The following is a 144,179-nucleotide window of genomic DNA, read 5'->3' on the forward strand; positions in this document are numbered from 1 at the left end:
GTTTTTACACCCCTTCAATGCACTACAGTGATGGATTATACTTAATAAACATGGCTATCTGTCTGAATCTTGCATAACACAAATGTGTTACGCATTCTGTAGTTGTAGGAGTCACTTGACTGAACAATCAAAGGTGAAGGACAGGAAGTATTTCACCTTTACCCTGTCAGAGCTGCTTCTGATGGCCCACAGCCATTAGCTCTTCCTGCAATTGATCTGATCAATACGAAGACATGATTGACCCTAATCAGCTGTTAATGTTTGTGCAAGTCAAAGAAAACCACACCTCAAAATTTAAGGTGTCCTAGTACTACAGAACACAGTGAATTGAGAAATGTGGTTTTGAAAGCCAGGGTGGGAATGACAATGTGCTGCTGGACATTATACCACCGGGAACCAGGAGGCAGGTTAAATTCATTAGCAATTAGCAAAACAATAATCCATCCTAACAGAAGCTTTTAAAAACCTTCCAGAACCTTCCATCAGCAGCAGTCTTAACATAGATATATCATGAACTCAACATGATTTCCATTCCCCAAATCCAGATTTCTGTGAATTTAATTTTGGTTTTGGTTTGACTGTGATGGTCGCTGCCCCGAACTGGATTATTCCCTGCCCGTAGCTTCTGGGGTAGGCTGCTGACCCGTGACCCAGAAAAGACCAAACAGGTATAGAAATTGGATGGATGGATGGATGGACTGATAGTTTTCTTCTGATTTGTTAGCATTTCCCTCTAAACATTATAGGGAATAGGGTTCCACCTATTAGCTTAATTGAATTGCTTCTATCTAAATTGCTGTTTGGGGATATTTGGAACAGCTTTAGGATGCTACAGGAGCAAGGATTACCATTAAAGTAGGACTGTAGCTGTTCTGGATCTAGAGGAGCCAGAGATGGTTGGACTAGGCATCTTATAAAGATGGTCCCTTACCATGGCTTCCATGGTCGCTGTTCCTGGGACGTCCCATTAGCTGAGGACATGGCTATTTGAAGGCGTATGGGTAGACGGATAGACAAAAAAATTGCTTATAATTTATGAGGTCATAGTATATCCGGCGAAGGAACAGAAGCACAATTATGATCCGGCCCCTTTCTGCTTTCAAGAATTTTTAGCTGCCATTGTTCTTACTCACTGACTGTTACTGCTGGAAACCTTATCTGTCCCCATTGGTTTAAGCCAGTGATGTGATTGGCAGCTGATGCTAATCCCGCCCACATTGAACTGCAAAAGACCAAATAAGTGCCAAATAAGGCTGCCGTTACATACGTGTCTTGTAAATTGTCCTTTAAAGAAAACTGCCAATGTCCTCTACCGATGCTGGGTATGTCAAGGCACGTTTCTCCGTCTTCCAGCCATTTCTATGCAAAAAACGGGGCGAGATAAAGGAATACAGAGGCTGTCGAGGTGCCTGGTCACCTGGGAGACGTGATCAATATTAGGATGGATCCCGGAGGGGCTGCTATCCAGCCGCGCTGTCGATAAAAGCCCACAAAGCGGCGGAAACTTCACCTGCTGAATTTGTGCCTCCGAATGATCATCGACGCCTGACACAATACGGGCCTAGTGCAGCGCTGTTTGTGACATGAGTCTGAATACTGAATGTCAGTATTAATCTGCCATAAAGTCACAACCAATCCTTGCAGGAAAAGACTATGTAAAGTACAGCCCACCAGTGAGTATGAAATATTAATGCTCATTGAAGATGCACATAGTTTCATTATTATTATTATTATTATTATTATTATTATTATTATTATTATTATTATTATAATTAGTAGTAGTAGTAGTATTTGCATCCATCCATCCATCCATCAGCACTTATCCCGTACAGGATCATGGATGGTATTTATCTTATTTATGTGGATGTTACCAGGTTTAAATGAACTAATACTTTCCTGCTCACATATAATATGGAAGAATCCGGGCCGACATCAAACCCGCAGCCATCGTGAATCCTGTCCCTGCTCAGCCACCTTCCCGTCTTGCGTTTGTGAGGTATTTCTGGATTCCGGACTCCCCACATTCAGGAGAGTCCCTCATTCACCCCCCCCACTACCAGCAGGGTACAACCTGCACAGCTGACGTCAGCCTCTGAACACAAACAAAGCTCCGTTTAATCACCGGGGGAGTGTTACATGGCGCAAGTTTACTGGAGGGACATCGCAACTGCGCGGCTGGCTGAGCGGAGCGGCTGATGGGAACAGAAGGGCTCTCTCCCGTAGAGGACGCTTCGGGGGGGGGGGGGTCTCCCGTGACTGAGCCGCGACGCCCCATCGGGCCTGTCTCAGCGTGCCCCACTGCGATGGTCTTCCCTGGTGAATGTCAGCAGAGACACACATGCCCCGCCCCCCAAGTCACGCGGTCGCCATGGGAGACACTGAGCTAAGGCAGCGGCTGGCTAGCGGTCACCATGGTGATGACGAAGAGGGTTCTGGGCACCTGGTGCCTGTACTTAGTCTGTGCACATCTATCAAGGCAAACACACACACACATGGACAATATCTATCACTATCACAGGCTATAAAACTGCATTAAAATGCTTTACACAGTACAAATGAACACAAGAAAATCTAACGTATTTCATTGGAGTATATCTCAGCTATCTTTTGAGCCTTCCATTGAATAAACCATCGAATCTAATTACATCAGATCCCGCTGGATCAACAGCAGAACATGCCGGAAACTACTTTGGGAAGGAGAAATCTGGACAGATAATCTCCCACTCCGCTATTTGTGTGTATGCACAGCCGTCGTCAATAAACAGCGTGACTTGGGAAGTCAAAAAACTATATTAATTGATATGTCATATTAAATTTCAGTGACCGTGAAATTTCTCTTTTAGGCATGAACACTAAATGCATGAGTTTATAAATAGCTAGATAAAAATGTTTGCTGAGGGAGCAAAGCCTTTGTTGTCTATATATTTATATATTTACATTTTATTTGGTAGATGTTTTTAGTCAAAACAGCAGACCATTGAGAAGACAGAGTCAGCCAGTCCCTGGGGTATTCAGGGGTTAGGGTCTCACTCAGGGGTCCAACAGTAACATCACTCTGCCAACTCTGGGATTTGAACCAGCGACCTTCTGATCACAGACATGAGTCCTAACCCACTGAGCCTCACACTGCCTTATGTGGTAAGCGACTGCCTGTAAAGGGTTTTTGAAAGACTTTAGCAGTCTGTGTGCCGCACTGTACAGCAGTTTGAAACATGGCGGATTGTTTGCTGCCAAAAGCTAAGAATCCTATTTCTGGAATATTCCGCGGAGGTGTCTCCCAGCTGCGTGGTGGGAGAGTGACACTTACCTGGGTTTGTGGGGCGTACGCTGGTTTCCCCCAGTTATCTCACCTCGACAGCTTTTTGGATATGACAGGAAATGCTTTAAGGAGACGTTTGGAGACAGAGAGGAAGAGATGGTCCTTGAACTCCATGGGCAGCACTTGTTTTTAATAAATACTTAGGGAATTTGAGCAATATTTGTAATTATGAGCCGATTGGTTTTTTTCCTGGAGTCATATGATTAGTGCAACTATGATGTCTTTCTACTTCAGAAGCATTATAAGTGGCTGGATCTATGTCTGATCAGATTTTGTGTTTATTAGGCATGTATAATTGTGCAGGAATCTCGCTGTGAAGCTCACACCCGACATCCTGGTGATTCTGCACGCCTTAGAGTTCGACATGTGAGACAGTCTTAGCGCATTATGTAACTTGAGCGGCAAGAGACCGACATCCGCTCTATTCTCTCAGTTACTCCACCACCAGAAAACAACTCCAACGCAGAGCGAGTGTGCCACTGCATCCGAGGCTCGTAGCCGCTTGCCTAGTTACCGTCGGTGATACGCAGGGGGGCTTTTTATGTCCACGGCCGCATCGAATGTACAGGTGATGGAGGGGCTCTGGGTCGTCGACGCTCGCCGCAATGAAAGTACACGACCTGCAGGCTTCAATATTCCTGCACACAAACGATGGACTAAATTCACCCAGAAAGACCTGATTTGGTGGGTCTGTTTTCTCGGGGTCAATCCTCCTCACCACCAGTGTGGAGCTGAGCAGCAAGGTCACGAGGATGGCAGCCAGATGGGGGGGGGGTGGAGTTTGGTCTCAGGGTTCAATTACTTCTGCCTGGAGAACTTTCCAGAACATCACTCAGAAATGCACACATTCACAAAAACCTGCCAGCCAGACAAACAGGAAAATAATTACGAGAAGAATTAAAAGCACCTTGATCAGACACACAGTAATAAAACCATACAAGGTTACATCTTAGTCTAACATGGAATTCAATAGAAAAACAGCTTTTGACGCTTTAGTCAGTTTATACAAATATTGCCACAATAAACAGGAACCATGTCACTGTTTAAACACTGTTGTGCTTTACTAATCTCTTTAATTTTCGAACCATATCATCACACTGGTAGATCTCAAGTGCCCAATTACAAAACCATCATTGAGTTATCTACATATGGCGCATGGGACTGGGTCAGCACAAAGGAGATTCTGTAAGAACATATGGAGAGAATGAGCTGGTATAAAGCGGAAAGGGGGTTTATTCAAAATTCAGACAGAATGTATTTGCTGATCACTCCTATTCTATGTTTATAACAATCACGCTCACTGCAGGGTGAATGCTGTGTGAAGTACAAACAGATATTCATATTTACACACTCAGAGCAAAAAATGAAAATCTTTAAATAACACAAAAGAAAGGCTAAATTATGAATACAGCAGTAGGCTTTCCAGTTTAACTTTTGAAAGCACATCTAATCTACCTCAGTTACATCATACATGTACAATACCGTAATAATTTAAAGAAACAAATAAAAAAAAAAAAATGTGCACAAAACATCATCTTGAACATGTACAACTGGCACTTTTTAAGTGCTGAGTCCGTGTTCACGTCCTGATCTGTCCCTCTGTCCGCTTCTTTTTAAGCGCTGTGCTGTTACTGGCAGGTTTATGCAACGTCGCCGCCCTTCAGGTGGCTGGAGCATGCCTGGGTGCGCGCTGGTGGTCCACGCGTGTCCTGCCTCGCCTCTCCTGTGCCTGAGACAGCTTCCACTTGGAGTTCAAGGACTTCAGCTTCTTGCGCCCCCTGTTGGAACACCACACCCTTTCGCAGTACTCCTCCACCTTGTGGACGTTGCTGTAGCCAATCAGCTGAAGGAACTCCTTATACCAAAGCCTAGGGGTGGAGCTATGGGGGGCCCCGGGGAGGGGGCAGGGTGCCCGGTGCTGGGCCTCTCCCTCCTGGTGGAGCAGCTCTTCGACACGCTCTTCCTCTAGTACCTCCAGGGAGATCCTGGCCACAGTGTGGATGAATCCTCGCTCCTCTGTTTGACACAGGTAGACCCCGGAGTCTGCCCGCCGCAGCCGGAGGAACAGAAGGCCGTGAGGGGTCTGTGCCACCCTGTCGTCAGCCTTCACCTGGGGACGCAGGGGCAACACCCAGCCGTTAATGCACCTCCCCCTCGGACAGGTACACACCCGACAAAGGTCTGGCTGCAGAACCCTGGGTGATCTCCACCATGGGACCAGAAATCACTTGATCTCCACACCTGGCCCAGACATGACATTACTGAAGAGAACTAAAACCGCTGTTCCTTTAAAATTATGAAGTTGAATATTTCTCATATCATCTCAAGCTACGTAAAGGTGAGAATTTCACACCAAAGTAGCAAATATAAAATAGACTACTAACGTCGGATCCCGTAGATTTACATGAGATTATTAACGTCAGTTGCCGATGTTGCATTAGTATCACTGAAAAAAGCAAATATATATTTTAAATGAGATGATTAAAGTCAGTTTCCGATGTTGCACTTAGGTCATATCCAGTGTTGGTGTGGAGGTTAAAAATATAAATATAAAGCTTCCTAGTGTGCAATTTAACGTGAAACTGATCGTCTAATGTGTGTGTTAACTTCAATAATGATTAATTGTTATATACCACAATGCAGTGCATTTTTCTCAAATACAAATAGTGGAAGTTGAATATTATATCAGGAGTTTGGCAGGATTTTTAAGACTGACAAAGAGCAGAATCTCAAAATGAAATGGGACACACTTTCAACAACCATTGTACACACATGGGTACAAGTGTTTTGGGGGAGGGACATAAAAATGTACTTGTTTTTATTTAGGTGTATCATTAGAGTGCAGGCCACCCAGCAGGGGACCCTGGTCCATACGCCGCGTGCTCCGGAGCCTTACCTCATCCGCGTCCGGCCCCCTCTGGGCCAGCCACACCACGTTGGCCCGCAGCGATCGCGGGCTGCATTCCAGCAACGTGCCGTTCCCCTCCACGCCGTACACCAGCTTCTCCTCGGGCTTCTCTAGCTGCCCTCCTGTGGGAGCGAACAGCCTGAACCTCTCCGACAAGAGACAGGACCAGGGGCCACTCTAGGATTTTATAATGGCGGGGGGTACAATACATAAGGAAAATACTGGGTGATATAACTAGATTATTTCACTGGATGAAGGCAGGGTGCCGGCTTTTAGGTTAACACAGTAGCCAATCAGGACTGCGTGTTCGGTTCCCGCCCCTAGCTCGTTGCGAGGGATGTTTTCATGTTCTCCTCGTGATTGGGTGCGTTTCCTCCGGGCACTCCGGTTTGCTGCAGTCCTGAAACATGCACTTGCGTGACATGGTGTCCCCTGTCTCCGGCTCAGTGCCCTGCGCTTCACAGATTCATCTCCAGGCAAACTGCGGCCCCACATTCTATAAGCGAGCACGGAATTTGAACGGGTGGATGATCCGATGACATGAAGGATGGCCCACAGGACGACGATTCTGTACGAGAGCGTGCACGTCGATCCGGAGGACACGCAGGACCTGAGGTACGAAGGGCTGCGTGGAGGAAATAAGTTTCTACTAGCAGCTCCAAATGCTCCTGTAGGAAATCCACCCCACCAGCGGCCATTTTGTCTGCCCCGACTTAGGGTCTGTTAGACTTTGCGGAACGCTATTAAGAGCTGAGCCCCCTGAGTCTGCCAGGGTATCCATACCCCTCCGACACTACAGTCTACCGATGATCTGTGTGTATGCACAGCCGAGCTTTCATTTTTGCTTTTTCCAAGATATGGATCATTATGGAGTCCTCTAGTGATGACATACGGCCCGCAGGGGCCGTATGATGGTGGGCTCGAGCCTTTACCCTCAGCTGTGTCGAATTATACAGCCTAAACGTGCCTTTGGGAACATTGAAACCAAGATCACCACCCCTGGGGTCCCCAGCTCGTTTTCCCATCACGTCTTAACATTTCATTCCACTTAACCGAGTCGCGGAAGGGTTGACCTAGCAAGAAGAAAAACAGGCATATTCCAAATGCGATTATGGCGTCTGACATTTAAAGGCACGCTGGCTGTTTCTCGAGGAACATCAGCTCTCGACCTCCCTAACCTGCCAGCCTTGCCCTTATTTCACGTCATGCCTCCCACATGCCTTTTAACGTATTTTTCCACTTTCTCCAGCAAATCGCCACCGTGACTCACGATGCTGTATCGCCATCAGTAATGACCACATGTCCGGTTTATTCCGGTGAAGGAACAGAGGTGGAAAATAAAGACCAAGAGCCAAACTGTGACAGGCAGTTACACAAACCCAATTCTTTTGGACTAGATTGCAGTAGACAAAGCATATATTCGATGCACATTTCTGCAGGAATAATCTAGGCTGATGTTTAATTTTGAAGTAACTGAATGACATGTGTAAACCCACATCCCAAAATCTTCAGCAGGCTTTCCAGAAGCTACCAGTTCTCCTCTGTTTACTCCAATTCTGTTAAAAACAGTGAAGAGTATGTTTGACGCCCCTGTATCTCACAGTGTCAGGATGGTAACTTTGACTGGTGTTATTCTCTGCTTGGTTAAATGCTTTTAAAGCAGGCTGTCTTTACTCTCACTCCCTCACTCAGTCAGATTCAGATGCTCTAAAACACAACATAAATGTCGCTCTTTTCATTTTAGACACGTACCATTTATCTGCATCCCGTTGCACTGCTGAATGGCGTTTCCATGGCGAACGTCTTGCCGCCTGACGCGCCTGAAAAACACAGAGGAAGAACTGAGAAAAACTGAAGTACACAAGCTGTGACTGGATCTAAGAAACTTCTGAGGTGAAGAGTGAAGACTGGAGGTAACTAGGCCCTGAGAAACAGCCTGGAGCTCTGTAACCCTGAGTTGAAGAATGGAGCTAAACAGAGATGAAGACTAGACCTAAATGAGTTCCGAGCTGAAGACTACAATTAAATAAGGCCTGAGCAGAAGACTAGAATTAAATAAGTTCTGAGCTGAAGACCAGAACCATGAAAGTCCTGAGTTGAAGCCTATAATTAAATAAGGCCTGGGCTGAAGACTATAATTAAATAAGTCCTGAGGTGAAGACTAGAGCTAAGTAGGTCCTGAACTGAAGACTAGAACTAAATAAGTCCCAAAATAAAGAGTGGGTAGGCTCTGGACCCCCCGTGACCCTGGATAAGACAAGTGGCTTCAGAAAATAGATGGATGGATGGATGGATAAAGACTAGGACTATATAAGTCCTGAGCTAAAGACTAGGTCTAAATAAGTTCTCAGACCAGACTTAGACTGAAAGTAAATAAGCACAGAACCGAAGATAAGAGGTAAACAACATGGATCAGAAGGCAAGAGTCAAATAAGCTGGCGCTTCATGTGCTCCCATTCTGAAGCGCTCTTCAGGCCCCAAAGTGCACAGCACAATCGACACAAAGGTGGCTGGGCACCTTGCCATCCCCCAGGCTGTTCAGGTGCTGCGTGCTTAATAACCCTGGCCACGATCGAGCAACTTCCTGCTCTACCTCTTTAGCGATAGAGAGGCTGCGAGGGTCGGGAAGATATGCAGCATGACGGCTGTCTGTCAGGAGACAGGCCCAGAATAAATTCTGGGGGGCAGAAGCTTCTGGAACCTGCCATATATATAAATCATTAACCACGAGAGTGTCACGGAAGTGCAGATGGACGTTGATGGACGACAAGGGGCACTTTTAGCAGTATGATGGGAGGGTGGTGGTGACGCTTTACACACTGCAGTCGTCTGAATGCTCTCGCTCTTCACATGTTTGTCCCCAGTCTTCCCTTTTGTTTATTTAGCTGCCTAAACAAAACCGCACTTAGCTGCTGAAAAATGCATCCTAAGCGTCTTGGTAATTAGTGCTTGTGTGCAGTTTCGGCAGAGTGGCAGCTGAATGGGTAACTATGCAGCGCTAGGGTGGACCCCAGATTTTCATTTGGAAGCAAATCACTGCCAGTTCCAGCCTAGTCTGCCACACAGCCTTCTGGGAAGTGCAGCCGGCTGGGGGAGGGGCGTCCCTTAATGCCTGCCTGCACTCGCCCCTTTTACGGCACCCCGTGTCAGTCATCCGGAATGGTCTGACGGCCTGGGGCAGGGTCATCTGGCCCTCCATTACAGAATTAAGCGGATTAATCAGGAAAAACTAATTAGCCTCACATTAAACTCCATTCTCTTCTGCATCCTCTGGTGGGGCTTTGGTCACCATTACTGTGAAAACACACAAGAAAAACGGGGTCCCGCAGGGAAGAACAGGCAGCCTGCCCCCCCCCCCCCCGAATGAATCACCAAAGCCCTTTTTTATTCAGCATGCCCCCCTCACCCCCGCACACATAGCCAACGAAGGTATGAGTAAGAGCCTCCCCTATGGATCTACGATGACGGAGTAAGGGAGCGTCACACAATTCCGGCACTGAGAGGTGAGGGGCAAAGCCACAATCAGAGGATCCGAACTGCCAGAGATGTGGGGGGGGGGGGGGAGTGGCTTGCATCACCAGGCTGCCTTCACTGCGGCAGGAACGTGCAGGGAAGAAATGCGTCAGATGAAAAGGCAGAGGTCGACTTACCGCTTCATGGAGATTCCGGCGGGAAGGTAACGGGAGCAGGTGACGCCGTCCCAGGCACAGTAAGGGTCTCGAGCCAAACAGCAGTCGGCGCAGGCCGCACCGTACAGGCGACACTGATGGACCCGCACCTGGGCCACACCCAGCTCCGAGCTGACGAACAGCCGCTGCTGTGGGTCATTAACGCAGGAACGATGAGCACGACGACATGCAATGGGGGGGTCTCCAAATATATTTCCCTGGGGGCCATATTCTATCAGCAAAACAAAGCCAAGGGCCACTGGCCCTGTTATTGATCCATTACGCCCATGAGGGGGGTCGGGTTGGGCGCTGATAATAAAATTTGAGGAGTCGGGTGGGGGAGGGGTGGGCGGATGGCAACGCTAGCCCAGCTAAACCTCAGTGACGCATGTGGCAGGTTCTGGTGAGGCCCGCCCCCTGCAGAACCCTGAGACACGTCTGAAAGATTCTGATCAATGAGGACGTTGTTATGCGAGTTCCGGGTTTAACAAGAAGTGGGCAGGAAGGAAAACGAGACAACAAGGAATGAAACGGTCTACGAGGGGCCCGTTTAGGTCCGCAGACGGGTGCGGAACCATGTTTTATAGCAGCGATTAACTACAGGTTGCCTATATTGGGAACACTTGCCTTCCACCATGCAAGTTTATATTCAACTAAAGCTAAATCCAGAACATGAAGCTGTTTCCTGTGCCGTGTTCTGCATCCATCTCTTTGCTGACAGTGGAGGACATCAAAATCTCATGGGTTGTATCATGGTCCCACTGGAAACTGGGAGGGGTGTGAGGCAGACTGAATTTACCCGGGGGTTTGTAAGAGGGAGCCCCCGTGGCCCCAATCACAGACGGCCTACGGCACATGCGAATAACCGCACTTTTATCCGTTCACAGCGCGCTGGTGACTGATCGCAAAGGAAAATCACATCACAGCGGGGAAGCAGGAAAATTTCAAAATCTGTGTCTGATTGTTCAATCAAGTGAAAGGACATACACCGTTCTGGGGGTCGAACATTTTAAAGCAAAATAAAGGAGGAACTTAAAGTGTGTTTTGTTTTTCAGAATTCTTGCTCGATGCAACCATCTAGTGGTCAAGGGTGTGTACTGCAGTTTGAGAGACCAGTTCACCGAGTCGAAATGCATGGAAAAGAAACTTACCCTCTTCGAAGAAATCAGGATTTCGGTGATTGGCACAGGAACCTGCAAATATATGAGAAAAAGAGAGAGAAAAAGGCATTAAGACAACATCATCTTCATCATCATGAACATGAGATTAAAGAAATGATAAAAGTGCATTTAAAAATCCTGGGAATGCTGCTGCTTCTCAGTACGAGAAAACACTTTGGTATGTATAATTAACCACTAATCCCAGTAATTAACCCTGGGTAAATGGCGAGGATGAGCACACAGCCTGGAAAGTGAAATCCCATCACTGACAGATACCTTGAAAACATGGAGTTCTTCCAGAACAACTTCCTCGATGGTGTTGGTCTCTTTATTGTGGATGGTAATCACCTTCAACACCACGGAGTTGTCTGAAGGGAAAAACTCCAGTCACAAATCATGGGTACGTAACAGTCAAATGCACTTTTTAATTATAAACATTTAGATCAACGTCAAATCGAGCTCTTGAGATTTGGTCCCATATCACATTTTCTGAGAAAATTTGACAGCCTTGCAGGAATAAATGGATTTTACTGGGGCTACAGAGATCACATGTTTATTTACATTTGACACGGTAACCATGGTTACGGCACCAGTATAATCCTGCGAATGGACCTACTCAGTCTGATCAGCTCGGTCTGTATGCGTTTTCCTACACAGATTAAAATACCCGGGAGGATCTGGAAAGCAGAATCTGAGCAGGTGCGCATAGCAGGTGAGGTGCCAAATATTTAGCCTTGGCTTAAAAACACAATATCACAACTTAATTTATCACAGACAGATATGATCGAAAGCACCCGACACCTGTACAAAAAGAACGGATGATCTTATTTATAACATTTGGGAAAAGTCAGCCACCCAGGCCAATCAGTGCATATCCACAGAGGGAGGGCTTACAGAAACCACAGGGGCTGGAGTGTAGCCTCGCACCCGCAAGGCTGTGGGTTTGAATCCCACCCCCAGGTCTTAGTGTCTGTGGTCTCCCTCTGCCTGGGATGGGCTTCCCTCTGGCTATTCCAGTATTCCACATTCCTAAAACGTGCAGCGACAGGAATCGCCCATAATTGCCCATGGCGTGTGTGTGCCCTGTGATGGACTGGCATCCCATCCAGAATGTTATTTTAAGCTCTCTGGGATGTGATCCAGAGTCAGCACAACCTGATTAGTGGTCAGGATTGGCAGATGGATAGTCATGCACAAATATCCATCCATCCATCCATGCATTCAATCGCTTATCTGGCAAAGGTTGATGGGAACCCTCAAGCCAATCCCTGCAAACACAAAATGGGGGGACACCCTGAACAGGACGCCAGTGTATTTAGGTAGACATATTAAGCTAATGAGTGTTGTGGTTGATGTGTAGGGGTTAGTCTCCCGAAGGCCCTTTCAGGCAACTAGCAGACCCCTCATGACCCATCACCTGTGCCGATGAAGAGCACATCGTAATGTCCATCCTCAGCCTCCACCCGGTCAACCGCAATTTGCGTGAACCTTTGCTCGGCGTCGGTCCTTATCAGGATGGGCCGGTGATGGACAGGCTGGACGGGCTGGAACATGACTGGGTGGGTCCGGATGAAACGCAGCACCTCATCCGGATACTCCCTGGAGCTGGAAAACTGCCCTCCGTTCATCTGACTGGCACACTGGGAGGGAGAGCATTAGCACTGGTTAGCATGGGCTAATGATGGTTAGCACAGGCTAGCACTGGTTAGCGCTGAGAAGAAAGTTATGAGCACAACCATTAGCCAGCAGGATCAGTCCTTGACTAAGGCCTGCCTAGTCCTTAACCAGCAGGGAGAGTCCTTAACTAAGGCCTGTTTGGTCCTTAATGAGCAGGAAGAGTCCTTAACTAAGGTCTGCCTAGTCCTTAACCAGCAAGGAGAGTCCTTAAATAAGGCCTGCCTAGTCCTCAGCAGGGAGAGTTTTTAACTAAGGTCTGTTTGGTCCTTAATGAGCAGGAAGAGTCCTTAACTAAACAAGACTTGTGTGGTCCTGATCAGCACCAGCTTCTAGCCAAAGGAATGTAATCAGTGTTTACCACTAATTAATCTGTGCACATGTGAGTTAATTTAAAGAAAACCCCCTAGAGGCTGTGTTCTGTAAAACAGCATTTTTCCGAACACCTGTTCCACCACTGCTTATTGTATTCAAACACACGCCACTTTTACTCTGCACAACATATATGCACATCAAACCAGGGCCTGGAATGATGTTATGCTGTTCAGCTGTGCTCCTTAAAATGAAAAATGGGCTTTACTGTTTACGCAGGGATGAATATATTTGTTCAGAATTTCAGTAAAGCATTTCTTGATCTTTCCTGACATTTGTTGGAGAATATTTGCACATGCTGGAGATCTGTATAGCACAGTAAACAAATCAATGTGCTACTAAGGCAGCTGACATACCGATCCGGGTCTTGGGAATGGGACCCTCCCCTGAAAGGCGGCCCAGTGGTGGTCAGGGCGCTCCTTGTGTGCATACGGCCCATTGAAGGCGGCGCGGACCTCATCCATGCTGTAGACACACACGGCGTAGCCTTTGAAAATGTTGCTGTCCAGGGAGGAGAGACAGAAGAGCGTCAGAGAAACAGAGAGTGTGGACAGCATGATATCCGCCACTCGGCGAGAGCCAATTTCTGTAACTAACCTTGTATTTATGACAACCAGGTGGAAAGTTGAGGTTCAGAAAGTACAAATCCAGACCAAGAGTCACAGACACAGAGGACTGAACTGGTTGGTTGAAACAAAATCTTGGTCTGGATTTGTACTTTCTGAACCTGGACTTTCCATCTCTGCAGCCAGGGGTGTAGGAACCAGGAGAACAGAGGGGACATGTACTCCCCCAATATTTAATTTGGCTTCACCCCCACCCCCCGAAAAAACACATTTGCATTTAAATTATTAAGTTGTGACCCCCACACTCCTATGGCCTTGATAACAACCTAAAAGAAAATTTAAATTTACATCTACAGCATCCAGATGGACAGAAATGGTTTTGTTGACTTGGTCTGATGAGCATTCTAGTATCTACCCAACATAGCATTAGGGGTTCCAGATCATGGGACATCAACAGATCATCGGTGGCAGTTAAACCCGAAGCAAGCCGGTTTATCAGAAGGAACCTGAAGGTCTGTTAAAATGAAGAATGTGCTAATTTCAGCTGCTGGTGACATCAGACCCTCAGTGCCGAGCAGCTGATGCACTGCACCATCATGTTAGCACCCCCCGCAGGCCTCCTGTGAGACTGACCTGGTTGTGCTGAACAGGCCAAAAATCTCTGGCTTCTTCTCATCCTTCCTCTTCAGCACAAACACGTCCACTGAAAGGTAAAGGGTTGGGATCAGCAGTTAGCTCACAGGAGAGGAGGATCCCAGCCCCCCGCCACCAGGGTGGGATCAGCGGTTAGCTCACAGGAGTGGAGGATCCCAGCCCCCCGCCACCAGGGTGGGATCAGCGGTTAGCTCACAGGAGTGGAGGATCCCAGCCCCCCGCCACCAGGGTGGGATCAGCGGTTAGCTCACAGGAGGGGAGGATCCCAGCCCCCCGCCACAAGGGTGGGATCAGCGGTTAGCTCACAGGAGAGGAGGGTCCCAGCCCCCCGCCACCAGGGTGGGATCAGCGGTTAGCTCACAGGAGTGGAGGATCCCAGCCCCCCGCCACCAGGGTGGGATCAGCGGTTAGCTCACAGGAGGGGAGGATCCCAGCCCCCCGCCACCAGGGTGGGATCAGCGGTTAGCTCACAGGAGAGGAGGATCCCAGCCCCCCTCCAGGTGGGATCAGCGGTTAGCTCACAGGAGAGGAGAATCCCAGGCCCCCGCCCCCAAGGTTAGCTCACAGGAGGGGAGTATCCCAGAGAGGATAGCGGTTAGCTCACAGGAGGGGAGGATCCCAGCCCCCCGCCACCAGGGTGGGATCAGCGGTTAGCTCACAGGAGAGGAGGATCCCAGCCCCCCGCCACCAGGGTGGGATCAGCGGTTAGCTCACAGGAGAGGAGGATCCCAGCCCCCCGCCACCAGGGTGGGATCAGCGGTTAGCTCACAGGAGAGGAGGATCCCAGCCCCCCACCACCAGGGTGGGATCAGCGGTTAGCTCACAGGAGAGGAGGATCCCAGCCCCCCTCCAGGTGGGATCAGCGGTTAGCTCACAGGAGGGGAGAATCCCAAGCCCCCGCCCCCAAGGTTAGCTCACAGGAGGGGAGTATCCCAGAGCCCACCCAATGATGCTCTCAGAGCCCGCAGTGGGTCTCCACATTTCTAGTGTTTCTCACGCCCCAACAACCAGTTCTCCCCCCAGTCTGAGACTTAGATGCGGTGGGAAATTCACCACAGAGCACAAAAACATATTCTGCAGAGGCTACGGCCGGAATTTTCCGGCACTTCATCATGAGATTTGACTGTTTATCTGTGTCATTTAACACCCATTTGCCAAGGAGAAATAAATATATAGAAATATCACTTTGCGTGCGGTGCGAGACAGTGATGGGTGGCTGGGGTGTGTATGAAGCAGTGGGTGGGGGCCAGGACACTGGCGGTTGGGGGGGGGGGGGGGGGGGTAGTTGGAGAGGGGTCCCCACACTAACCCCTCTCATCTAGGCTCCTTACCCAGCTCGTCAAAATGTGTGCTCATCCCGTCAGATCCGGGCACGGAACAGACCAAGCGAGTCTTGGTGAATGAGGTCCACTTGTTCACCAGCATCCTCTGTCCTCCCACATCATTCTGTTGGGGGAAAATGGTGGGGGGTGGAATTAAAGTTGGGGGGGGGTAATTTTGTGTGCTGCAAGACAAAGGCCAGTGCGTTTTCCTTTTTAAAAGTCAGAAGAAACACACTGGAACTGCACTGGAAACATTTTCCTACAAGTGCTAAATGTGAAGCAGCAACATGTCAAAGTAGCAATTAAGGCTCCTCGTTCAGCAGCTATCACCCTGTGTATTTACGCGACCTTACCGCGCAGACCCTGCCGATTCTGCTGTAAACCGCGCTGTTACCATCTTCGGTGTCTGCGGCCTTTTCCGTGAAGAAGAAATACACCTTGTCATCGTCTGGGTCGTCGTTGTCGGGGATGATGACAGATCCTACAAACTTTGGCTCTGGAAGGTGAAGGTAAACATAAACACAGCGGGCTGATGTAATTTCACCGTCACATTTGGACAACAAAAAAACGCCCAGAGTTTATATCTAATAATCCTGGAAGAGTCATGTCCCCATCCCATCTATTAATCATTAATCACTTCAGACCTCACAGAGCAGCTCAGGTTCAGCTCCTGATGAATTGATTCTGTGACTCTGCAAGAGGACCCTCCCATCTTGATGATCTGCCTTTCATAATATTTACATCCTGTGCACCAGCTGGCCTTGGGAGCCTTGTAGCTAAAAGCGGACCACCGGTACTTTGTTTCTGCTCAGGGGTGCTGTCGCCCTCTGTCAATCTCCCATAATGCCCTGAGGTCCTGCTTCGGTATATATTTGCAAAAGATCTGGTGGCCCATTTGTTGGTCAAGGGTGGTCTGAATGAACTACCCAGCAGATCTGGTGATTTATGCGACCAGTAGGTGTTCTGTCTAAAAAACCACACCTGCTGACAGCATGATCCGCTCTCCCACAGCTCTGAAAGCGCACACACGTCGGCTAACCAGAGGGGGGCGACGGAGATCTCGGATAGTATCATCACTCCGGCATACCACAGCGCATTGCCATACATACTGGGAAAAGCCATTTTAAAAACTCAGTAACCCAGTAATGTTCACTTGAGCTGCCAGAAAGCCAGCACTTAGCAGGTGGTGAAACGCCAGCAGGTGGCGTAGCCACTAAAAGCTCCTTCGAACAGCAGGATGGTATTTCGCTAAAGCTAAGTGGACAGCAGTCGCACCCAGCCGACTTGCAACCTCGGCCTCTTATCCTCTCGCCGGCCTACCGTTCAGCTGCTGCCTGTGGTTCTGCTCGGTCCGGGTGAAGCTGGCGTCACCGTAGCGACAGAGTGCCGCGTCATTCTCCCAGTAGTCTGTGTAGAGGCCCACATACAGTTGTCCTTCTGATAAAGGGGAATATGGAGGAGGAACAGTCATCAGAATCACCGCCGCAGAAGAACAGCGACCGGCAGCAGTAATGCACACAAACCCCCACAGCAAGGGGCCTAAGAGGGAGGTGTGCGGCTCCGTGTGTGAGGACACTGTGCCTCTGACCGTAAGGTCACTGCTCCAAATGTCAGACTAAGAGTTACTCCATCATCGGGTTCCTGAGCAAGGCCATTAATGGCTCCAGGAATCGTCAGACCCTGCTTTGTTCTCAAAAATGTGCATTGCTTTGGACAAAAGTTTCTGCTAAAAAAATAACATCTAAGGCACCTTTTACGCCAACTTAACACAAACATGTAACCGATGCCTCCACAAGGGGGCAGCCTTGTACCCAAAACTCATTTCAAAATCCATTGATTTCTCTTTAACATTTTGCTTATCCAGTATAGGGTTCCTATAATCAAATCAAAAGCCCTTTAAGCTCATATCACTGGGCAGCCTCTTTCCATGCCTTCGCATCTCAGCAGCCATTAACACAACAACATTCGTGAAAAGCATTCAGGGCCCTTGGGAGTAAACGCCATGCCTGAGAGATGATAAGTGATTGTCAGATACGGCAGGAACGGTCGATTCGCTGCTCTCTTTATTTTCGCTTATATGTAAACAGGCTCTATCCGCCTTGCGTCTGACAGCTCGGAGTCTGTACCCATTCCTGTAGGAGGTGACGCCCCCTGAGACCTTGGCTGACGGCCCCTCGGACGACTAAATTAACAGGCGTTCGCTACCAGAAAGTCAAAATACAAACCAGGTCAATCACTTAAGGTACGAGTGTGAAACGGTCGTGGTCGGGGCACACATGACACAACCACCGATGCAAAAAATATATCTCATAAACACCCCCAACCTTGAAGATGGGACTCAGATTAGTTTCACATGAAGCATTAAATGACTGTGCTATAAATAGACACGCTCGAGTCTGTCTCCTAGAAAGACATTTAATGAACTGCCCTCACCCTGCATCACGTGATATGATTAATATTACTCCCGTTTCAGGTTATGAGAGATACTCATTACCTCATCACCCTCCCCGCCCCCCCCCAGATCTGTAGGAGGGGGTATTTTTTTCAATAATGGTTTATTAATGAAGCCCGCGCCTCGTAGTATGGAGAGAGTGGCTGGTATGAAGGAATGACGAGAGAAATTAAGGAAGGCCACACTTTGGACTGAATACGGCACCAGCTATGAGTCGAGGTGTCGGACGTACATAGAGGAGGCGCAGGTGAGCTGGACAGTGTTTGTGTTCCTCTGTGGTGGCTTGTGGGGGGCAGGGGTGGGGGGGGGGGTGGTTCACATAAAGGACGGAGAGACTTACTGGAGAAGACAGAGGTACATGAGCTGTTGGGGTCAAACGGGCATCTTCCTCTGCTGCCCTTGATGTGACTGGTCTCCAGTTGAAACAGACCATCCTGCAAGAGAAGGAGGAACATCTCTTTTGTAACTCATCGTAACCCCCCCCCCCCCCCCCCCGGAAAGGGGTCATCCAGCTAACAGGCCTCCCGATAAATCAGGAAGAAGGCAGAGACCGTTAACCAAAAACACCTTACGGATCTAAAATTAAAAGTCTTTCTCGGCAGCACAGTCAGCTTATTAGGCCATGCAGACAGGACGTTCCCGCACCTGGGACCGCCGGAAAGGTATAAATATTCCAGGGAAAATGGCAGGTAGGTCTGGCTAACCTCAAATGTAAATACAGGGGATGCTATTACACAGGGACTCGCGGGAGTGGAGGGGAGGGGGGCACTGACTGAAAACCACAGGAGTGACCAGCCCATCGTCTCCTGAGGCACTGAAATCACACAGCATGTTGATTGGGCCCCCCACTCCCTCCCACCCCCCACAGCCTCCTCTCTAACTTTCCGAGACATCAATTATCTCACGAGGCAGAGCGCCAGGGACCCTGAAGTCACCTTGCAGCCCACATGTGTCTTGGTAAGTAATTAGCCAAGTGGCTGGCTGCTACTTCCCATGTGATCCGAGACCCGAAGTATGACGGCTGGCCATGTGACCTCTGCGGAATCACATTCGATACGTTCGAAGATCTGAACGCACAACAAAGCAAAACAGCTCTATTCCGTGCAGCTTGTGATCTCATTTTAAACACAGTTACAAAAAATCCCTCTGCATACTGTTACATCTCTGACTGGTATCTGACTTAAAATCACAGCATGGCTTCAACTCTGACACAGGAAGGTCACAAGGAGATTGAACACAAGGGGGATCACAACAAATGAACGTTCGTTGAGATGTCAGGATGGCTACAGGAAGGCACTGGGCCATCGCCCGCCATAAACAAACAGTCTTCATTAGCTGTGATCTGTGTCTGATCTACTCTCACTGCAGTTTGTCATTCAGAGTCCAGATAGGCTGATTTTTAATTTTCTTTACTGCGGTTAGGAATGCTCTGCATGTATCTGTTTAAGCTCTCTCAGTGACACAGAGCAAACGCTACCGCACGTGATATATTAGAGGCAGAAAATGTATGTCAAGTAATCATGATCTTAAAGGTCTGAGGACCAGAAGACGACAGACATAAGGGAAACATGATGGATTTTAATTAAGCATGTTACATGTTACATTGTCATATGAAAACCAGGCTTTCCCTCTGCTCTTTAATTCTGGAGGTTTGAGGCGAGAACTCGGTTCCAATTCCCTCGATTCCCCCCAAAACCCCTTCAACCCAATGTGGTTCTGATGAGCCAGCCGTCCCAAAACGAAGGCAGGGCTGGGAATTCGGCGAGGGATGTGACTGAGAGGAACACTTGAGTCCCCAGCCAGGAGGCTTGGCTTCTGCTTCATGTTAAGCTGTCTGAAGCTGACTTTCTGATCCCTGCTGGCACTTGCCCCCCACTCCCGTGGCTGACCGGTGCAGTAGAGGGCAGTTTGGGCTCACCCCTCAGTGGACGGAGAGGGGTACTGCGCCGGAACATGGGTCTGGCACCATACCGCGCGGCTTTGCCCAGAAACGGCTTGGCTGCCATTTACACTCAGTCTCACAGAAAGTAAATAACAGGAAAGGAGCCCACGCTCTTTGTCTGGCTCTGTCGCCGCGGCAGCACCCAACCGCCCCAAAACAATGCTACTCTGCATATAAAATGATGCACGCGGACAGTCTTGGCCGCCTGTGGCGTCCCAGAAATGATCGAGCAGCGAGGCTTCGCCAAAATGTGACGGAGGTGAGCTTATTAGCTGCTCGTTCCCGTCTGCGACCTCTTTGACAGTCTCCAGGGGTCAAAGAATGCATGTTTTTGTTGTTGATGCATATCCTCACCCTTAAATGATGAGATGTGAAGGCCCACAGAATTGATTCCCGCCCCCATCAGAAAACAGAGACAATCACGCTGAAGATAAAAAATCACCAGGACGAGCTATCCTGGTGCTTTAGACCAGAAAGGATTTTAAAAATTTATTTTCTAAGGGCGTAAGAGGAAATCTATCCTCCTTAGAATGCTTTTGTAAACAGTTCTTCCCCCTCAGTCCGTGCGAGATGTTCTAAGGGTAAAGTATCCAGAACGAGGTTCATATGGATTCCGAACCTCTTCCCTGGAGACTGATATTTACAAACACTGGCCACTAGAGGAGCAAAACTCAAATGATTAACTTCTAAAGCAGGCTTCTTCAACTCTGGACCTCGGTTCCAAATCCAGGCCGTGTTTTCAGTTCTCCCAGGTAGTTCTTTAATAATTAGTGATTCTGATTGGTCAGAGGCTTCACACTTGACTGATAGGTAAAGGAAGGTTGGAAAACCAGCAGTGCTCGGACCTTGAGGACCGTGAGTTGAATAACCCTGTTCTAAAGGAAGCAGGTTAGGGGCAGAAATCGAGCTAAAAGTTAAAATTCCCGGCCTGGCTACAGATCACAGGAACAGGGAAGGAGTTCACAGCTCCATATGACCACCTACCTCCGCCCAACGTCCCACGTTGACAAAGGCACAGATGGGATCGAAGGCTCCCGTCCCACAGGCCAGAAGATGGGTCCTGTTGTATTGATGAAGGACCTTTACATAATTGGCACATTCAGCCTGTAAGGAGAAAAGCTGCATTAGATTGACCAGCAGTGGTTTGTGAGGCTTCTAAGAGGTTCGATCTGATGCTAATGTTTGTATAAAAAGCAGCTTGGTTTCGTTGATGTCGTGAAATCCAAGGGAATCGTGTTTGTTCGAGGCAGCAGGGGCGTCTTGCTGCTTGTGGTGTTATTGTTTTAGCTGGGGAAAAAAACTTCACGAAACAAACGAGCCTTTCAAGCAAAACCCAGAAATGGATGCAGCACAGGCTGGTTTCTTTGTTAAAACGCGTCGATCGTAGCCTGAGGAGAATCTCCCTTGATAGATGCCTCCTCTTATTCTCCTCTTCTTATTTATCCATGGAATTAAAAAAGTACATGTAACGTTTCTTCAGCGTGACACCTGACAACCAATTAACTGAGGTCTGCCTTGCGGGGAAATAACAGCAGGGACAGTCCAGGCACTGCTAACGTGTCCTTAACAAGATTAAATTCAAATGTGGTCAAAACAATGAAACAATGAAACTCCAGGGCCAGATGTCGAACACACTTCCTAAATATTTTTTTCTCTTACGGAGAAAAATGAGTCAACTGGATAAATTATAGGCTTTAAAAGGAAGGCGGAGGCCTGTCGTTTGGTTACAGGCTTATGTTTCTTTTTGATCCAATTCCTACAAAAGACTAGGAAAATACATTGTCCGTATTCCGGAAAAATCCTTAGAGGACACCAGTGATGCGTTCCATGTATCAAAAGGCACGGGCAGTTAGGGGATGTAAAGGCAGGATGATGAATTGAGTTGAATCATAGCTGCTTGTTTAACCAGGAAGAAGGAAACATACACACATCCATTAATCCATCTTCTAAGCATCCTAATCTGGTGGGGCGGCACAGGACACTGGGGGGGGGGGTGGACAGGCTACCAGGACACCACCCTGAAAGTGGGTTTCATAAAAATAGCTCCAAAGAAATGCCATCCTGCATAACAGCTGTTTTACGCAGAAAAAAAAGACTAATTAATAATTTTTAAAGGCTGTAACTGTCACGCCTAGCCCTGCATTCCTCATGTGTGCCACGCCCCTAATTACCCATGTGTGGAATCTGTGCTTCTCTCAAGCTGTTTTGTGTTTCTTAATTAGTTTCTTAGTATTTAAGTCCGTGTCTTACCTTTACTTGCCAGACTTGTCATTAATGTTCTTTAAGTTCGTGTCTTGTTAGCTTATGTCTTGAGCTTAGTTTTCCGTGTCATTCCTTGGTCTGCTCCCTTTTCTGGTTTTAAACCCCATTAAAACCCCTTACTTTGCTGATCCTCGTCTCCTACCCATTATTCCTCGCCTCCTCCCTGGACGTGTATGTAACAGTAACATCAAAGCATGAATTTGAACATAAATCAGGGTGTAACACTGCTCTTCACCAAGAGAGGGTGATAAAGGGAATTCGCAGTCAATGCTCCAGAGGTTCAGTTGCTGATCTGAACCTATTTTGCATTTCGTAGAAAATGACTAATCAAGCTCACCCGAATGATGTGAATGAAGACTATTTATTAGCCATCTTTTCATATTACGCTTCTGAGCTGACCCTCCTACCAAAGACAATCACTGTTGAAGCAAGATATTTTAAAGAAATTTGGTAAACAAGGGCAGCAACTGGCAGGATATGGAAGTGGCTTCACACCTGCAGGGCTTCCATCCCAGTGGGGCTTCATTACCGCACTGCCCCCCAAACACCTTGAAGAAGGCCTTCATTACCGCACTGCCCACCAAACACCTCGAAGAAGGCCTTCATTACCGCACTGCCCCCCAAACACCTCGAAGAAGGCCTTCATTACCGCACTGCCTGCCAAACACCTTGAAGAAGGCCTTCATTACCGCACTGCCCCCCAAACACCTCGAAGAAGGCTTTCATTACCGCACTGCCCGCCAAATACCTCGAAGAAGGCCTTCATTACCGCACTGCCCCCCAAACACCTTGAAGAAGACCTTCATTACCGCACTGCCCCCCAAACACCTCGAAGAAGGCCTTCATTACCGCACTGCCCCACAAACACCTCGAAGAATGCCTTCATTACCGCACTGCCCGCCAAACACCTCGAAGAAGACCTTCATTACCGCACTGCCCCCCAAACACCTCGAAGAAGGCCTTCTTTACCGCACTGCCCCCAAACACCTCGAAGAAGGCCTTTACTGAGACCGGTGGACAGAGATACACTTAACCGATCTGCTAAAAATTAGGGAAGGCTTTCAACAGAGAATTATCAGCTGTCATTTGCGATGAAGCAGCATTAAGGTGAGACGCCTTCACACCTGATGAAGAAGCAAGTGCTTTTCCAGTTCTGAGGCTACACACTCCACCAAAATACAACTTTCAAAAACATTTTTAAACCTTGGATTCACTTTAAAAACCAGGCTGGAATGCTCGCCTGACTCTTTCACAGAACCATTTGACTTGTGAGCATTACTTTCAGATTAATCACATTTTTATACCCAAACTTCAAACATGCTACTCTAAAGTTTCAGCCATAGGCATTACAGTACAGAAAAATGCCAACTTAAATCCTCTCTCCTTTATAAAGTCTAGGTATGGCTTTACAGTGATAAGATCAGGTTTTTAGCTAACAGTTTACACTGTGTAAACCTCATTAATTGATTTATAAACTAAAGCGTACTATAGGAGTGAGAGGTTCCTTGTCTCCAAACGCAGATAAGCAGACCAGTCCCGCCCCCCCCCCCCTAAATTCTTCTCATTGCTCCTTCACACCAGGTGTTCCGCAGTTATAACTCGGCACAACCTCGTAACGTACAAACTGCCTGTTGACGCGACACAGACCCTTGTCCACATCTAAATTTTGGGGCCTTTCTGTATTCACCCCCCCCCCCCATCCCCCAACCCCCCCAGCTTGAATTTCCCACAGCATCATCCTCCGAGTTTATCTGTCCTTTTCCAGTAGCAAACTTTCCATCCTGTGGGGCTTCATCTTCAGGCTCTGAGCCACGGCTAATGAGCTGATCTTAAGCTTGGCATAATATTTGATAACCCGCTCATCCATCTCCCATAACTACTTATGCCAGGCCACACAGAGGACACCTTGCACAGGATAACTGCTAATCATTCATTAATTACACAAAATTATCCTCTGTGCTGCTTAGTGTGTACCCTGACCCTCAAAAGGAGAAGCTGTGGCTCTCGCAAAGCACTTGGGGCCAAACTAATATCAGGTCAAAGCTTCAAATAAACAGCGGCCTCCCATAAAGATGACGGGAAGCCGTTTTGGGAAGTCTTACCTTCTCTCTCCCCTTCATTAAGCAGTCATCCACTTGTCCTGCTGTGCTGGCCCAGGAAATCTGCAGTGAGACACACACGACATACATTCATGCTATGTTTTTTTTTCCATATACTTATTTTTTTAAATGTGCAATAGAACAACGTGCACTAAATATGCTAGCTATTTTAGCACTTAGCAAAAGGCATTTTAATTCACAGACTATATACTGTATCAGGGCTCTTCAAATCTGGACCTCGATTCCAAATCCAGGCCTTGTTTTCAGTTCTCCCAGGTAGTTAGTTTAATAATTACTGATTCTGATTGGTCAGAGGCTTCACACCTGACTGACAGGTAAAGGAAGGCTGGAAAACCAGCAGTGCTCGGACCTCGAGGACCGTGATTTGAATAACCCTGAAATATATACTTTCTTGTGACGTTCTGTAATGTGTTTTTGTATAAAGCAACCATGCATTATGCCCAAGCCAAATTTCCCCATGGAGAAACAAAAGTTTAACCTAAAGTAAACTTGTGAATGGCAGATGCAGGCAGCTCCCGGCTTACAGAAAAATGACTGAAGTAGATCCTGATTATGCAAAAAATATATGAGGTACACAGGGTTTACAGAAGCATTAACACCAAACGCGACATACACATATAAGTAAATCTACACTTCTTTTATTGAATGTGTTCTCTATTATGTATTACTAGTATATTTTTGGTTTATGTGTTTTTGGTATAAGGCATGAGAAGGTAAATCTGACTTGCACTACCAGTCAAAAGTTTTTGCACACATTGAGATTTTCTACATTTGCATGTTACTCACTTAACTTTTACTAAAAATACACTCAATATTCTTTTCTAACAAATAAATGTACAGTATGTTCACCATTTGAGTACCTTTATTAGGAAAAAAATGTCATATCTTTGTTTCATCAACAGCAGAAAAAAAATTGAGGCATTCTTTCTGCAGGGGACATTAAATACTGCTCCGTTTCATGGGATGGAACAGTTAACCACTGCATTTAAAGTTAATGGACGGCCTAGAATTTGACTGTCATCACCATACAACCAGTTAATAGGATGTCAGACATGCACTGTTACATACACTTTCCATGTTATAAAGGAAATTTGACTTATATTTTCATTTATAGTTGTTCACTCAACTTTCCAGTGCTGAACAAAAGTTTAAAAAAATCATCAGTTTATTAAATAAATGGAAAAGTGGTAAAAATCTGTGGTGTGTGAAAATTTCTCACTGGTTATGTACATAGTGTAGGGTTTGTACAGTGGAGTTCTTACATCAGTTGAAAACTCACTGTGCATTCACTGTAAGAGCTAAGCAAAGAGCATTATTGCTGTTGCGTCAAAGGACATTAAATACTAAGTTGGACACCCCAGCACTGAGAAACAGGGCCGGAGCATGAAGGGTCCTCAAGAGACAGAGGCTTGGCACGGAAAAATGACACAGCGGCTCTTCCCACCACCGCAGTGGGGAAGAAGCAAGTTCCGGAAGGGGGGTCCTGGGGGTAAAGGGGATGGGCCGTGACGGGTCGGAACCACGAAGCCCCAGAGGCCCCAGAAATAAAGAGAGACAGAATGGGTCTGAAACTCATACAACGCACATCAATGAAAACCCCCCACCCCTTTAAAAGAGGAGAATTCAAGGAGCCCTTATTTATAAGCATTCACTGGGAATGTACCATCTTTTAGCGTTTCAGGGTCCGTGCATTCCATGTAGCTTTCATTCCCTTCCCACACTATTATAGCAACGTTAACACCATTTGATACTGTATATCCTGTTGTATTTTTTTAGAACAAGCTAAATGACTTATCTAACACGGTATTTAACCACTGAATTTAACACTGAGGGTGTTCATTTTTAAATCCCTTTTACTGCAGCTCAGTTCCTCGATTGGTGAAAAAACAATACTGGAAAGATACAGCACCGCTTGTATTATTGTTATTATTATTATTATTCATCAGTCAGTCGAAGTTTCTTAATATCAGGACCGCCCTCCTCGGATGGGATTCTGCCGAAGAGGATCCAGAAATTTTGTTTTCAAAATGGCTGGCGTCCTGTGTCCACTACGCGATATATTTCACAGGGTGGCGTGGAGCCATGGTGAGGTCATCTACAAATGAGAAGTTCAAAGAGTCACACGCATACGCAAGACATCAGCCTGGAGGGAAGGCTCGTCCCGTGGGGTGGGGGGTGTGGCGGTTTAGTACCTCTCTGTGCTTGCTGTTAACCCGCTCCAGGCTCAGCGAGAACAGGCCATCTCGAACCCCGACAAAGAGCCGTTCCTCGTGCTCATCCAGCAGCATGGTCCGAGGGCTCAGGGGCCCCTGGGGGCTGTCAAATGCCCAGGTCCTGTTCAGATGCCATAGCTCTGTTGGAGAGACAAAGATCTCTGGATGGAAAAATAGCAGAAGTGTACCAAACATGCACACTCAACGTATGTAAGTTTGTTGAAATTGCATTTTGTTTGCTATTCCTTTTGTTACGATCTGTCTTCTATTCCTTTTGTTAAAACTGCAATTTGCCTGGTATTCCTTTTGCTAAAACTGTGATTTGCCTGCTATTCCTTTTGTTAAAACTGTGATTCATCTGCCTTTCGTTTTGCTAAAACTGTGACTTGTCTGCCATATACAAGCAAAGAGATATGTACTGCATAACCGAATAAAGTGGAATTTCGTCCCATATTGACAGCATATGTCTGAAGTGCCAAAAATACACTGGGAATCCTTAATTTCCTCCGACGGCCCTATCAGACAAGGACTAGCGGCAATGTGTCTCTGATTTCAGGGGCCCCACGCCAGCAGCCTTTAAATCCCCAGCCGGCCCGCGACCATCACCTCAGCACCGTCCACCCGCTCGCTCGCTGTCCGGGATCACCAATCTCCTCAAGGCCACTCGAATAACCAATCACAGACTCTGCCTGAAGCAGACACGTCTTAGTGGGATTTGATGGGGACATACCCATCAGGGCTCCCACGGAACATCAAAGAATCCTTATAAAATGCCGCTGATTACCAAAGCACATGGGATTACTCCCAGGCAATGAGACTCAGGCATTCCCCCACCGTTTTATCGTGTTGTCCAGTTATAGGAACCATAAAATCCCCCAATATCCACAGGTCGTGCATATGAAGTCAAATCACTTGCACACACATCTGTCTGGTGTGCTACGTCTTGGCACACAGGACTAGCCAATTACCTACCTCTCATTGCACTGTTTACACATGTTGTCATATTTGTTCTTGTAATTGTGCTCATATTTATCATATTATTGAGGCATCTTAATTAATATTTGTGTGGATGTGTGCATGAATGTTGTGTGGTGCCCCATCCTGGGTTATTCCCTGCCTTGTGCCCATAGCTTCCAGGATAGGCTCTGAACCCCCACGACTCTGCACAAGAGGGGTATAGAAAATGGATGGAAGGAATTGTGTTTTATTCGTGTTTACTGCAGAGTATCATTTTCGTTGTGCCATGTAACTGACTTTGCATATGACAATCAACCCCAACTATTTTCCCATAAGGGCCAAAATCCGTCAGCATGACAAAGCCCCCCCCCCCCCCCAAAAAAAAAAATCTGCCAGATCGATCATGAATCCTCTGTCTGTTGAATCAAAAGGAGAATATTAGCAGATAGCAGCCCCAAAGCAAACCTGTGAGGCAAACTGTAATTAGGTGGTCTGGGAACTCTCACTCTGTCACTCTGTCAAAGGAGTCACAGCGCTCCATGAATCTGTAGAGCAGCCGATACTGTAAACAGGTCCTGCCTGCTTCTAATTGGACTCAGTTGTGACCTTTGCTCTTGCATCCCTGGACACGAACCTGTCGGTACTAGTGTGGCATGAAAAGGGGATTTAAAACAAACTTTGAACTATAATACTGCATGGCTTAAGGCTATCTCACTAACATTATCGGGTTACAAATTTGCACTCGATGAGGAAGAAGGGGAATTTACTGCAATGATAGAAATGCCCGGAACACATGACGAGGACAACAGAAAGACGCTGCGCGTTTGGCCTGATTTGCTAATTGTCTGCACTTTCATTCGTTTGTGTTCTCTTGGCTTTGAGTGGCATTTTACCCTGTGGGAGGGAGAAATCCTTTCACAGATCTGACAACTGTCACAGAATGACGCTCAAATGATAAATCCAGTACAGAACTTAGACTCCAGTAACGTCATTCAGGCAGAACAGATTAGCAAAATCGAAAACAGAGCATATCTCCCATTTTCCGTGCTCGCCTTGAGGGTCTCAGCTACGTATGGCTATGTTGTGATAATTAGATGACAACATGTAAACAGTATTTAGTCATGGTGTGTAGAACATGTGGATAACATATTATATAAAAAAAGTTAAGAGTATTGCTGAGTCTTGTACCCATACAAACAAGATGTTTGACAGCATTTCCCCTGTCAACATTACAAAGTCAGTTTGGAGGAAGGACTGATGTCACTCACTGTGTGGGAAAAGAGTATAGAGGAAAACTGGACCCAATGATCTGAGTCCACATTTTCGGGGGAGGGGGGTGTGGTCCCATGTTGGCCTGCACCCATCAGCACCAATTACCATCTGCCACACGTGCCAAACAGATCCAACTTCTGGAGTTGGGCAAGTGCGCGTGAGTTTGAGTCAGGTCTCCGCACTCACTCAGAAAGGTCCGTAAATGTCAGCTAGCAAAGGGCAATGACACTTTGGATCTCAAAGGGCTCTTTCAAGAGAGTCAGAAGCGTTGAGTCACAAAGTGCACGGGGCGGCGGATGATGATAATTACATGGGTGGATGTTTCGTTTGAATGCTCAGTCATAAAATGGCGAATTTATTCTTCAGCTGAAAGGGGTCGGTGCTCTGGAGGGTGGAAGTGAATGACTTTGGGCTTGACTGTGGTCATGTGTGTCACACATATGGAGTCCCACACAGATCACACAGAATAACGGGGAGGCGTGGTTCACGCGTGTGGCCGGCTTTACCTAACAGTGGAAGAGTGACTGTCTAAGCATATCAATCATTCTGTCCATTCTGTCCAATGCTGTCCATCAGAATTTTGCATCAGAAATGCACATATTCTAAAGCGACCTTTTGTATCTGAAAAAAGGTACAAAATGTTAGTATTTCACATAGATTTTTTGCTTGCTGTGCACCTCATGAATATTAAATAATGCTTTATATCCATCCATACTGGCACACACGAGGATCGAACGAGCAGGTCATGACACATACAGCTGTGAAAAAATCAACTCATAACAGAATTCTACAGTTACTATCCAAAGAATATATCTCCATAGTTATGGTTAGAAAATTTAGTCCCGTTAGTTAAGATTCCTTACAGTGTAAATACATTATTAGTGAGAATTAATGTACAAATGATGCAGTAGTCCACTGCCATACACTCATGTCAAGTGCCTTGAGGCGGCTGTGTTGTGAAAGGCGCTATATAAAAATAAACTGAATGGAAATTGAATTGAATTAACTTATCAAGATTTACATCATGTGTAACTCATGTAACTTTAAATGTTTATTCTGACAAAAAATAATATTTGGAAAAAGGATTCAATTCTTATCCGTAACTTAATTTCGGCTTGACATCATCGGCTAGCGAGGGCCACTAGTGGGTCAGATATATTACTTGAGAATATTTCCTTTGGAAGACTCCGGAACTCAAGGGAAGCTGTGGGATCGTCAGGATGCGCCGATTTCAGTCTTGCAGATGTAAATAGTGTGGTCTAAGCCTTGTTTTTAGCATTGCCAAACTGTTTACACCACTAACCAAAGTTGGAGGAGCGCTCTAAGAGAGCTGATTGTAATTGTATAGTGATTTAAAAATGAGGAAAAACGTTGAAAATTACTAGAGAGATCTGGAACAATTGAACAGTCTGAACTGTAGTTGAAACACCTGTGACCTCACCAAGGACAAACTTTCAGACGCAACGCCGCATGCGAGGAGGAGATATAACCAGCAGCAAATGAAAATTCATATTCAGCAGACCTGTTTGGCATTAGACACTAAACACTAACTCACACCCCCGGGGCAATGAAGAGTGACAACTGGGCAGGGATGCTCTGCATATGTACGCACCAGTGGAATTTGGAAGGGGACCAACAATACCCCGGGGGGCAAAAACGTCAATTAAAAAAAAAAGCTTGTTGTCCCAAACTGCTGTTTGAGAGACAAGAAAAACAGGAAACGTTTTCCCAAATGCTACACAAATGCTAAGGAACTTGGACAGTCTTTAAATGTCAGAGGGACCCATTGAGCGACAGGCAGACAAGCTTAGATATGGAAGGAGAGGACAGAGTTTTGTGGGCCAGACATGTTACAGATTTACAGTATCAACCAGGGGGGGGGGGGGGGGGGATCGCCAATAAGACCTTCTCGCATTCAATGGCTCGATCCCGTCTCCAAAGACCTGCTGATGAATCTCGACAAACTACAGAAAACAACAGCTTCAACAAACCTGGGAACAGTCACCAGGAGACCATCACGAGAAGGTTTGCAGGTTCCTGCACAGCTTCCCACATTAAACTTCAGCTTTATCTGTAGACTAGTGAAATAATGCCACACGTGATAGAAGTTATACACTCAGACACTGTGATGTAAATGAAGACAGTAGATCTCTGCACCATGCAAGACAGCATCCGGGGAACTTTAAGGGTCACATCCAAAGATTATTCATGCTTCTGTCAGATGCTATTTATTTTCAGGTCAAAGAATTTAGCATAAACATCTTCAAAAGGGCCAGTTGCTCAGCATCTGAAGGTAACTTTACCAGTTTCCTCATCAATCGACATTCCATCCATTATCAATTACGAAAACTTAAAGAAGAAAAACATATTAATAATTAGAAACAACTGGATAAACAATTAGCTAAGGCAGTAAATGATTGCATCATTCTAAAAATACACATATGAACTAATATATTCATCATTTTCACTGTTCAGTATTAAAATGCAGAGGTTAAAGGTTGCAGGGATTCAGACCAACTGATTCCGAATTTATGAGAATTCTGCTCCGTGTGTTTCTGCTGCTGGGGACCATTAATGTGAAAAACCTTCTTTCAATGGAAACGGCGCAATGGGGTAAGCGATGCCACTCAATGCTCGCGTTTCAAAAACGTGGCCTGATGCACTGAGGGATGCTAGAAGAGATTTAACAAAAAGCCGAGAAAACAAACACTGATCTTTAATCACGCTGAAATCTCAAGCGTGTTTGTCGTGTAAGTGTACTCCAGAGAGAAAAAGAAAAGTGCCATAATACTCTTTCTAAGCCTACTGAGAGGTCACAAGAAGTTGTATCTCAGCTTGTAAATGTACTTCAACACTTTCACACTTCAACACTACAAATTATTCAATTAACAAACTTGAACTCTTTATCAAACTCAGACTTGAAACCAAATGACTTAAACTAAGAGAATAAACATGATCGTTTAAACAATTCAGACTTCACTAAAGACTGATATACATTCAAACACACATTTTTTCACTTTTACTTTCATTGATCTAATGAATACATGTCACACTTGACACATACGAATAATATGATTCAGTAGAAACTGTTACTTACAGTATGTGCTCTTTCTAGCTATTTGGAGTTACATGCGGCCACAAACTACTGACCCTCACCAGGATAAGTGGTTAGAAGATGGACAGATGAATGGAGAACTTCAAACAGCATACATGATAAAATGGGGCCAGAATTCAACACAGACCACAGATTTCTCAAACTCATCCTAAGTACCCAATTACCAGGTTTAGTAGGTCCGTATGAGCAGGGAAATCTGCAAACTGTGTTGCAAATTGGCCCTCTGGAGCGGAATTGGCAAATCCTGCCGTACAGGTCCACACAGACATGGGATCATCAGGTCAACTTTATTAGTTAAGTCCAAAACATTGAATAGCATTTATTAAGTGGTTGTGTAATTAGGTCCCTGCACAAGTGAATCAGCTGTAGGTAAAACCCGAAGGCACAGTAAACGCTACCTTAAAACTGAACTTGCAAAAAAAGGAACTTTTCTGAAGACAGAAAAATACAGAATATGCAAGGAGAGGAACAGCACACCAGCAAAACAAGCAACATCATCCGGCAATTCGAGTAACAGAGAACAGCAAATTTACGACAAACGCTGCTGTACTGTGGAGGTTCTCCTAAGGCACGAAGCCATACAAAGCCGGATGAAAATATCCCCAATGGGAAAGAAATGCCAAATAGACAAAGAAAACAAAATCTGAGCTGTGCAAGTGAAGGCCAACACATATACTGTATAAATTTACATATTATCCTCCCTGGTGTATTTAAAAACCTTGTACGTTTATTTGGTCTGGCGCTAATGACAGAATCCACCGTGAAATTAAAACTCCTCTAATTAAATAACTTATTCAAATATACAATACCCAACTACCCTTATTTGTAAAACAAGATTTATGGGTAATTTTTGTCACAGAACGATTAAGCATTTGGTTCCTGGAAAAGATGCTTTGCATTTATAAATGCGGATTTGGATAAATGTCTGTTTTTGGGCAGCGGGAGGAAATTTACCCATGCGGCCCTGCGGTGGGATCTGAACCCGCGACCCTCGAAAGGGCAGGATATGGTTCTAAATCCGAAGTTTCCATACCGCTATATGCACACTTAGGGCTATTTTAAAATATGCCGAACTGCGTTGCCGCTTTAATACTTGAGAGTGCGAGTGTTAAGACCAAGATGGTGTGTTATGATGAGGAAAGGGCAGCGATTACAGCAGCAAGTGTCGGGGACCAAATGCGAGCCTTGTGGTTTTGGGCAGAAACCTTCAGCCATCGGGGGACACGACAGAAATGCAGAAATATAATCGCAAGACATCGCTGGTGCCGCCTATGCAGCGGGGGTCCGCAGTCTAGCGTTGCCCCGCCCGATGTGGTGTTTTCCACTCTGGGCTATAATTACAAAAACGTGTAAAAACGTTAAAATCCTCGAAGCCCGGGGGAGAGCATTTCGCCACGTTAGCGTCTGACCGCCTGCTGCTGGTATATTAGGGGCTGTTTAAACCTGGGGAGATGCCTGATCTCCGAGACCGGACACCCCCCACCCATGCACTTGTACGTTAAGCCCATGCTTCATCTAAAAGGTGCTTAACTGGGGGAATCTATCTGCAGGGAGGGGCTCTCAAATATCCTTAGCCTAAAACTCTGCTATGGAAATAAGGGTGTATAGTCCTGATACCTGGGAAATTATAAAAAGTGTTCATGCACCATTAAATACCATATATTGTTAAATCGGGGATTCATTGTCGGTAATAGAGGTTGTGTATTAAAACCATTCTCAGATTAAACTTAGCTGATGAACGAATACAATAGTAACCTTGAATCTAGCCAGGCAAAATACTGTTTTTGTATCTCGGTACAAAATAACAGAAATTTACCGAAAAACTAGCACACGTGTAATTACTACCTGAAACCAAGACAGGTTTAGTCGTAATAGTATCCTTTCAAACTAAACACTGAGACTAAAATCAGAAATCCTGCTACTGTCCAGCCCCGATGGTTTAGAACAGTGAAGCACTCTTTCAAATAAACCCCTGCAGCTTTGTAACTGTTCAGTGTTGGACCATAGACCAGAAATATCCTTGCAAACATCGAGGGAACACTTCAGCTGTCAGAGGAATCACTCCTGAGAGTTTAGATATTTAAGCAATGGTGAAGCAGCAAAATATATCACAATTTCTTGTACTTACGGGCATGGTTTAAGTGTGTAAAAGAGGTTTAAAGAAACGCAATGCTTGACATTTTACATATGTGGGAAACCCTTGAAAATAAACAGTGTTTAACCGCCTGGAGCCTTGAAGGAGGACAAAAGATGGGTTTTAAAAGCTTCTTACTGAATTTTTGGAAGTCACATTCTTTTTTTGAGGAGAAAGATGGTTTGTTTGTACGACTTAATTATGACGGAGACCTTTTTTATCAAAACATCATTATGTCACAGCAGGCTTTCTTTGGCCAGCAGGCAAAATGTGGAAGAGGTTAATGACGTTTGCAGGATCAAGTGTCGCTAATTTAATGCAGCGGTTCTCTTACCTTGCAGAGCATCTCTAATTTGAAAACAGGTTGTGGAGGCAGATGGACCTTCTGATTGGCCCTGCACTGTGACTTCAGGTGCGACCAGCCCAACCACATCTGCTGGATGGTTTCAAGCCTCCGGAAAGTTCTGTACATGCTGCACTACACTGTACTACACTTAAAACGGCAACCGATGGTCACTCGCTACCAGACACTGTACCATCAAGCAAAGCATGAAGAATTCATAATGAGACCAAGGGATTCGAGTTCAACACACTGATACTGGTGAACACAGGAGCTGCGTCGCATGAGACCTCAGAAAATCTATGTGACAATTCATGTCTTAGACTGAAGAATCTACACTGTCGAGTATGCCAGGAATAGCTTGCCTCTAAAAAGAAGTGCTAAATATTCATATTTCCATCCACGCATCTATCCATCCCTCCATTCATCTCTGATTGTGTGGCAGGCATTCCAAGAGTTACAGAGTGTGATTCCTCAGGCATGGATAAACTCCTTCACCTTTCAGCCCCGTTCGTTTTTGTCATTCTCAGCAGACAATGGCTGCTCTCTTACTGCGGCTCTGAACCCGTGGTCCGCATTAAGAGAGTCCTGGGATTTATTTTTTCAAGGAACACGGCAGGAAGTGTGAAACCGGCAGTGATACAGAACCCACTCCTCAAATTCAAGCCACTGAAGTGAAGCATTATCTGGATGCCGCCAGTATTATTAAGAGAAACAGATGTGAGATCATTCTATAAAAAAGGTTAATCGCTGTTGGGATGGCATGAACTTCCTCTTGGTCATTTAAAAATGCATAAGAGCAGGGGGATGATTATCAAAGGTCACTTTTCATTTAAGGGAAGCCCAGCACTGCAGGAAAATAAACTGACAGCACAAAAAAAAATCCTTAATATAAACAGCTCACCATGGTACTGTGACCACTGGGAACATAAAACTGGTTTTGGACAAAGCCATGCTGGGGCCTCTGTGAGCGGGTGAGGAACAACCAGCGTCGAGGGAGAACCGTCCAGGGAGATTAAACCAGTGGTTCTGGATGGGAGCAGCTTTTCCAAGAAGCAGCCATTTCTGCTGGAGTCGCCTGGGGTTAAGAGGCACCTCACTGTTCATTGTCCTGAAGGGGAGCAGATCTGACATTCAGCGCTGGACAAGATGTAGCGTATCTCCCCCTTAATAGACAATGGCAACATAAATGCCCAACAACACCCCCAAGGCTGGGAGTTAATGAAATGACATACATGTTATGTCTGTATTGTTTTTTAAATATCTCCATATTGTAGGACTTAGTTTTGCTCTTCAGAGATGCTGCCTAACCAAGAGTATGTTCTGTACTCCTACAGGGTATATGCAGGAAACCTGAACGGAGATCATTGCTTTCTACAGGACCATCATGGGGTCGTCTTTGCTGAACCTTCCTGAAGATGCAGGTGATTGAGATACTGTAGATGTGCTTTTGGGGTCTGTCAAAATAAGCGACGGATCGTTACTGAATTATAATTTGCATTTCTCCTGTCAGAACATCCTTCTGACTAATTATTTAGAAAAAAATACAGTTTAATATCATATGTGTTTAATCATAGGCATTGCAATGGCCTTTTAACTCAGTGAAGGAGTTTGGATGGTAGAATGGATTCACCACAGGCAGATAGAGAGGATTAACTGTGTCTTACGTGTCTAGACTGATAACGATCTACCCTGCTAGACGGAGCAGAAATGGACTTTTGGGTCGGATCCTATCATTATGAAATCACAGGCATCTAAGCCTGTCAGCGAAATGCCTCATCCCCCACCAGAACCAACACCCTTCAGGGTGCGGAAAAGACGTCCTGGGGAGCCAGGCCAATTCACAGAGAGAAGTATGTGCGTTTGTGTATGTGCTCAGAGCCGGCTGTCAGTAGTAGAGTAATAACTTCACTGCATTGTCCACCTGCTGTTGTTCCAGCTGTGAGCTGACAGAGCACCGTAGCTAACTATATAACGTCCAATGGAGGCATTAACCTCAACTGTTACATCACAGAGAAACGCCTTCATGCTGGGGGTTGCGACACAACCAAAAAATGTTGGCAACGCTACCAAGCCGATCCCACCTACTGTAATGTTTATGCCTGTTGGTGCAGATGGATTTTCTTCTTGGTGTGGGCCTGCCAAGACCTTAATGTATGACGTTTCCAGAAATCCCAGTGAGATTCCCATTCTTGTATTGGCTCGCTGACAGAATATAACTGGCCTGTTTTCTGTTACTGACCTCTTAAATCAATACAGAAATGAAACCATAACATACAAACACATGCTAGATATGTCAACAGGTACTGAAACATTTCAGGTTCAGGCTCAAAGAGGATCACTGCTGCTGCGGCTTTCAGCAACTTGACCGGAGACTCTTTGCAAGCTTTAGCCATGTAAACAGAAAAAATATGCAAAGGACTTCTGATAAAACAATACATACTGTCAGTGGCCACTTTATTAGGTAGCCTGGTCTCGTGCCCAGTAGGACCCCTTTTGTCTCCAGGGTCAAAGGTTAACAAGTGCCTTCCGAGAAGCCTTTCTGCACACCACTGTTGAACCGAGCAGTTATTGCACTTGCGGCTTTCCTTTTAGTTTTAACGAGTCTGGCTTTTCCCCATTTACCTCTCTCACTAACACGTTTTTGTGTTTTGTTCCTCACTGTAGACACTGCAGTGTATGAATTCCCCGGATGGATCGCTGCTCCTGCGGGGACCGTCACATGTAGGCCCAACAATCACGCCACGTTCAAAACCGACTGTATCAGGCATCTTGCTCGTACACCCTGTCTGTGTGATGGATGTATTCATTTGCAGTCGTATGATTGGCTGTTTGGGGGGCAGCAGACCGTTTGCATTAATGAGAAGGTATACACACAGTTATACACTTAACAATGCTTCAAGGTAGTTTATGCACATTCCAAGATTAGCATGTATCTGAAGAGGGGTACGGGGGTCCTAATAGTCATATTAACTAAAGAGGAGTGGTCTTGGCTTGCTAGAGCACGTACAGGGAGAGACCCCCTCATATTCCCAGAAAACACACACTCAGACAAGTCACCATTCATATCCATTCTTTCCAACAAGTGCAACTTAGCGTGCTATAAGAATTTAGGCAGCATATTAGGCCTTAGGAAACCTAAAGATGCATGCAAACCTCCACAAAGATCATTCATTACAAGTGTCAGGAACTCTGACCCAAAGTCAGACTCAGAAATCATGCATACAGTATATCTCCTTACCCAAAGATGTGAGTCGGTGATTCATTTACAGTATAGGTCTCTTAATCATTAATGATTATGCATTTTGTGAAATATCGGATGAATCTACAGAACATCCAGAAAACACATGGGTCCAAATTTTCGTTGCAATTTTTTGTCGGCAAAGTTTTACCAGCTGTAAATAATGAAACAGGCTCGTATTCTCAGACGATTTCAACAAAAGGCATTTCACAGGGTTGCAGATCCGACAGTGACACTAAAACTGCACTTGCCATGCTGCTCTGTTTTGGTGATGCTGTCGCGGGGCACCGTACCACAAGAGTGCTGCCGTATCTACAAAGTGACCCATTTCTTGGGGTAAAGGGCACCATGCCACGTCTCAAGCACATATCCGAGTGAAACTCCCCGGTCTTTCAGAGCAAACATTTCACTCACTTACGAATACTTTTGCTAGACTAAAAGAATGTTGTTACTCCCAGAGATGCACAGCATATGCAGGGATACGATGGAGGTGATAGGTAAAGATCCCACAACCATACTAACACCTGTCTCATGCCCCATCAGCCGCGACAGACACCAGAACAAAACAGCTCTCGCCCCGTGTTGTGCACACCTTTCCACGAGTGTTAACTTGTTTCCAAGTTAACGCGGCATTTCCAAACACCATTCCTGCCTTCAAACCCACTGCGTACTTAACACTTAAACATGGAAAATTCCAGGTCTTTTTTAACTGTAATTACAGGACTGAGATTGCGAGACAGTACACACCACTGAGGATTACAGACAACGTTTATTAGATACAAACAGACATAAACAAGTGGATACCAAAGAGACACACTGCACGGAATGCTGTGGGGTCTGAACAAACAGCGCTCTGATCACCTCATCCTCACGCCAAGTGTCCTCCTTGTGCTACCCCCCCAGTGTCACCTACCTTTGTGGGACAGCCTCAGTCTGGGGGAGCTGCTTCCAACCGCCAGGGTCGTACTCTGCAAGATCATCCCCACCAGCAGCAGAAGGGAAGCCCATTGATACCCCGGAACTGCCATCACAACGTTCCGGTCACTTCAGAGAGCGGGACGCTCGTTTTCTAGAGATCTTCTGGGCTCAATTCCTGGCGGGGATCGGTTCCATCCAGCCGGCGTGGATGCGATTAGAGTCCACCTGAGGAGGGGAGCGTCTTGCCAGATGCCAGCTGGTTGGACCTCTGAGGAGGCACAGGGGAGAAGGTGGCTGAGGGGGGTGAGATGCAGTCTCCCGATGGTTCTGTTTCCAGTAACTGTCAGCCTCTCTCCAAATACTGTGAATCAGCCCTTGCTGGCTTCTCCTGACACTCTGGAGGGCGGAGGGGGGGGGGGGGTGCATTCCAGGGCCCCTCCTGCTTGGCTGCCAGCCCTCCACGCGTCAGTCAGCAGCCGTCACACCCCCATTGCAAACGGCCTGCTTTGAGAGTGCTGGGGGGGGGTTAAACCTTTGACCTCAGAGATGGGGGCGGGGGGGGGGAGGCTCCATGCACTCAAGACCACCACCCTGCAGGTTCAGGGCCGCCCCCTCCCACACGTTCAGCCCCCGGTCGTGTAAAGCCTGTGCAGTATCTCCTTTGTCTGTTCATCGGGCTCCAGGGGACGTTCCGGAGGGGGGGGGGGGCATCTGCCGATGCAGTAGGGGACATACAGCCCTTATAGGGGGAAACCCCCCGTCTGGGGTTTCCCAGTTTAGCCTTCATGTATATGGTGATGTTAACAGACACGTTTTATACCTCACAATTAAAGAGTGTCAAAGTCATAATCAAGAATATATATTAAACAGGAACATTAAACATGGGATTCTGTCAAATGCAGAACCTTCAACATGACAGGAATAGATCAAGTACTTTTTTGTTACTGTGAAAACACAGCTCAGTATGGTGTGTGTCGTCCCCCCCGCCCACGGATTTAAGTTTAAAGGAATATGCATGGTGTCTATGGTTACCGATGCTCATTATGGAATTCGCACAATTCCACAATTTCCTTTAATGTCCACATTTGGTTCCTCTTAAAATTAAACAAAATCCATATTCACACCAGCAATATGCATGACCTCCAAATACTGGACCTAAATTATCAGTATATCGTATAAACTATCACACATATATGACAGTTTTCCTAAAGCATACATCTTCAGTTTTGCATGATGTTCACATGTCATGACATTTCTTCCACATAAACGTACAGTCTGCTTACTTTAATTTCTGTAAAAGTAACAACAGTTACACAACTGGAGGCATTTGGGGAATAAATGAAATGACAGAACATCCAAGAACATTTCTTAACCTCAAGGCGATAAAAAAGGATGGACACTATATTTTAAATTAAGATCATAATATTGGGACAAATGATGCATTTCCCCCCTCCCAGTCTGAAGCTTTTATTTCAGCTTTAGTAAGACGGCCACATACATGCAGACAAAGCCACCGTAACTTTGTGTGAAAAACTGTGTTGCATTCCTGATGTGGACAATTACGGCGCGTGGAGCGATTACATGCTGTGCATCGGCCCACAGTGCAGCTCAGCTGCACGCCGGCAAACGCGTTTCACTGTTTACGAGCCTCAGGCGCAGGCTGTTATGAGACGAGGCTGAGTAGCCCTACAGCAGATGGTCGTCATGACATCACCTATTTAAAAAAAAAAAACTAAATAAACCATAACAAAGGCTTGCGTGTGTAATATCCAGTGCCTTCCCCCCTGAGACTGAATGCACATCTGCACCAGGTGAAATTAGTGGCGTTTGCTTTGTGTTAGTAAACCTAATGACCAGAGAAAGTCCTTCACTCAGTTGGAGGCTAATTAAGTAAGCAAACTCCTCTGTCAACAAGTCATTTTCCTTTTATTATGCAAATGTAATGCCAAAGTCACCTTTCCATTTTAGAAAAAGGTAAAAAAAAAACAATATTTTAACTAAAAACTATTTTATATTACAGATTATCGATACAACACTTTATCACTTCAAGACAGAGACAACTGGGAAGATAGTTACTGCACAAATGAAAATTATTACTGCCGCACGTAATCATTGATGCTCTGACGTCAGAAAATGCTCATGAGCTGACCTCCTAGGCTCAAAATATTGGACAAACTGATCTGATTTCTTGTTATCCTGGCCCATCGCAGTATAGTGTGTCGATATTTTGTCAGTTCCATACAGGACATTCACCAAAACCAGGACATGAAGAACAACTTGTAACTGTACCAGAATGACTTGTCCGTTCCTGTAGAAAAACAAAGCACGTCTAATAAAGGCTGCTTTAAATCTGCAGCTCCGGAATCAGATATCAGGCATAAAAGAGGTTCAGAGGAGAGGCCCAGAAACCAATTTATATTGCAAAATCCCAACTGTCAGAAACAATCAGCGATCATTAATGGCCATCCAACGCAAAGTGCTTTATGCTCCTTTTAACGTGCGAGATCATAATTGCGGCCGTCAGCACCTTTCACGTCGCATTTGCAGCGCGTTGAGCAGCCAGATTCACTGTCAGTGTGTTTATGAGCTATGAAGGCAAGGACAAATGCGTGAACACAGCTACAGTACAGAGGAGAGGACGGTGACCTCCGACAGGAAAAGCAGGACTAAGATCACACGGGTTTCTGAGGCTGAAAAGCTAATGCGATCTTCAGACTGTAGACAAAGCTGAGACGAGGCTGATGTCCTTTAAGATTTTAACTTGATCTTGGAGCAAGATGTACAGTAACATCTACTGCTCTACTCCCAACTGCCATAGCCAAAACAGTATGTTGGCACACCTTGGTGGGGTGACTCAGGGAAGAGTTAAAACCATGGTGCCTGTTCAGACACAAGTGGTCAGCACCAGCGGCATGACCTGAATCCCAGTAAGAGCACGTGCCACTTACATACCTCCAGCCAAGTCTGTCTACCAAGAAAAACCTTGAGAAGCTCTACTGAATAATGGGTACTTATGAAATTTTCATTTTTTTCTGCCATGTTTCAAGCTGTCTTTCATTTAGACTTAGATGCAAGTTAGTTCTAGATATCCGCAAGTATGGAGAACACAAGTGCAAATTCATTTACGGTCACCCTGGTGCAGGTATCCATACAGGCACTGAAGGATATACTGTAGTTGTACCTGGTTTATAATTTAACGCTCAGCCTTTGCCCTGCAACCCTGGGAACTTTACAAGCGTATCCACAAGTAACTTCCTATGTTTCTAATAAACGTCCTTTTCAAGTTTTTAATTTTTTATTTAAATCAAACTACAAATTGACACAAACTCCATTTGCTCATTTACAATCCACATGGCTATAAATTGTTTAGAGCACAGAAAGGTTTTTATTCATCGTAAACCGATATACACATCTGGTTGTTATTCCAAATCAATGTCACAAATATAGTAATTAGATATTAACATATGCATATATTTCAAAAGCTTAGGATCAGAATGAAACTGATGCCATCTAGTTTGAAAAATGCTATATGCTCACATTTAAAAGGACTTAATGTTCCCTGAATGGCCTTTTGCACTTCCTGCTGATTTTAATAGCAGTTAGGTTCTTGCTTTGTTTGGACGATGCTGTGCAGCTCTTGATCTAATAGAGTAGAATATAATACAATAATGATGGAATAGCAGTGGAACACTGCTTACACTGGCACTGGGCATCCACTGGAAGCTCAGAATAACTGGACGTATGACTAACCAACACCCTGACAGTCATACAGTATGTTTGTAATGTGCTACAGTATCTGCCTCACTTATACATCACTTTGGACAAAAGTGTCTGCAAACATGTCTCACTAGAGAGTCTTAAGAGTAGCTCTGGCTAACCGCGCACATTTCATTTAAGGTTATAATCAAAATAGTCGACCAACGGACTTAACACACTATAATCTGCCTCTGGATGGCTCTGCGACGTTCAGCCGGTTCTTAACCTCAGGCTCCGGCGGGCTGTATGGCGAACTGCCGTGCTGCCTGGGACGCGGTCTGAGCCGTGGTCTCACTGGAGGTCCTTTTAGAAATCGCTCTCCAAGCCAGTCATTTTCACTGCACACATTTGATCTACCCACACCCCTCCCTGACCCCATTTCAGCGCAGTAACATTTGGACTCTGATGCAAAAGAACTTTCACTTCTGTGATAAAAGCAGTTAATACATTCTCCGATATTCCAAGTGACTTATGGTTTCCGAAAACCAGAACAATGCCTATCTTTATAAGACTAATGCAAACCTGCTATTACCGCAGATGCTTTTGCGTAATTGGATTACCATGACAACATGGTGAAATTTGGAGTATGCACTGAAGGAGGGAAGGAACACATATTGCTTACCCTATGTATTAAATCACGTGTCTGATAACACACATAACCTATTACCATGCTTGCCTACTGGGTACCAACAAACCGCTTATGTAACGGTGCAAAGTGCCAAGATAGAATACAATTATAACCTCACAACACCGTTACAACACCGTTGACTTACTGAGACTTGACGTTAAACAACTTCATCCAAAAATCTTTCCAAAACAAACAATTGCTAAATCTGTGCATAATACCTTCTGTTAGCTGGTCAGGTAACACACTTAAAATGCAATTTATGTAATACAGAAGTCCTTCTTTTTCTGACTGGCATTGGTTACATCCAGACTGCTAAGGTTTAAAAAGGCAGATATTACATTAGCCATTTTCAGGTTTTGTCCACACTGTCACTACAGGGTCTGAGTCAACTGTGCTAAATTATTGCAGTATTAAACACAGGTGGGGACTCGAGTCAATGACTCGCAACTCGACATGGACTTAAGTCACAAATCTGATAACTTGGAACTTCACTTGGCAAAACTGATGGAAAGACTTGACGTTATAATCTCCCCTCTGGATACCACAACATAAATTTTATAATTTCAGTGTGTATTAATTCTCTGCTGTCTGCATTTTCATACGTCTGAATGCAAGGTATCCTGAGATCGTTGGAAAGGATGCATCACTTTCTGCATATACACAGACATTGTGAGGACAATCGAGACAGGGTGGAGGCTCTATTTTCATTTTCTGCTTATGAAGGTCTTAACCAAAAATGTACTGTGGCGGGTTTTTGTTGCAGAAAGTTTTAATCACTAAAGGTAAATAAAACTTACATAGGCAGGGGCTCAAGTTTCATGACTCACAACTCCACTTGAGTCACAAATTTGATGACTTGTGCCTCAACAACAAAAATGGTTTAACAAATCTGTTGGAGTTTTTTGAGGAAGCTACTCAGGAGGTTGATGATAAGAAGGCCTATGATGTCATCTACTTAGATTTCCAAAAGGCTTTTGATGTTGTCCCCCACAAGAGGCTCTTACTTAAACTCAAAGCGACAGGTATTTTAGGAACTGTAGCAACCTGGATTGATAACTGGTTAACAGATAGGAAGCAGCGAGTAGTTATAAGAGGCACAATGTCACAGTGGGCCTGCGTTCATAGTGGGGTACCGCAGGGTTCAATTTTAGGACCACTATTGTTCTTAATTTACATAAATGATATAGACACCAATATATACAGTAAACTGGTGAAATTTGCAGATGACACCAAGGTGGGTGGTGTAGCAGATACTGAACTAGCGGCTCAGCAGCTACAGCGGGATCTTGATTTAATTAGTGACTGGGCCGATACCTGGCAGATGAAATTTAACATAGACAAATGTAAGGTACTCCATGTAGGGAGCAGAAATATAAAGTACAAGTATTTTATGGGACCTACTGAAATAAAGATAGCTGATTATGAGAAAGACCTTGGTGTGTATGCTTCCATGTCTCATTCTCGCCAGTGCAGGGAAGCAAAAAAAGGCCAATAGGATTTTGGGGTATATCTCCAGGTTTGTGGAGTTTAAGTCAAGGGAGGTAATGCTAAGATTATACAATTCCTTGGTGAGACCTCACCTAGAATATTGTGTGCAGGTTTGGTCACCATATCTTAAAAATTGCGACCTTAGAAAAGGTGCAGCATAGGGCCACAAGAATGATTCCTGGTCTTAGAGGAATGTCATACGAGGAAAGGTTAGGTGAGCTAAATCTGTTCAGCCTCAAGCAAAGGAGACTGAGGGGGGACAAGATCCAGGTCTATAAGATTCTAACAGGTTTCGATGCTGTTCAACTGAATAGTTACTTCAGCATTACTTCAAATACAAGAACTCGTGGCCATAGGTGGAAATTAGCGGGAGAACATTTCAAACTGGATTTAAGGAAGCACTTCTTTACACAGCGTGTAGTCAGAGTATGGAATAGTCTTCCTGATAACATAGTGCAAGCTGAATCCTTAGGTTCCTTTAAATCAGAGCTAGATAAGATTTTAACAACTCTGAGCTATTAGTTAAGTTCTCCCCAAGCGAGCTCGATGGGCCGAATGGCCTCCTCTCGTTTGTATAGTTCTTATGTTCTTATGAAAGACTTGGACTCAACTTGGACTTGAGGGCACATGACTTGAGACTTGATTCGGATTTGCAATGTTTTGACTAGTGACTTGACACTGACTCGCAAAGGAGTGACTTGTTCCCATCCCTGGTATTAAACCTATTCAAGTAATAAAGGACTGTAGACCATCTGCCAAATCTGCACCCTCACCCTCACCAGTTGCATTACAAAGAACAGAAACACCGAGGATGGTAAAAAAATCCCCGGATGTCGTTATTGCCCATGCATCCCAAATTCGTTCTTTGCAGGCAGGTTTGCAAGACCACAAGTATGGGGTGAATCTCAATACCAAGAATGCAACAACCATACTCGTGGTCTTGGCAAGACCAGTCTTGCTAACTTGCCTTCAAAGAAGGAACTTGGGGCGCAATGAATTATGGGATTGGTCTCGTTCGGTGAGGATGCAATTGATGTATTCTTGATATTTGGGGTGGAACAAGACCAGCATCTGGGGATTTTTACTGTCCTTGGTACTTATGTTCTTAGTATTGGAACTGGTCTTCGGCAAAGGAAGATAGGTACACCTATGATCTTTGCATTCTTGGTATTGAGAAACACCCATTGTCTAATTGGTCATTTAGTCAACCTACACAGTTGCTGTTGCTGACATGTATGCAGCTAAAGAGGACAATACACAGTGCGAATGCTGTATATTTGCACAAAAAGACACTAATATACTGGTCACTGACTTGATTTGTGCATGCCCAGTATAGGCTAACAGCTATGTCATAAACGTTTTTGCTCATTTCAAACAGTGCGGATGGAAGTAGTTTCGAAAATGACGTGGGGATTGAGATAATTTTCATTTGAATGCATAACAGTGTGTACGTAGCAAAAGAGATCTAAATTGGCAATTAATTGCAACTTCGACTCAGGCAACTATGGGGGCACTGCCCCCCCCCCCCAAACTCCTCCCATGCCTGACAAAGAGAATAAACACTCCATGGCTACGTGCTATTTAACGTTATCCAGAAAACATCAAGACTGGCCGTCGCGTTCATTTATACGATGTGATACAACATGGGATCTGGACCTCGTCAAGATCTTAAGCAGGATCTTTAACAGTTCATGATTCCAAAATAATAGAATGTTTGCTTTGGCTTAATAATGTGCAGGAAATCATTCATATCAACAATAACTGTAAGAGCTGTGTCTTACTCCTGTCACCTCGCCTCATGTGACAGCTCTCCTTCCCTTCCCCCTGCTGGGCAAATGGCCTCAGCTTCTAAACATCTAAGGAAGATCAGAACCAAGTCGGACGTGTGGAGTGGTGGACGAGTAAGCCTCCAGACAAACTGTCACACAAACGCAGGTGTGCCATGTGATCTGGGTTTGGATGGTAGTGATGTGGGTGTCCCTACCAATATTGTGAATGTACCATGTGTGTTAGGTGGGAGGGGGCTGATTTGATGCCTCCCAATGTTGAAACCAAACCAATGACCTTCTGCTGTACATCTTAAATGGGGAAATAGACCCCCTGCCACTAAAGGTCCGAAATGAGCAAAGCATGTTTAATGTAGCCCTGACTGAACTGTAGATAAAGTGACACCTGTTCAAATGTATAACACACATACTGTATAAATCACAATAAATCTGGACACTTCTACAAATTCCACCTAGTTAAAAATGCTGAATAAGACACATTTTAACAACATTTCTCTCCTCACCAAAGTACAGCAAAGAAAATAAATGTGGCTTTGAGCTGTACTTAATTTCATTGCCCAAACTATAAGTCAAATGATTTTTTGATCACTTGTTATTTTAACGTCTGACTAACTTAACAGATTCTATTGCAAACCAGGTGAAATCATGGTATGGTTTCAACTCGGTCACTGTGCAACCCTAAACTATTATGGACCCCTCGCCAGCACGCTGCTGTTTAACCTCGTGATCGCATGTGCATGTAGTTAAAGAAAAGAAAACGTGTTTGTGTTTGTAAAATCAATGCTTGGCAAAATCCCCACGAAATCCGTGGCTTTGCGGTTTCCCGCAATTCCGCGAAACATAAATCAGTAAAAATATTGCAGTGTAGCCTAAATGAATCAGTTGCATGACTAAAATTCCATATCCAGTTTACACAGACTGGCTGTCCTGACATGAAGTAATGGTGCTGGACCCAGAGACACCCCGTGCTGGATAGGGATGCTGGGCCCATGGGTGCAGGGGGAATCAAATACAGTCACCCCGTTTACACAGGTGTTTCTCATGTGGCATTGTACGTCCAGGAGGACCAATGTACTCACATTAACCTAAATACTGTTTGTTCAGTCCCGCAGATGGTCGCTGTTTGTTGTACTTGTTAAAAAAAATCGCTGCAGCTCCTAAATAACTATGTTGACTTTTGCGAGATTAACAGCATAAAGGTTTACTTACTGATGTTGATTTAAGCAAACCGAACACATCGGAATCATATGCTACCAGTATTATACACTATATTGCCAAAAGTATTGGGACATCCCTCCAAACCATTGAATTCAAGTGCAGACTGGTTCTACAAACATTTGTGAAAGAATGGGTCACTCTCAGGAGTTCAGGGAATTCAAACGTGGTACCGTGACAGGATGCCACCTGTGCAATAAGGCCATTCCTGAAATTTCCTTGCTACTACATAGTCCAAGTGGTATTATAACAAAGTATAAACAATTGGGAATAACAGCAGCTCAGCCATGAAGTGGTAGGCTACGTAAAATCCCAGAGCGGGGACAACGCATGCTGAGGCGCACAGTATGCAGAAGTCGCCAACTGTCTGCAGAGTCAATAGCTACAGACCTCCAAACTTCATGTGGCCTTCAGATTAGCTCAAGAACAGTGCGTAGAGAACTTCATGGAATTGGTTTCCATGACCAAGCAGCTGCATCCAAGCCATACATCACCAAGTGCAATGCAAAGCGTCGGATGCAGTGGTGTAAAGCACACTGCCACTGGACTCTAGAGCAGTGCAGACATGTTCTCTGGAGTGACAAATCATGTTTCTCTGTCTGGCAATCCGATGGATGAGTCTAGGTTTGGCTATTGCCAGGAGAACGATATTGCCTGACTGCATTGCGTCAAGTGTAAAGTTTGGTGGAGGGGGGATTATGGTCTGGGGTTGTTTTTCATGGGTTGGGCTTGACCCTTATTTCCAGTGAAAGGAATTCTTAGTGCTGCAGCATTCAAAGCCATTTTGGACAATTTCATGCTCCCAACTTTGTGGGAACAGTTTGGGGATGGCCCCGTCCTGTTCCAATATGACTGCGCACCAGTGCACAAAGTAAGGTCCATAAGGAAGAAGATTAATAAGTCTGGTGTGGAACTTGACTTGCCTGAATAGACCCCTGACTTCAACCCGATTGAACACCTTTGGGATGAATTAGAGCGGGGACTGCGAGCCAGGCCTTCTCGTCCAACATCAATGCCTGACCTCACAAATGTTCTCCTGGAAGATTGGTCAAGAATTCCCATGAACACAATCCTAAACCTTGTGGACAGTCTTCCCAGAAGAGCTGAAGCTGTTATAGCTGCAAAGGGTGGACCAACTCCATATTAAAGCCTATGTATTAAGAATGGGATGTCATTAAAGTTCATGTGTGTGTAAAGGCAGGTGTCACATTACTTTTGGCAATATAGTGCATCCAAATACTTAATGTAGTGCTAACTGCCACAGCAAAGAACGCCGCAAAAGTGCCATTAAAAACATAAACAGTTAGACTGTCCTAGGCCCATACCGCAGTAAAAATGCTTAATGCGGAAAAAGCACTTAACGTAGCTCAAACAACAGTCCGAAACAACAATTTAGGGAAACCAAACCTCTCTCATACTTTACTGGTCTTAGAAACTGTTTCCAAATGCATAAAACTGTAATTAAATTTTATAGACAATTTACAAGATACACACAAAAAAACAAGGAGGAGACAAGGCGTCAATGACATATTTTCATGCTAACACTCAAAGACAGATCCTTTAACCATTAATTCTTCCACAGAAACTCCTTTATAAAAATACTGAATAGTATGTACAAAATAAATCAGTGCAAGGCTGTATCACCAAACTATGTTCAAAATGTGAATTTGAAATTAGGTTTCTGAAATGTGAGAGAAACATTATTTGAGAGAAATTTTATTTTCTTGTGTCACTGTTTTTCATATTATGGGCACATGGGTTTCTATGGAGACAAAAAGAGCTTAACGTAAATTTTATCATTTTGATTTTGCATTACACCTGCGTTTGGCAATAGGATATGTATATGCATTTCATATGTATGTGTCAGTTGGCTTATTTTTAAAATGCTGATGAAGATGGCATGACTTGCTGGTTTGGTAAATATTGCTAGAACTGGAATCATGTTTTCAGTTGAACAGATGATTACAAACTGTAAAATGTATTATTTTCTGCAGTGTGATAAACAATGAAAACGGCATTGTAGCATTTGGGATGCGCATCAGGCAATGTGGCGGCCAAGAGCAAATAATATAAATAATCGTGTATATTTGGTGTGTATTGTGTTGATATTGTGCCATATGGTAATGTCATATGTAGTGTTTAATGTTATAGATGATGTGTGTGTGTGTGTGTGCGTGGGTCAGATATACATTACATCATGGAGACCAAATGTGATAAAAACTTGTAACTTGACTCAAAAATCTGTCACAAAGCAACACACTTTGAGACAGAGTAAAACTGGGAGCTAGACTGAGAGATAACCATAGCTACTAACATGGAGTAACAATAACAATGACATGGACCATGCATCCCTTAACTGGCTCCTGAGCTTCCGCAGTCCAGAGGGACAACTGGCTGGCTGGTAGGAGGGGCTGGCGGAGTTCAGCTTCGAGGTCTAGCATCACCCCAGGAGGCTGCATGGATGCTCTGTCTCACTGGCTCGGTCATCATGGCGGGCTGTCACCACTGCAGCTTACAGGGAGGTGGGACCAGCTCGCCACAGCAGCAGCTGCTGCCCGCACAGCCGCAGACAAGGATGCCTGTCAGGGCATCAGTCCCTTGTAGCTCATTACAGGGCAGTGCAGTGACCCTGTGCTGGCTAGGCTGAGGGCAGGTAACCAGGCTGTAACGCGATCAGCCTCTTGCCTTGAGACCAGAGTCTACCACTCCCAATGGGGCACTGTGGAGGCCGCATAAGGACTTGCTGTACGGGCTCTGGCGATTGCAGGATGGTGCAGGGCAACTGGTGCAGCTGCTGGTGCCCTGCAGTCTGTGTCCCATCATGCTGAAGTCAGTGCATGGAGCCACCAGGGCCAGGAACTCTGGGGTGAAGAAGACACTGGGGAAGCGGCGGCAGGGCTTCTCCTGGCCGGGCTGCCGGCAGGACACCGAGCTGTTCATGCATTGCTGTTACGCGTGTACGGCTTGGAAGGGTCCTAGCTGGCAGTCCTGTGCTTCCCTGCAGCTGTACCTAGTGGACACCCCCATGGAGCATGTGGGGGACGGACATCCTGGACCCCTTTCCCTGCACCGAAGCCAGGAACAGCTACATACTCGTGGCCATGGACTACTACACCATGTGGCCCAAGGTATATGCAGTTCCAGACCACTGCGCCACCACAACGACAGTGAAACTCCTGCAGCAGATTTTCCAGCACTTCAGGAACCCAGAGAAGCTGCCCTGTAACCAGAGCAGAAATTTCACGCTGCAGGTTTTGGGTGCAGTGGTGGCTGGGGATTGCTAACACTGTCACTGTCCCCCTTCATCCTCAGAGTGATAAGCTGCTAGACCATTTCCAACATACCCTAGCTGCACAAATGGTGATCCTTGTCGACCTTGTCGACTGGGACTCCCACCTTCCCCTGGTCCCTCCCCTGGGCTTATCATACAGCAGCGCGGGGGAGCACTAGCTACACCCCCCCACCCTCACATTTGGCCATGACCTGCTGGTGTTCTGCTTGCCCCCCCCCCCAAGCTGGAGCTGCCAGCGGCACCAGGACTGGACTGTCTGATCCAGCAGTGTGTGTGTACCATGTACGGGCTGGCCAAAGAACCTCAGGACCCGGCCACGACCAGACAGAAATGGGCAATGTCACATCTACTACCGGGGACAGGCCTTCCTGCCCAGGGTGCACTGCCATATCTGAAAGAGGGGGCGGCTACTCAAACTGCACAGCCACTAGAGAGGCCTCAGGGACATCCTGGAGCAAACATCTGAGGTGGTACACAGGGTGCGGATGCCAGAGTGGCTTAGGACTGTCAGGCTGCATCTCGACCTCCTGGCTCCATACCAACCCCTGGCCCACTTAGAGCAGCCATCAACAGGACCGGGGGTGACCCTGGCAGTCAGGACCAGGGGTGACCCTGGCAGTCAGGACTGGGGGTGACCCTGGCAGTCAGGACTGGGGGTGACCCTGGCAGTCAGGACTGAGGAGGATGGTAGGGGGCTTGGGGCCCAGTGGTCATATAGGGCTCGGTGATACCCAGAGCACTACTGGGACTTTTTGGGGGTACCGGGGTGGGTTTCCCCCTAGGATGGGGCCAGCGTAGTGCTAGGGGCAGCCGTCAGGCAGTATGTTGGCAGCACATCATTTAAGTTTCAAAAACAGAAAGTGATGGAAGCTAAATTATTAAAACATGCAATAAATCAGCAACTCACTGGCTACGAATTCACAAGTTGTATAACTTTTCTTGGCAAATCAGACTTTGCGCAACCTTTAAACGATTGACATTCAGATGAATACTCTGATGTCCTTATCTGGTAAGATGACGATCCAGCGCCCGGACCCCCTGCTTAAAGAGAAACACGTGCGCGGCTCACGGCGATTCCCGGGCTGACTTTCAAACGGACCGTTTACAGGGGACCCCCGGGTCTATTTGCTTTGGCAGATGGGCGCTTAAAACTGCAGGTATCACTTCTCTCCAGTTATGGGAACTGACACGCAATCTGCAGGAATGCGCATGGATGAAAGCGGGGGGAGGGGAAGCGCTGACCGGCTTTTATTACATATACATACGTAAAAAGTTTGTTAGATTAAATTACTGCTAACACACATGCTACTGTAATTACAGGGATTTAAAGAATCATTCCGTCCCATCAGTACCCGTTATCTTGTGTGTTTTCTCATTTTTCTCTACAACACATTTCTTTGATTTAATCACTGTAAAAAAGAAAAACTGTACACCGATAGCACATCATCAGTAATGGTGTTTTATCCCACTCACACACACAAAGAACTTAATCATGAGTTGGCACAAGCCTTAAAGGAATGACTGGTAAGCTGACAAAATCGGGTGGATAAGAGTCATATGTTTAGTAGTTGTCTGTACCGCAGCAGATGGTTCTGGGATGCAGAGGATATCTCGTGGGCTTTTTTGTGGGTGGGGTGGTCACAGACTGGCTGCACCTGAGCTATACTGTGGCTGAGGAATCCGCTGCAGGGACGGTAAACCCAGCCAAAGTCAAATTACCCTGTCCGTCTTCCTAACCGTTAGAGGCAGCCTGAGATTTGCAGCAGACAGACGCGGAAGGAGGACATTATTTCAAAACGCATGCAAACACGCACAAGCACAGGTGCAGGGTGTGGAAGAGGAGCCCCCAAATATGAGCTAAGACAGCAAGATGGCGGGATGGTGTGACTCTGAAACACACATCGGGGAGATGGGATTTGCGCGGCTGGATTGTCTCTCCACATCCCCAGTTTAACAGACATTCCACATTCGCCACGGAACTGGAGTTGAGGCATCCGACCCTGAAGCTGGTCTCGGAGGGCAGTGCATTCCAACGGAGTAACCGTGTCTCCCCAAGACCAGAAGCGACCAGGCTCCTAGTCCGCACCCTAACTACAGAAGTTTCTGAAAATTCTGACCCAACAGTCAGCTGTCTATTTAATCTCATTGGTTTAGCCTGAAGTACAGTAAGCTGTATTTCCATAATAGGTGTAGACTATTTTTCTCACAACCCAGTTACTGTTAAAGATAAGACAGTCACTGCATTCAGTCTGACAGCCAATCAGATGGTGCACTGGAGCAGTGACGTCCATGAGTGTCCTGGGCATGTCCTGTGGGTGAACAGTGCTGCCCCCTATGTTCGGACAAGCCCAGTTGGGAAGGCAGGCCACAGATTCTGCCTGGTCTTTCCTCACTTCCAGCGAGGTTTGGGTGAGGCAGCCATACTCCAGCAGCCATAAGGGGTCATTGTTCAACTGACAATGTGGATATGCGTCTCAAAAAAAAAATACAGGTATACGTATGTTTAAACTTTATAACCCTACAAATCATTTCTGACTCTTCAAAAGATAGCAGCTGTCAACAATCATTCATGCCTCAACTTGGATAATCATGAGTGTGAACCTCATCACGACACTAAAGTGAAAACTTGCCACTCGATCACAGCACGGAAAACGAAAAAGAGCACAGATTTGTTCGCCGTGGAAACAAGCAAAGGAAAAACCCAGAGAAAAGAAAAGGGCCGTCCGTCAGAAGTGTTTGTCCAACGGGACGTGTGACGGGCCGGTGGGAGGGTTGGCGAGACCCCATGCAGACTGCGCCGTCAAATTCAACACCTGGCCCGACCTTCTCACGCCTCATAGCAGACAGGCATCAGGCCTTTAGCACCCCGGCCAGGAGAGGGCAGGCGGTCAGCCGTGGTCACCCTTCTGGTTCAGTGCTCGTTCCATATGGACTTTTTTAAGAAACGCCATCCGCAGGGAGCTGGTGGAATTCTGCCTGTTCGCTGTTTCGTGGTACTAATGCAGCTTTTCTGTGCACGTGATTGTAAGGTCGCAGGTTCCGATCCCGGGGCCAGCAGAATGATGTTGCCACTGGGCCCTTGAGCAAGGCCCCCAATTGCTCCAGGGCACTGGATAAATGGCTGACCTGCGCTTGGGTCCCAGGCTTCACTGTCACCTGTGTGTGTGTCTCAAAAGGAAGCAAGATAAGATATACGAGAAGAAGCATTCCAATGTACCTATATTAGCAAATGACAAATAAAGCATAATTTAATTTACTAATTTACACCCTTTACACTCCCCTGTCCCCACCCAGAGTAATTCCGTTGTACTAATATACTCTATAAGTTGTGGGAATCTGACACACCCCGCTTGCCCTTTCCCCCCCGTGTTCTCTGTGGTGTGGCGCCTCTCGTTCCAGCCCTCGTGTGGATGATCCCCAGGTGCCTCTCGTCTGCTCCCTCATGTGTGGTGTATATAGTGCCTCCTCTTCCTGAGCTCCCCAGTCCGGTCATTGTAGCGTTACGTGTGTGAGATTGCTGCCTCCCCAGTTTGCCCTGCGCCCTGTCTTCTCTCCCAGTTCATCCTGCCCCATTTTGACCGCTCGTGGCCCATTTCCTTTGGCCCTACTTGTGTTTTGTTTAAATAAAGCCCCCTCTGCTTTCCCCCATGCCTGCCTTCGCTTCCATACATCCCAATATGCACCAGTTTGGGGTTTCTTGTTTTCCTGGGATATGACTCAGAGTGGCAGTTACGTCAGATCCAGCAGCATAATGCAGGAATGCTGGAGTTACTGGAGGTGTGGACTTTACAGAAGTGGAGAAGTGTTGCTTGCTTAATCCCGAACCAGGCCAGACATGTCCCCTTCTGATGCCAGAGGAATGGTAGTTTCCGTATATTTTCAATATATTGCAATTTCCTGTGCATGTGCGAAGTACACTGGACTAAAGGACATCAACATCATAATTTTTGGGACAATTTGCCCCATAAACAGAAGCGCTGAGTTAAACCTTCCCCACTGCTCTGTTTTCAGACGGCATCATTTTGAGTGATTCAACTTGAACAGAGATGCAATAACCAGGAATTATGGCTTTAAAAAAACCCTAAAATGACATTAGCTTTCAGTCCAACAATTGGAACAATAGGTTTGACCAAGATTGAATTTGCTCTGGCGGGACCATGTCGGTGATACTCAGGCAGCTCATGCTCGTCCGGGAGGTTGTCACGAACGAAACAAGGAAGTTTAAATGCATTACGATGCTTTGGGTAAGGCTTTTAACTCTCAGGTCTGTGTATTTTAAAGACAGATGAGTTTAATTGTCTGTCGCAAAGCTCATTTTTGAATGAACATCCATTCTTGAGAGTTCCTATTGATGATATGCAAAACAAGAAACAAAATGACATCCATGTTCATGTTCCTGAATTGCATATACTTTATTAGATATGACTGCTGCCATTCCCACTGACTTCATGAGGCGTGCATCATGGTTTCCATTGTTATTTCCATTTGTAGTGTAACTGACGCCCTTTTTTCTGGCAGTGACCCGAAACAGACGCGGTAACTTGGCTGCATACTGTATGTGGGGGAGGCTCTGTTGCAGCAGCACATGGCCTGTCGCCCAGGGCATGAAACCATCCTCACCTGCCCCCCCTCCGGCATCAGGAGCTGTTTGCCGCAGCGTGGGGGATGCGGTGAGGCACATTTCCCTCTGGCTGACACCCTGCTCGTGGTCCCCCGTCCTGGCTGGGGATCCCTGTCGACCTCGCATCGACCTCCTGCTGTGACATGGGTTCAAAACCCAGATTGCCAACACGTCAACGCTTTAATAGGGCATTAATATCAGTCTTCTCACATCAAGGGGCGTCACAGTTATTTCAGGGAAAGAATCAACAAAGCGCTGAGTGGATCACGGACTTCAAAGCCGTCGGCCGAACGCGTGATTCCGCACCCTTTGAAAACCTCACTAAAGACCTCTGTCCGGTTTACATGCTCCGTGACCCCTGCCGATAACCCCTGACACCGTCCGTCTGAAGGCCGCAGGACCCCAACGCCAGTCCTGTGTCGCCAAACCCAGGCACCAAAACTGAGACAGACGCCACTTCCGTTCAACGTCTACTAGGCCGGCTGCAAGACATTCTGAAAGCTCGTGGTGCGGGATTTCCCGAATGATATCCTACTTCAAACGATGTATCCTCAAAGGGTAAAATAATTATAATCCTAAAAAAAGCTGCCCTTGGGAAACCATATTTACGGCTCACATGCATCAGTTTTAATGAAAACATTATAGACACAGTTACTGCCATCATGCATTGATAGCAGAGCCTCCGAAACATGGGCCCCACTTTCACTCACACATTCTCCCTCTTACTGCATTTCAAAGTCAGAGGCTGACACCGATTTGCTCTCACAAACTGTATATAAATTAAAGTCCTTAAAAAAAATCCTTAAAGAGCAATATTTCAGAGGTCGACATTACACATTACTTATACAGTAGATAACATTCATAAATTACATACTGATATTGCTGACAAATGCTAGCAGTCACTGAAGGAAAATATTTTAATTGCAATTCTTTCAATCCACCTGTTTTGTCTCGGGGGAAGATGAAGGGTAACTCCCGGCAGAACGTTCTAGATTTTTCCATGAGTGTCACAGATGCATCACGACTACTGAAATTTCAGAAAGAATGAGCTGCCAGAAGGACCTACTCATCACGGCATCGATCTGAAGGATTTCCAGGCACCGAGTTGGACGTCACGCGGTGATGGTCAAGCGACCTGCGTGTGATCTTTGATCTCACCCCCGGCCGGATGGGGTCTGAGTCATACGAGGGTCGGCTGGTGTCAAGGGTGATGGTGAATTTGTTCCTCTTCACCGGCTCCCACATGCCGTGGACTTCAAAGCAGGCTGTCTGCCAGAGCGGGAGAGTAACGAGAGATGATCTAGATATCTGTCTTATGTTTTTACATTTTCATTCTTTTTTTCTGCACTTTTGTGCATCTAATTAGAGGTCACTTGAACCAAAATCATTTCAAGTGCAACTCATTTAAATCATTTAAATAGGTTGTCACCTTCAATATGGAGAAATAAGAGACACCCAATCCCCCTCCAGGGTCATACTGTCATTTTTGATGAGACCAATACGTACAGTTTCAAGTGCCCTATTGCAAGACTAGATAACAAAAGCACTAACAATTAAACTAACAATTACACTAAGTTACATGTTAAAAAAGATAAACATAACATTGTTTCCATCCCAGACACATGGAAACAATTACAATGACTGTAAACCTTCCCTTAAAAATACATCCAATAGAAAATATACATCATAAAAAATCCCTTTGTTTCTGTAGCAGCTAATCACTGATTGCACTGATTATTCCCTAGTTTTATTGGTTCTAATATAATATAGGCTAATGTCGACTAAAACGTAGGCAGCGTGCCATTAATTAAACAACAACAACAACAATATAGTATGCCTGCCTCGGGGGAAGTCTGGGGTATATGTAAATGTAAATGTCACGGAGCGATTCCTCTGTGTCATACGCTCTCCAGCTGCTCGCATGTAGGATGCACACGTAGCGTCATGTTTCAAGTTAGGCGTCCCTCGGCCCTCCTTGGGTGACCAAAAAGGCTTCATTTGTCACCAGGAACAGAGATGACCCACTGATATTCTGCCTCACGTTCAGACTTCAACAGCCTCTCGCGTTTCACTTGCTGACTGGGATTAGCACTAGCAGACATCAATAGACGGGAAAAAAACGACTGAGGTCAGACTTTGAGCTGGGTGAGACGACCTCTGGTTTAAGCCAAATGGCAACGCCGACATGACAAGCGATTCCACAGTACGCGTCGGTCTATAACAGGGGTGGCCAATCTTATCCGCAAAGGGCCGGAGTGTATGCAGGTTTTTGGGATAACCTTTAGGTCAGCTGGTCAAACCCAGGTCTGAGGACTCTTCAGCCAATCACTCCTCAAATTAGTAACCTAATTAGGGAGTTGCAGTGAAAATTGACAGACACAGCGGCCCTTTCTGGGTATGACACCCATTGGCTATACCTGGTCTATAATGATAAATCATCACAGAAATAAAGCGTATTCACTCAGCTTGCATAAAAGGTTTGATTTGATTTGCTTTCATAATATTCTCTGCTATTTCAATAGCTAGTTTATATATGAAATGATGTGTAGGAAAATAACATGCAATCAATTCAATGAGGGATGCAGCATGTTATGTTCTAATGCGGGATGATCTCGTATTATTAGTGATAGGTGGCATCCCTACCCAGAACTTTATTGGAATAAGTTTTGCGAAGACCCTTGAAAAATCTCCATAAAGTGATAAAAACGTAAGATAAACGAATTACTTCAACAAAACGCCGCCATTAAAAGTCACGTTTTATCTTGGTCCGTTGATATGCACACAAAAGTACCTGTTCATACTAGCCAAAAATCAAACAGTGCAATTAATTGCAGCTGTGCAACTGTAACTGTGGTATTATTGTAATCACTGGCCGTTGAAAAAGAATACTGTATACAGACTGTAACGACACGCTTTGATAAACATGGACGTAAACCTTGTTTAACGCTGCAGATTTTAAATTAAATTGAAATTCAAAAGGCATGACCTCGCAATGAACTGATGAGATCAAACGCTAGTGCAGTTTTTCTGTAAAATGAGGAAAAATTGAAAACATAATCACCCAAAACGCTATATACCAAGAGACGGTTCCATGGGATTTGCATGAGCACGCATGACGAACCCCAAACGCTGGTTTGAGACACACTGCAAAATGTAATTACTTTTGGGGGTCATTACAGCATTTTGGTCTTTGTGCTACAGCGGGTCTGCAGGGAGGCGTGCAAATTGATGGTGGGGGGGGGGGGGGGTTAGATGCCCATTGTACAATTAGGGTGAGCATGCAAAACGCAGAACACAGAGCATCCTATCCCAGAACAGCACAACTTATAATTCAACACAAGCTGCTTTCCGGCGCGTTCCGCTTCCGCACGACACTTTGAGGCTGCCGCCTATAATTGAAGTTCAAAGTCTGTTGAGACCAACCATAAATAAAACTGCGAGACTAAATATTTTTAACTGTATTATTACAACTTTGGTGAAAATTACAAACCTCTGTAAGTTAAATATAGGCCTATAATAAATGAATCAAACTATGATATGCATTTCAGCATACAGCCTTTATAAAGAGCTGAAGTGTACAAATCGGAGCTGTTCTACCAATTCTCAAGCTGTGGGTTAGGAATGTTGGCCATTTACATTCCCCAGGAAAAATATATCAAGATCAGAAGGGTGATGTGAAATACTGCTGTTCCTTACGTCTCCCAGACAACACACCATTAAAAATGGCTTAGAGTAGCTTTTGATACATTTAATTGTACATTCCTGGCTGTTTAACATTTCTTACACAAATAATCACACACAGAATCCCATTAAACTGAACTTATTCCATATAAAAATAACGAAGATATAGGACACGGTCCATGGCGATTGGGTTCTGACCGCACAAATATCTGGTTTAAAGCTGGTTCCTATCTGAAGCGTGCGTGCCGCTGGGCTGGCCCATGAGGAAGGCATCAGAAGGCCATTGCCAATCCCCCCCCCCCGCTAGGCAGGATCAAAGCGGCGGTTCCTCAGCGCTGGTGCACCAGACCGCTGCGGTTTCATGTCCGATATTCAGTTCAGCTAAACGCCACCGAAACCGGCTCTGAGGCCTTCTGGTGACTCCGCCCACTTTCAGCCCCTTCCATATTCAAAGAAAAAAACTTTTTATCACCTTCGTATCACGGCGATGGAGGCTAAATGGGCCCATTTGATACCCCCCCCAGCTGAATGCGGAGAAGGTCCAGACAATGCAACTCGTTCCACGGGACGTGAACGTTAAACCACAAGCTGGAACACAACGCCGTGCCTCTGTTCTCACTAAAGCAGAGACCCCCACCCCTGACGCTCTGCTAGAGGCTAGGGTGGCGTGTGGCTAGTCGGGGGCTTCGGCTCAGGATCTGGAAGCGATTAAACGGTCCCACCGTGACGCCACTCGGAAAAAGGGCGGCTTTCCCGCCGGCGGACACGGCAAAGCTTGCCAAACACACAGGCAAGCGGTGCGATGCCTGGCCGGGTGCTCTCCAAGACACGTGTCCTCCTCCCAGGCGCTGCGTTATAAGAGCTGGGTCACTGTGTAAATGGACATTTTATAACAACTAAGGCCAGAGCTGAGTCTCCTGCCAAGGCACAGGGCCTCTGTTATTATATAACCCCAAAGTCCCAAAGGAACTCATTTTCACTATAATGTCACACCATTTGATGCCAGCGTTTTGCTATGTAACCTACTGATCTAAACCCATTTCTTGTTGAAAATACAAAATAAAATAAATCAAACAAAGTAATTCTGAACAAGGTCACTGGGGGCAGGGGTACATCCTTGATGGGATCCCAGTGTCTCCGTGGCTGGTTTTGTGGCAGCAGAGGGATCTTTAGGTTAGGACCCTGTGTCTGTGATCAGAGTGTTGTAGGTTTCAATCTCTTGGTCAGCAGAGTGATATCACTGTAGGGCCCTTGAACAGAAACCAAAATCCCAATTCTCTTTGGTCTCTATCCAGCAACGTGCAATATTACAAAAAATACACGTACTTCACAGTCCCAGTAAATTCACTTACAGTACCAGTCCCCATGCCGAAAACCCGGTGCTAGCCAGCTAGTTAATACGCCGGAACACGGGCAAACTCCCGAAAACACTCACTATGTATCTAAAGCAGCCTCAAATTTTTCCAAAAATTGCCAATATGTCGGCCTGCCAGGCCTGTCAATAACCCAGATTGAGAAGACGGTCCGTCTCACTCCCGCTTTTGGACGGCGGCTGAGGTCGTGGTCGAGCGGCGACGCCGTGAACTTTCTGACACCGAAAACCAAAACAGATCCGCTCCTTTTCTATGTGGAAATTGGTTCATGGATACTGGATGCTGGCCAGCCCTGCACTGTGCCCCCCCAAGCTTGCTCTCACCTGTGTGCATGCCCCCAAATATCCTCAAATATTTCAGGCCACGATCCCCATGAATCTGCCCCTCTGAACATTTTGCTGACTGGGGGGTGGGTGGCCCCCACTGTCAATTTATTGTAATCAACCAAATCAAAATGGAATTTATATATATATATACTTAAGCAGAAGTTTGGCCACCCGTCGATAAATAACATATTTTGGTCATTTTTTAATTGAAAAGATGCAAACACAGTCTCTCTAGGAAATGAAAAAAATGCACAATATTTTCAGCAAACATTGATGCATAGTTACTTTTTATGTCATAAATTGAACAAAGATAAAAAATAAAAACATTATTGTGGCACTCTGCAAAAGTTTGGGCACCCTACATAATCAGTACTTGGTAACACCTCCTCTGGCAGATATAACAGCTCGCAAACGCTTTTTATAGCCAGCTAAAAGTCTTTCAGTTTTTGTACTTGGGATTTCCTCCCATTCTTCCTTGCAAAAGGTTTCTAGTTCTGTAATATTCTTTGGTCGTCTTGCATGCTTATATAAATAAAAACATACTCTGGAAATCATCTGACACACCCCACATAGGGATCCCCTGTCGTGGGAGTGAGTAAAGCATCACTATTCTGTGTTAATCAGTCTAGCGCAGGACACAGAGTGGGTGACGGGACTAGCTGTGCTAAACGAGTAGCCAATCAGAGAGGAAGGGGAAACTGGCAACTCTGTGTAAAAGTAGCTCATTGAAAAGCGTGGAATTTTTAGCTGGCTTACAATTTACATTCAGGGAGCCAGCTTCACGTCCAGAGAAAACATACAATTTCGAAAAAATGAAAAAAAGTGAATCAGCTGTTGATGCCAGCCATCGCTAATAAGGCCTTCGTGAAAATGAGCGACTGTCGAAACGTGCGGTTTATTTTATACCTCAGACACAATGTCAACATTAGGGTTGGAGATTATTTTATTTCAGAAGCTTTATAACTCAAGCAGAAAATGAGCAACTTGCCCCATGCGGCACTGGGACAGATTTGGCTAGATGACTGTATTAAGCTTTTGTAGAACAGTGTGGTTCGGTCACACCCTGAGTATTTTGTTTCATCGCAGGAAAAAAAAGGCCGAGAGACGCAGGATGGTCACACACTGTGAGCACGTGTGGCGGATTCTCCTCCCAGGACTTTCCAGATCCTTCTGCTGTGGCTGACCTCAGAGGTGATGCAAGTGAAGGCTTCAAAATCAGCAGACAGACCTGAAAACTGAAGAGAAACAGTGATTCCAAACGATTCCTGCATCATGTGGAGAAGATACTCTCTTCCAGTTGGCCCATTACCAGTATTTACAAAGCAATCTATAAAAATGTTAATGATACCTGATTTATTGAGATTAATATTGGTTGTTCATTTGAATCTAAACATTTTTTGTACTGTATACCATCACACATCGAAGTTAATGTGGCTTCTTCTGCAACTCACATGTGTTTTGTACTGAAATTATCTCACTTTTAATTACATGGTGTCTGATTATTCTCTAGCATCTGCCTCTGGAGAAAAGTTGCATTGCGTAAATGTTCATATGCGTTTTGACAGACGTAAATATTTCGGGGGTTCCAGCTGGAGGGGTGCCGCAGAGTGATGGAGCTGCAGATGAGATCTTGAGATCCTGTCACGTCGCTGCCTTTGACAAAGGACACGAGCAATTACCCTGTAGGAATCCGAGGCACGCTCACAATCTGCCCCGACACAAATCTCTACTGAAGCTCCAAATCCAGCTGCGAATGCCATTGAGCAACCGAGCCCGAAAATCTTACTCCTAAAAACGGGACTGCTAAATGTTCACTGGCATTGATGACTGAATTTCAACTCAATTGCATTTAAAGACACATTTCAAATAGATTTTTTGCAGTGTCCATTGGAACAACTAGAAGCAATAGTGCTCTCCTGTCTCCAGTAAAAACCAGTGGGTATAAATCAAGCACGCACCTGGTGCTGAGGTACATCCAGTATGTCCCATGTGGCTTGTTAACCCAGGTGTTAAACAGATGCCAGTGTGTGTGTGTGTGTGGGGCTCGGAGGGACATGATGCCAGTGTGTTTTGCTTTTACCTGGACACAGGAATTAAGTTTAGCATGGAAACGCGGGATACACGGGCAGTGTTGTGAGCCTGAATTTGCATGCCATTTTTATTCACTAGTCGAAGCTTCTGTGTTTGTGACACTGAGGAATTAGGAAGCGTGGTCTTCCAGAAGGTTTCCATCAGGTCCCTGAACCGTACACTGTAAGGTCTGAGTCAGATGGTGATGGTTCTGAGGGGGGTCACTAACTGACCGTGAAAATCACTACGAGCAAGTCAATGAAATAACATTTAGGCCTCAAATGGATTCCGACACCCTTCTAGATCCTTCCATTGTTGTCTTACAAATGCAGCGTGAGAACAGGCATTACAGTATACAGAAAATGATCAGCACCATCTGATCAATTCATAATCAATGCCGGAAGCCTCACTAGCAACTGGTTCACGTTATTGTATGAATGCGGAGTCTGGTTTAAAGATTCCTTCGCAATTTCAGGGAAAGGCTGTAAAGTTCACAGCAGCAGGGCCCTGCGGCGTCCCCTCCCGCGGAAAAACAAGCAGTGCATCCCCGCAAAAACACGGACGTGCGGCGGCAAGGGGTGCCGCAAATGGCCCATAACGGGGGCGGGCTGACTTTAAGTGCTCCGACGGGGAGCGAGTGCGGAAAAATGAGTCTCAAAAGAGCGTGTAAAAATGCCTTTGTCACCGGACCGTCGTTTTTTGAGGTCTTGCATGTGCAGAGACACCTCAAAGTGAGAAGCTGTTGAAAAAAGAGTGAAATTTTGTTCCCCAAGGTACAAACACCCGCAATGATACAAAAATGTTCCTTAGAGTCCATTTCTGTATATTAAATTAGACTAAACGGTACATTTACCTGCAGCTAGGCTGATAGGGTGTAATTAGCAGACTCTTGAGGGTACTGCCCCAGTGACACGAAAATACCCTCAGTGGTACAACTGGTACTTCTGACAGTGTATGGGCAAAGGTAAGAGGGCGCCACTCACCGATCCGAGCCGCCACACCAAAAGCGGTAGGCGAATATGTGAGGACAAATTCCCGATAGCACTTTCAACGCTAGAATAATGCATATAAAATTAATTTAAGGTTTTTATTACAGCTTTAAATAACAGCACCAATATTTCGACACATTATAAAGTATTAATTTACTATATTTGAATATATTCGTTTCAAAAGGTAACAAATGGAGCAGACAAACTAAGTTGTAGTAACGAATGTAGCCACTAGATGGAAGTAAACGTTTGCAAAATCTTTTATACCGCCAGTTAAACTGCTTAACTCCAAATATATCTGTTTTCGTTACATTTAATACATGCAGTAAATAAATGCCAATTGTCAGCACAGCATACGTGACTGAAAAATAACGCGAAAAGAATCATACAAAAATACGAACACACTTTTACAGTTTTGGCTTGCTTGCACACGAGGAATACGCATAGCTGAAGCTCCACCACTAGATGGCAGCAATGCTCCATTAAATTTTGGCTAGACTGTTTAAAAAAATAAAATAAAATACCCGACAATCTGTATATTGCGATTTTTTTTTTTACTTTGTTTTTATTCTGTATTTTCCTGTCCAATTTATCGGGGCATTTGAAAAAGTCAAACAAGGCAATATTTAATTACTTGGTCCATCTTATGTTAAACATGCAGGTTAGGCACGCCTCTGTTTTGGTTTACCTTGACCAATTTGAGACTTCATGAGAGCACTGTATTTCACTGCACTGCACATCACTGCATCTTCATACATCAGACACTGTGCCTCCTCACCAGTTCATAAAAATTAAGCTGATTAATTCAATTAAATATCCCTGATTTACTTCTAGAATATCAGGCCATAAAATGCTCTAATGGTCCACATTCTCCTAGTTAAGCTGAAAAAATCACCTTAAATGTGGTGTAGCCAACCAAACATGATGTAATTGATAGAAATGCACTATTACTACTGCAAGAGTTGAAATTGGTTATGAAATATCATGAAATTGGGGCCCGGTTTGCAAGCCATACAACCGAATCCAAAATGTGCAAATCCGATTTAAGCTGTTTGTCATTAAAGCACTTTCTAGGACGATGTGAAGAATTCCTCATACGAATATCACAAAGAATCCTTCTCTAGCTTCGGAACCCTGCCCCTGGGAAAAGGTTCATTATGGGGAGTTTCCAGAAGCTTCTGTTGGAGGCTACAGGAGCACGAAGACTCAGATAACAGTGTGGTGACCTTGTCTCTCCACACCAAAGTCTCAGTAATTCTACATGTCACTTGCTTCCAAAACAACAGAAAATCTAATAACATGCATTTTACATTGTACACTTGAGAGGAGCAGCTGATAGTTTACTGTTGAAGGACTTGATGGTTATTGGTTCGAGTCCCATGAGGGCGGGGTGGGGTCGAGTGCTTTACTTTTTTAGAATCATCTAAATCAAGGGTGGGTAATCTTATCCGCAAAGGGCTGGTGTGTATGCGGGTTTTCACTGCAACTCCCTAATTAGATTACTAATTAGAGGACTGATTGGCTGAAGAGTCCTCACACCTGGGTTTGAACAGCTGACCTACAGGTTTTCCCAAAAACCTGCATACACACCGGCCCTTTGCGGATAAGATTGCCCACCCCTGATCTAAATAAACAAGGTTCTTTACTATCTACATTAATAAGATAAATCCCTCGAAGGCGTTAGGTAAACGATTAAATGTGCACAAACCTAGTTCTAGGCTACATTAGATGGCCAATGAAGTACCAGATTTTATTGGCTAGGATTAACATGTATAGTTTAGCGTACAGTGCCTGTACACGTGACATTTTAGTGTCCATGTGCTACTACCACTGCAATAATGATTAATAACACCGTTTAACAGTTTGTAACGCGTGAGAAGAATGCGAAATCGACGGAAATTAACTTTTACACTGAAACAACAACTGAGGACGCAGCTCGGATGGGATGGAGAGCATCAGTTCCGGACCCTCTTTTGTAGCAGACCCTCCATGTAGCCACGGTAAAGTGTTAATCCAGGTGTCGAAAGCCCTGTAATCACAGACCTGAACTAAATCAGGACCCTACAGAAAAATGCCGGCACTCTGGATAGAATATCCGTTTGATTAGTAACACGTGGTCCAGCCCACTATATGAAGCACGTGATTTACAGTGGGGATTAGCAATACCACTAATTTTTCTTTTCGATCCAATACGATCCAAAACACCAAGGTTTGTATCACTGGTACGGTGGTACCAATCCTGACATTTGCTGCCGGCCCAACCCTGCCGGGGGCGGAGGGTTGCCGTTCATAGACTCCACAGTAAAACCTTTCTCACACCAGCCCCGATCAGCCTGAACGCTGCAACCTTTTCTCCTCAATGCTGTAAATGTACCTATTGTTCACCTCTCTCTCTCACTCTCTCTCTCTCTTTCTTTCTTTCCACCACGTTACATTTCGCACACACTAACGTGATGACTACGCCAGTGGTTTGTTGCATCCTCCTTCTACCTGCACTTCCACACTTGGGAACAGCATCAGCCGCATGCACCGTGCATGACCAAATTTTATGGCAGGAGCCAATAAACAAAAGGTTTAACAGCTTATAAATAATTGAATAAACAACACGCGTACTGTTTTATTTCTTGGGCCATTATATTGGTGTTGTTAGCGGGATAACAAATGCGAATCATGTACTTAAACCTGTTGCTTTAAACATTTTAGGAGAAGTTAATTGTGTCCGGTTAATTACAGTAGAAGACAACACCTTGCAGAAATGTTAATTGAGCAGCTCCCTAACCGTGCATAGATTTCCCGCTAAAGGCTCCACCGTAGCCATCCGATGCAAGTGGCGGTTCCTTATTAGCGGCTTCATTCCTGGTCCCTATTTCCATATTTATGGTAATAAGGAAAATTTGCTGAACTGCAAAATCGAGCACATTTAAACCACACGGGCTTCCAGTGTACAGTTACTGAGCGGAGCCGATGGATCAGCTTTTAAAAGAATCGTTTATTTTAACAACGGATTACATGCTAAAATGAATAATTTACAGCAGCAGTTTTCCCTTTCGATCCTCTTCCAGATCCACAGAGCCCTTCTGAATGTGTGCCGATCAATGGATACTGTTTTGTACGTGTCGCAAAACATTAAATAACTGTTAATTGGCTTGTGGGGAAATATATAAACCATGGTTGCATATCGTCGATGAAAAAGTGATATACACACACTGGAAAAAGAGTACTTATAGACTCAAGTATTGTACACCGTTCCCTTGATTTACCTAAGGAAAAATATATACACCTCAAAAACAGGTAAATGTGTACTGCTTAATGGGTAATTCTATACACACGACATTAATAGAGACTTAAATGGTAAAGAAAAAAACTCCCGATGCACAAAAAAGCATTCACATGCAATTTGTACACAGTGCATGTTGGACCATGACATGATTTACTTTATTATTATTACTATTATTTTACATAAAATTCACAGCTAGGTCAGGGTATATTTTATCTTGAAAAGAATAAGTATTCTATAAGTTTGCCACGTTGGAGTTGCAGTTTGTAAAACAAAATCATCCAGTCTCGTACTATGTTCAGGTATAAGTTCTTGACAATCCGCTTTTTTTCTAATTGTTTGGTTTTATAGGGAGAGGTAACGGCTTTTATTTACGGAACGCCAAACGAGGAAAGGCATGTGATTTATTTAGCGAAACGTGTTTTGACCTTTTTGTTACGCCGTAGAGCGCGCAATGTAGAAAGAGAAGAACGTAGTTCTGTGTGGCGAGGAGCGTCGAAGCGTTAAAGTCTTTCCAGAGCGAACCGTGCTCCATCTCCGATTATAATTAAAGCTCACATCGAATCCGGTAATAAGGTGCGCCGACATAAGACATAAAGAGGCTCAAACAACCACGTTTACATCGCATTCACTGCGTAAAGTGAGTAATGACAAATACATAACATAAAGCTTAGTTCATACTTCACTTTTCCGCGTGCAGATGATCGCGGTTGGGGTATGCTTACAGCAGTGATATTTCACCAGACCAGGAGAGGGCTCATGTATTGCAACAAATGAAATACAAGAAGTGTAGTGAAACGGGTGCAATTTTATGAAGAGTTTACCCTACCCTTTGGGCGGAATTAAAGGGACATAGCATATTTTGAATTAATTTCAAAATGAATCGTGTTAATTTTGAAGATACCATATGTCTGGACAGTGTGAAAAATTAGATCCATCTCCACACCTCCAACAACAATTCTTCTTCCTATACTTTTTCTTGGTTGACCTCTGGTTTGTGCAAGTGGGTGCTGCCCCCTACTGTACACACCTCGTCAGTTTCCTTGGACATGCTTAGTCAACATGCAATGGGCACTGACCCCCGACGAGAAAATTTATGCCACCTTTTGTGCGGACCGATAGCTCATGCGGAGAAGTGAAGTATGAATTAACATGTTTAACATGTGTCTTGCACGTAACAGACGGTTTCCTCTGACTAAGTCAAGCTCCGAAGCCAGTATTTGCATACTGTCAGCTTCACGATCATTTCTGCTGAACATTTTGGCCAAAGTTGGACCCAGCATGGCAGCGTTGCAACATGAGGTAAAAGTAACATTTCTGTCAATCACTGCACTATACTGCACTGTGGTATGAAATTGGTGCAGATAGTTACTGGTAGCTTAATGAAATCTTTCCCCTTTGTCGCCTAATGCATGCATCGTTCATTAATTAATAAATTATCAGGAGTGGATCCAGCAAAGGTCTGGTAAGGTGTTTGGACTTTACAGCATTATTAGTTGTAATATATGCAGGCTGGAACGCAAAAAATACATATCAAAAGTCAATATACTGTATATACTGTTTTCTTAAAAAAATTAAGGACTGTTTAATTTAAAAGGAATGTTTAATTTGTTGGTTCAACTCACTGACTGACAGTATGTTACAAGTTGTTATTGCACCTTCCAGTCAATATTGAACTGAAAAGGATATTTTATTTTAAGGATATTTTAAGCCTTTCCATGAAGCTATTTGGAATAATTTACGATAATTTAAATACATAACTGGATGGTAGTTTGCTTCTGAACATGAGAGACACATTCAGTTGACCATGCTGTGGATTCAAATCAAACTAAATAACTTAGAAATAATGATACGAAAGTAAAGAAGCGACTCTAAGAAAGTCTCTAACCCCAAGATGATGCAGTAGTTTGTGTAGAAAGCAAAACATATACAATAAAATACAAATAAAACTATTTTACCATACTTTACGATAAAACTCTGTTGATGCAAAAATAAAACATTCCTTTTGGAACAAGTTTACATAGTTATCTGACCTGGAAGAGCTTATTCAGATTGTTAACAGCACTGGCCTCATGGCCTGAATCTTGCTGTTTTGACCTATTGCAAGGATCCTTGAGTAATGTGCATGTTAGTAACATTATATATAACAATTGTATTGTTATAATAAACCACTGATGGCAGTACAAGAAAATCAAAATGTTAATTTTTTTTTTAGAGTTTTGAGTCTTCAGAATTTCGAGACTGCAATGATCAGCTCACCATGCTGGCTATTATTGAAGATGTGAATTTAAGATCATGAAGTAGAATGGATATATATTTTTTTCCCCCACAAGGATTCAAAGAAATGTCATTGTCGGTGATTTCCCACAGTACAAAAATGACATAACTGGTGTAAGCATTTAGATGATAGACTGAACCACTACATACAGGCTAATTATTCCAAGAGTTATCGTCCTCTCCTCACATAATGGGGATTTCATGGTTTTAAACTACCTAAGAAGTGGTAATCATTCAAAACGACTGGAATATTAACAGACCTCAACTAAAACCAAGCATCACACATAGTCTCTGCTGGAGATTATTTACAGGAAGTCCCATGTCCGTGTACTGCATCGGTGTCCATCTTCCCTTAATGGAGATTGGTCAGACGGGGGTGAAGTGTCACCAGGTGAGGGCGCTTTCAGTTCTCTTCGTCGCTTCTTTGTAAACATCTTCACCATAGCAACATCTTGGGCCTGGAGCATCTCTGCACTCATTTCCAGTTAAGTTCCTTTGGGGAATCTACTCAAAAGAATGTCCATCTTTTGTTTTGCTGGGGCACATCAGGGTGCTCGCTCAGACGCTCCTCGGCGCCCTCTCCAGCTCGTGGGTCCTCCGGTTGCGGCCCTTCTTGTTGTCCTGCAGGTGCTTCCACTTGCCTGCATGCGCTGGGCCATTCTGAGTCTTCTGGCGCCGCTGCCGGCGCTCTCGCCTCCATACCTGGTCACAGAACTCCTCCACACTATTGAGGTTGGGATGGTTGATGAGGGACATGAAGTCCCTGTACCACACCTTCTGGCTGGAGGATTGAGGCACTCCTTCTCGGGCCCTGCCACCTTCTACTGAGCTCTCCTCTTCCTTGTGCAGTAGCTCCTCCAGACGCTCCGTGTCAATGACCTCCAGGGAGACCCTCAGTAAGGCCTGAACGAAGCCATGCTCCACTGCTTGGCAGTGGTAGATCCCAGAGTCCTCCTTCTGTAGGCTCCGGATGAGGAGGCCCTGTTCAGTCCTTATGAATTTGTCATCTGACTTGATCTGCAATGGAGAAAAAGCAGAAGAGGATTTGAGGACATATGCTATCATTAGCCCCAATTTATTGATCATACTTTATTGACTTATCCTACAACTTTTCTCTCCTCTCATCGTCTACAGAAGCCTTTTCTTCCATAAAGAGAGACTGAAGTCATGGAGGTCATTCACTACAACAAATAGCCTACGTCTTGTATTTTCAGCTGTTCTCGAGGTCCTTCTCAGTGCTCTGTGGAGAATTCCTGGGAGAGAAGCTGCGATTTCAAAAAGGCAAGTGTAACTACAGCTTAATGGAAACTGATCCTAGGAAAATCCTAAAAGAGAAAGGAACATTAAAATAAGCAAAATTCCCTGATGACAGATTCCATACGGACGGTAGGAATTGCAGGGGGCTTTTTGTGGCCTCGGACGGCTGGGGTCACGCGGAGCACGGTGGTCGCGAACCGTAATGGACCGACACGGACTTACACCTGTGGGGTGGTCACGGCTCATTATTCACACCCAGCCCCCACTCCCCATTAGTCAGGCAGGCTGCCTTGTTCCCTAACAAGTGAAGAATGTTAAAAGAGAGACAAGAAAAATAACGAGTCAATGAAGCAAATGAAGAACATCAATCTCGGCTAACAAGGACTGACGGAGCTAGCTGTGGAAATCTTCTGCAACTTTCTAAGAGCTGATATCCCAGCGTCATGACTGGTGCTGATTCCTTAGCCCACCTTAGAAAGGGTAAGTTGGCAAAGTGTCTAAATGGATTCATTGATGTCATTAGGTTTATTTCCACACTTGAATTGGAGGCGGTGGACGGTTTTGGTGCATTTTGCAGGTACTGTAGGCTCCAGAGTGCTGGTATTGCAGAAAGCATGACCAAACACCCCCCTTCGTCCCGCATACCTCTTGCTTGCGTTCCTCTCCCTGCCTCTGAAGCTGCCAGTAGATGCGAGCTCGCTGTGACTTTGGGCTGCACTCCAGAAACGTGCTGCTGTTCTCCACGCCATAGGTCAGCTTGTCCTCCAGAGTGCCTTGTCCGGTGAGATCGTCTACCAAAGCAGAGGATCCACAGAAAAAACCTTATCGCTTATATATGTACAAAGATAAGTAATCCATTCCAGAATCCTAATGTAAGTCAGATTTTATGCACGTTTTATTTACCTTAATATACCATTCAAGACAACTTATAACAAAAAAACGCTAGATATGCACAAACATATTGAATGAATGTAAAGATAAAGTATAAATTTCCGTACAGGTATGTCGTCTTTTGGCATTAGCGCTTCTTTAGACTTGTATCTGGATTTACCTACACTGTAACCAATAGCTGTAAAGTTACATAGTTTTTTTTTTTTTTACGGTGTAGGCTGGTCTTACATAAACGAGAGCTGCCAGAATCAAACCCTTAAGTACCATTGTTAAATTTGGGAGCCTATTCGTCACTATTCACCCCTCAGTGTTGCTCTCCCTACAAAACAGCAGCTTTTGGCATGCAAAAATCTGAAGCCAGATGGGATCATGGATGTTCCGAGAACACATCTGTCACCAAGTAGAGCTGTTAATTTCCAGCTGTCGGCTCCAGAATTGCTTCCATGCCACCATTAATAGTGAAGCACAGTGGTCTCTGTTCACTCCTTTGTCCTCGGTTTAGCCCCCGGAGCCTTGGCCTGGCCGCTCAGGTGGTTTTAGCTTACGGAGTAACGGGCAGGTCCCTGTGTGTGGTCCATTGCCCCCGTCTAGTGCTGATTCTGACGCTAACAGGCAGTTGCTTTTGTAGGATGTATTGTTAATGATGAAGGACCTTCCTCACTATAACAGGGATTTACACAAGCAGCATGTGAACAACCAGGCGACAATTTCGGGGGCTCTGTACAGGCCTGAAAGACTCATTAAACTTTTTACAACTGATGTGATTCTGACCTTTAGATGTATTTATCCAGAGCAATGAACATTTTTGAGAAGTGAGGTCAGACAGTCCCTGAAGCAATTGGGGCCCAAAGATGAAATCACTCTGCTGACCTTGGGATTTGAACTAGTGACCTTCCAATCAGAAACAGAATCCTAATTCACATGCCACTCCCCTTAATGCTGACCATTTTTAAAATAACTTTCAATGTTTATTTGGAGAAATGTTAAATTTGTCACAAAAACATCTTGCTGTAGGAGCACGAGTGAATTTCACAATGGCTTTTTGTGTTTCTGCAAAGACAAAATTTTAGACATACAGTATGGAGCCTTTGAGAGAGAACTACTGCGTGGAGGTCATGAGACTTTGGACATACCACTATGCTGGAGGTCCGAGCACTGGGTCAGAGGGTCTCCGTTCCTGATGTCCTGACGCCTTGTCCTCCTACAACAAAATCATGGATGCTTCCCATTAACAAAGCTGCCTGTTCCCGCGCCCTAATTAACATACGCGTGGCAAGAACAAGGCAGTGCCTTGGCAACAGTAAGCAAACAGTCGCATTTCAATGTTTTGTTGTGCGTTTATGTTCATTTTTAATGTGGAAAAGGGCTGTTTTTGCTCAGGGTGGAATTTCCTGAGCAAACACATGCATGTGGTTTTGTGTTCAATCTCCAGGCCGGCAAAAACCCTAGGCACGGCCTCTGTGCTCTGGTATATCTCTCCCCCTGCATGTAACATCAGCATGGTGCTGTTGAGGCCCCCGTACTACTGGCTTATCTTACGGGTCAGTCGAGCCACCCGGTGGAAACCTGATGCCAAGCTACCGATGTTGAAGTTGGTAAACCGAGAAAGCGCCGCACGCTAGGGGGACTAACTGCCTTTCGGAAGAGCAAGTCGGAATCTGAGCACTAATGAATGAAAATCCAAATGGCAAGGAGGGATTTGGCTAGAACTCGGGCAGAACGGCATCTTGTTTAGTACCTCCAATAGCGATTGAAGCCCAAGTGGCACCTTTGCCAAGCTCCATCTGAGACTAGTTGGCGCCCCCTAGGTGGTCACCTACAGTATGTCACCCAATGGCTTGACCAGTAGTGTATCTTTTATTCTTACCTTTCTGGCCCTTACAACAGCTGCGTCGATCCCTACATCGTAATTCGTACACGTGAGCCATAGGGTTACAGCTGAGAAAATGGTCAAGACCCTCATATTCCAGACAACACATATAAGAGGCGAGAGTGAGGGTTGGTCATGTCCAGACCATTAACCTGGAAGCGTGCCTCTCCTTTTGTAATAACTTTGACGACTTTAAAAACATCGTTAAAATTATTTTTGGCCAATGCTCGATGTTTGCATTATGCAGTTCGCACTGTTCTCTTGCAGTTCCGAACGCAGTGGTCCATTACCCTATGGTCCCTCATGAAATTTTCTTTTTACTTTAAAGGGCCTGTTAGTGTTATCTGAAATCCACTTCCTGTTTTCCAAGGAATTTAGAACATCATACAGTTGGGATATTTTCACAGGAGGCCTGGTTCACAGATGGCCACTGTCCTCAACAAGAAGTTCAGAAAATAACCTTTTTACTATATTTGATGACATTTAAGGTCCAAGACCCAGTGATCTTCCACTTAACTCCTCTGTCTGTTGATCCTTAAGGATGTGGGGAATTTGCAGACATGCTTGCACAGTGTCTAGAGCAGGGCTGCTCATTTCTCCTCCTGGAGGTCTAAAACCCTACAGAGCTTAGTTGCAGCCCCAATTTAATACACCTGCCCTAGTCTTAACGTAGGTGGCTCTAATACTGAGATGCTACTGAAGAGCCTGATTATCTGTATCAGGTGTGTTAAATTTGGGCGCCACCTAAGCTCTCCAGGGTGGTAGATCTCCAGGAGCTGGGTTGGGCAGCCCTGGTCTAACACCGTCCAGGATTTTTGCCCTGCCCTCTGAAGCAATGGAGTGAATTTGCCCACAAAGGGTTAAAGAACATTCTATCAGCCGTTCACCCTGCATGGTTTCCTGAGGAACATTCCTCCTTCCTGCCTGGCGTGTCCAGTGTGGGCCAAATCGTCTGTTTCTCATTTCTCCGTGCAAAGCAAATATTTGGTGAAGACTACAGTGGTCTTCTGTGGCGATGTCCGAGTGCAAAGAGGGAGGAGGGGGGTGTGGCCCGGCTACCTTTTGGCGGTGGGGAAGTAGCGAGAGCACTCGGTGCCATCCCAGGCGCAGTAGGGGTCTCGTGCCAGGCAGCACTCGGCGCAGGCTTTGCCATAAACTTCACAGCGGTGCAGGGGCATCTGGGAGACCCCGATGGATGAGCCCAGGTACAGCTGTTGCTGTTGGGAGAGCAGATGTGTGTTACTGTCCAGGAGGACTGGTGATCGTCTGCTTCTGTTCACTGTAGCGGGTTCAAGGGGCAAAGACAGAAGCAGACAACTTCATACCGAGTTAAATGAGGCTAGCAGAAATCTGTAGCGTTTTAAACAAGTGCTAAAAATTACCCATTTCAGTGAAGCAGTTTAGGTTGACCGCATAAATAAGTACTAGTTTACAATAATTATTAGATTATTAAGGTATTGCATATTGACCCACCCCGCTCGTGACGGACATTTCCCCCTTTGCTGACACTGAACATATTTCTGTACGTCTATATCTGACACAAGCTGTGATGAATATTTAAGTGGTGCCATTAATCCTGAAAATTAGCCATGGACTACAATTTTTTCAGATTTGAAAAAACAAAAAAGAACTCAACAGAAACCATTACACACAAAAACCCTTGCCTTAGATTTCATACCAAGTAAAGCAAAATCAAAAGCTTATTTTACTTTTGAATTGTGTTTTTCACCCTTTGGGAATGTTTCTTTCACATATTTCCTTTGTGTTTTTGTTTAGGTTTTTTTTCGGTTTTAGGGTCATTTCAGCGTATGTAATGCATTGTTAATGAGCCTGGAGCTTAGTAACCACTCTAAAGCTCCATGGGACTTTGTGCAAAACAATAACCGAAGGAAACCTTTGGCCACGCATGTTAGCCTCTCCCTCCATGTCATTTCCTGTGTTGTTTTTCCATGAATGTCTTCGGTAATGAAACACACATGAAATGTTCAATGTAGCTAGTGGCATTCCCCTTTAAAGCAGATATTACTGTGTCAGCTAAAGTGCATATTTAATATGCTGACTAGGGGGCACTGTGACCTCCCCAGCGAAACTGCTTCTTGACATTTATCACTGGAACAACATTAACAACAAATGTTCCAATTTCGAGCGATTGTGTCAGGATGTCGGCCTCCTTTGAATTTGACCGGCTGCAGAACAGCCACGCTGAGCTGGGCACGCTTTGGTAAGGCTGTGGAGAAAATCTTAGATTAACGTGAGGCTTGCGAATGTGTTCGGAGGAGGACTTACCTGCTTGGTGGAGAGCTCCATAGCTGTAATGACCGTGGGCTCCTACAAGGAAGAGTGGCAGCCAAATTAATAAAGTTCAGAGTTAATTTTCACAAAACAACACCTCACATCCCCTCCATGTGGTGCTCCAGTGAGGCCGTAATATAGGGCAGCAAAGAGCTCTGACCTCAGCATCAGTTCAGTGAACCACTGACATTTCAGCTTAATACTCTGCGGTTAGACAAAAAAATCCCCTTCCTCTCTGGATTTGGTCATAGGTGGTCGAGCTTGGCCTACATATTCCCCAGTCTCTCCTCTCTTGGCATCATACCAGAGATTTTCTGTTAACAAAACACCAGATCCTTCTTGACGTAATGCACCCTGGAAGTAAATCAGGTCCAGCATCGGAGCTGCTGAATTGCCTGTAGCATCTTATTGACATATTTTGTGTAGTATTTTTTTTTTTAAAGAAGCTCCATCACCTGGAGACACATTTTGTGTTATGGACTTGGCAGATTATGATTATGTGTGTTGATGACCTGGGGAATCTCTCCTTTTGGGTTTAGTAAAACCCTTCAGCTTTTAAAAGCTCAGGATTTCGCCCTTCAGCCACTGCTTTCGCAGTATTTCTGTTTGCCTCTATGAATCTTGGCAGGCCGTACCCGGAAGACGGTCATCTCCTCCAGCAGAACTTCTTCCAGATCGTGCCAAGTCTCTCTGGGAATGGACACCACTTTCAGAACAGTCCCTATATCTTGAAAACAAGACAGAGAATGTGAATGTGGCCCAGCACACCCCCCTGGGCCATGTCATGCAGGGGTGGCAGGGTTGTTTCTGGGGCCCCATTCAAAACGTCACTTTGGGGCCCCTTGCCCCCCCTAATGTAGTGACTCACAGGCGGGAGGCATGGGCTGTAAGTTATGTTCATAGCCAATAGATAAACAAAAGAGAATTTAAAATGATGTAACATAAATAATCAACTATATAGGAAGAGGTCTGTCGGGAAGAGGGTTCCAGAAACAAACAACTTCATCTGATCACGGCGGTAGTCACCTGTCCCAATGAACATGACGTCATACTGGCCATCCTCTGCCTCCACCCTGTCCACCACAATCTGGGTAAACTGGTAGTCCACGTCAGTCTTGGTGATGATGGGCTGGTTGTTGATTGGATAGACAGGATTGTGCATGGCAGGGTGGCCTCTGGCAAAGGTGATGACATCATCGGGAAGGTCCTTTGTCGACTCGAACCCCCCGAAGGTCTTGCTCGGGCACTGTGAACCAACAAGAGCCACAGCAGTGAGGGAATGGCGACCCTGTGTTGGTACCATATACCACGTGGCCTCCTCTGCATCCCTCACTCACTGTTCCTGGCCGTGGATAGGGTACCCTCCCCTGGAAAGACACCCACTGGAAGTTGGGGCCATCCCGGTGTGCGTAGGGGCCCAGGAACACCCTCCTAACGTCGGTCATGCTGTACATGCACACCGCCGACCCCTTGAAGATGTTACTGCAAGTAGAAAATCAAATCCATTACCCTGGAGAACCTTCAACTACAGATTAATCCCTGTGATAAACTGCCTTCCCCCACACAATTAGCCCACGTATTGATTACGATGCAGCAGTGGATGGTTTGTTAGTTTTTGTTAAATGTTATTTAGGGAAAATTCAATTAGGTGTAACGCCAACTCTTATCGCACTCTGCAGCTGCACATGCTCCATGACAGTAATGCAGTCAAAGGAGAAAAAGCTAGTAGATGAATAATATTTCCCATTATGTTTTCTTTGAATTCTTTGAAGTCTTTCTTAAAATATCATAGATCTGTCCCCACTCTCCCTCTTGAATACATAGCACATATCTTTTAAAAAGTTTACATAAACATCTGAAGCTTTTAATCAGACGAAGAAAACATGCTTTTTAAGGATAGGTCATTACCCCAATCCGCTTTTGGTCTGCTCACGTGTGCTAACTTTGCAGACACGTGCACCGCATTCATTGAGATGATGACCGGCCCACATTTACTGATATGAATATTTGGACCAGCAGGTCACTAAGTGGAATTCTAAGGAATCCTAAGTTTCTGTCAAGTGGAACTATACAACATGCTCCCTAAATATGGGATAAGAAGGAGCATCAGCATCAGGGGCATTATCCTATCCAAAAGCTATTGGAGAAAGTTGCCAGCCTCAAAGAAAGGAAGCATTCACCTGGATGTTGCAAACACAGCATAAATGACTGGATTCTTCGGGTCCTTTGAGCTCATCATAAACACGTCCTCTAAGGGTGATAGAGACACAGTTAGCATGAACCAAATAAAACTGGCATTTGCCCTGCAGGATGAGGAAACGAGACACAAAGCGACTTACGCAGCTCATCAAAGTGGGTGTCGATGCCGTTATTGCCGGGCACTGAACAAACCAGGCGGGCTTTTAAGAAGGTGGTCCATTTGTTCACCAGGCTCCTGTGACCCCCAAAATCGTTCTGTTAAAGAGACAGGACTTGAATGAATGATTGCAAAACAAACCGACAAGCATTCTACATTTGACTCGCTCATTGAGAAATACACAAACGGGACATCATTAGAATGGCAAAAAATATGGAAAATACATTTCCCAATTTATTGTGAGAAGAATAACTCTTATGAAGCTGCAAAGGTCATTTCACCAGGCGTCCTGTGGTATTACGATTTATATGTGAAAGAGTGCAAACTTCTCCTTGGATACCAACTGAGATATCCTTGGTATTTTGCACAATGGCCCCATTGTGATGTAAGCACCATCAGGTTCACCCTGGTCTGTTGCCAGTGAAAGGTTATAACCAGTAAATTTGCAAAATGGAGGACCACGTTGTCTCAGGACATCGCAACACACGAACTTGTAGCCTGCAGGATCCTCCCACGCACAGACACACGTACAGTACACAGCCTTTGAAGAGCTTTTACCCAAGAGGCGTAACGACAGATCAGAGCTGGTTGAGCGATGCTGGTACTCAGGTTTATTTGTTTTTGCTAAGGAGGTGTGGATGTTCTTCCACTGGGGAGGGGGGGTTACCTTGCAGAGCTGTCCGATGCGTGCATACGTTGCTTTCCCCGTGTGCTCGCCGTCCATTGCGTTCTCGCGGAAGAACAGGTAGATCTTGTCGTCTTCGGGGTTGTCGCTCTCAGGGATCAAGTTCACGCCCACAAACCGGGGGTCTGGGAGTGAACAGACACAGGAGCATCGCATCATCTGGAGGTTTCCAGAAACTGTTGAGGAACCTCAAGAATGTTCTACAACCAGTGCAACTGCATGTTTACAGAACCCTCAAAACCTTCTAGTTTGTAGACCTGCAAATGAATTCACCCAGAATAAATATTCACTTACAGTACCAAAATTAGTTACATTTAACTTGGTGAAAATGCTAACTACTTTGCCATCTTGGCCTGTCTCTCTATTAATTCTGAAGCTCTTGAGCAATATTTGGACATTGGACAGAACGTTGTAAAATGGGGTTATGTTTGCCAGTGAATGGGTCCCTGTCACATAGCTTGGCCCAAAACAAGAACAGTCAAGGGCTCAAATCATATAGAGGAAGACACTGATTAAATGGAGTAAAATCCTCCGCTGAGCTGAAACCAGCTCACACACATCATCTCAGATCCACTGGGGTGTGACATGTTAGGGGGATAGATTATTTCCCTAAATCATCCTGGCTGACCTCTTTGAGGACAACTCCCTCCCCCAGCCACCAACAACCATCCACATATCTGCTTTACCAACAACTCCAGCTACCAGAGAATAAAGGATACTGGGAATTTAGCTGAAATCCTCGTATTACCTCCTCTTCACAAAAAAACCCCACAATGACAGTCTCTGAAAAGAGGAAGACTTAAGGAAACGGGGAGATAAAAGTGTAATCTGTGTAAAGTCTAAAAAGATTAACCGACGGACAAAGCCGGTTCTTTCTTTATTTGCAGTGATGCTAACAGAGCGGCGAGGTGGTTGGGGGTGGTGGTGGTGGGGGGGGTTAAGTAATGCAGCTTGAGATTTGAAGGCCATATAAAAAGCTAAGTAAGTCTAAAGTCTCTGGAAATATATCAGACGTGTCTGAGCCCTAAAGTTCTGCATTGTGCTTCTTAATTCCCGCTTTCACGCAGACAGGGGGCGCACTTCAGTCCTTGTTAATCCCCAAAGTGGGTATGAGACATAAAAAAAAATGCAAGGTTATGAATAGGCGATATCTGATGTCTCTGATCCTCTCAGCACCACGTCAAGCGGAGGATGGATTCAAAGAGTAGGTTTGCAGCGCCCCCTGATGGCAATATGAAAGCAGTTATGTAGGTATAAAAGATCAGCCATGAAATCTGAACTGCACGTGAACGTGAGCTCTCTAAAGGTTTTACTGCATGTGGTGATTTTCTCAGGACCCTGAAGACAAGTGGTTGACAGACACGAAACAGACCGGAACACCCTTAATGACAGACGCATCGGGGGCAATGCAAATATGGTGATGTGTCGGCCGTCCGTTCCCATACCATTTAACCACCTGGAGTCGTGCTGCTCTGTCCGGATTGGGTGATGTGGCCCCAGTGTGCGGAAAATGGCAAAGTCCCTTCCCATGAAATCCGCCGACGTCCCAGAGTACAGCTCCCCGTCTGTGAAACAGGAAAAAATACGAGTATCAGCACCCGTCTTTCACATACCTGGGCGATTTCATTTTAGGTGCTTGGCTGATGTTTTTATCCATCATTAAACACTTCCACAGTTGGAATTTTTGATGGATTAATTCATGTTCACTTCCAAGCTACAGCAGCATCCATGGTAGGATAATAACAGGCTTTGCACCGGCTTCTCGGCCTACACCCTTAATCACTATGCCACCTGCAGGCCCCAACAATTAAATCCCATCTTTGTGCTTGGTTAAGTTTACTAAAAAAAAACAGGACTTTGTCTCTCTGTCTATCAGATTCTTTTATAGCACATTTCCATGTCATCTGCAGCCCATCTAATGCGCGCAAATCCGAGATGCAAGCCCGAAAAATCCGGCTGTAAATCCAAGATATCGATTGGACTATGAATCCAAGATCTGAGCTGAGCCGAGGGTCGAATCTCTTTCTCAGAGAGGGACTGTGTGCCAGAGAGAAGATTCCTACACGCCAGGCTGACAGCAGATCGGTTAATTAAAAAAAAAAATTGTCAAACCGTGAATCAAAATCAGAATCATTTTTATTACCCAAGTATGTTTCCATACAAGGAATTTGCCTTGGTGGTGCTTTTACGAGACATTACAAAAAAGGACATTACAAAGAACTTTCAACGTTAAAGAAATGTAAAAGGCATATACAAAGAAAACGGCATATATAAATCACATTTATTCCCAGGATTTTTATGCTAAACATGTAACTCTGGTGTTGCATGCTGATTGGTTGTGTACTGATTTCTGATTACTGATTTTCTCATTCACATATTGTTGTATTCTGTTGTGTTTCACCTCCATGAACCGAGACCAGCGGCTAGACGCTTATCCTTGAGAGCTGTGGCCGTGATGTTTATTTGGTTTTTTCCTGGCATGTTTTGATCCCTTTCCTGACCCTGTTACTGCTGAAAACCATATTTGTTTACTCTTCCCTGCCCAGAAGTAGTGCTTATAGGAACAAGGCCTAGCCAGCAGGACGTTGGCTTCGGTCCCTCAAGGGTCCTACTTGGCATTTTAACATTTCAAAGCCTCTTTCACATCAGTACAGTCTCACAGAGTTTTCACTGTATTGTAGGAGTGTCTGAGGACTCCTGGGTTTTTAAATGGTAACTGGTACCTATAACTCTTACGCCCCCTAGCTACCGCTGGCATATCTGCTCAGTAGAGCATTTCAGCGAGCAGTATGATAAAATACAATAGCATCCAGTGATCAGGAACAGGTCCAGTGACCGGCTGTGGAATCAGACACAAGTCTATTCTCTATACCACACACCCCCACGTCTCTATTTATATCCGGACAGCAAGGCTTGCTGGGAAACCCGGGAGGAAGGTGAGGCAGGATCACTCCCGGTGCACTCACCAATTAAAAGCGACGCCGACAGCAGCTTGGGGTCATAGGGACTCTTGCCGCGCCCATTCTCCAGCTGCGACGTCTCCAGCCGGAAGACGTTGTCCTAGTTAGAAAAGTACAAGTTCATAAGGTGTTTGAGGATGTTAACATGTGTATGTGTGTCGTTTGGATGATTCTGGATCAATTTCTGCTAACGGGGAAAAAAAAACCCAATTAATACTCTGTCTACACAAGTCATCAACATTTTGGGGTTAGGAAATGACAGTTCTGCTCAAGAAAGATTAAAAACCATGGAGCCCCAAAACATTCCTTTAATTTCCCACTTCATCAGCTGAACTAAGTGATTTAAGGGGCCATCAGTGAATTGCCGAGAGGTGAACAATGGCATTGTGGCCCTGATGGATGGCAATTTGAGAAATGAAAAACCGTCCCGTACACCGCTATTGGCGCTCTCGGATCTGGCCCAGTTCGGCTCAGAAACGTTCAATTAAAAGCATTTGGGGATCAAATGAGGTGTGAACAGAAGCTGCTTCATGGAGCCATGAAAGTATGACTGATTCCATCACGATCAAGATTGGGGGATTTGCTCAATGGTACTGAACTCCTATAATTGGGGGGGGGGGGGAGGGGGAAGCAAATCTTTTAAGGAAATGACACATACCACGAATAAGCAGGACCATTTTATGGAAATAAGGCTTTTCATGATCAAAGGTAAAAATCATGAAGATGGGGACATGTGGAGGGGTTGGGCCACAGGGGCACTGGCCCCTGCTGAAAGCTGATTGGCCGCCGGAGTGCCCCCTCCCATGTCACTCACTGATTCAAAACATAATAATAAGGGTAATCCCTCTGTATGAATTATTGCTACTCTTATGCTCCCCACCAAGAAAATACTTGAAACAAGAAATGTCAGTGACAATTCTCCCGAAAGATATGCATAAATTGAAGCTAGCATTAAGCTAGCAATGGTTTGACGTTACACATTGTTAAATTTAAAAATTAATGAAACAGGAGAAACAGACAGTATTTGGGTCAGTGTCAAACAGCCAAGATCCTGCAGCCACGGCGGGCGCCATCTCACCTCCGGGCGCTTGCCCACTTCCAGGTAGGTGCAGACGGGATGGAACGCTCCTGTCCCACAGGCATACAGGTGGGTTTGGTTGAAAAACTGGAGCACTTTGACGAAGTTGGAGCACTCTTTCTGTGGAGGACAAGAATGTGGATCAGGTGACAGCCTTTTGCATGAGTCCTGTTCCCTCCCTTTTTGTTTTTCACCAGCAAACACCTCGCCTTAGCTTATCTCTGCTTCCACCGGATCGCTCTGCTTCAACACTAACATCTCAGGTAAAATAAGGTGCTTTCAAATGAACCAAGTCACTCAGGACTCCGTGTTTGAAGCTCCGTTTGACATAAAGATCAGAGATCATGAAACAAATTTGTAAAAAACGATGCATATAATATTACAAAACATGTATTAATTTCAGGATTCAGAGGAGGATGAGAACAGCATGATTATGACTGCTGACACCCTGCTGGTTTGTTCTGAGGAGGAACCAATGGTGTGGAGCATAAATTAATGTGGTCAGCTGAACATCAGCCAGGCTTCCTTGTTTCAGCCGGAAACAGATCATGACGTGCCCTCGGCGGGAACGAGAAGGCCGGCGATTGACCCATCCCTCCTTTCTCAGGCCAAGGCCATGTGCTCAGCATGGGTGTGAAGGGAAGCCATCCGAGTGGTGTATAGCTCAGCCTGTCTCCGGAAGGTCATGGGTTTGAATCCCGTGGCTGGCAGAGTAATCATTTCACAGCTGTGCCCTAGAGTGAAACCCTTAACCTCAACTGCTTCAGGGATGCTGGATGCCCCTGCTGTCTGACCCCAAGCTTTCCTTAGGAGAAAATTATTTGCTAAATAAACAAAAGTCAACACACTCTCCAAAGTGGGTGGGGCCATTGTAACTGCAAATGCCAACGTTGCTTACATCCACAGTTCCTCATGATCCTCGTAGTTGGATGGGGTTTATAAAGTGAGGGTAGGGAGACCCTTTCTATGGTAATGAAATGCCGCAAGGACCAGCAAAGAGTCTCGTAAAGTTTTTCTGCATTTATTAACCGACGGCTGTAATCAGCAGAACTGAAGATGAATCCTGACAAGGTTCATACAGGTTAAAATGCAACTCTCTACACGGGATGTTCAGTCAGCTGTCATTAGCAGAATCGAAGTTAGATTTTGTGAAGGTCAAAAAGTCACCCTGCACTGTCCGTTCAGCCGAATGGAACAGGGATTTCAGAAAGCTGTCAGAAAGGCAGTTTGCGGCTGTCTGGTAATTCGGAGAATGGCCAGGAGGTGGCGTGAAACACAGGCTACTACTGCCCATGGAAGGTGACGCCTCTCTGTGCTTCTCCGGCCCACTACATTCCAGCATATGATCTGTAACATTCTCGTGGCAGCACTGTTTACCAACACTCAAACCACACATTTGCATGGGGGCCCTCTGTTGGCCACAAATAGTCACTACACTTTTTCAGTGGGGCCCCAGAAAAAACAAACCATACTCTGCATGCTCACATAGCAAAGTGGAGCCTTCCTGGGCCCATACCTATGTGACACGTCCCGGCAGGACTAACACTGGCCCACGGCCCTTTCCCCACCCTGCGTCTCGTCTCAGCTGGTTCTTTACTGAAGTGAAACGTCAAACGCACGTGTGGCCATGAAATTACGACCTGTGAAACTCAACTTCCATAAAACATCCACTGAGAAGGCAATGACGGGAGTCTGCAAACATGCCCGAGTGCGATTCAAACCTGACATTTGGAAAAGAATCTTTTTCACTAAGATTAAACGGGCTACAAACTAGCCATTTATCAATCAGTCTTCCAGCTGCTTATTCGGGACAGGACCGCAGTGGGGCCTGGATCCCATCCCAGACAGTACAGGGCACAAGGCGGGGAACATCCTGGACGAGTTGCCAGGGACCCAAACGACATCTGGCTAATCAGCCGCTTTTGGAAACGATGCTCATCACAGCTGTGAAACCGCATCGAACGAGACTTTTAACGTGTGGATGCACATTTATTTTTTGTTTATTTAATAACATCGCCAACCTGTCCATTTCTGAAAGCATTTTGCCGTAAATCAGACACCCAAATGCTGAAAGGCTGACATAAACAGTCAACTGTCAAGAAGGCAATTTCGAACTCGTCGCATCGGATCCCGGCCTTGCGACTTTCACCACTTTTGCTGTTTGAAGACCCGCCTTCCAAGGTGCCCAGCGACAGGGGGCTACACCAGACAAAAAAAATGCTCTTAGTGGCTGGCAGAAAGCAGTCCACGAGGGCCACATCTGGAAGACATCAGCGTGTCTACCTGAAATCGACATTAAATATACTCAAGGAGGCCATTTGGCACCCCCTTAATGTGTACATAATACGGGCAAACAGAGGGCCTTCGCGTAAACATCTCGCACACTGTGCTCCTATTAAGGACAAATCACCTTCCTCATTTACGCCCCACCAGGGACACCGGCAGGGTCTTTTCCAAATGTGAAGAGTGGACCCTTCTTTCCAAAACTGCCCCCCCCAGCCATTTACAGTAAATATTTAGTGGGCCTGCACATTTTGGCTTTCATTGTCACAAAAAAAGCACCGTACGTCGGCAGAATCTGCGTAAACAAAAGCCTGTTCATTCATTTATCATTCCAAAAATCTCATCACCGCCCAAAAACACACGAGGTGACTGTATAAGCCTCCTGACAACCACAATGGTTTTCTTTCAAAGAAAAATACCACCCTGTCGGATGCTGAGTTTATAAACACAAGAGGGATTTTCCAAACAGCGGTATTGTTTTAAGGTAGAATTAATATCCATGAGAGTGTTTTTACTGTAAAAGCATTGCTTATAGACTCTGATTTTTAGTCCTGAATATTAACCAGGAGGAAACTTCATCATGTGTGTGTGAGAGTTGGGTGCTCCTGAAAATCAGCAAACATTGTTTCAGTTGGGGGCGTTGCACACAGAATACTCACCAATAAGTCCTTCCCTGCCCACTTGCACTCATCTCGCCTTGATGGGGTAGCAGGCCATGAAATCTGTAGTGTTCAAGCAGACAGTCTTGTCAGCTTATTAACTTGGAAGCACTGGAAACTCTTAAAATCGAATTTAAAACTGAGAAGTAAATAAATCACTTCACGAGACACCACATTTGAGGTTTTTAAGGTTTCATTTTTTCCAGTAGTGACCTCGACAAATAACCGTACCTGCAACTTGTTAAAAAGGGTTGATTTTTATTTGACGCATTTCTGAATCACATTTTGCTAGACTCAAGAAATAATTTTATGTGCATGTGCTTTGGACAAATAGCCATAAATCACTAGTTTTAGCCTGATACCAGCTTGGAAACACTGTAAGACTTTCCAGGAATTAAATAACAGACACAGATTTTGTGTTTGCATCGGATTACAAACGACAGTACGATAAATGAAATATTTCCTGCCCGACAAATGAAATGTTTACGTTGAGCAGCGTTGCCTCGCCTTCATGAAAGATCAGATAATTTTTTTCTTTCTGTCTTTAAACCTGTTCCAGGTAGAATAATGAAATTATACTCAGGATTTGCTGCTGGAGTGAAATGAAAACAATACCAGGAACTACAGAAAGGAAAAAAGGGGGGAAAGGATGGAGATATGATCGAGAAGAAGGGTAGAGGAATGAGATCAGGGACTTGGGCTTCCTGACAGCATTCTTTCTCCAGCGAGCTGGATTCCGAGTCTAGTCGGCCGTTCCAGACGGTTAATGTCAGAGAGACGAGGACCCTTTTTCAAAGATCCTCCCCCCCACTCCCAGTTCCCATTTTCCTGCCGGTATGGAGTGCTCGTCTGCACGTCGGTCATCCCCAGGTTGCAATGAAATTCCATGCTGCCAGACCGAGGAGAAGACAGGAGGGAGGTCTCCGGCTTTTAGCTGGACATGTGGTAGGTCTTCAAGCCAGCAAACCTGGAAGAAAGCCCCCCTCCCCCCCGTTCCTCAGCAGGGCCTCGTGGGCTTGACGCCAAGCTCTCCTGGACATGCCCCCCCATCCCCCCCTCGGTGTTGTGGAGCTCAGTCCCAACGGTGTGTCTCAAACTCGCACATTGTCGATATTGCTGTGTTCTTGGAATGCCATTAGGAAGAGAGCCAGACTGTCCATGGATCAAACATCTCACTATACTGTAATGCTCAGTTTCATCCCAGGCTCAGATGGCATGAGTAGACAGGAAAGCCTCCAGATCACAATTATCTGCACCCATGTTAAAATATCCATATATATTAAGATTATAACATACAGTACCAGTCAAAAATCTGAACCTGCTTTTAATGCATTTGTCTCCATTTTTGCTTGTTATTGACTTTAAATGGCCATTACACAATGAAGTAACACATATCAAATATTGCAACAAGTCTCTTTAGACTCTTCAAAATATCACCCCTTTGCTTCCATGACAGTATTGTAGACTCTTGGAATTCTTTCAGCCAGCTTCCAGATGTAGCCACCTGGAATGCTTCTCCAACAGTCCTGAAGGAGTTTCCACAAGTTCTGGGTACAAGTTGGCTACCTTGCTCTTACTCTTCGATTCAATCCAACTCATCCCAGTCCAGCTCTATAGGGGTTAGGCTCATGAAAATGTTGTTGTACCTTGAGACCAGTTTGAAGTATTTAAGCCAAGCACTCACTATGTCACGTAGGGAAATCTCCAGTCCTGTACACAGCTTCACAGCATCATGATGGATTGAAGGGACTTTCCAGGCATCGGAGATGCCAACACAGGCCATGTGTTTTTCCATTCACAGTGTGTTGGACGGCTCTCCGTGTTTCATGGGATGTGGGGGCCAGTTCGGGCTTAAAGGTCACATTCTCAGTGGTGTCCGCTGTCCCCCTATTGCCTTTATTAGTCACCCTGATCTCTGATGTAGGATGGTTCCTCCTCTTAAATATTCCCTGGGAAGCTTTTCCAAGTACCCCCACTGGGGCAGCCTGCGGGGCAGGTTTTTTTGTTGGCGCCTGCTGCTGTTGTTCCCATCATGGTTTTCACATCTCATTTCCTCATTCCCGTGACGAGGCTGTGTCTCCTTCCCGTGGGTCAGTATGCTGCTGGGGGGGGGTGTCCCGGTGTACTAGAAACCGTTTTGCAATAACGGCAGATGGAGAACCTCTGATATGATATCTCAGACCAAGTGGCATACCCATGAACCGTTTGCGTTCCTGGAATCCTGACTGCAGTTAGACCATGCCCTTCTGGTCAAATTCACCACACATGCACAAACATGTGTCATGTTTGCCTCTACCTGTGTCTGGTTCGTGTTAAAAATCTGCTCGAACAAGTTCCAGGTCATGGGTACTGAATAAACACCGGGATATTTCCACATTTTAGTTACAGATTGAGCTTGACGGGAGATTTCAGGCCGTCTCTAAACGTTAAACACAGAGCCAAACTGAACGTGGACTAACGCGACCAAATCATCAGCAACCTGTCCTCCAACTATTTGTCTTTAAAAACTGACGGCTGTCATATTTTGACATCACACCCAGTGCCAGACACCCCTAATGCTCCTTCTGACTATGCTATGCTAACCGTGTTCCTCCATTTGGCTTTGCTTCACCCCAGACACACACCCCCCCCCCCCCACTCTGAAGCAGCGTTACCTTTAGGTAGTCTTTGTTAATGTTGACAAGATTAAATGAGAATATGTGGTCCTTGGCCCCCACCACCAGCCTGCCCCGCTCCTCGTCCAGCAGGAAGGTGTGGTAACTCGAGCTGTTAGCCAGACCGTTAAAGGTGATTAGATTGTTGGAGTCCAGCATCTCTGTGAAGGGAAAGGGAAGATGATGGTTAGCGGGGAATGCGGTGCACAGAATTAGGGTCCCAAAACTCAAAGAGTCGCTTTGCACGCAGATGCACTATTTGAACGGTAGCAAACACCACTGCTGGCCACAGATTAGGCACTGATGAGTATTGGAGCACTAAAACGCAATGGATAAACCTGGATGTATATTTTTATATAATAAATGTTATATAAATACTTTTATATATATTATATATTTTCTAAATATATAATCAGGTGCAGGAATACATGTAATTTCTTCCACGATGCAGAGGAAGCAGGCAAAGTCAGTGGTGCAGACGAGCCATCGGCGCTATGGCCGCAGGAACCGCGGCACCGAACTCGAGCCGTCTGCGGCTTGGCCCGCCAGGGAGGCCGCTTCCCCCACGCACCGGCTCTCGGCTGCCGACCCGGAGCTTTCCACCGCGTCCCGTCGGGCCATTAGAAGCTGGCAGAGCGACACAAGAAAGTGCCGCCGATTATGGCGCTTAGGATGTGCGTGTGGAGCCAGAGTCACCGCGTGTTTACATCGGATGCGGCGTCTGGTTTCTGCTAGTGAGAATCAGCGTCAGGCAAGAACGGCTTAATGACTTCCAGGGTCAGCACAACTCGGAATGGAAAAACTCATAAGACAGGCAATCGGTGTCAAGGATGGTGTCTATATTACTGATTAGCTAGGGAAAAAATTCTGCATAAAAGTAATTACAAAATATCCTACTACTATAACCAGGGCTGCCCGGTGTTTCACGAAGCAGGATTACTCAGTTAGCTGGATTAATGTAAGCTAGAAGTCATGATCATCCAATAAGAGTTTAGGCAACAAGCATTCCTATTGGACAATCATGATTTCTATCTTAAGTTAATCCAGCTGACTGAGAAAATCTGCTTCGTGGAACATCCCACTGGGCTGATGTCAGCATGGACAGTCCGGAGTTAACTAGCTGTTCCATTCTTCCCAAGCCTAGGATAGACTATGCATGAATCCACCACTGACTACATCTAATATTATATTTATTATTTTTATTAATAAAAATTAATTCATCTATCATATATAATAAAAAAAAAAAAAAATAATAATAATGGGCGATTACTGTTGTTGGGGGGGAGAGACTGGGCAGTAACCCAAGCAGCAGAGTCACTTCACAGGCAGAGGGCATGCCGGACCATGTCACCACCCCAGAACACCCTCACATGGCAGCGCCACCTTCCTGAGAGCGACATTATGTTTAATTTATGATTTATCCACCGAAAGGTTTTGTGTTTAAGAAGAAAAGGCGTCACTCCCAGCGCAGCGGGTGGGGTTTGTGCTGGAGGCTTTTTTTAAAAACGTCTGGCGCATTCATTTCTTTTATGAATGGCCGGGAATTTTAATAACTAAAGGGACTGTCTGGAAGCTTCTAGAAACAGTTCTGAAGATGACAATCAACACAGAGCCCTAATTCAAAATTGCACAACTGTGCATGATTTGTACCCTTTCTGGTACATCTTAAAAAAAAAATCTAAATAAATAAATAAAAAGATGTATAAATAATGACAAGATGACAGTGGTTAACGGTATTACTCAGTGACGGAACAAGTACAGCATGGTAAAGCTGCAATTATTCATAATAATGCCATGACACGTGGTTCATAAATCATATTTTCCGTGGGTTTTTCCTCAGTTTTAGTACCAATAATAAATCGCACAGAACTATGCTGCATGCAAAATCTGCCACAATATAATTTATTATGATGAATAATAAAATTAAAAAATGCATTTACTGTATAATCAACAAACTCTCGAGATACTGGTCATTTTACTAATATTCGTTTGAGACAAAAAAAAAAAAAGACGTGTAGTTCATTTACAGGACCTTAAATCCGGAGATGTTGTCATTAAATGTAAATGAGGGAGTTTTTAGATGCCTACGGCTCTTGGTTCCCTGCATGAAAATGTCAAATCCTGCGAGTTCAGTCGCAGGGTATAATTGCCATAGCTGAAGGCCACAGTGCAACAGCTCGCCTCATCATTAAACGCGGCTCTGAGTCTAAGTTTTTCTCTGGGTTTCAGAGCACTGGAGCATCAGTGGTACAGGTGCCAGAAATGTGCAAGGGAGGGGCCGCTCGTCCCAGGAAGCCCGCGGGGGCTATTGGACGCTCGTCTCCGGCTCCTTCCCATCCCAGCTGTCCAATTGCAGTAGTCAGTCACCCTCGCTTTTGCCCGCTCCGCAAACCCCAGGCGCCACGCTCGACAACGTCGTCGCCGAAGCTCCTGGGCACTGCTCCGGGGCTGGGGGAGGGAGACATGGCTGATTGGGGGCTGTCAGCTGGGGGGGGGGGGGTACCCACATGGGGCAGGCGGACAGCCACTAGAGGAAGTGAGGGGGGGGGCAGTCTCCCAATATGTAACAAGATACGGTCTGAGTGAGGAAAATAAAACCCTGAAGGATGTTAGAATATATACACGCCATTACCCTGAATGGTTTTAACCGCAATAACGTGTCACGAAAGTAGCATTAAAACTTTATGGCCGATTACATTACCCTCGCTGTCATTTCTGCCCAGCTACCTTCAACAAAGGAGCCATGTCTAAAGTTTAAAGAAAAAAAAGTTAAATTCAGATACGAATGGAACGATGCACCAGCGGACCTACATAAGAAGTTTGCTGAGTTGGTGAGATGTATTGGGGTGAAATTAGGGGTCTTTTATCAGAGTCAGACCTCGATGAGACCCACACCTCTTCTTAAATACATTTCTCCATAGCTGGGACTCAGAGGAACTGAAGCCCGGTGTTTCGCCCACGAGGATCCGGCCACACAGGTTTGTCCAGTGAGCATCTTCACATCCTCCGAGAGAAACACACATCTGTGCCCAAGTTCCTTATGGTTGCCTCAGTGCCAGATGTGGTTCTCGCTGCCACGGGCGATGACAGGCTTATTCCCCCGAGTTTGTTTTCGATCCATTAGAGCTCGCTGGCAGAGAACAGCTCTGCGTTTTCTTGTTCGTCATCATCTCGGTCATAAAAAGCATGGGTCGAGTAAACTGCAGGATCGCAACCTGTGCCAAATCTTGAAAAGACTCGAAGGCGGGTTCATCATGAGGGCCAATGGTTTTGTACGATATTCCAAAAAAGAAAATACGGTCTGAACATAATGCTGCATGTGCGGGGTTTTATGAGCCTTAGTACAATCCCCGGAGTAATTTATCACCACTCGAGCGATGGAAAGAAGTTCATCGTCCGTGTCTGTGTCAGAGGCTCTGCTTTCCGTATTAATGCTTCTCCTCAAGACACCGACACGGTGTTGTGCGAGATGTTACTTGTGATCTATTCACAAACAGCCTTATCTAGCACAATCACCCCTACCTCCAGCACGTCATCCGTTAGAATCTCCACACGTCAGTAGGTGAGAATGCACCAATATCGTTACACTGCGTAGACGCAACCGTGAAAAACAACTCTTTGGAAACCTTATTTATCAGGTGGCCTTTTGACCACCTTCTCCTGCAGCATGCAGACCGCCTGCAGTCAGTATGCATTTCTGCACCATTAACAGTAGACACGACGAGACTGGTGCAGCTACAATGCATTAAGCCTGCTTTGGTGGCAGGTGAGATTTCCCTGACTTTTTTCTTGGCATATGGGTTTTTTTTTCCTGTTCCATTTCACCCGAGCTCTCAGCCTTTATCTGAGTCACGATCGGCTGCCGGGTTCTTGCGCCTCCGATAGGAATCCGACATCCAGGCCGACCAAGGCTAGCTCCCGTGGATCTGGATCTCATCACTTCCTGTCTCCGGATAAACAGTGGGACACCTAATGAATTTTTCCTCAGTGGACAAAGAAATGCACACCCGTTTGAAGTGTGTTTACATGTCAGTGCTCAGGAGACTGCTGGTTGGGGTGGGGGGGCAGGTCCTCCGTCTGCTCCTGGTTATAGCCACTCAGAGTTTTCAGAAATGCAAGCGACTGAGAAATACTTTCCGTAATCATTTTCTAGAACGTAAACAGTCATAGTTCCTTTATTTTGGTCAAAATAAAGAGCATTACTCATTTCTATTATCACGCATACAAACAAATGTTCCAGGTGATACAAATGGATTACTCGCTTTGACAATATTCTGCAAGGAATGTACTTCCTTGATATGATATATATATATATATATAAGTTATACGTTTTAGCAATGCTGTGACAATGACCTTGTTTACTGACTGTGCAGACATAATTCTTTGTTTTATACAAATGCATGTCGAAAAGTTCACTCTGAGAAACCCAGCACCGCTCTGGAAATTGAAGGCACATGTTCTCCTTACGAGTCATGATTTACAACAGGGAACCATCCCTAACGGAAGTACAGTCTTACCCTCAAGGATAACGGCTAACCTTAAAGGTCGAGCTTTATTTTCTTTCATTGCTTGTAGATACAGGCTCCAGTTTGGAGAAAAATATACTGAAATGTAAAATGTAGCCATAGACTTTATCTTACTCTACAAGTAGATGCAAATATCACTTAAACGCATTACGTGAGATACGGATCTTCGACCGTGGGCAGCAATCCTCTGCTGATGACATTCTTAAGGTGATTTCCAAGCCACAGTGAAGTTTACGAATTTCATAAGTAATGCATGAGGTCTGGTGATTTTGAGGTGAACTGAAGTTGACGAGGTGCAGTTGTAAGGTCAAAACAGGTCACACAATTTACTAAAATGCTAATTGACTGCCTTAAATGTGCAGCAGAGATCGGATATCGCCTACCAGTTGTGTCATTCCTGCACACATTTGCCCCTGTCTTCCTTACACCTATGGATTCATTTCCCTGGAGAAAGCACAGTCCCACCGTGCCCTGAATTGACATCAAAGCAATGAAATTTTTAGGACAGTGATTAATGGCAAATCCACTGCTGTAACGTACATCTACGAGCACAAGCTGACAGCATAGCTTGGGGATGTATGAGCTCCATTCCAGGAGGAAATCTGGCCAGGCTTTTATGGAGCAGAATGCATTCACCCCCCCCCCCATAGAGAACATTAACATCAGACTGAAACAGGCCCAGTGCTGTTCCTCAACCATTCAGACACATCTGACTTCATATCGCCAGTGAAACCCAGTGGTACTTTATCAGAATGTTACATGTTCAGATAAATTCTCTACTTATTGCATACTACAACCAGCAATAAATCTCTCAAGTGTCCATCCATTTTTCAAACTGCTTAGGTCACAGTGAATCTGAACCAATCCCATGAAACACCCTGGACAGGATGCCAGTCCATCAGAGCTCACAAAAGTGCATTATGGGAGGTTTAGAGACAGCACCTAACCATGTGTGTTAGGAATGTGCAAGGAACATGGAAATGCAATTTCAATCATGAGGAGAACATACGAACACAGAGCTGGGGGCGCGATTCGAACCCCCAGTGTTTTTTGTAACTGAAATTCCCCAACTCTTCCTGACCACTGAAAAGCAGTCATTATCTCAAGGACTGTAAGTTGAAGGAACTGATTCCAAAGCCAAAGGATTAAAAAAAACTTAAACACAGCCAGGTGAGTTCCCCACAGCATCATAAAATTATATTTAAACAGAAAAACATGGAAATATCTCATGGAAACAATCTTATGGAAAGAAAGGCCAAAGTGACTTTACTTTCTGTGCCCCTGGGACGACGAACTAAGTACCCAGGGCCATTATCGTACCTGTCAGATCATTTATGGTCTGACAATCCTACATAAATACATAGAGAACCAGGGCAGTAAATATGGGCTAATCAATAGCATGCTGTTAGTGATCATGTTGCACTCCCAGGGTGCACTGGGAGCGGGCAACCCACACTCGCACCTGGGCTCATCTGGATGACATCACCATGTCTCCTTCCCCCCACAGTGGCGTGAAAGCCATCTCTCATCCTGGCTCGCTGCATTTTTCCCAGCTTATTTACAGGAACACATGGCAACCACAACCGGACTTCATTGACACTCCGTTCTTGGACACAAACTGCGGAACAGGGCTTCTACGAGACTGTGGATCCTGCTGAGGAGATCCAGAATGTTTTCAGTTGCTAGAGGCCATATTCACAACCAGTGCTGGTCAACCAACCAAGCAACACAGGTGGCCACCTAGATCGCTACCTTGTGGGAGGGTGCAGACATAGCCAGCTAATTGCACTTTGTCTCAGACAGGGGGCGCTGGTGGTAAAGCTTGTCTAGGGCGCCACATGGGTTTTGACTGGCACTGTTGATAGCTGTGAGTGAGTTTGCTTCCTCCCTGCCTTGAAGGGATCGAGTCCCCAGATTAATTAGCTGCTGAACACAAGATGGGGAGCCATTTCACATCTAGACAATGTTCTTCTTCATTTCAAGTGTTCGAACCCGACGTATTCAGGGCCACACTGACCTCTGTCTCCTCAACCTCTCCTAAAAAGCACGCAATCAATAAAAGCTCCCCTCTCCCATCGTCGCCTGTCCAGGAAGCCTCTTTGATGTGACTACAACAGGGCTGGAGTGACCGGCCACAGACCAAGGAGGGGGGGGATGGTCGCTCCCGCAAACTCTTCCACAGGCAGAAGGAATGAAGCTTCATGTGCCGTTTGTAGAAGTACATGGAAATTTGTTGTTTCACATATGCTCCTTCTCTCCATATCTCCATCTTAAAGACCTAGGCACATACTGAGGCAAAAGCAAAGCCTGGGGATTGAGCACAGGGTCAGCCGTCCATCAGGTCCCCCCCCGGCACATTTTTCAGGGGGTAAAGAACAATGTTCAAGGGCCCAGTGGAGATACAGCTACGCTGCAGAGCATGAAGTTGAAAGCGACGGACGTTCAACCATAGAGGCCTAACTTGCCGAGCCAGAGACCATCACAGCCCAACGTCCCCGAAGGCACAGCTTACGGTCTGTTTTCCTCAAGAACGATCTGGTAGCCTCAGTACCCCTGACGGCGAGCCTCGGGCTTGGTTTGGACCCGCGAGAGGCTTCTCGGGGACGTCTTCTCCAGGCTGGCAGGGGTACAGGGCGCGTTGGTGAGTTTGCTCACGTCCGGATCTCGCGGAATGATGCCGTAAAGTGTGCAGAGGTCAAGAGGGGCTCGGGTAATGGAGTGGCCCTCAAACCCCCCCCCCCCCCGGGGTATTAGAACAGAGATGATTGCATGGGCTAAAGCTGCGGGTGCTCTTTGTAATGCTAAGCGTTGCTTACACAACCCACTCCAGCCGTCCCGTGAATGCACTCCACAGCTTAAGCAAAATATTGAATCATCTGAAAGAACCATCCTGTTGATTCAAAAACACATTGTGGATGAAGTGCACTCTTTTGGACTACTCCGCAAAAGAAATAACAGTATTGTAAACTAAATTTTTTTTTTACGTCCTTTACCTCCTTTTGAACAATAGTGACATTGTCATTTGCAGAAAACGTGTAAAAATGTTCCGATTTTCCCTCAGAGACAGGAGATTGTGAGTGATGCTGAGACTGAGGTCTCACACCTCCAGGTCTATGGGTTTGATATCTTGTATGTGTGTGTGTGTATGTTTGTGGGTAAATGTGTGCGTCTGTTTGTGTGTCTCTGTGTATATGTCTTTGTGTGTGTGTGTTTCTCTGTGTGTATGTGTCTCTCTGTGTGTGTATGTGTGTGTGTGTGTGTGTGTGTGTATGTGTCTCTCTGTGTCTCTGTGTGTGTCTGTGTGTGTCTGTGTTTCTGTGTGTGTGTATGTGTGTGTTTCTGTGTGTGTTTCTGTGTGTGTATGTGTCTGTGTGTGTATGTGTCTCTCTGTGTCTGTGTGTGTGTGTATGTGTGTGTCTGTGTGTGTGTATGTGTGTGTCTGTGTGTGTGTGTGTCTCTCTGTGTGTCTCTGTGTGTGTGTGTGTGTCTCTGTGTGTGTACGTGTGTGATGTGTGTGGCTGACAGCAGCTACGGCCTCTCATGTAACCGGCCTCCCTGTCAGACGTGTAGTCTGTCCAATTTCTACAACATGTAATTAACAGTAATTAAGTTCAGTTCCATTCTCTACATTCCCGAGTCACATCTCATAATCTTTCCACTGATTTCCACGCTTTTCCACTAAGCGTAAAATCCACCGCTGCTGCCGTTAGATAAGATGCACCTTTTGATAAAAGATGCCTCTTAAAAATGCATATTATAATTATTTACAAAAGCGTTTCTGGCGCAGCTATCAAATGACCTATGAAAACACGGTGGGGCCGCAATACATTAAGTGAAAATGTGCATACAGCTCATCTTTCTGTTTCTCATGGGTTTGTACCCAGACTCATCCCTCTGGCTGCTGCTGCAGATGCTGAAACGGTTGGATGGTGGCTTTAATCCCTCCTGCCAGAGTACCCAGAAGATAATTTATAGTTTCTAGGTTAATTCAGTACCAGCTGCATCCCTCCCATCCTGAAGGGGGCGATATGCACTCGGTATTTGTTAGATTATGGCTATGGGTTCCTGTCTGTGCTCCTAATCCAGATGTTAAATTCCCAGCTTTTGACAGGTGCTGCTAAGGCCGACATTTTCCCTTTAATGACCTCGTCAGACTGGGCTTCCCCGATGCATAGCGATGTTCCCAAAAACTCGGAAAGCACACCCATGGGCCCGGCTGCCTCATTTCGGCACTTTCACGACATCCCATTGGGGTAGGAAACATGGCGGTATGAGCGATATGGGTAATTACCGACTAATAGGGCCAATTAAACGACGGGGAAGGTGTCAGAGTGAGAATCGGCCAGCTCATGCCCCCCCCCGGGGGTCCTTCTGAGACCCCTCCGGCTCTAATCCGACACAGAGTGGCGGCCCCGCCCACAGAATGGCTTGCAGATGGCGTGGGGGCCTAGCTGTTTGTTTGGTAGATACCCTGGCAAAAGGCGAAGGTCCGTCTCCCTACGGGACGTGGGCCACACGGCTTTACGTTTGGGGGAAACGTTTTCTAGAACGGTCGAGGCCTGGTATGCGGTCTTGCATGGTAAATCTGGCATGGGACCTCCTTCCAAGCAACCCTCTGGCAGAATATTTAATGGTTCTCCTGAGCTAACAATAAGAGGGGACGCCCCGCCAAGTATGGAGTATTTCTGTATCGGTTGCCTCTACTTAACCAGGAGTCAGCAATGTGTATCCATCATGGGTCGATAAATGGAGATAAATGGAAATGCTATCGTATGACATACCTTCCACTGACAACTACCTGGAAAACCAGACATGGCTGGAACAATCCGGGATGTTCCATTCCTGCGTGTATTTCCAACATAACTCATACATGTGACGTGATACTCTGTGAAGTAAATGGACGGAGTCTCTGAACCGAAGCATTTATGATGCACAGTGAATCTATTGCTTCCCCCCCCCCCCCCCAACAGCCCCCAGCACACGCTCAGCCTACATGGTACCGTTTAATCAGTCTGATGCTCCCGCTGACATTGTGGTGAAGATGCTTTTAATCATCGCATGAGCTGTCTGATGGTGAGCAAAGTGGACTCGTATTTGCGATGCCTACTGACCTGGGGTGGGGTGGGTGGGTGGGGGGGGGGCAGAAGTATGTCGAGAAAACATGGCAGAGTATCAAGCGGTGAGGATGAATGCCAGGCCACCTTCCTGTTGGCTAAACGGCGACGGACGATCTCCATTGTCACGTGCAGCCATTGTTCGCTTAGAGCCCAGGCCGGGGCAGGAAGCAGACAGGTCTCTCCCGGGCTGGAATCCGGCCCGCTAGCCGGCTGGCCCCGACACCGATATCCGCAGAGTGATGCTTCTTTGGTTCCACTTAATCTCTTCCTCTGACTGCGTCTACCTCCCTCCACCCTTCCATCCCCGTTGCATGTGCCTTCCATCTGTCTATCAGGCGCCCTCTTTCAGACTCTCTAGCTGGCTCTCTCCTCCTTGTCCTCCCCGTCCCTCCCTTGCTAGTGGGCCATGCATCACCTCCTCGCTCTCCGTATGCTGCTCCCCTACTCTCCAACCCTGCTATTTTATAATTATTCTGTCATTCCTGTCTCCCAGTCCCAATCCACATGCCGCTTCCCTTCGAAAACTCCCAGATTTATTCCCTTACAAAAAGGTGTGAGTTACAGAGGGTGGACGGCCGGACCCACGGAATCCCATTAGAGGCGGATAAAAATAAATTCCTCGTTATCCCCCCCCCTCCATTACCCCCCCTACTAAGGAATGGCCCATGAGGAAATCATCTCAGCCTCCTAGTGAGCACACAGGCCACGCCCCACCCTGAGCTCTGCTCATCTGTAGGCAAATAGCCAAAATAACAAAAGCAAATCATTATTATTATTATTATTATTATTATTATTATTATGAGCAGATGTCTGTGAACAAACAGTCCATTTACAGAATCCCAGCTTCATCACGCATCTGTGGCGTGACAAGAGGAGCTGCCTCATATGGCTGATTCCGGTTGGACGCACTGTGCCTGAAGAAGCACAGCAGGGGCTGCTGGGATTGCGAGGGGTCAATACCATGTCAGCTTGGCGGCGAGAAGCGCCTTCTGATCACCCGCGTGTCGTGCACCGGCGGCGGTGTGAATCGGCGTCGCTGACTTTCCACCGGGACCGACGCTCCCCCCCACACCCCCCAAGTCACGTCTGACACCTTGGGATCTCGCGCCCCCCCCTCGCGAGCGTCTGTCTCCGGCACGTCCCGGAGGTGCGAAGAGAGACGCGGGGCGCTGGGGCCGGGCTGCCAGTATCGCCGGCAGGCGAGTCTCCGTGCCGAAAACCGGGCCGCAGATTAACTGACCAGATTGTCGCTGGATGAGCCCGGCATGGCGACGTGAAGCGGCACCCAGTACCTGCCACGGGCCCAGCCAGCTCCACATTCCTCGTGTTCCCGAGGATTAGAACCCTAATCAAAGTACTGGGTGAACCGTGTATCGGACCCGGAAGATCGTAAATGCTTTCACGATGATCAATGAAAGAGGAAATGCATACAGTTGACGCCCCGAATGATGTATTTCACATAAATTAACTAGTGGTGGACAAGACGAAGTGATTTAGAGTCACGCAAGCCTGTAACTCAAATTAAAAGGATTATATGTTTTTTCTCCTGTTTCCAGTCATGCTGCATGGTGATTCATTCATATCTGCCTTACGGTTCTCTCCCCCCCCCTCTACAAATCATGCCAGTCATGCTGGGAGCCTCTTGCCAGTGATGATCGGGGGGGGGGGGGGGGGGCAGCCTTTTCCAGGAATGCTGGGAAATGGGCTCTGGAGTCGAACCCAAGGCTTCAGTCATTCTGCTCCTTCAGAAATCCTGGAGTTGTGCCTAAGCCACGGGACTTAAAGAGAAAGTATTTAATATACTCCCGTCCCTCCCACAATGTATGTCTGCAAGCAGCAGCGGTGGGGTACTCTCTTCAGTGTGGGGGGGGGCACAAGGATCGCTTCTCTGCCTAAAATCCCATGTTAATGATACCTTCAAGGAAGCAAGAAAGACACTGAGCGGAAAAACGTCACTAGGATTTCACTTTACAAAAGAAAAAATATTTCACAGAGCTTTATTTTTTTGGAAAAAAGGTGCTGGTATTAAAAAGGACACTTTTTAAAAAGGACAGCAGTAAAAAACCACCCTCTTCTTAGGATTTCATATCACAAAACCTTTTAAATCAGTAACGTACTTTGCACCAATAGCTAAAATCAATCCAATCTGTATCCCTAAATAACGTATTTTGACTGAAATAATTGTTAGAAAATAATCCCTTGAAAGGCTCTGGTACTCAGCACTTGTGCATTGCGTCGCAAAGACAGCACAGTCTAATCAGGCAAAAGGAGGGAGATGTCTCAGTCTCTATTAAAGCCTGGTGGAGCTTCTGGAATGACATGGAATGATGGATCTCAGACATGATACAATAGATTATACAGAATGGTAAGGTCTTATGGACAGTAAAATGACGGACAGGGGGGGGCGTTCAGTGGACTGCAACCCCCCATCCCCACCGTGATGAAGGAGGCTGATGGCTGAACAAAAGCCTCCTCCCCTCACTAATCACGCCGATGCCGCGGGCGCCGGGCTAACGGACCGACGGCCGTCTGCGAAGGGTCTCCATGATGACAGGTCCCGTCTCGCCACAGGGATACATGCCGACGTTCCCGGGAAAACGCAAAGAAATTCCTGAGCTGCTATTTCGGGTTTTATAATAATGTGTACGGTGAAATAACAGTCATAGGTAAATATAACACAGTTATATAATAATAATGATGATGATGACGATGATGATGATTTATGATGATGGTGAATATTTCTATAAATTATTATGGAATCCGCAGATATAGGTATATTTTAGATTTCTAACATTCGTTTTATTAAAACTTTTGGTTTAAATTGTTCTTCATCTTTGAAGAAAATGGATTCTCTGCATGCCTTTTCAGCGAATAAGTCTTGTTGTTTATGAGTCATTGAACCGATTTCAACTCCCTGTCCGCCCGTGTTCAGGCCCAAACGCAGTACTCAACGCAGCATTACTCAGTTACTCAGTATTACTCAGCTGTGGCCAGAGCTTATTGCACATCGATGACAAGTGCACACAGTTGTCCGTCCACGGCCAGACACCGTGACCGTGTTGCATGTGATTCCAGAACTGTCCGCGACGCCCCTCCCCACCCACAACATTGCTAAATCAGGCTCAGCCTCCTCCGCGTAAATTTCTGACGGTGTACAGTCGTAGGAGGAAACTCAGGGAACTATCCCAGAATTGCATCACCTGGGGTCACCCCTCGAAGCCTCTAACTGAGAGATCGGCAAGACGTTTCCCCCATAATGTCGGCCTGTGGGTGTGCCAGCGGAGACACTTAGGGGGACAGAACAATTGGGGGAGACTTTTTTTAAGGGGAAAGGGTTGCTTTCCTGGCGAGTGGAACGCTGTACTTATAGTGTGTGGTCTGCGGCTTCCTGAAAACCGTCCCACGGAGAGGCGATCAAATGGAAGCTAGCGCCGTTCTGGACGGAATAATCGAGCGCACCTTGTAATTACCCATTTCCGCCTTGTCACGGGAATCCGTCCAACTGGTAGTTCATGAGGATGTAAAGTTATTATGGGATGGCTCCAGACTGCATGCAGTGTGGTCTGTGCACAGTGGGTCTATTTCAAAGGGTTTACAGGAGATTCTTGCTCCTTACAGTCCTGTTTTACAGGTCCACGCATCCAAATAAACGTAACCCTACTATTAATTTTCAAGGCTAAAGTAAGTAAGTGTGGTGGCTTGTAATTATTCCAGGGCAGCGCAATTAACATGTTGTTTAACAAGCTTGTTAAAGTTCCGATATACATTTTTACAGACGGATCTCGTCTCATTCTCTATTTGCCAAGGCCACCTTTTCTAACCTGTAGGGGTCAGTATATTCTGCTGCGAGCTGAACAGCTCAGACAGTGTCGCCTCACTGGGAAGCTACTGTGAGGGACAGAGGCTTGGAAATCACCACTAACAGCATCTCCAGCTCCTTCAAAAACGCCAAACTAAAAAAAGTCATTTTTTCATTTTTCATCCTGAGTACCTTAAAGTGTAAAAGCAGCAAAGGATCATCTGTTTAAACTTCACTATTATAGGTTGTGCATAAAATGTATTTTGTTTGTGCATATTGGCAGAGAAGCACAAAGGCCAAATTATTTCTGAGGTGTGACGCTGTGAAGGACCTTAGGTGCCCAGTATTATGTTGGGTCCAACGTTTAGGCATTTGCTGGGAGAGGAATCTCTTTAGATTCAGAATCCTCTTATTGGTTATTCCCAGTAGCCATCCGTGTGGCTCTCCTTATAACCTCTGACTAATCTCATTTCAATCAAGTAGTACTGAAATATCACCGGAGCCGTTTGTCCAAGCTGTCTCTGTAACGGATGTAATGGGGGTGACCATCCGCCTATCCACACAACAGTTGCAATGCCTCCTCCCCACCCATAGGGGGCCACGGCCCTCAAGTGTGAAGCTTGCACCAATGCCCATCAGCTACCACGACGCCACCACACTGCTTGTAACACTGATTGGCATTCCCACCTCCGAACGACATCACTTGCCTTGCCCGCAGTGCTAAATTTGAATGTTCCGACATAAAAAAAAAACATGGAGATCCACTTGTATTCCATTCTGTGGGTAAAAAACTTGTTCTGTCCCTCATATCTAATATTTGGACTGTGTTTCAAGGCCTTGTACTTCCTATGAAAGCAGGAGCACATTAAGTGGAGAGGGGAAAGAATTACAGTGAGTGCGGGTGAGAACAGCAGTGTACATTATAAATTGCAATTTATGCTTGGATTACATATTCACACCAAAGTCCTCCCACGTGGCAAAAGACCAAAAAAACATTCAAGGTTCAACAGACGTGCCTCCGCAGAACCTTCCTGCCTGCTCTGCTGCTGCACATTAGGCTTCCCTCCTTGAATAATAATTCTCAGGGCGGCGAAATTACTTCAGTTAATGACGCCGACGTAGGTTTGAATTAACGACGCACTAAACAGCGTCCTTCTGAATCTAGGCTGCATCTATTTTCTTAAATACCGCTTTGTAAACCTTACCCACTGTTTCTCTCTTTTTGTCTCGATCCTGCATTTATTTGACGTCGGCTGCTAAAGACATATGGAGGCTATAAACACCGCCCAGCCCTCCACCTTGGGGGGGTTTGCCGGGAGCTAACAGGGCATGCCCCCCCCCCCCAGACCCGTTTTCTATTAGAGGACATTCAGCTGCCTGGAGGGGGGGGGGATATTAATTTGCACGTCTGGCAGGAATCTTCATATTTGAGCTTTTAAGGTACCTTAGAAAAGGCAGGAACCTGACATTGGTATTATATTCAGGACAGAGACATACATCTCCCCCCCCCCCCCCCCCACATTTCAGGAAAAAAAGAAAAACATAAGGAGCATCTTCATTTTTCCAAGATGTATAATTACATTGTCTAGCACTGTGGCTCTCCGCGGCACAGATTTATACTCGGGACGACAAGTTCAGGACGTCTCAAAAAACATCCTTCATCCTCCAGGAATTCCCACCTGCTTCGCTGTATTGGGCGTCACATCTACCCCGAGAAAAATAATGCAAAGTAAAACTATCCCACGCTAACAAGCTCACAAACTCACATTAAATTAACACTTCAGTAATCTAATATGCAGATGTATAGAAAAAAGTTTTCACTAAATGAGATTATCCCTACACAGATAAGTTTCAGAGTGCAGTGAATTTAGGGTTAGGTGGCAAAATCTCGCCAAAAGAGAAGCTTTACTGATGGACGTATCTCTAAATGTGAATCGGAATTCTCTAAATGTGAATCGGAATTCTCTAAATGTGAATCGGAATTCTCTAAATGTGAATCGGAATTCTCCGGAGACGGCAGCTGTGGGCACTTGGCGGACACAGAGCCAGGAACACCGGGCGGGAGAGAGGCTGGCACGCCGTCCAGAAGGAACCGCGTCTGGAACTCACGGCGTCGGCATGCCCATTACGGGGAGACCACAGGAACACGCGTGTACAGCACATGCCACAGCAGGACCCGGGGGAGTCACTGATGGGAGGAGGCAAGACGGCGGACAACACACCTTTGTAGGAGAGCTTGAGCCTCGGGACGTTGCGATTCTCCTGCTGGGAGGCATGGATGGAGGGCAGGGTGGCCCCCCCCAGGAGCAGCAGTATAATCCCCAGGAGGTCCATGGTGCAAGCGTGGCGTAAGTGGACCGGACCGCAGCGAACGCGCACCCCGCCGCGGTCCCCGGCGGTCCCAGAACCCGGTGGTTAACAGGTGATTCGGGAATGTGCGGCTGGGGTGGGGGGGGTCAGTTTCGCAGCGGCGGCTGGAGGAGGTGGCGTTCTCCAGGAGGCTCTCCTCACATCTCCCCCCTCGAGAATGTCGGCAGCAGCAGAAGAACTTGGAACAACATGGAAAAGTGAGTGGGGGGGAGTCGGGGGGGGGGGGCCTTCTGCGACGAGACTTTGCAGAGAGAGCCGTAACGAGTGCGACCACACGGGAGTCCGGAACCTTCTGCCTCGGCTCAGCCACCGGCGGCGACGTCTATTCCTGCCCGCGACTCAACTCCACTGAGCTGTGCTCCGCGACGCTGGGGAGGGAGGGCGAACGAGAATGGCTGTGGGGAGAGAGAGAGAGAGGGAGAGAGAGGGAGAGAGAGGGAGGGACGGAGTGAGAGAGGAGGGTAGGACACAGCTACGATGCAGACCGAGGGATGACAGAGGATCCAATGGACAGGTTTTCTCCTCCTGAGTGCCCCCTCCCTCTGCAAGCCGCCTGACAATAGCAGCCAGGTTGGTCCCACCCCCACAGACCCAACCCCCTCCACAGCACCCCCCACCCCAAAGGCGGTCTTCGGGAATCAGGCGTCTGGCTTGCCTTACCCCCCCGCCCTCCGCCACTGGGCCGACGGAACCCCCTCTGTTCAAGCTAGCCGGTTCTACTCAGACTCGTCTGTTTCTTAATGGTCCGATTCACGCCAGGGGGAACGGGGGCTGCGCTGCAGCCAAGAGGAGGAAATGAAGGGGAAAGTGAGCTGCTGTTTTGTTAACCTCTACTGTTTTACATCGTGTCACGATATTTTAATACTCTACATTGCTGACAGATTTTTCACCTTCCTCCACATCCTTGCTTCTAATTGATACCATCATTTTATCATGATTATGAAAATGAGAGATTCTGTAACATTACTGTTGGTGGCTTTTTTTGTAACAAAACTAAATGGTAATCAGAATGAAACAAACATAACAGACTGAACACTGAAGAACAATTACCCGAGTGCTCACTAACCTGTACAGGGGTATAGAGCAGGGTAACAGTGGGGGGTGGGCATTCCTGGGAGGCTCCTCCCCTAGCCTGGCACATTTGCTTTCGTCCATTTGGAATGAGCCAATAAACAGAAGGGGGTGGAGCTCTGGCCCTGAAAGGCCCCACCCACTCCTTTGAAAGAGGTATCGCAGATGGAGGGCATTTTAATCTGGATGATTGAACCTAAACCCTGGAGAAACGCTGGTGCGTCTGTGCACGTTGTGGACCTACCTGGTGCCATCCTTGGTGGAGAAGGGGAGCCCCCTTCACGTTTCCATTAGTGGCTAGCGCTGTGGGTGGGATATTTGAGGGATGACATTTTAATCAATGGAGATGCACCATTTGGGTCTTAATGAGGACTCAGTGACAGGGGCTGACGGGCCACACCGGGCCGGGTCAGGATGGCCTGCTCCACCCACGGCCCTCAGTGAAGTCACCGGAGAGCCATCTGCTGGATCTGGGGTCATGCTTCAGATCCAGAGCAGATCGGGGGGAGGGACTGGTGGGGGGGGGGGGGTGGGCGGCGATGACAGTGTGAGATTAGAGGGGCTTTTAGAAGAGGGGCGGGGGTGGCGGGCACTCAAAGTGGAGCTTTTGATCATGAGAATCCTCCCTATTATCTCCCTGTCAAAAGGACCCCCCCCCCCCAACCAAGGTAGCAAGAACCTGCCTGATTCTCCCAGTGGAGAGGGTGTGTCTGTGCCCTCATTAGCAGCTGGCCCATTACGATAAAAATTAGTTAATAACGACAATCCGCGTGAGCGGCTTGGAGTTCCACGGATTCCCAAGCAGGGTAACCGGAAACCGGAGAGAGGATCCTGACTGTTCAGGGAACACAGAGAACCCGCGCGGAGGAGGGAACAGGCAGCCAAAGGGTTACAGAGGCAGCTGAACTTCCGGGGCTCAGTTTGCACACAAGTTTGCTTTTTTACATAAATATCCCATAAACTAGCTGCTACATTGGATGCTACATGTGTGCAGGGTGTCCACTGAGATGCCATGCAACAGCATCGTAATTATAATAAGTAATGAACAAAAATAATCATATTTCTGATAATTATAATGTTTGATGATATCTGTGGCACAGCAGTACTGTAGTACCCCTCCTCCCAATGTCTAAGCCAAGAAGACCCCCAAGGGGGTGTAGTGACACGTAAAAGCCCCCTTCCTTCAAATAAAAAGGCAGGGATTGTATATCATGCTACAGGAGTCCCCCCCCCCGCCCCCCCCCCGCCCCGGGAGGCCCACGTGCGGCCGGTCGGCACACGGCAGGCGACTCGCGTTTCCCGCTCCTGTTCCAAGGCCCAGTGCGTCTGTCATCAGCTTCCTCTTTGCCGTCGCTGACTTCCTGCGAGATATTAAGCCCTGCTGTGATGTGCGGCCGCGTCGCGCTCGGGTTACGGCAAAATGAGTCTCCCGCCGCCGGCCGTGACTGGAGGGGGGGGGGGATGTGGCCCCTGTGGGTCTCATTCCTCCCACCCGGGGGAGGGTGTCATTGAGAGAGCGAGAGATTCTCTCCTTTTCTTTACCCCTCACCCTCGGTGTAATGATCAAATAATTAAGACAGCTGCACACTTCCCGCTTCCTCTGCACCTTCGCCTCTGAACAGAGCTCATTCCCATGTTATTCTCCAGGGCAACAGTCTCCAACATCCTACCTCCCATCCAATAGCTGACTTTGTAGAGGGCTAGTGACAGATCTGCCTAGTTTCTGGAAGATTCCATAGAGAGACGAGAATTGGGGCTTGGAAACCTACGATGGTGAGATTATCGCGGACGGTTAATCATCAATGGGTTCAACTGAGACTAACTGCTAGCTTCACTAGGTTAAATCCTGTTGGGTTAGATCAGCTAGTGATTGACGGTGCCCCTTAATCCCACCTGCTGGGGGTTTCAAAGCCTCGTCTTGCCCCCTTCATGGGAAAAGAGTGCTCAATATGTCACCTCCCCCGCACCCCGACCGGAGAGCTCGCCTGTAATTTCGAGCTGGCTGACATTGGTAACTGTCCCGCTTTATGAGTCTTCAAAAACATCACTGATCAGAAGGTCACCAGCTCAAGTCCCAGAGTCGGCAGAGTGATGTCACCGTTTGCAAAGACCTTTACCTCCCAGTCGCTCCAGGGACTGTCTGACCCTGCTTTCTCAAAAATGTACGTCACTTCAGATATAAGTGTCTGCTATATAAATAAAATGTAAATCACTGTTCCACTCAAGGTGAAAAAAACTTTTACAAACTGGTTACTCAATATAATATTGTCATGGAGTTGCATGTTCTCCCCGCATTGTGGTGGAGTTTGCATGTTCTCCCCATGTTGTTTTGGAGTTCGCATTTTCTCCCCACGTTGTCGTGGAGTTTGCATGTTCTCCCTGTTTTGTCGTGGAGTTTTCATGTTCTCCCCGTGTTGTCGTGGAGTTTGCATGTTCTCCCTGTTTTGTCGTGGAGTTTTCATGTTCTCCCCGTGTTGTCGTGGAGTTTTCATGTTCTCGCCGTGTTGTCGTGGAGTTGGCATGTTCTCCCTGTGTTGTCATGGAGTTTGCATGTTCTCCCCGTGTTGGCGTGGACTTTGCATGTTCTCCCCGTGTTGTCATGGAGTTTGCATGTTCTCCCCGTGTTGTCATGAAGTTTGCATGTTCTACCCGCGTTGTCGTGGAGTTTGCATGTTCTACCCGTGTTGTCATGAAGTTTGCATGTTCTACCCGCGTTGTCGTGAAGTTTGCATGTTCTACCCGCGTTGTCATGAAGTTTGCATGTTCTACCCGCGTTGTCGTGGAGTTGGCATGTTCTCCCCGTGTTGTCGTGGAGTTTGCATGTTTTCCCCGTGTTGTCGTGGAGTTTGCATGTTCTCCCCGTGTTGTCGTGGAGCTTCCCCCAGGTACTCTAGATTCCTGTCACAGTCTAAAAACATGATGAGGTGAACTGGTGTTGCCAAATTTTCCATAGGTGTGTATGTGTGTATGGGATTAGGTTTGTATTACATCGTGGGGACCAAATGTCCCTCACAATGTAATAAAAACCTGTTATTTTGGTGTTGTGGGAACCATTTTTCAGGTCCCCATAGAGATCTGTGAATATAATCAAAAAAGTTAAAATGCCAAAAGTCTTGCATTTAGTTTGGTTACTTATGGTTAAGTTAGGGCTGGGTAGGGGTTAAGGTCGTTATGTTGGGATTAGAGTTTTCCCCATAGAAATGAATGGAGAGTCCCCACAAAGATATAATTACAAACCTGTGTGTGTGTGTGTGTGTGTGTGTGTGTGTGTATCTTCGGATGAGTTGGTGCCCCATCCTGGGTTATTCCCTGCCTAGTGTCTGTAGCTTTTGAGATAGGCTCCAGAATGGATGGATGGAGGATTCCACTACAGATATTTTAGAGGCTTCATGTGTCATCCCTCCATAATTAGTCACCATCTGTATTTCTTTCTTCCCTTCTTCCTCATTGTCTCTCCTTCCCTCAGGTCCACTCCTGTGTGGTCCCTCCAAAGTGAGGGTTATCAGAACCCCAGCCTCTGAGTAATAACCTGGCATCGTCCTGCACCTTCTCTGCCAGCTTTCCTGTCTGTCGGTTGAAATGTTATACACCACAAATGACATATTGTTGGTGGAAACCAGGATGACAGTGGCCACAGCTAGTGTATGTGGTGACAAAGGGAACCATTCACAGGGGCTTTGTATGACTCCAGGGTTATGAAAAAGTTACGTAATCCCATTAGTGCAGAGAAGCATGTGGGGGACATTTCTGCAAATAACCTTTGCATTTCAGTGACTGGAGTACAAATTATATTAGCCAGCTGATGGAAAAATAGGGCACCTTCTATACTCTATACATTCTAAATACATTTATTGCAAAAATATGTAGTATTAACTGGATAAGGAGCATATTTTGTCTGTTGATGCATAGAAATTAGTGTCTTGTTTAAAGTTGTTTAGTTAAGAAATTCAACAGCAGAGAGCAGCCTGCATCACTGAACACCAAGCACTTAACACAGTGTCTCACTTCCACAGCATATCCTGAAAAAGCAGTATCTGTAAACAGGTGGTGAGGTTCACACAGCCTGAAGTAACATTTTTCTTTCTAAATGATGGGTGAGGGGTTAATGTTTGGGACCTTTCACCACCCTATAAAAGAATGAACACTTTCACTCTCAAGTGCATTACAGCAAACGATGAACATCAGCATACACGTCAGGGCTGCGCGTATGACTTTAAATATCTTTCCAGAGAGCACAAACTCTAACATGTCAAAGTTTATTTCCTGGCCATTTTTTTCTCTTGAGCAAAAACACACATTCTTCATGTGACTTCAGCTGCTGCCGATTGGGCGAACATTACATCTTTCTAGGTCATTGGTAGAGTTACAATCATATTGTGATCGCAGGGGGCCGACTGAGTTTTCCACAGACACCCGTGGTTTTACGGTCCGGCCTGGAAACTCATGGGAATGATGCTGGATTTTCCCGTCCTGCTTCCGTCATTCAGCTTTGGAATTCTGACAGTTTAAGGGGCCTTGTTGACGTTTCCTGTCCTAACATCTGTAGCGCAAATGTTAATCTGCCCTTGAAGGAGGGCCTTTCCCCTGCCATCCGTTAAGCTCCGTCAGTTGCTCAGCGGTTCCGAAGTTTCCCGACTCGCTCCCCGGGAAAAAGTCGCAGCCACCGCATTCCGTAACGGAAGCATAAACGGCTCGCCCACGGTTTTGCTAGCGAGATAAATCTGGCCACCGGATTTCTTAACTTCTGACTGTCGAAGGGAAGCCCCTCTCCTAGTGGCATCCTGCATGCATGGGGGGCGGGGGGGTGGACAATGACAAATTCACCCAGAAAGAGAAGACAAGCTTTAAACATTTCATGTGAAATCCACGCTCCTTCTCCCGGCACAAAGTGCGTATACGTTCAGACGAATCAATTAAAGCATGTGACGGACAGGAAACATCCTAAATGGATATTAAACTGGCACGTCGGTCGAGGATAAAGGCTCTTCAGAGGCAATGAAGGACCAGGAATAATCCCCCTGGCAAAAGGACTTGGGCCCCATGTATATGTAAATGCAAGGTGGCATTCGCAAATGCGGGGAGAGGGCTTAGCTTTCAGTCGGCCGACGAAACAGAAATACTCATTATTCTCCCATGAAACCCGGTCTTAAACCCCCCCAGTTGGCAGGACCCGCCCCCCATCCCCACCCCCACCCCGTCAAGGTGAGCCGACCACTCAAGAGCTTTGGGGTGCATTAACCTTCCAGCTGAATACCGGAATTAAACTGTAATCTAATCAAATCGAGGGGGTGGGTGTTTGGGGGTTAATGGCATCTTCAAAGACGTCACTTAAGGCTGGGAATCTTTAAAAAAAAAACTGCCTGCTCTATACTATGCTGTATATGGGGCAAAAGTATATAAACTAATACCATAAAAAAGTGCATGTAATCAACCAACATGGTAAATATTACCAAGGACCAGAAGGATTTTGTTTAAAAAACATATAAATCTTTGTATATTTATATGAATCATTTTTACATAAAATATATAACTTAACAGGAATCCATTACAGATATGTCCGCAATACACCATGAGAACTATAATCTATGCACATGTAAGTATATGGACCTATTTTGATCAGCGAAGATAATGCTCCCCTTCCTTAGTTTGGTGTCTAGTGTGCATTGATACTGTCGTGAATATTTTCGCCTGCCTCTGGATGAAGATGACGGTGGTCTGGGTTCCACGTGTTTAATTTGTATTGCACTGACTCATACCAAACAAGAATAAACAAAGTAACATATATGAATAAAATAAATAGTTTATTAGGATGGATGTACCCTAGTGGGGCCCTCTTGGCTGTAAAGTGATCTCCACATGGTTGGAAAGTCTGCATCTCTGACATGGCTTAGCAGCTCTTCCTGGATAAATGAGGGTTCTTCACTTTCAGCGGGGCAGCCCTTCCTATTCTGACCAGGGCTCTGCCTGGGTATCTGAATACTGCATGGCCGGCCAGCGAAGGCCACCATTGAAGCTACCCGCTGACGGGGCTAACTGCTAACACATCTAGCCACCAGTGAAGCTAACCTTCACCGAAGCTTACTGCCGATACAGCTAGCAACCACTGACAAAGCTAAATGCAGATGCAGCTAACCACCGATGTAGCTAACCGCTAATGAAGGTAACCGCCAACACAGCTAGCCACCGATTAAGCTAACCGCTAATGAAGGTAATCGCCAACACAGCTAGCCACCGATTAAGCTAACTGCTAATGAAGGTAATCGCCAACACAGCTAGCCACCGATTAAGCTAACCGCTAATGAAGGTAACTGCCGACACAGCTAGTCAGCAAACCGCCGCTTCCTGAGCCCGGGTCCCACAGGGGGGGCCCTTTGAGATGGCCCAAGCACTGAGGGACATTCATCAAGGGGAGGTGGACAGCGGGGAATTTGCATATGTTAGAAATAGCTGATTTAGCATTGCCATTACTTGCTAGCCTGCGCTGATGCTCTCTGCTTGTTATGTCATGCGTCTTTCCAGAGAAAACGAAAAAACATGGGGGGGGGGCATCTCTCAAAGGTCTCTCAATGTGCAGTGGCCCACGGCCCCCGGGCAGATCAGAGCGGCTAGATTGAAAAGCTGCCTGAGGTGTGTCAAGTCTGTGGAGCCTGCCGTCTGTGCTACGCTACACTGCCCCTGCTTCCTCCTCGTGAGTCCCGGCCTGACCCCCCATTCAATCCCGGCTTGACCCCCACCTACCTCTGAGTGGGGAGGCGCACCACCCGTTTTTATGTTCCCCCCCACCCAGAGCTCTGACAGGATCTGCTGAATACCCTCTTAAAGAAGGGGATTAGCCTGCTAAAGAACCAGGAAACTGAAGCCCCCCCCTGCCCCCAAAGAGAAACCCTTAATATCACAAATTCATTAGGCTTAAGGTTTAGTAAGTGTGAAAAAGAACGTACAGGTATTACATTGAGCACATTCCATACGAACATTGCTGCTACAGCACTGTACTAAACGCTGTGATGACATTCCAGTGTAGGCAGATTCGTTTCTCCCAGGTGAAAGACGAGATCGACAGACGGGTGACGCCTACAGCTCCGGCTCACATTTCCCGGATATTTCTCATTAGAAATTGTCCCTGAAACCTTCACAACAGGGTCCATTGGAGCTAAAAACAGGCCCCGGCAGGACCTTGGGAAAGCCTTGCTATGTAGCGCTTGGAGCAGCGTGAAATCGAATCACCTTCTGGAGAACTTTGAGAAGTTAAGCCTTCATATAGCTTGTGATGACTTTCAAAGATGATCAAGATAGTATGGAATATAAAGACTTTAAAGTGAGTCATTTACTCAGCCCTGATGTTTCTAAAATACCAACTTCTGGAGCGACAGCGATATTTTAGCCATATGTTTCACATATAACTGGGAGAAAAAATATTAATCTGTAAAGAAACTACTGAGACAGGAAATTACTTCTCTAATTTAAAGTGTTTAATGCACTTTCCTCATGGTAAATGTGCCCTAATCACAGAGAAAAAATGCTTATAGCTGCCTGAGAATGCAGAACGTAGCATGCAAAATTTATGATAAAATAAACCACATGCTGTTTGCGACTCACTCATTATGGATGAAAAATGGATGAGAAAATGAACAGGAGACCACTGTGCGTTGAATAAATTAGCTGTTGAGATCCAACCCGCTTTTTTCAGTGAACGTACGAGCCCTCCAGTGGCCATAGCAATGGGTTATGTGACATTAGGGAAGTTGTTTTTGTCTGTTTTCCCCTCGCTTTTTACAATTAGGATTTTACTTTTCAGAATGTAGCTAAAATATCACAGGGAATGGTTATTTTAGACCGTTACTTAGATGAGCTACACAGACAGCGAATCCTTTCACGTCGGACGCCACCTAGAGTGTCTTCAGGGTTGTCATCAGGCTTGAGGAGTAGCAATGTTCAAACTGGGGATTTTAGCGTAAAAGAGTAACCATAGAAAATCCACAAAAATTCAGCAAAATTACGGGACAAAATTGGCCCGGACGACTAACCTTTAACTAATATTTTGGACTAAATCTAAATCTGTCTTCAGCTTGAGGCCATATGGTCTCACAGCCTCCTTGTCTCTTTATCCAAGAAACACATTCAAAAGAAAACAAAGCCTAAACTTAGCCACACTTACAAAGCCCACACAAACAGAAACACAGATATTTATGGTTTCGTTACATCTTGGTTTTTAAACATTAAAAGGTCCAATACAGACATTTTCGCCATCGAGGGAGGTTGTTATCTCCGCTCCACTGCCCCCCGTTCTGCCCTCTTAGTATCAGGAATAACGCCTGGCTGAAACGTGAGCACTCCCTCCCGTGCGGAAAATGGCTCAGTAGTTTAGCTGGGAATGGAGATATCGGGGGGCCCATGCCGCCTTGCTTCTGAATAACACGACGGACTTCTGCTCCATGGCTGGCTACAGAGCTGCCTGTGTCCGTTTCATATCGCTTATGAGTGTTTCGGTCTTCATCTACCTCTGCCCACCTACCGATTAGGCTCTCTGGCCAGGAAAAATACAGGCCCGCGATTTTCCACATTTTTGTTTAAATCGGAAACACACTATGTGCTCGAGCAGGACCTCGGAAACACCCCCCGAGCCCCGTTGTGGGGAAAAAAGTCAGTCGCCAGTATGAAACAGGGGCTGCTCTCCCTGAGCGCTTAGGAAACAGGAAATGAGGGTGATTCCAAATCCAGCTTCCTGTTAAATGGCATGGTGGGCTTTTCCTGGGACTTTAACCCACAAGAAGCAGTCCAGCATTAGGACGGGAATGACTGGATAACTGCTCAAAAGTCTCAGGCAGTCTGAGAAAATGATGCCTAGATGATCTTCATGTTGATGTAAAAAATATTAATGTTTGATTTTCAAATTTCTGTTTTAAAACATTTTAAACACCTTTTCGTAAATCCTTCCCACTCTGAAAAAGTACCGTGCCGTCTCAGTCCATCTTATTTTTACTTTTGGAACAGTCCTTTATCTCTATTCGGCGATGTTTTCATGAAAAGTAACATTGCTGACAACAACCGTGGGACCCAACTGAACTGAGTAATGAAAATGAGTAAATGAGTAAATGAGCAATGAAAGGACACTTGAGGCTACAAGTTTAAGTTTGTATATGATGATTTAACTTTTTTGGCCTCAATAGCTAGTAAAAGTAGAAAAATCATACTGAGGAACAGGCTGGTTGCTTCTCACAAAAAAGTCTTTAAAATGCTTTTAAAACAAACAAAAATGTAATATGTTTTTTGTGCTGAAACAAAATTAGAAAAAACCTGATTGTTTATTGAGATTTACAGAGCAGTTTTTTTCTGAGGGACGCAAACTGGCACATTTTTGTTTAACTACCCCTTGGCTCGACCGCTGGTACTATCTCATATGGCTAATCAGTGCTTTGTTTACTTTTTCATTTAACTAAATAGATTAATTAAGTGAGCTGGTGGTGAAATTTATCAAATACACGGAATGGCTGGGGTGACCCTGAGGAGAGGTTTGGGAGCCGAATCGGTGTTCATCTAGCCGTGCAACTAGATATCAGTAACATTTTCCAGAACATAAGAAATTCGTACTAGTTTTTGTTATGTTACTTTTAGTTTGTGTTGTAATGATAAATTGTGCATTTGTTCTGAGCACATATACATGTACTGTACTACCCAGATAAATGGCTTTAAACATTTCCTTTGGCTGCTTCTACTTTTGCACAATACTGCACATTTGACTAGAGAAAGCGTTTGTAGTTACTGTGGTTGGATTACATGATTATTCCAAAATTCCAGAATTTTATAATGAATATTATTGCACCAATATAGCTATACATCACTGAAGTACTGTTTCAGTGGCTTGTTGTAGATATAGATTTATACACTGCCTGGCCAAAAAAAAGTCACCATTTGAATTTATATCAGCAAATACTTAAAAGCCAATGACTAGATCATTATTACAGTCCTGCAACGTTATGCAGCAATAAAGTAAAGTCAGCTGAGCACCTGAATCTACTGAATGGCCAGGTTACACCTCCATCCATCATAAATGGATTTTTTCTTCCCTGTTGGCATGGGCATATTCCAGGACAAGAATGCCAAGATTCAATGGGTTCAAATTGTCAAAGAGTGGTTCAGGGAGCATGAGGAATCATTTTCACGCGTGACTTGGTCACCACAGAGTTGTGATCTTAACCTCATTGAAGGTCTCTGGGATGTGATGAAGGAGGCTTTATGGAGGTTCAACTCACTTGTCAATACAGGATCTCGGTGAGAAATGAATGCAAATCTGTATGAAAATAAAGGATGAGATGTTGCATAAGCTTATGGAACCAATGCCATGACAAATATGCGCCATAATCAAAGCTAAAGGCGGTCCAACGAAAAATTCAAATAGCGACTTTGTTTTTGGCCAGGCAGTGTGTGTTAGTAAAGTCTGGCTCAAAGGCTGTGATTTGCTATCAGGCAGCAAACAGAACGCATGAATAGTGGAAATAAATGACCCAAAGGCTGTTATTAGAGGTTAATGATGTGCAACTTCTGCTCCTACATTATGGTTTTCATTATGTTCATGATGCTTTTTTGGATCCCGAAGTCTCACTTCATGTACCTAAACACTCTGATGGCAATACGGCACGCATGGGACGTCCCCATCTCAACTCTGGAAGCTTCCGGCAACGTGAGTCGCAAAACATGCTCACAAGGGCAAGTGTTGTGTACAGGCAGGTTAGCTGAAAGCCAGAAGGGCAGCTCTTGTTCCTTGAAAACTCGCTAAAACAGGGATGATTCTTTTGGATGAAGAACAGTGGATTCCTATCTTCAATATTTCATCGTTTAAAATGAAATATATTTATGAACAATTGGCTTTTGCAAAATAGCGTGATCCATTTATACAACTATTTTTACTAGTTTTTTTTTTATTGCTGAGTATTTTAGTAAGAGGATTTAGTTAGTTAGTCTGTCCCAAGAATAAACCACTAACCATCACTTCTGGTTATTGGCCTTAACCACGAAACTTTTTGCTGTTCTGTATCCCAAAACTTTGTCACAGAACTATAGAACCATCACAATCTATAAAATGGCTAAATCTAAATCTATATTACACAGCACACAGTGTGTCTAATGAGACAGTCCACAGGCTTTTTTTTGTTGGTGAGAATTTTTTTCCCTTATTTTCTTTGCTGGGAGAGCTGGCTGAAATCCTTCCATTCTGCATAACAACTAAACTGGTGCAGGATTGTGGCAATGCCAGTCTATGACATGGTGCACACACACACACACACACACACACACAGGCATACACAAAATGCACGGCAGTGTAACGTGAATCCCTGCCTCACACATCATTCTAAAATAATAACTTAAAGAACTTAAATATGACTTTCAAAGCCATTCAAGGTAAGTTCAAGGATTTTATGATATCATGTGGTGTACATGGCTGATTCAACCCCCCCCCCCCTCCTCCTGATGTATGTATTCAATTCTCCCCCCCCAGGACAGGGAAAATGAGTTCCCTGTCCCCACTGAACCCAAACCAGCGTTTACACGCTATTTGAAAGATCACTTTTATGCTGCTGATGTCACCATTTCAGCAAACACAAGACTTAAACAAGTCAGACCACATAACTTGAGAGAAAAGCCATTTTTTCTTAAGCCGAGTCACTTTTGTGGGGTTTTGTTCCAGTTGTCAGACAGAAAGCCACCATTTGTGGGATGTTTAATATCCACCCATCTTTCAATTGATTATCCACCACAGGGTTGGGGGGGTGGAGCCTATCTCAGACAGCGTGAGGTGGGAGTCAGGGGACGCCTAGGGTGGGATACTGTGCTATGGCAGGACTCATACACTCACACACTGCGGGCGATTCAGAAATGCCAGCTAGTGTAACTGCATGTCTTTGGACTGTGGGCGGAAACCCAAACGACACAGAGACAAACATGCAAACTCCGCATGCAGGGCAGAGGAGAGCTTCGAACCCCAGACCCTGGAGGTGTGAGAGAATACTTCTTCTTTGGGTTGTTTTTCTATTATTAATTAGCCTGCAACAGCTTCTCAACAACAAAGGCATTCAAACAATTATCTACCGAAAAATAAACTTATTTAGGTTCCAGGCACAATACATACCAATTTACAATTCCAGAATGTTCTACAAATGCTGTCAGGTCATGGTCAGCACGAGGCAAACATGAAGAATGTCCCAAAATCCCAAATGTTTTCCAGGACATTAAAGAAGTTAATTAAATGCACTGTCACTTCACAAGCAATAAACGATGTTTTATGAGGGGAAAAATAAAAAAAATAACAAGCTTCTAGTTACTACAAAATGATTTTTTTATGAGTGCACACAGTGTGACAATATCCCATCGTCCGATTTGTCTGTCTCCCAAATGATCTGTTTAAACGTGTAAACAGAGAAACAGCAGATGACTGTGAAGTGTGGAGATGCATTGCTCCTCACCACGTGATAGTGTCATGTGACATCCCCTTGTCATATGACATTGCCTTGTGATGTCACATCATCTTGTCATGTGATGCTTTGACTTGGGGCCTCAGATGAAGCTAAGGAGACAGGGGAGGCCCATCTCTAGGAAGGTTTTGGGTGTGGATCATTTGGGCTGTCAATAATTCAGAAATTACAAGTGAAAGAAGACCATGTTTATTCTAGCAGCTTAAACTGCTGAGTTAGCGGGCTTGTTTAAAGTAAAACGCAGAGCGTTTCAGGTTGCCTTTCTTCTGGCCTTCCGTTGTGGGACATAACAGGCCAGACATCTGGAGGAGAACCCGAGTTTCCCGTAAGTGGCGTGGATCTGCGGGCCGAGTATTATGGGTAATGATTAATGAGTGTTTACAAAGCACCCCACCACGATGCAAAAAGTGTCTTACATAGGTACCCACCACCACACGCTCAGGGAAACCATTTGGGGGGGCGGCGATTAACATGATACTTGGGGGGGCCTCTGACTTGACACAATTGCCCCACTCCCTGGGGGCCACACTGTGCTACTTGCTTTCACCCCAAACATAATGAGATATTTACAGGACCCCCTCCTACAGTCAGACGTAGAGTTTAATAAAGAACCCATGTTGATGTCTTGAAATATGCATAAATGTGTTTACGAAGAGACCATTCCAAGGTCCCAGACCACTTTGAATTTTCTTAATTATAAATGTGGCACTTATATGCCTGACATAAAATTTACAAGAACACTTGTTTTCCTCCTTACTGAACTACATAAAAATAGAGCCGCTGCTGTATTAAACTGAATTTAAAATTATCCTGTACTGTAATTATAGTGAGAAAAAAATTACTTTTATAGTCTTGATAATTTAGAGAATTTAAGAATTTATGTGACGAATGGACATTCTCAACATTGTTTCAGTACTGTCATTTTTAAATAAAAAATTTCTCTGAAACATACTTGAATGGCACTATTTCTAAACATATATGTTTAATCTCGATGCCACCTGAGCTGTTCAAACTGATGAATTTTGTCCTACCTGAAGACCACACTCACAGTCGGTATAAACAGACCCGAATCACCCTCAAACGTCGCTACGACAGGCACAAAAACACAACACTGGTGCTCAGGGCAGGACGGAGACCCTGCAGAAATCCGTACAGAAATATTTGAAACCCCCACATTTCGAGTGTGTTTTCAGTGGGCCCAGTAAAGGTACTCTCACCCATCTGTTTCTGGAGTAAAACAAAGTCTAAACGGCGAAAGCGGGAAAGATATTTACACATGTGTGCAATTTAGCGTACCCTTAGAACAAAAAAGCATGCCTGAAACCCACTCAAACCCACTAAATTTCCCTTACATTTTATAAGGAAGGTGGTGAATTTATTTCACTGAGCGTTCAACAGCGAGTGATAAAATCTGTCCTGGTCCCTGAAAGCCTTAATACAAACCACACAGGCGTGTTGGGGGGGCGGCTGCGTCAGACCATGCAGACATGTGGTAATGCTAAGTAGTTTAGTATTACTACAAATGGGGCTAAACCGGGCTACTGTCTCAAGTATGAGATTTTCCATCTGCCTGCGGATGGAGTATAGATGGATCTCCATGGCTGCTTGTTATTAGAAGTGAGATATGATGGAGGGAACAGGGAGCAGTGGGTACCTAACCCAACTTTATCTGGCACTGAAATGAAACACTGGGCTGCTGCCCCCTGTTGTATGATGTGTATTGTATTGTCCAATCACATTTTAGTATTATGCATCACATGACCACTTCATGAGAGAAGTTGGGTGGCAAATGTTTGGCTAATGACAGTGTTATTAGAGGCAGTTGGAGATGGAGTTTAATTAAATAAGATTAATGGTCCCTTTTTATGATACCTTGATCTATGTATATACAGAATATACCTGGTAGTAAATGAAACACAAGCTTAAACCTGAGTTTGAGTTTGCTGTGATCATTGGGTTTGTTTTTGCTCAAGCTGGCTGATTGGTGTAACGGGTTCAGATGGAGGGGGAGGGGCAGTTTGCTCGTCCTCACGCAAGCTCATGGCGCTCAGTCCCAGTAAACGGCATCCATCTCCCACAGACATGGGCCAGAACAATAATCAGAGGGCTTCCTGTACTCAGGGAAGAAGAGGAATTAAAGGAAGCACAAAGGTATGACCTACTTAGCGTAGCATCTGGGGCCCAGGTTGAGTAACAACTTAGATTTGCATCTCGTTTCTGGCACTTAGATAGCGGATCTGCCAGACACACACACACACACACACACACTCATATGCACGTACACACACTGGCATGCATGCACACACACACACTCATATGCACGTACACACACTCGCATGCATGCACACACACTTGCATGCATGCACACATAGACTTGCGTGCATGCAGACACATGCACATGCGTGCGTGTTTGTATTCATATCTTTGTGGGGACCGTCCTTTCATTTCTATGGCCATAACCCTAATCCCAACAATGACATCCTTAACCCCTACCCAGCCCTAAACTTGACCATACGTAGCCAGACAAAATACAAGACTTTTGGCATTTTTAGTTTTTTGATTGCAGTCACTGCACCCCTTCTGCGGTCAAAAAATGGTCCCAGAACATCAAAATAGCAGGTTTGTATCACAATTTGGGGATGTTTGGTCCCCACAGTGTAATATATACATATCCCACACACACACACACACACACACAGACACACACACACCGGTACTGAAGTCGGCTGGTCCTCTGCTTCAGTCAGCACCCCGGTTTATTGTCACTGGCCGGTGGCTAGATCTCTACATCCCCCACTGCTGCTAAAGCTTCAAACATGAAGGATTTTTCGCTGTGATGTAACGTAATGTGACGCACCTGGTCACAGGACATGCCCCTACTCTCCACCCGCCGGGGAAAGGCTGACCTATTGACTTCCTTGTGGTGTGTTGGCGAAGCGCTCCACCTGTCCTGAAGGCTAAAGCTCGGTCCACAGAACCAGCAGGATTATTCTGTGATGAGTGTGAAAGCCAGGCATTACACAGATGTTTCTCACATACGCTGAAAATATAGCTGCAATTTTTCCTGCATTTTCTATCTTCCTGAACTTTTCATAAAATGTTTTATCCTAGATGGGGCAGATTTTCTGCTCGACACTGTAATTGATCATTCTTGCTGTAGCACCGACCTGAACAGGCCTCCTTTCTTCCCGGTACAGAGAAATTTAAGATATTTTTAAAGCTTCACATGTCAAGCCTAAAGATAGCTTCCCAACTCTGTTATCTGGCTCATTTCTTCAGCAAGGTCAGCCCACACCAAAGTTCAAACAGTGGGCACAGTCTAGACATTCCAGAAACTTTCCGAAGGCTGAAATGAAAATCTTCTCTTCCCCCAACCTCAATCCTCCCCCCCCCCCCCCCAAAGAAAAAACAACATGTTTACAAAAGGGCTGGTTCTCTCAAGGAGGGACAACGTGTACGTGAGGACCAGTATCATTCCTAGAGAAGATCTTTGATTGAAAAGATGCATGGAAGCTAACAAGCTAACAAGATACAAATGCCAGTGGCACCCCTCCCTGTTCCCCGTCGACACCACATCACCACGGGCCAGCCGGCTGACGGAGGGACCCGGAGCCACGACGAGCGAAACGTGGGCCGCGCTTGGCCAGTAACCAAACACCTTCCAGAGGCAGACACAACACATGCTTCTGCAAAGCCAAACGTGAGTGATTTAACCTTCGCTGTGCTTTTGAAGGCGATGCCCGCAGACCATTAGCGGCTGCAAGGGCTTCAAAGACCCCCGAGGAGGACTTCATACATGACATGATTCAGCCAGCTGGCAATGCGGGGGACCCACCATACAAAGGAACAGCACAGGAACCAGCGAACGGAACTCTCACATTAACAGGTCAGGTCGGGAAGACCTGGAAATACTCCAGGATAATTAACAATCCCCTTAATTAAACAAGCAATACTGAGTATCGGAAGAGGTTTAACAGCATATGCTATAGCAGGGCTGCTTAGAAGACAGACAGACAGACAGATAGATAGACATGAAACACTGGGCTGCTGCCCCCCCCCCCCCCCCCGTTTTATGATGTGTATTGTATTGTCCAATCACATTTTAGTATTATGCATCACATGACCCTTAATCCAACATACTATTGCATAATAGCTTGGCAGCTTCCTGCCACGTTTTTGGAGGAGGAGCCTGTTTCTCATATCTAACTAAGCGTATGTTTAAAGGGCTTGATATTTGTTTTGCAGACATGTTTGTAATCCGTGTTGATTTTAAATTAAGTTTGACATTTCGGTAGACTTGCATGCAGACACATGCACATGCGTGCGTGTTTGTATTCATATCTTTGTGGGGACCGTCCTTTCATTTCTACGGCCATAACCCTAACCCCAACAATGACATCCTTAACCCCTACCCAGCCCTAAACTTAACCATAAGTAGCCAGACAAAATACAAGACTTTTGGCATTTGGCAAACTAACCTGTCTCACGACGGTCTAATCCCAGCTCACGTTCCCTACTAGTGGGTGAACAATCCGACGCTTGGTGAATTCTGCTCCACAATGATAGGAAGAGCCGACATCGAAGGATCAAAAAGCAACGTTGCTATGAAGGCTTGGCTGCCACAAGCCAGTTATCCCTGTGGTAACTTTTCTGACACCTCCTGCTTAAAACCCAAAAAGCCAGAAGGATCGTTAGGACCTGCAATTCTGTTAGATAGATAGATAAGATAGATAGATAAGATAGATAAGATAGATAAGATAGATAGATAGATAGATAGATAGATAGATAGATAGATAGATAGAAAATGAGACTGTCAGGTGGTGGGTTCGGACATCAATAAGCATCGATCAGCCTTCGCCCGGATAAGTGCCTTTTGTTCTCTGACCCCAGACCGCAGGAGCTCGGGTGAGAGCTCATGTCATGCCGGGTTAAGTTCGACGGCCCGGCTCACGTTCCCGTCCTTTCGACTTTATTTTTCTTTGTTGGGTAGATAATGGCGCTCTGTGCCGGCAGGAAGGAGCCTTGACCCAGTGCCGCTGCACCGCGGTGCGACTGTAATCCCCTCTGACAGCGGTAAATGGGGGGCTGTTACCTGACTCCTTTCAGGAGTGTGACACACACACACCCGGCCTTGACTTTATTTATTTTACCAGGATACTGTTGTGTGTCTGGGGGGCAGCAGAGCTGTTCACACACCACCACGCTTTTGCATGCGGCCCCCAAGGCTTGGGGGCCCCCTGCTGGCCATAAACAATCACTACACTGGGAGGATGGGGTGGGGGGGTCTATTTGAGCAGAATCTCAGAAACAACAAACCAGCTCCTGCTGGGCAGTATAAGATTGAGGGGTTTTCTTACACACTGTATATGTAACGTGTTTATTTTAGGCAAAGTCACGCTGTCATGGTCATGGGTTCAGATCTCACCCTGGGTTCTGCGTGTGTGCATGTGGGTTCCATCCCCCTGTATGGGTGCCAGTTTTCTCCAGGTGCTCCGGTTTCCTCCTGCAGTTCAACAACATGCAGGTCGGTGAATCAGCTTTTCTAAACGGCACGTGGTGAGCGGCTGGGTATGGGGTCTGTAACAGAATGGACTTCCTGTCTAGGCTGAGAACACAGCACAGCACCCGCACACTGGATAAGCATTTACCGAAGATGTATGGCTTTCTGAGGGGGCGAGAATTCCAGCTGTGGTTTCACCTGCATATAAATGCCGCCCGCCCCTCCCGCCCCCTGCCAATCGCTTATTATATTTAGGATCTTGTCTGGGACTGATCAGCACTGTGATGGAGGTCATTAAGAGCGGAACAGGCAAGAGCAGGGGCGCAATACCAGTGCCGAACTGGGGGGTGAGTCTCTGTGTTTGGAAAGCGAACGGCAGCCGTGACCTCGTCACCACTGGGAAGAGTCACCTTGAAGGACGCTCACAGTGAAAGCAAATTGATTTTTCCTTGCTTGAAAATATTCAAATCAGGGGACTAAAAACGGGTCACAATCCTGCATTTGCTGGGGAGAGGTAAAGAAAATCAAGAAAAACATACAAAACTATTTACTGGAAGAGATTTGCTTAACCATTCTCAAACCAAGTTAGTTACTCACCGCTTTTTGGTAAAACCTTTTGGATAATGTATATCCTCAAAGGTACAACAGCTGGCTCTCTCATGGTTCATCTCTTTAGCTGTCCTACTATGGGCTGCTCAGGTAGAGGGATGGGTACAACGTGGCATATTGGGGTTTTTCACACTCTTGAGTACTCAAGGCCACTGATATGTACTGATTATAATCTGCAATGTATTTTGAGTAAAGGCACTCGGTATGTAAGCACGAAATACTCAGCTGGCTCCAGAAACCCCGCAAAGAGGAACATAGCGTAATTACCCGCTGTGTGGGGGGTGAGAAACCAGTGACATAAAAAACAGCTTTCACACTCTTTCTGTACAGGAAAACTGGAATAGATCTGCCCCACTTGCAGTACTCGAGACGAACCTTAGGGCGGTGCTGCTCTCTGTTGGCAGGCCCTCAGTCTCATCTCTTAAAAATGCAGTGGGGGGGTCACCTGTAGCTCGCAGGTCCTACACACCTGTGATAACCCAACAGCGATGTTTACTACCACTTAAATCACATATTTCGGTGGCGGCCCTGATGTTTGAGCGCCCCCTGTTGACCACAAACGTTCACTACACTGGAGGGGGTCCGAAGTGACTTTTCAAGTGGGGCTCCTGATTAATAAACAGCAGCCAGCCGCGTATGCGGTTTGCTGCAATGAGAGGTAAAGAAGAAAGACGCTAAAAGCTCTTGAAATGCAAAGGGCGCTGGAGCTGATAGCCGGGACTCGACGCTCCGCCAGTCAGACGGACAGAAAGCTGGGTCATTTGCTCATTAATCACGAGTAAGACTCCCCCGGTGCCTCCATTACACCGGCGCGTGTTAAAAGTGGCCCCCCACTCCCCGCCAGTCCCCCTCAGCCCCACCGCCGTCTCAAACTGTGCCAGTCTCTCCGCCTGTGCTTTTTTTCCGGCCCCGGGGAGGCTGATGAAACAGACACTACCAATTTTCAGCTAATTGGACCGCAGGAAATTGCACCCCATTTTAATTTACTGCTCAGTGGTCACGGGCGTTCGAGGGAATGTGGTCTATTTTTTTGCCCTCCTGCCGGGGCGATGCAGGTGCCAGTCCTGCAGGATGGCCCCCCCCCCCCGTTCCCCAGGAGCCGCCCCCGAAGCCGACAGGAGATTTTATAAAAAACGAGATTCCTGCTGATCTACCAGCACCATCCCTTTGTCTGGCTATACGCTGGGATTCGGTCTGTAATCAGAGCTGCGGGATGAGGGATGGTGCCCAACCTCAACCCCAACCCTGCCACCCACCTTACCAAACACACACGCCTAGCCCTCTCCATGCAAAGCCTTAACACCCACAGGAACACTCACATCCCATAATTTTATACATATACATGCACACGCACTGTGTGCATATGTCTGGTGCATATTTTCTTTAGGTTCCTGGGCAGGTACTTTGTCCATTTACAATTTCCAGAAGCACTGCATGATATTATGAGTTATTTCACTGCATTATATTGTAACAGTGTTCTCAGGTCATTACAGCCCCTGTTCCTAAAAGAACATAAAATTAGTGAAGCCGGATAACCCTGCGATGACTTTTTTATGATTCATTGTCTTGTAGGAGACCTAAGGTCATTGCTAATTCAGTCCGCTCGTGAATTAAACTCCATGGCAAAGCGATGAAGGTATGGAGAAGGGGCTGGCCATATTAGGCAGCCAATCAGTGTGCAGGACTTTCGCTTTGGGTTGGGTGTGGGGTGATGGGTAATATGCACCAGGTTAGCTTGACCGTCCTCCAAAATGGCCATCATTCTGCTTGAAACAGACAAACCTTCAATTCTCTTCTTTTTAATCGTCTTTTTCCTTTGTTAGCCCCAGAGCTCAAGAACCAGCAACAGCACTTTAGCTATACAAATAACAGCGTTTAAGGGAAGAGAAATGTCAGTTTACGGCTCCTTCAGATTTCGAGGCATGAAGCAGCCTTAGCTTTAGCCACCTTTAGCTCGTCCTCTCAGCCGTGGACCTTTTGCGCGGCTCTCTGTCATTCTGACAGTTACTGAGGAACGAAAGCATGTCCTGGTGCTGCTGCTGACTGACTGGATGCAATTAAAGGACCCAGCTCGTTTGGTCCGGGGTCCCTGGTTCCGTTTGGCTCGATAGACGCCACTGAGCCAGCTCGCCGCTCGCGGCTTGCTAATTGGGTCAGAGTAAGTCCACTCAAAGTCCCGTCTGCGGCCTGTAGTCTGATTCGTCTTTCTGGAAGTTTCCGCAGAGACCTGTTTGGTCGCTTGGCTGAGCCGCGGCTTTCGTGTCCTTCAGATAATGATACCTGGGTGCAACAGTTCCCTTGGGGATGAATGAAATTTTATCTTATCTAATAACGCCGCAGGAATCCGGCTGCCCGGTATAACAGTGCGGCTGTGAAACCGCGAGCCGCGGGAGAGGGGTGTGATTTACACAGCATTCCGGCGCCTGGTGCCCGGGACCGCTGCTCCATCATCGGGTCCCTGCTATCACGGTTACTGAGACGGCGGCTCCTTCCCGGGTTTATGAATCGCGCGGGCGTGCGGCGTGCCATAAATCCCGCTGGTCTCTTAAACTGGCCTGATTGGTCTATGCTGAGATGCGATTACATTGGATCTTAGTGGCTCCAGCACAGCTGAGAAGCTCTCCCTCTGGGAGGTAAGAGTCCACCAGTGATACAGTATAATGTGTAATGTCTGGATAATCCATTAATTTCCCATAAGTACTTGCCCAGGACAGAGTCGCAGTGCACCTGAAGCCTATCGCAGGAAGTGCAGGGTGGGGAAAGACCCCGACCAGGATGCCAGGCCATCACATGGCTCACACAGCAGGTGCTTTCATCCATGTTTTGATAGAGAGCAGAGTCAGACAGTCCCTGGTTAAGTGTGTCAGTCATGGGCCCAACAGTGACATCACTCTGCTAACCCTGGGATTCAAACCAGCAACCTTCTGGTTTCAGGCACAGCCCACTGAGCCACTCGGTCCCTGAGTACTCACAGGAAACCTGCACACACACACACACACACACACACACGCACACACAGGTTTGTAGTTATATCTTTGTGGGGACTCTCCATGCATTTCTCTGGGGAAAACTCTAAACCCAACATGACAAACCCCTAGCCAGCCCTAACCTTAACCATAAGGAAGCAAACAAAATACAAGACCTTTGGCATTTTTAGTTTTTTGATTGCTTTCACAGATCTGTGTGGGGACCTGAAAAATGGTCCCCACAAAGTCAAAATAACAGGTTTTGGTCCCCACAATATAATACAAACCTAATCCACACGCACACACAGCTGGGGACAGGAATCGATCTGGTAGCCTTGGACCCGTGTGCACCCGCAGTACTGCCCACTGAGCCCCTGCGCACAAACCATATTTGGATAATATAGAGAAATGTATCCAAAACAGTGCTGTTCAGTAAGGAAGTGAGTCTGAGGTTTGAGTAAAGTTGATTCTTAGACATGCCATATCCATACCCCTGCATGTATGGTGCATTTTTGACATTTAATAATGCATCAGTCACAGCGCGGTTTGTGATAAATGGCATGGCGGCTTCAGCTGAACGCTTTTCAAATGAAGAAGTATCTTCTTTTACAGCAAAATGTACTCCAGCTTGTTTAAGCAGTGAGGCGTGACACAGGGAGTTTGCTAACCAGGTGGCCCGGGCAGAAAATGGATTACAGAACAGACAGGAAATACAGGAACATGCAGAAGCATAGACAGTCATCATAAACCCTATTTACTGTAAATGCAGGAACATACACGGTCATCACAGACCCTATTTACTGTAAATACAGGAACATACACGGTCATCATAAACCCTATTTACTGTAAATGCAGGAACATACACGGTCATCACAGACCCTATTCACTGTAAATGCAGGAACATACACGGTCATCATAAACCCTATTCACTGTAAATGCAGGAACATACACGGTCATCATAAACCCTATTCACTGTAAATGCAGGAACATACACGGTCATCATAAACTCTGTTTACAAACATTGGCTCCAAGACTGTACAAGAAGCTGACTTTTTTTTTTCTTTTAAAATATGACATCTGTTGACGTCTGATCAAACCATACATGAGGATCCCTGCATCTTACTGGTTATGGGATGCTTTCAGTTTCACGCTACATGCATCTCAAGCCTCCACTTGTGTGGCATAAAAGGATTTAACACGCTGCCGGCACAGATCTCCCAGGGTTTTGTTGAAACACACTCATTCCTCACAACCATGAAACTTAGCGTGGCTGCCTCTGTCCCTCAGATCAAAGTCCCACAGGCCGAACAATGATCCACAGCAATCAAGGGAGGAAACGATTTCATTATTACTGACCTGCCATTAAACATAATACTATTATTATATAACTTCATTATATGGACTAGATCACTGTATATATACCAATGAGCCAAAACAATTTTGATTATCTAGTAAAAATGGTGCATGTCAAGGTGTGGGATATATTAGCGTTTGCTCCTCATAGCGGACATGTTGAATGCAGAAGAAATGGGCAGGGATAAAGATCTGAGTGACTTTGACAAGCGCCAAACCATTATGGTCAGATGACTCAGAGCATCAACAAAAGGGTGCTTGTGTAGTGCTCACGGTCAGCCGTGGTGAGGACCTACTGAGGGTGGTACAATGAGGGAAAGACCATGAACCGACCGGCCAGGAAGGATTCATCGATGCACGATGTGAACGAAGGTAATCCCGTGTGACGCTCCCTTACTCTATAATATACCCCAGACCTTGACACACACATTTTTTATGAGCTCAACATAATTTGCTTCACATTATGGAGGTCATACTGCTTTGGCTCATCATCATATGTACTGTATATATTTATACATCTACAAAATGCTACTCTGTAAATTACTTTAATGTTTGTATATTTATGAATTTAAGATTTGCTTGCCAACCATGAGCAGTTAATCGGAAAAACAGGCCTCAGGTTGTGAAGGAAAAGTCTGACCCAGCAGCTTGTGAAATGCAACTTACTACTAGGCCCAAAGCGTAAACACAGTAGATACAGTAAATGTGGAGGCTGGGGAGCCTTGGTCAGGGGAGACTGACCCGCGACTCCTCCGTAAGCCTCATGAAGACTCCGGGTTCGACGTCAACAGGAGCCACTGTTGAGAAATGCTTCTTTTGTCACCTGTTAGGCTGTCTGAGCATCCGGGGAAAGATCCTCATCCTCAATCCCACAGACACTTGCCTGGCCTATGAAACACAGAGTTGCTTGTGAAAAATGAGAGCCGCCGTGATTTGATTGGCTGACGAGTTTTGCTGTCACTTCAGCTAAACCCACGTCCCCTGGTAAATGTCCTCTCGTTCGTGATAATTGAGTGACTTATTAAGTGGTGGAATATAGTGGCACTTCATGGATGGTGGTCAGGGGGAGGAGTAGTCCTTAACTACAAGACACAAATGCGTCTTCCTTCCTTTTAAATGTCATCATAGCTTGAAGAGACGCTAAAAGGCATTAGCTTTGACCCCCGGGCTACCTCGACCGGTACAGACCGGATGAAGGGCTAAACTCTTCTGGAGAGTGATCAAAGATTTCACGCACGTCTCCCGTCCTAAATTACAGCCCACCGGCGAATGGCGTTTTGCGGATGGGCGTAATGCCCCTTGGCTGTCATTATGGGACTTTGAATTAAATTAGCATATAATGCGAATAAAAGCAGCACACACACCGGCACATCGGTCCGTCCGAGACGCTACATTAATTTTACTGTCAGGAGAGTGGTGTGCCCTGTAATGCGTCGCGTTGAATAGCTATCCCTGCTCAAAGGCATGCCGGATGAATTATACATTTTAATTTTAAAGGGACACAGTATCGGCATGGGTTGGGAGGTTGACGTGCCGCTGAGTTGGGTGGATTTCCGTCGGGGGCACGAGGGGTTTCCCTGGGGGGGCTCACCTCCCATGGTGATGTACTATCAGTAAATGGGTACCTGGAATTGCTGAATGAGGGGGTAACGGGGGCCCAGGGCAGGTTCCATACGCAAGCCTGTCAGGAACTGACACCGCAGTCTGCCCAAGATGCATTAACCTCTAATTGCAATAGAGTCATAAATAAGTTAACAGGTTTATTTGCTATTGTTTTCATTAGTGGTGAGATTACGTCAGTTAACTGAGGAATGAATGAGCAAGTTAAGCATAAAAGTGTCGAATGGTTAAATTCCTCAGTATAAACTCTGCAAAACCTTCCACTGGGCAAATATGAATGACTCCCAGTTCTCATATCTATTCGTCCACTGAGTTATCCAGGACAGGGTAGCAGAGACAGGAAGCATGGAGATCAGGACAATCTGGAAGGGATGCCAGCCCAAAACGAGGCAAACTCACAGGCACCATGGGAAACAGAGAGAATCCAGAAAAGCACACATGCACACACTTAGACTCAGCCAAAGGAGGGAGCCCATCCCCCACCGCACAACTAAAAGCACAGTAAAGTTAAGGCGCTGGTTGAACGCGTTGACAGCAGACTGGCCCAAAGCTCAGGTGAACAATTACACACATCCTGTTCACATGAGCAGTTCTGCTCCGGCTTCTAATGCGAAGTTTCCACTAAGTTAGATTATTAATTTTCACCCAGCAATCCTCAAAACACACATATGTGTGTGTGTTTGCGACCTTTTCCCAGGGCAATGCCCCACGAACGAAGCCCACGGTTCGAGACATTTTTCTGGACGGCGCTAGACAGCTCTTCACCATATTATTGTTGCCTATTCTTCAGTCACTTTTTCCACCTCGGAGAAGACCCCTGACCGCTCTTATAATGCCGCCCACTCCTTATGATTCAGGTATTGAGAAACGGGAGCAAATGTGTTTCCAATCAGTCTCTGTCGCAGCTCCACAAGGGCGGTGCTGTTACCCAAACACATCTAAGGAAGCAAAGGTAAACAGATCACGGCAGATTTTTTTTACGAGTCTGATTATTTGATCAGAGCCCCCCAGAAATACACCAGGTGTATTCTGCAAATGAAACAAACGTTTAGTCTGACATTGATGTTCAGGAGCTCTTTGAGCACACAATGAACAAAAGACAACTATAAAAGCGAGAAGAATGTGGCCCTTCAGGAGCATGTTGTAAATAGACCTGGGATGGCAGAAAGAAGCGCCCCGGCCCCTCCCCCGCTGTGTGGTCCTGTCTGAGCCTTTCAGGCCGCCTCGGGTGGGTGGATGTGTTTGGTTGTCCTGAAACACTAACAATCATGCTCAATGCTGAAATAGAACCGTCTGCAAGCATCACCATTTGCAAACATTACAACTTTGGGGCCACCTGAGAGGTCGGTTTGTCTGAAAGGCCGGGGGGGAAGTGGGGGGCGGGGGGGAAGTGGGGGGTTGCAGAGAGACAGTGGTGGAAAAAAAAAACAAAAAAACGAAAGACCACACGATGACCTGGACACTCGACATACTGCAGACAAATTGCTCCCTGATCTGGCTTAACGCCCCGCCCGCAACATTCCCGCCACTCAATCAATTAGCATGGCATGCTATCTCCAGCTGCCGGCCGCAAAGAAAAACACTTTAAATAAGATTTGTGTCCGCTAGAGATCTTAATCGGTAAAGGAAGGCGGGGTTCAAGTTTTCCACAGCGGGGGCAGCGTGGAGTCAGACGGTCAGCAGGTAAACCTCACGGGGGCCACGGATCGCAGGGCGACAGCACATCACGGCTTGACGAAACCTGCGGTCAAGGCCCTCAGAAGCTGACGGCCATTATTGCTGAGGGACGCACTTGGGGTCAGCCCAGCCCCAGCACCGCTCTGTGATATGGCCAACAGGAATTTGTAACAGTGCTTGAGGGAACGTGGGAGGCGATGGCCTTCATGAACTGCGAGGCCTCATCTTCACGGTCTGACAGATATCTAGCCCCCGGACATGTTGGTGAAACAGCTCCACAGCTTTATGGGGGTGGACAGAAGCGAGTCTCTGATCTGAGACCAGTCACGGTTATAAACTGAGTAACATGACGCAATTACTGCATACGAGCTACAGCCCCTGGACATGCTGGTGAAACAACTCCACAGCTATAGGTGTTCCTGGGGATGGAAAGGAACAAATATCTGATCGGAGATCAGTCTGTCGCTTGCAGAAACTGAAACACATAGTGCAATTACTGCATATGAGAAACTAATACTGATCTGTAGCTGGTTTGCCAGTAATCATCACTGATTGGTAACCATAACATATAACATGCAGAAAAAAGTCACTTTAAATGCCTGTGATACTTGTGCATCGGTATCTGTGCGATTGTTTTTTAAACAGGATAAAAGCTGACAAATATCAAAAAGAAGGAAAATGAATCTGCAGTGCAGGTATATGGGAAATGGCGTAGAAGGTGTCGACAGTGAGCGTTATTAATGGGGGCTCATGTTGGCGTGGTGTGGTGTTTGGGAGGGAATCCAGGCCTTTCTGCACACAAAGGGCTGTAAACACCCTGGTGGTTTGCAGAGGACGCCGGAGAGGAAGAGCAGCTTCTCACTGCCATTCAAGGACGCGTCGCCTGAAGATGTGCTGCCGCATGTAGGGGCAGAGCGACGCTCGAGTCAATACACCCTGACACGGACTTTTAGAATGATGGATGACAACTGTTCTCTCTATGTCATGCTGAGAAACGGATGGTAGAACAGGCGGCTGTTTTTGTCCTTTAAAAGTATTTAATGTAATGTCAAACTCTACAGCGCATGGGTAATGCGTAGCCTTGGTGAGTTAGACACAATACGTGGTATTACAAATAAATAAAAAAAAACAAAGTTGTGTCTGACTTTTATCTTTACCAAAAAATTAAAAATCTTGCCCGTTTTACCCTTTGGTTTGTATATCGGTTGCTGTTGCCGTAAGCGACATGCAAACAAGTCTTTTAGCAAGATGAGAAAGACCAAATAAAACGAGCAGGGAAATCAGCCTGAGGTTTAACGATCTGTTTCTGAGCTGGTGGGAAATCCTCTCATTTCCGCCATGCCAAAAACACGCGTTTCGAGAGTGCGAGACATTCAGTGGCAACAGAGGTCCATGGAACTGGAGTCACAGCCGACATGAGAGTCTGTGCGGAGAGAGGGTGGCGAGACTCACATGACCCAGCAGAGGATGAGGAAGATGAGCAGATAGGGAGGATTTTACCGCAATGTCTAGTGAAACGTCGATTTTCCATTTTTATCTCTTAACAGCAATGAAAAAAAACCCTGTTCCAGAAAATCATCATTTTTTAAAAAAGTTTTTAAAACAAGATACTTCAGAAATGTGATAAATCTAAATCAATGTACTTTATTTTTCTATGACTGATCTTTTAAAAAACTTTTTTCTTTAAAAGAAGTATGTGACAGCATCTTCTACATAATTAGCTGCATAAGCATAATGCAAACATCCGCAAAGCACCTGTTTGTCATAACAAACGCACATTACACTTCCCACTTTAATGCAAGTCATTCCTCATCTGATAATAAGAATCCAGGCGGAGGTCTGATCCGGTTGGAACGCTGGGACCTATTTTAGCGACGACCTTCTGGTCAGATCTAATTCAGCAAAGGTCAAAAGGTCAGCAAAGGTCAAAGGGTCAGCACCGGAGCGATAGCACTTCCTCCCTACTTTAGCTTTTTGGGATTCATGACTCCCGAACGCCGTAGCGCCATATGGTGAAACGCCAACAGCAGCCGACTAACGCCTGCTCCACAGAGGAAATGAGTCAACGTTTACGCCCCAGCAAAGGGCCGAGCCGCGCTCGTAACACACCATGCCGGACTCTCCTGGCTGCGGCCAATTAGAGGCGTGAAATGGTCATATCATGGAAGGGAATGGAGGTTGTTCTCTGAAGAGAGCAAACAGCTGCATGCACCCTGCAGGCCAGAGCCCCCCCCCACCCCCGAGAATGCAGGTCACACCTGTAACAAGCCCCCTTAGAAACCAAGCAAGCGTAAAGGAACAACTGCCCATTAAAATAACCGCAACTACACCCCAGCCACTCAGATTTTTAATCACTGACATCGTAAAGCTATCAAACGGGATAGCGAGAGTCACTAGCATTCGTTTGCTATCTTTTCTCAGTTCTATGCATGATTAGCACCTGTGCTTTCAATCTGTGAGCCTGGTTGTCCCTTCCTTCCATACCAAACATTCCATATGAAAGTTTTTACCCCACAACAGCTTTTCTTCATTGCAGCCAGCACTATGGTAGCATTGGCATCAGATGGCATCAGATTTGACTGCTCATGAAAGTTCACCTTCGGCTCTGAAAGAATATCAGCTCGGACAGTGCCTTGGACGTTTTCCATCACAGGAATACTGCTCCGTTCCAAAAAAAGGGATACATCTGTGTGTACTGTACATACAGGATATAAACTCAACACTAAACTCTGCTGGGGATATAGATGGTACAATACATCATGCTAACTCGCTGAAACAGATGGATGTATAAACATGACAGACTCGTGATTAAAATAAATAAGCAGAAAGACCAGCTTCCTTGGAGTTTAAACATTAATTATTCGGTATTATTTACATTTCCAACTCTCTATTCTTTCAATACCCTGGCCTTTACGCCTGCTGACTCAATCCTGACTTCATGCTGCCAATTACCAAGACAGTAATAAGAGTATTTTCTGGAAAATCAATGAAGCATATTGATTACATTATACAGTCAGAAATCTCAGTTTAGTCTAATAAACAACCAAATTTCCTCATAGACCGCAACTGGAGGAAAAAAAGAGAAATTTACAACCTATTCTGCCACAGATGATCTATATGGGTACTTGAGGTTCCCATTAAGAGAGGCCAAGCTCACTTCTCACGCCAGTATTCTGGCATTATGGGAGGTTTAATTGCTACTTAAACGTAATACATGTCCTCTTCTGGTATCTGATGTTCAGTCCGGTGTCTGCAGCATTCAGACGGCGTAAACAAAACCAGGTGAAGGTGGGGTGTATAACTGCTGATTGATTCCACATCTTCACCCCTTTAAAGATCTGCAAAAGTACATTATTGCAACTTCAAAGTGATGACCCCCCCCCCCCGCGTTGTTTTGTCAGGGGGCCACTTTTGAAATTTTCCTGCAAAACATCTGGTTTATGTAAAAGGGGCATATTGCCTCACACAATCACTTCAGGTTCATAAAGAATCTGATCTTCAGGTTCGGCTGAACGACGCAAGAGGAATTACGGCTTGAAAGTTACAAGCCGTCCTGATTAATTATCCGAAGAAAGCCTTGGATCTCTCACATGTGAAAGCAGCAACTCCTTATGGTCTGAACGTCCATCCCCAACCAGCTGCTGGTCTCACTTCACCTCCCCAAATTTACGGCGAGACACATCTGCCTTCATCATTCCCTTTAAACTAAAAGGGCCACGAGACGTCTCTGTGTTACACTCACTCCAGGTGGAATGGGAGGAGGAGGAGGAGGAGAAGGAGGAACAATAGATGGTATTTTCTGCGCAGGAGAGAAACACAAGGAAACAAAACAGGCATCAGGACCACCAACATGAGGTCTGCGCCAAGACACAGAATGAACGTGCTGGTCACCTGACCTTGCCCCACCCCAGGAATGTCCACATCCTGCACTCTGAGTACTGGATGTGGTTTTATTAACATTTAGATTGTTGAACACCTTTTATTATTGGTTGGCGTATTTTTTCAAATTCATATTAAGCGAAAGGGCTGGGGCAGCCATCTTGAGAGAGTCAGGTGACCGTGGATATTGTTACTGACTGGCTTCTGTCTCCCCTCCTACCCAGCAATCAGCGTAAATCATGGTTTACGTTTTGTTTTGGCATAGTAACCCCTGGCAGAGCTGGCGCTGAGCTTGTTTGTGCGTATTTCCATTTTTCCTCTTTCGTCCTCGACGGGACGGCAAATTGGCGTGTGTCAGCCCCGAGTCGGGCTGCCCCGTCCCGCCCAGCTCCCGCCTGTTCCTCAGAGGAGCATGTCTATAATAAAACTGTGGTCTGCCTCCCAGTCCCACCCAGACCTTCCCACGTACTCGTTTCTGTGCCTCCGCTGACAGCCGCTGTTCCGCTATCTCCTATGCTTTACTCCACCGTATCTGCTCGCAATTTGGGCCGACTAATCGCCAAGCCCTGGGAGCCTAGACTGATTAATTAGCCCGTTCGGGGGAAACCCACCTACCTGCGGTTAGACTCCCTCCTCATAAAAATTAATCAAACACAGCGACATCTTAAACCCTCGTGAGGGGCACATGGGTCTCGCTCTATTACAAATCGTGCAATAAAAGTAATGAATCGTATTAGTGCCGGTAAGTCAGGGATTTGTGGGGTAAATGTTTACATTTTAAAAGGCATTCTAGCAGATTTTGCTCTACATATTTATTTTTTTTATATTCTAAGACATTTAATGGGATTATTTGCACAGAAAAGCACATTTAACAGTCACTAGTATGTTGACTACAGTAGCTAGTACATTAACTAGTATGTCCACTAGTACATTGACTAGTACAATGACCGACATTCTAGCTAGCATGATGGCTAGCATGATGGCTAGCATGTTTTCTAGAATGATGAGTAGCACACTGACTAGCACAGTAGCTAAGACATTCGCTAAGCACAATGAATAACATGCTGGCCAGCACACTGGGCAGCACAAAGAGTAGCACTCTGGCTGACAAGCTGATTAGCATGACGGCAAGCATGCTGTTCAATCGCCCCGGCTAACACACTCGCTAGCGCAATGGCTAGCATGATGAGTAACACTTTGGTTGACTTTCATGATGACTAGCACGCGGGCTAGCAGCAGTGGCTAATGCCGAGTCCTCGTAGTGCCTGCATTGTGGGAGCCTACATGGGAGTTTCCTCTGCGGAAGCTGCAGTCTAACCTCACAACCCAAACACATGCCTTTCAGGGGAAGTGGTGACTATCCATGAAGACTAGCGACCAGCCTCATTGGAATTACTCTGGATCACCCTTCAGATAAGAGCTGACTACCAGGTTTATGCTCTTTTCCTAATTAACTCCATGTGAAGGCGAAACCTCATACAAATATACACTCACATCCACACAGGATTCAGCACAGAAAACAACAAATGATAATGTTTAGCACCAATTAACTTATGGCAGCGTAACTGTGGGGTATATTTTTAGTGAAGCTTCAAAAAAGTCGAAATCTGGTCTGTGCCGATGTCACCATGCTCTGCTCTAGACACTTGGAAAATGGCCCCACACAGTAGTCACTGTAGCTGGGGAAGGTAAAGGTCATGGAGATGTTTGGATATGTAACTTTCTCACTCATTTTACCCTCCTGTTGGTGTCGTCAAGAAGGTTTACATCTGGACTCAACATAAGAACAATGTAGAGATCAACATAAATTACATTCATCACAATTTTCCTGTCTAGAACAGGCCATCCACCCTCAAACGTCTACCACAAACAGCTCATAGTAGGACAATAGGGTGGTATAGATTTCTGACAACTGCATGTCGATATATGTTGCTTTCTATGAATCATGTGCAAGGTTCGATGTTGCATCACCAAAAAAAGAAGAGAATGCCCATCACCTCCAAAATGAACATACAAGGTAACCAAACAAATGAAGGTTCTTCTGGAGTCGACCCAGATAAATTATATGCATTGAATCATCAGTCATTAATGAAACGCATAGCTAATCTAACGTGTCACTGTCAATTTGCACAAATCTCTACCTTCTGGACCTTGGTTGCAGTTTAGTGCATCTCTCCCTTCATCCACGCTGTTGTTTTTTTTTTTAATGAGATCCACTGTTGTCTTTCCTGCTGGAAGAACTGGGAATTAATAACTGCGGCAACGGTTCCGTGTGTTTTTTAATAGCGAGGTGGAAAGACTGCTCACTGCTTGGGGAGCTCAGCCAATCACCTTCTCCTACATGCACACATACACACAAACACGGCACACACCCTTACTGTAACCCCCGTGTGCACTAATTTAACAGCACCGCATTTTACCCCCGAGGCTACAGGGTGTCACCTACACCTGGGTGCACCCAGCCACTATTACTCCCCCCCGTCCTCCCCTGTCCTTCCTTGCCACTGGCATCTCCACCCCCGTTTCTGTCAGAGGATGTAGATCGGTCCGGGTGAAGGAATCGGAGGTAAGGGTCTCGTGAATGCACCCCCACCGTCACAAAATAGTGCGGGAACCAGGGTAGGGAGAGAAGGGGGGGGCTGTCTGGCTGGCAGATGTGTGAAACATGGGGCTCCCAGTAGAGTGAGGGTGGGGGGTGCAGGGGTGGGGGGGGGCTATGCCTGGGCACAAACAAGACAGCCGGAGGCGATGTGGATCTCCCGGAGCGCCCTGCGGGGGGCGAGGCTGTGAAACAGACCCCCGGAAAACACTCCAGGTCTTACGCAACACCAGACGGGCTGGAGCCCTCATTACACAGGCACCTAAAAAGCAGCGCTATCTTTGAATCAGTTAGTTACTTTCCATACAGAAATACGCAAAGTTGGTGATCTCATATAGTATTTATTTAACAGACCCTTTTCATGTAAAGCAAGGTATATTTTCGAGAAGGCAAGGTCAGCCAGTCTCTGCAGCAATTGGGGGTTAGGGTCATTACTCAGGGGGCCACCTCTGCTAACCCTGGGATTTGAGCCAGCAACCATAGCGATCACACGTATGGTATCCTAACCCACTGAAACGCACACCACCCCTTTACAATTATACATGTGTTCAACAAAAACCCTACTGTACAATAGCATTTGTACTGTTCTTACGGTTGTTTCTGGATCTGATGTTAAAGTTCCGGAATGTAAATGTCTGAATTGGCTCCCAGACTGGCAAGCACATATTCCACACCTGAAAGAAGCACTGTTTGCTGGATGCTGATGAGTTTCCCTGGCATGTTAGCTTGCGACTGGCTGAGCCTCATATCCGGGGCTGCAAATGCCATGGTAACAACACCAAGGGCTTTTGTGAGGAGATTACACAGGTGGCGATAGGACAGACCTGGTGACACAAAGAGGCTCATTCTGTCACATGCCAGAGGTGTTACGTGGAGGGGAAAGGGGCCAATTTAGGCATTAAATCACTTTGGGAATGAGGGAACCACAGATGACATGAATACCCCAGGCCCGTCTCGGTCCGGAAATGCACGGGAACCATAATCCTTATAAGAGCGCCACCTTATGGAAATCGAGCCACAGAATGCAGATATGGCTTTATATAACAGAATACTCTAGTGGCGCTTTTCCACTGCATAGTACGGCACGACACGGTTCAGTTCAGCTCACTTTTGGGGGGTTTTCCACTGGGAACAGTACCTGGTACCTGGTCCTTTTTTTAGTACCACCTCAGCCGAGGTTCCAAGCGCGCCGAACCGTTACCAAAACGTGACGTGTAAACTCTACTGGTCACTGATTGGCCGGAGAAAATCGTCATTACTGCGTCACTGAACTTGCGACACGAGACACAACAGACCCGCTAGATTTTTAGCACAGCCAGCGAAGGTTCGGACGCACCATTTTGTTTTAACTAAAAATGGTCTTGCTGTTAAAAACATCCACATGCCGAAAATGAAGAACACCATTCCGTCGATATGCTCCATTGTTGTGTGTTTGTTTGTGGCGCATTTACGATGATGTCACGGCAATAGAGGCGGCGCAACTATAACGACACGTGAATAATCCCGCCCACTCTAAAGCGGCACTAAACTGCAGTCGAAATGCAAACCGAGCCGAACTGAGCCAAACCAAGGTGAGCTGTACTGAACCGTGCTGTGCCGTACTATGCAGTGGAAAAGCGCCATAGGTGGTGCTTATAACCATGTATATACACCATGCCTTAATCACCTTCCAGAACTGGCCCTATACAGGGGTGCAGATGGGGTATGGATTTCCTGGCAAAGCCTGGGGTCCAGCAATTTGCAGGAGCCCTTGAATATGTAAAATTATTGTACAAAAGCAGTGGTGCTGGGGCCCAAGGTGATATTTTGTCAGGGGGCCCAGAATTTCTAGCTAAGCCCCAGGTCCTATGTTCAGAAAAGAATGAATGAATGAATGTTGCATTTATATAGCGCTTTTCATGATACCCAAAGTGCTTTACAGAAGCAATGAGGAGCCACTTCAACCACCATCACTGTGTAGCCCCCACCTGGGTGATGCAACGGCAGCCATTCTGCACCAGTACGCTCACCACACAGTAGCTAAGGTGGGGAAGAGGCAGGAGAGAATTCACCAGTTAGATACTGGAGATGATTAGGAGGCCAGATTTGATAGGGCCACAGTGGGCAATTTTAGCCAGAGCATCAGGGTGTCACCCCTACTCTATCAATAGATACCCAGGGATCTTTATCAACCTCAGAGAGTCAGGACCCCGGTTTTACGTCTCATCCAAAAGTTGGCGCCATTTTTACAGCATAGTGTAATGGGGCTTCTCAGAGACTCTGAACCATGCGAGCTCATGTCATCTGCTTTTCATATCCATTCGTGACTCCGATACAAGGTCGGCCATGTTTTCTGAGGGAACTATTTCTTGGGGCAGCACAGATCTGACAGAATGGGATAACTGAAAAGCACGGAAGAGCGGTGAGGTCACTTGCAGTGGGACTGTAATCCGTGATCCGTGAAAGGCACAAGGAGGGCTAGCCAACCTCCTGAACTCAGTCAGGCTTCCAACATCGTAAATCTCGATGGAAAAAGGTCTCTCCATGTCAGCTGCTGTCATAACTGCTCGTAACATCGTGAGACCGCCACCATGTTTAATGGCGGCTAGCATCTGGGCAACGTAAAAGAATAAACGTGTGGGAACCATACTCACAATAGGCGGGGAGCAGCCATTGATATTCAACAGAACCTCCGAAGGTTAGCGAACGTTTCGAAAGCCTCGAATGCCGGATGCCTGTACAGAAGTGTGAAGTGATTTTTATGCGAATGTACATTCCATACACAGATGTGGAGTGACGTCACGCAGAAACACCTCCTTAAAACATGTTTAGCCGATGTTTCACAGGCTAGCTGTGACTCATATGGAGTAACTTTGTGGTCTATCACCTAAGACGGCCACACATATGGTTTCGTGCGATCGCACACGATTCCACGACCAGCGCGCCATGCAAGCCGCATGGGAGTAGAAGGGGTGGTGGGCGCTTTCGGCATTTTCAACCCCCAGAAAGGTCTCCTGACATCACACGTTTCTGACAGGACGCCTCCTGAATCCCACTGTGCCAAACCCCTCCTCCTCCCTGCCTGAAATAAAAGAAAGGTGGTCACAAATCAACTACAGAGAGTGGAAAAATTTAGAAAATCATGGAGATCTTTCAAATAAACACCCGTGTCTGAATCCCCAAACGCCGTCTGAAATGAAGTGAAAATACCTACTGCTGACGGACACCCTCTGACCTTTCCCACCTCAAGTAAACTTTCGCCATAATAAAGAATATCCAACCATTTTTCATTCATTTATGCAATTTTGGGGGAGGGGGCATAAGGCAGCAAAATTATACGCTCTGGGGCAAATACAGGGGCGAGGCCACAAGGGCAGTGACCTCAACTGAAAGCTGATTGGCCCCCAGTGTGCCCTCTCCCCTGTCACTCACCAATTCAAAACATATCATTGGCTAATTATAAGGCACCTCTGTAAGAATTACAACCCCTTAAAAGAATCACCTCTGCATACACTACTGGTAATTTAGAAACACCAGTTAGCCTAACTGCATGCCTTTGAACTGTAGGAGGAAACCAGAATAGCCAGAGGAAAACCACAGCACACTGGGAGAACAGAGAAACCGCACACACAGAGGAGAGCAGGGGCGGGACTCGAACCCCTAGCCCACGAGGGGTGAGGTGCCACCCACCATGCATAGTTCATACATTTTAATTCATGTTTTGATGTAGGCAGCACTAAGAAATCACGTCCTTCCCAGCAGCTCCTGCAAATCCTTCGGTATTTATGGCATAAACGCGACTCGCGGCATTGCCTGATGAGCCCAAGGTCATCCCCGTCTCACGATCCGGAGACGAGCCCTAGAGATCTGACGCCTCTGGACCCGCCCCGAGGTTGTCCTGCCCACACGGGCCACAGAACCCAACCACTAAAGGCCTCATCCTTTATTCATACCCCGCTCCTCTCGAACGCAGGAAATCTAGCGTGAAATCCAATCTAGGATCATGCTGACATTCATCCCTCCGTGGGGAAGGACGCATATTATTTTTAAATTGGGAGGGTCAAACAAATGGCCTCCCCAGATAAACAAAGCGCATCCAAGCACATGCGATGCCACAGATTTACTTTGTTTTATTAGATTTGTTAATGCATCAGACCATTAACGAATCCGCTGCTCTCCATCCCTTAATTAGGATATCGAACCGCAAAGAACAATCATCCAGGTTCACGTGCATGTATCAAAGCCTCGGAATCCTTTACTACATATTACTGGTTACTTATACTCAAGATCACCTGCTCTGCGTGCTTTTTTAATGCACTTGATACTCTGATTTCCCAGCGTAGCATTATGTCAAAGCATTCTTACTTTGAACTCACCCTGTCCACTTCAGTCAGGCTTTGTTGTCTTTTTTTCTACAAAAGATGTAAAGTTAGCTGTTCATTTAACACAAAGTGTCCCTGGGTGACCGCCTCCTTCAGGTTATTAAACGAAAGCGGAACAATGCAAGACCCCCCCGGCGTGTTATGTAAATGTCAAACGGATCGCTTTACTTTCTCTGTGTGGTCACACACTTCGCTTCAGACCGGCGCCTTTGTAGATGTGGCGTGGCCTTCGATGTCAGCCATCTCAAGCTTTTGGAGAACAATCAAGACATTACAAAAGGAAGAACAATACCAGAAAACAAACAAAGCACAACCCTGGAAATGAGGTTTCATTTCAAAGTCTTTCGATAAAGGAAGAAAAAAAAATTAGATGGGTGATTTTTAAAATTTAGATTAGATTAGAATTTAAAAATGGGACCACAGGATGTTTTTAAAAACCTCAGAACCTGCGCTGAGCCTCTATTACAACCAGGCGCGGTCAGGGTCAGAATCAATCAGGCGGACCCCCGGGGTGGCATGTGGCACGTTCCAAAGCACGCTGAGCAAACATAACCCTTCCCTGCCCTCGACCCCCCACACGTGGGCCGCTCCGCTCAGTTCCTTCAGGCGGCCTATATGGCCGGCCTGCTCCATTTCAGACTCCTTCTCCCCCACTCCTGGGGCAATTTTGACACCCCGGATTAACTCCCAGTGCACCGGAGTCCGTCACCCATGGGATCCTGGGGGGGATGGTATTGGGAGTCACAATTGCAGAAGGGAGTGAGCCATCAGCAGATGATCGGAAAACAAACTCAGTAGAGTTAATGGTCCGCTGAAGTTAATATAACAGCCAGTCACAACATGTGCCTTGAGGTGGGGGGGGGGGGGGGGGCGGGGGCTTTAACTATCAAAGCAGGTCTTTGTGAAATGTTAAACAAATAAAACGTACACCGATGTGAATCCCTGCCAGCCCAACCGCCGGCTACGGTTTTCGGAAACGGCCACCGTCCGAACTGTTTCCGGCACGTGGAGGAAAGGAAGCAGTCAGGGGGGTAAAACAGAAATGGATCTGGGGAGACGGGAGAGGGAAGGAGGCACTGATCTCAGAGGATGGAGCATGAGTCCATGTGTGAGGGGCAGCAGCCAGCCAAGGCCTCGCGATTCATGCTGACGTGTGAAAACTACTGCGTTACACCACAGAGAGCCGGATCAGCTCTCACACATAAGGACAGACTCTTCTGTCTTCAGTGGGCAAGAGCCAACCTTAGCCGCGCCTCCAACAACCCAACACTGTACATAGGAAAAGCTAAAAGCAACATTTTATTATGGATCCAAACTTCAGAGTACTATAGATTTATTTATATATGTAAATATTTTGACAATAGTGCCTGTAAATTTAATCTCGTACCATAATATTGTGTTTTTAGTTTAATTAAAACACTAATTAATTTTTCCCACTTTACAAAATGTTTTCCCAAACTGGAAGCAACTAGGAACCTGGAGGGTGGAAGAATTTCCCCAGTTTATATCAGCTGCACCAGCCGAGAGTTATTGAGCAGAGTAATTACACAGGGTTTGGAGCTGATACTTCATGTCTTCCTGATGTGTGACGACTGTAATTATCTCGTTGGGGATGAACGGACACCAAGCAAAATATTGATTTCGGTATCATGGCGTTCTGACACTTGACAGCTTGGTGGTGGAAGATGGGAACAAAGGGGAAAGCTGGCGAATGAGGCGTGTCCAGCAGAAGTGTCCATGTGGTCACATGATCAAAAGTGTAGTCACATGATTACCATGTGAAGTACCACTGGAATCCATTTTCATTCCATTTTTACCTGCAGGTGCACACATAGCCTCTGGGATAGGCTACGGACCCCCTGCCACCATGAATAGGGCAAGCGGTTTCAGA

The 144,179-nt window shown here is 45.9% G+C and overlaps 2 protein-coding genes across 3 annotated transcripts; both read right to left on the reverse strand.

The window, feature by feature from the left end:
• Nucleotides 1–4,534: 4,534 nt before the first annotated feature.
• sema3e (sema domain, immunoglobulin domain (Ig), short basic domain, secreted, (semaphorin) 3E) lies at nt 4,535–38,992 on the reverse strand. Of its 2 annotated transcripts, XM_023791397.2 has the most exons (17): nt 38,605–38,992; nt 26,612–26,772; nt 24,402–24,461; nt 21,022–21,141; nt 18,436–18,529; nt 16,964–17,080; nt 15,997–16,139; nt 15,653–15,767; nt 14,301–14,370; nt 13,458–13,602; nt 12,473–12,695; nt 11,332–11,423; nt 11,047–11,088; nt 9,878–10,044; nt 7,980–8,047; nt 6,216–6,349; nt 4,535–5,429 (listed from the first exon to the last, which is right to left on the reverse strand). In XM_023791397.2, exons 1-17 carry the CDS (start codon nt 38,717–38,719, stop codon nt 4,980–4,982), a joined length of 2,316 nt encoding a protein of 771 aa, XP_023647165.1. In that variant the 5' UTR covers nt 38,720–38,992; the 3' UTR covers nt 4,535–4,979. The 2 variants fall into 2 exon arrangements, with proteins under 2 accessions (XP_023647165.1, XP_072558204.1); XM_072702103.1 differs by lacking the exons at nt 24,402–24,461; nt 26,612–26,772; nt 38,605–38,992 and adding an exon at nt 21,967–22,476.
• Nucleotides 38,993–66,804: 27,812 nt separating this feature from the next.
• On the reverse strand, nt 66,805–104,700 carry sema3ab (sema domain, immunoglobulin domain (Ig), short basic domain, secreted, (semaphorin) 3Ab). Its single transcript, XM_023791395.2, has 17 exons — nt 104,039–104,700; nt 88,375–88,535; nt 85,721–85,783; nt 82,779–82,898; nt 81,707–81,800; nt 80,186–80,305; nt 78,723–78,865; nt 78,039–78,153; nt 77,880–77,949; nt 77,037–77,181; nt 76,726–76,945; nt 76,335–76,426; nt 75,694–75,735; nt 74,467–74,624; nt 72,671–72,738; nt 71,292–71,437; nt 66,805–70,406 (listed from the first exon to the last, which is right to left on the reverse strand). Exons 1-17 carry the CDS (start codon nt 104,148–104,150, stop codon nt 69,948–69,950), a joined length of 2,328 nt encoding a protein of 775 aa, XP_023647163.1. The 5' UTR covers nt 104,151–104,700; the 3' UTR covers nt 66,805–69,947.
• Between the last annotated feature and the right edge of the window lie 39,479 nt (nt 104,701–144,179).

Source organism: Paramormyrops kingsleyae, chromosome 1 (assembly GCF_048594095.1).
Source record: "Paramormyrops kingsleyae isolate MSU_618 chromosome 1, PKINGS_0.4, whole genome shotgun sequence".
Lineage (NCBI taxonomy): Eukaryota > Metazoa > Chordata > Actinopteri > Osteoglossiformes > Mormyridae > Paramormyrops > Paramormyrops kingsleyae.

Coding starts and splice junctions, on each gene's coding strand:
- sema3e (XM_023791397.2), bottom strand. CDS start 38,719: ATGGCAGTTCCGGGGTATCAATGGGCTTCCCTTCTGCTGCTGGTGGGG. Junction 26,773..38,604: donor ACTGAGGCTGTCCCACAAAG/GTAGGTGACACT, acceptor TCTCTCCAACAG/AGCTATGGCATCTGAACAGG. Junction 21,142..24,401: donor TAATGAAGGGGAGAGAGAAG/GTAAGACTTCCC, acceptor TTCTCCTTACAG/GCTGAATGTGCCAATTATGT.
- sema3ab (XM_023791395.2), bottom strand. CDS start 104,150: ATGGACCTCCTGGGGATTATACTGCTGCTCCTGGGGGGGGCCACCCTG. Junction 80,306..81,706: donor GTCGGCGTCGCTTTTAATTG/GTGAGTGCACCG, acceptor CCTGTTTCACAG/ACGGGGAGCTGTACTCTGGG. Junction 77,182..77,879: donor GCTGTGTTTGCAACATCCAG/GTGAATGCTTCC, acceptor TTCTACTTGCAG/TAACATCTTCAAGGGGTCGG.